This window comes from Microtus pennsylvanicus, chromosome 17 (genome assembly GCF_037038515.1).
Source record: "Microtus pennsylvanicus isolate mMicPen1 chromosome 17, mMicPen1.hap1, whole genome shotgun sequence".
Classification (NCBI taxonomy): Eukaryota; Metazoa; Chordata; class Mammalia; order Rodentia; family Cricetidae; genus Microtus; species Microtus pennsylvanicus.
This window is the reverse complement of record NC_134595.1, coordinates 26,635,190-26,776,999: the sequence shown is the minus strand read 5'-3', so window position 1 is coordinate 26,776,999 and position 141,810 is coordinate 26,635,190. Positions and strand designations below refer to the sequence as shown.

Below are 141,810 nucleotides of genomic sequence, written 5' to 3'. Positions count from 1 at the left end.
AAGAAAGGAGGAAGGAAGGGAGGGAGGGAGGGAGGAAAGAAAAAGAAAACAATGAAAGTGTGTCTGACAAGATGGTCCAGCAGATAAAGGCATAGCTTCTATGGAGGCTGCGACTCCAGTGCAGGGGATCTGATGCCCTCTCCAGGCATCTGCAGCACCAATATGCACATGATGCACTTAAACTGCACAAGCACACACATACAAGAAGTTTTTTTAATCTTGAAAAATAAAAAGAAAACAAAGAAAAAAGGAAAAAATAACAACAAAGAAAAAAGGAAAAAAATAACAACAACAACAACAAAGAAAACAAAGAAAAAAGTAAAAAGAGACTTGAAACAGAGGCGATGTGGGGTTTCAAAAAGGTACTCAGGTCTGTCCAGTGGTGGTGGTGGTGGTGGTGGCAGGGCAATCTTTTAATCCCAGCTCTTGGGAAACAGAGGCAAGTGGATCTTCGTGAGTTTGTGGCCAGCCTAGTCTACAGAGCAAGTACCAGGACAGCCAGGGCTACACAGAGAAACTTTATCTCAATAAACAAAACAAACATAAAGGGTACTCAGTCAGCAACCAGCAGGGAAGTGAAAATTAAAGCCCCAAGGGGATAAGAACCTTGTGTGTGCGCGCGTGATCTGCAATCACTGGTAGAAAATAAAACACTGATAATCAATAATAGCAAGTGTAAGTGTGTGTCAGGGTTCTCCAAAGCAGAATCACCAGTGTTGTTACATTTCAACTTCAGCACAGGAAGAGTGAATTCAACATAGTAAGACACTGTGTTACTTACTTTTCTCCTTGTGACAAACTTAAGGAAAGAAAGAAAGGGTTTGCTTTGGCTCATAGTTTGAGGGGATATAGTCCACATGAGGGGAAAGCATGGTGGCAGGTTGTCACCCTGAATCCATAGTCAGGGAGGAAGCAGGTGGGGAGGGGAGAAGGGGAGAGGCAGAGAGAGAGAGGGAGAGTGATAGAGAGAGGGGGATGGGGAGGAGGAGGGGGAAGAGAGGAGAGAGTGAGAGAGGAAGGAAAGGAAGAGGGGGAAGGTGAGAGAGAGGAGAGAAAGAGAAAGAGAGAAGGAGGGGAGGAGGGGTGGGAGGGATAGAGGAAGGAAGGGAGGGGGGAAGAAGGGAGAGGGAGGGAGGGACTGGAGGATGCTGGTGTTGATCTGGGATTAGGAACCTGCCACACACTCATTTCACAGTGTTTAAATTTCATCTGTGATTTCCCCTGTGAGACTGACTTGTTCAAATCAGGAGCTTGATAGTTCTTGCCTGTTATGGTTGCTTCTGCTTCTGTCAGCACCATTTAGTCATGGTAGAAATCAAGCCTCTTGTTCTATGGGCGGCTGTGGAATGGACTCCACTGGCTGCCTTCCACACTATGTTGTTCCTCCGATACTACTCCTGAGAAATGACTATTGGAGATGGCATTTGCATGCCAGGTTCCACAAGTATAAGGGGTAGGGCAGTGGGGCAAACAGAAAATGTCAGCATATCTTTCTGCAAAGTCTTGTCCCCAGGTGTAAAGATACTCCCCTCCCCTGCAGAACCTGTCCTGGGTGCAAAGAGAGGGTTTGAAGATCACAGCCAGAGGGACATCTTGTCTACCTTATCCCAGCATGAAGTGGCACATCCTCCTAATGAATCCCTGGGAAACACGGGAGAGGAACTCAGATACTCGATAAGCACACACCTTCCTCAAAGCCAGGGAAGGCAAGGTCTCAGTTTCATTATCTAGCCTAGATATAACCTGTCCTCCTTATGAACAAAGCCTCCACTGAAGAAACATAGTACTTGGGGCCTGGAGCAACTGGGTCCCCCCTTGGCCTTGGTCCTGCACATTTTGTTGTAGGGCAAATAACCTCACATACAAGTCCCCGGCTCTGTGCCAGAACTTGGAGGTGTAGTACAGGTCTCACCAGGTCTATGGTACTCTGTCCACCATCTTATCTGGCTTATGCTCAAGGTAACGAGGATGTGCATGAACCATCCCTTGGTTCTCTTCACTCCCTAGAGTGAGCTATGTCACTCAAGGGCTCCTGTGATGGTCGTGTGATCCACTGAGGATCACCCTAACCAAAAATTTGAATTGTACTGCAGATGGTCCCTCCACGGGCTGGGAGCAGGCCTATGGGTTCTGACTTCAGGAATTAACATTCCTACTCTTCCCCCAAGGTGGCTCAGCCTCTTCTTCAGTTTTAGGACAACATCCACGCGTGAATCCAGCCTGGAATCAGAAGGAGAGGCCAGAACCAACTCAGGCAGTCCAGCTCCAGGCTTCTTCCTCACTCACCTTCCTCAGCTGGCGGCTGCTATTCGTTTGTTCCCCAGGGCTCCATGGCTATCAGAGGTGCCCCAAAGCCACCTGTCTGCTTCACTGCCTGAGGGTCCCTGACTCCCCTAATGTCAGGGTTTCAAACGCTGCTGCTGACTCCTCTTCCTGAGACCTCACAGTTATTATTACTGGTCTCCTGTGCTGTTTCTTCAGCCCTCAGCGCATGGTCCAAGTTGTCAATCTCCTACACCAGAGCGTCTTTGTGGATTTCGTTCTTGTAGCACATCAGAATCTTCTGGGCATTTTTTGTTCACTTAGCCTGGAGACTGAGACAGTATGGCGCTGGTTGTGGGGTGTAGACTGTGCCTCCGGAGAGGTACAGGACTCAGTTACACCACTGAGGCAGGGCTGAAAAAACCAATTGGCAAAATAGTGTGAGAAGTCAATGCCCAAGGAAAGGCAATGAGCGTCAAGGAGTTCATCCCCAAGGGGTCTAAGCATGGATCTCGGCCAAGTGGCAGACCAAGAGCCCCAGGACTGGACTAGATGAGCCACGGGCAAGGCTAGAACAGCTGCTGTCTGTCCACCCAGCCTGTGACATCTCACTGTGTGGCCTACGTGCTGGGGCAAAATTCTTCGGGTGATCCCTAACCTGCCTGGGTTGTAGCAAGGGCAGCCTGGGGACTTCTGTGTGGTTTTCACTACTTCCTGGCCATTTGGGTCCAGCTGAATTATGTGAGGATTGGAGAAGCCTGCACTACCAGGGAGATAATGAGATTCCTGAGTGAAGAACGCTACGAGACCACCAGGAGAAGATAGGAAGCGCCTGCCCCGTGTTTGGACTTCAGCTCTCTGGGTTGGGTAAATTTTACTTCTGACCTTGGGTTGGGGCGTGTCCCAGAAGAGATTTCCTGTGAGCACGTGTGCGCAAGTGCGCCTGTGTGTGTGGTGTGTGTGTGTATGTGAGCGTGCGTGCGTGCATGTGTGTGCGTGCATGTGTGTGTGTGTGTGTGTGTGTGTGTGCACGTGTGTATAGACTGCAGAGTGGACTCCCAGTCATTGTCCTTGGGGTGGTTTAGCAGCTGCTGGCCAGCAGGCAGGAAGAATGCCCAAATGAGATCTCCCTTTGCTGTCAGGATAGAGCTCTGCTGGGTCTGCTCCTAGGACAGGTGCAGGATCCCGCTATCAGCCCCACCTTCCACCTGGCCCCTGGGTTCTCTGCCAGTTTCTCAGGCTTTCCACTTCACCACTGAATTGCTTTGTGTAGGGCAGTTATTCCTTTCTCTGAGTCTGTTTCTTCTCTGTCGGGTGGAGAACCACAAACTCTCCATCTCCCCTGGGGCTTGGGCAAGGAACCAGTGTCTTCCAGACCAAAGAGCAATGTCTCCGCAGCAGTGGAGTTGAGTCCTGGCCCAGAATTTGCCTCCCTGAACATGGTGAGGTGCTTCCTTGTGGTGCTTCCTTCTACCGCGGTTACCACAACATCAAAGACAAGGTCAGACTGTCTAGGAAGAATGAGCGGAGGATCCCAGCTGTGGGATGGAGTTTCCAAAGGCCCTTAGGATGTGATGAAAGGCCTGAGGAACCCAACACGCATGTAACATTAAGTGTGAAGTCCGGTTTTAGATCCTCGGGTGTATGATATAAATGTGAATATTCTTTTGGATGGAAAATATGCCACGAGAGTTTTTATCTCCACGCAGCTATTGAGACTTTTAAAATCTTGCGTGCTTTTCCAGTTTTCCAGTATAGTGTATCCAGGTTTTACCGTTACAGCTGGAGGAAAAAATGTTGTGTTGACTGCTGGCCTTGGCTTTGAAATCTCAGAACAATGCTGTTTCAAAACAACATATTTTGTGGCTGGCGTTGGGGGTGGGGGAGTGGGGGTGGAGGGCTCGCAGATCCCAGAACGTGGAACAAACTGAAGAAAAGAATGCTTATCCACAGGGAAAAACTTAAAGTCCCCACAGGAAACACAGGCCACCGGTTTCCTGCAGCTGTCTGAAAACTACAGAGCAAAAGGACCAGGCGCTTCTCTGGAGCAGCTGGCCGCCTGGGGGCACGAGAGGACCCAAGGCCACTCAGAAGTCCTCCTTGTCCCTGACAGCTAGCCCGCGGCTGGCAAGTGCGCTCTTCCTGACCCATCTGAGGTTTATCGTACAGGTCAGGATGGAGGAGCGGAAGAGGGGCCGCGGCTTTAGAGGAAGAAGACACCTCCCCCAGTACACACTCCCTTCCCCTCCCCTGGTTTTAGCAGTCTTGGTTCTCTGACTGTCACAAGGCAGGGAGCATCAGAACGGCCTGCTGTAGGGCGGTGTAGGGTGAAGGAACACTCAAGCGTAGTACAGATAATAGTGAGAGAGGGAGGGCATGAGAGGGCTCAGATGCTTGTAGGGGCGGATCTTGGTAGAAGCCGAGGACTACGTGGGAGGTGGCCAATCCCCACCAAGGCCTTGGTCTTTGTTAGGCAGGTACTCCAGAGGAAGGGGCTGTGGGCATGGGCGGGGTCAGGAGGAGGAGTGAGTCACAAGGGCGGAGCCTCAGGTAAGGTGCCTTTCCTACACCGGCTTAAAGATGAGGATGTTCTATCCTGTGAACCCGGATCCTGGGTCTAGGTTGGAGATGGGAAAACTGAGGCAGATGGGGCCCCCAGGAGTCTTTAGCCCCGGCTAGAAGGGGCCATGTCCCGTGGGAGGTGATTGTTCCTGGCTCAGCCTGGTGCCCTCTTCCCCTCTTTCCAGAGCTACCCAGTACGGATGGGTACCCTGGTGCTTATCCCTACTTCTTCCCCTCCCCTTCCCCATCTCCCCCCCACCCTTACCTACACTTATTTATTTGTGTGCGTGGGAATGAAGGCACGATCATATATTCCACAGAGGACAACTTACAGAGAGTTCTCTTCTTCCGCTGTGCTCTATGTGGGTCCCTGGGATCAAACTCAACTTATCAGTCTTGGCGGCAAGCATCTTTACCTCCCGAGCTACCTTGCCAGACCCAGCTTGTCATCTTGTGTTAATAGGGGTAGGTAGAGGATTCCTACCCCTAATCCTCTTATACAGATATGTTTGTCCTACTGGGGTGAAAAGGATGAGGTCCAGCTTAACCTTGTAATGATTAAAAACAGAAAGGCAAAATGGGTACCTCTACCAAGCTATGCCACTAAGCAAACACCACACTCACAGAGTTAGTGCGAGAGGTTTATTGGGGGAGGAGAAAGGGTGAGAGCGAAAGGCCAAAGGCGGTGTTGGAGTGGAGATACGAGAGAGGCAGACAGACAGACAGACGGAGCAGGGAAGAGAGGTAAGCAGGCGAGCTGTGCCAGGCGAACACTTTTAAGGGGCACACATGTGGCATAGCTAACGGAGGAAATGCACCTGCCAGATAATGACGGAGAAACTGTCTTGGCGGCAGAGGCGGCTGCTGCCAGGGGAACTAACAGGCCTTAGAGTCAAGATCTTCCTGCCTTGCACCCCCAAGTGCCAAGAACGAGTTGTGAGCCACTTTACCTGGAATTCCTTTTATATGTTTATTTTGAATCAAAGTTTCACTAAGTAGCCTCGTCTCACCTGGAACTCACCGTGTAGACCAGGCTGTCCTCGAGCTCACAGGGATCTGTGTTGTAATAGGAGCGCAGGCGGGGCTGCATCCCCAGCACCCCGGCCGCCTGCTAGCTTATGCCCCGAAATAACAACACACAAACTGTATTCTTTTGAACACTGCTTGGCCCATTATATCTAGCCTCTTCTCGGCTAACTCTCGCACCTGGACTAGCCCATTTCTAATAAAGTGTGTAGCACCGAGGTGCACTTACCGGGAAGATTCTAGCCTACGTCCATCCTGGGCCGGAGCTTGATCGCGTCTGCCTTAGAGAGCAGAGCTATCGCATGGCATCTCTGAGCTCACTTCCCCTTCCTCCCAGCATTCTGTTCTGTTTACTCCTCCCACCTATGTTTTAACCTATGAGGGCCAGCCAAGCAGTTTCTTTATTTTTTTAACCAATGACCTTCTTCCATCATTTCCCCTTTTTCTGTTTAAACAAAAAAAGGAAGGCTTTAACTTTAACATAGCAAAATTACATATAACAAAATGGTTAGCAAGTAAAAATTACAATATTTACATCTATTTTATCTTTATCATAACTAAGGAAAACTATAACTATAACTAACTATTCTTCAACTCCATCAAAAACTCCAGAAAGATAGAATATTACCTAAGCAAACAAGAAATAAGCAACTTTCAAACTCTAGAAATGACAGAGACATCTCGCTGCCTGGACAGTCACCCAAAGTTTCTCTGTACCGTTGGGGCATCCATCTTCGGCCTACAGTGTTTAAAAAGAATACAGTTTGTGTGTTGTTATTTCGGGTAAAGCTAGCCGGTGGCGGGATCTGGGTGGTGGAATGCAGCCCCGCAGCTCCTACTACAGATCTGTCTGCCTCTGTCTCCAGCACAGGGATTACATGTCCAGCACCACATCTGGCTCCAGTTCTGTTTGTGTTTTTGATGAACATGTAGAGTTGGGAGGACAGTTGGGTAGTAGTGTCTGCCTAACCCGTCCTTTGTTCTGGGTCCCCAGCACTTCAGAAAACAAAAATAATACTATGTTTATGAATAGTTTACCTCTGAGGAGGACCAAGAGCAACCCCAAAGGGCCCCCAGGCTTCTCCTCCCTCCCATCCCAAGCAGGAGACATAACTGTGGCAGCGATCAGTGTACAGTTGAGAACACAGTTAAATCGTTGCATCCATTTTCTCTGACGGCTATAACAAATGACCACAAACACCTTCGTCATTCTCTGGGCATGTCAGCAGACCGAGAGTGCGGAGTTGTCAGGCTCTCCTGAGGAAGGGTCCTGAAGGACCTATTTCCCAGTCTTCCGTCTCTCGGGCCCATCTTCTGTCCATTTTCAAGGCCAGTAACAACCTCTCAACCGTCTGCTTCCACTGAACATCTCCACCCCACCCTGGCTCTCCTGCTTCCTTCTGAGGTTCTTGTGAAGACCCAGGGTCATCTCTAGCCCCTGAGTTCAGTGTCTTCTGCAGTTCTTTGCCATGATAAGCATCTGGGGATTAAGAGCAGGGCATCAAGGCCCTTATTCAGGCATCTCTCCAAAATAAACAGGAAACACCAGCTCAGTTGGAGAAGGAAATTGCTCCTGCTCCTACCCCTGAAAAACATGATGAGAGGGTGACTGAGGAAAATCAGGGGACCGTGTGCATATATAGAGGTGGGGATAAATGTAGATTCAAACGCAGAACTCAGATGAAGTAGCATTGTAAGTGAGGAGCTCCCGAGGAGAAGAAATCGATTTCTCCAGCATGGAACCAGAAAATGATTTCAAGGAAAAAGAGATATGGAATATGGACACACAGGTTCTACTATTCATGTGCCAGGATCTGGGGTTGGGGCACCAGGCACAGACAGACAGTCATACATACCACACACAGACACAGGGCAATATATACCACATAGCATACGTAGACACATATGCTACATACAAACAGCAATATATATAGCATACATACACAAACACATAGCAATACATTCACACTACATACAAATCACAGACATGCATACAAGATATAGAAACATACGTATACCCACAAAGACCCATCTACAATACCCTTCACATGTACTCACTACACATAAACTACAAACACCACACCGACATCACATGAACTAGATACACAAAAATGTAGACACTCAAAACACAAATACATGCCATACATACACATGTACACATACAGGAAGATAAAAATATCACAAAAATTGATAAGAAAACTGTCATATTAAAAAGGAGAAATGGGACCACAGAGATGACTCAGTGGTAATGGCGCTTGCTGCCAAGTCTGAAGAACTGAATTCAATCCCCAGAATCCACTTGACAGGAGAGAATCAATTCAATTAGCTTCTGACTTCCTTCCACAGGCATGGCATGGTACACAAGAGCCCCGACCCACCCACGTATAAATAAATAAGATATAAAATAAAACAGGAAAGAAATATACACACACTCTTTTTGTTTTGGGGTTTTTTGTTTTGCTTTGCTTTGCTTGTTTTGTGTTTGTTTTGCGAACAGAGTCTCTGGCTCAGCTGATGATAGCTTTGAATTCTTGATCCTCTTGCCTCTACTCTCCCTCTTAAAGGCTGGAATAACTCTGGGATAAAGAAAAAATGAAAATGTGAAAGGGTGGAGGGGGATGAATTGTATCCCCCAAAGGGTAAGGCTCCAACACCAACCACCAGCACCTGGGATTGTGGCCTTATTTGGAAGCAGCCTTGGCAGCTATGATCAAGCTACGATATGGTGGCACCAAGTTAGGGTGGGTCCTCAGACCAGCAATTAGTGTCCTTATAAGGAGAGGGAGATTGGGACACAGAGGCTCAGGAACACAGAGAGAATGCCTTGTGACCAGAGAGGCAGAGCGAAGGGACACAGATTCTATGCTAAGGAATGCTAAAGCTGCTGGGAAGCTTCAGGATTATGTGGGCTGGAGTGAGCCCTCATCCTTCCACGGCAGGGCTGGCTCTCCCACACCCGGGCTTGGACTTCTGATCTCTGGAATTCATTTAGAGGGATAAGTGATGGTGGCTATATAGTGCCAGGTTTGTGGTCATCGCTAGGAAATTTATCTAAGAGAGAGGAAGAGAAGAAAGTTTGGTGAGGTGAGCAAAACTAGACTGATGAGTGAGACTCGTAAAGGGTGGGGTGAAGCTTCAGATCTATCCTAAGCCATGATCTTTGGAGCCTGAGAGTGGAATTAAGGGTACTCACAATCCCACAGGGTGCCAGCAAGTTATGACCTCACAATCTTGTCCTGAGAATAAAAGGAAAACATCAGGCAGTGGTGCACACCTTTAATCCCAGGACTTGGGAGGCAGAGGCAGGTGATCTCTGTGAATTCACGGCCAGCATAGTCTGTAACAGAGCGAGTTACAGGACAGCAAGGCTATACAGAGAAACCCTCTCTCAGAAAAAAAATAAAAAGAAAGAAAGAAAGAAACAGAGGATTTAATGCCAGTACAACAGGCTAGAGAAGCCAGTGAAGCATGCTCAGAGTCCATGCCTGTTGTTGAATACTATTTTAGCTAGGCAAAGATGTGTTCATTTGTTTATGCTGCATTTATTTATATAAGGATGTGTGTTTCATTATGTAAAGATTGTTGCATTTGTTTCACCGTGCCTGCCTAAGGCACCTGATTGGTCTGATAAAAAGATGAACAGCCAATAGCTAATCAGGAAAAGGATAGGTGGGACTGCCAGGCAGGGAGAGAGAGTAAGTAGGAGGAGAAATCTAGGCCTGAGGGGGACAAGATGGAGAAGAGAGGAGAGAATGAGGGAGAGGTCCAGGGTCAGCCAAGCAGCCACCAGCCAGCAGGGGAGAAGCGGTCAAAGTAAAATATGCAGAAAGGAGGCAAAAGGCCCTGAGTCAAAAGGTAGCTAAAGAGAAACTGGTTAATTTAAATTAAAAGAGCTAGCCAGAAACACGCCTAAGCAAGACAACGCATTCATAGCTAATAGTAAGTTCCCATGTTCTGATTTGGGAACTGGTAGGTGGCCCATAAGAAAAAGGTGGGTACGCAGCCACAGGTGCTGATGAGAAATGACATGCACAATTAGTGGGGACTACAATTCCTGCTGGAAGTAGGACACTGACCTGAAATGGCAGTGAAGAGAGAGAGGTCGATATATTACTAGATACAGGACTGGCTATTGTAGTACAGGCTGCTTTTGAACTTAAGGGCCTTTTGCCTCAGCCTCCTGAGACCTGGGAGCATGGGTGTGCACCACCAGACCCAGTAAGGTAATTTTATTTATTTTTATTTTTTTATTGTTTTTTTTTCTTATTTATTTATTTTTTTACTTAAAAATTTCCACCTCCTCCTATTTCCCTCCCCCCACCCCAGTAAGGTATTTTTAAACTAGGGAGAAAGGCCCCGGACAAAGAAAATTGGGGAGAGACAGGAGTGAATAAATGAATATTTACAAATTATCATTGCTGTTTTATTATCATTAGTGTGTGTATGATATGTGTATGGCTGTTCATGCCATGTTACTGGTCAGGGGACAACTTTGTAGAGTGTGCTCTCTTCTCCCACCTTGGTGTGTGTTCTGGGAATCAAACTGAAGTCACCAGGCTGCGCAGAGACCTCTCTTCCCACTGAGCTGTCTCCCCACACCAAACAAGAGATTTTGATATTCTTTACCATCCACTGGAGGCCAAAAGTCGGAACCGGGTCCATAGATGTAGCTGTAGGCAGCGGCACATTTTGGGGTGTAACAAATAGCCCAGGGTCACAGTAGATACACAGCCAAGACGTCTCTGCTCCTGAGTTCCTTGCACATACTGAGTTTTCTGCAGCTCTGCTCTCATCCTGTAGCAAGGTGGAGAGAGCAGCCCTCTCTGACAGTGGATCAACGGGGTGACCAGATGGTTTCTGCTCCCTGGTGGCCCTCATCACTCTGTATGTATGACATTGGTTGAGATACGTCATGTGGTTTATCTCAATCCATGTCAGGTGAGTATACCCTCTCACCAGTGGGAAGGGAGGATAGTGTGACAATGACTCACCTTGGTAACTCTGAAGACATTGCACTTGAAGCCTCATCCATGGGGTGAACAGTCACACCACTGGCTACCCTAAGGCAGTGGTTCTCAACCTTCCTAATGCTGTGACCCTTTAACACAGTTCTTTGTGTTGAGGTGACCTCCAACCATAGTTATTTTTAGTACTACCTCATACTGTAATTTTGCTACTGTTATGAATTATAAAGTACAGATCTGATATGCAGGCTATCTGATATATGACCCCTCAAAGGGGCCATGACCTACAGGATGAGAACCACTGCCCTGAGGGATCTGGCTCCATGCCTGGCTCATCACCCACAGCCGGGATAGGGAAGAACTGTGTTTGAGCCATCCAGCCATAGATGACCTCAGGAATGGTGGGGTGCTGCGGGATATTGGTACACTGTGTAAATAGATATTGCTGTGATTGGTTTTAAAAAAATTTGAATAGCCAATAGCTAGGCAGGACTTCTGGTCAGAGAGAGGAAGTAGGGGGAGACAATCAAGGCACAGGGGAGGCGCTAATGAGGCATGGAGGGAGTGGGGCGTGCAGAATGAGAGAAAGGTAAAAAGCCACATGATAAAACATAGACGAATAAAAGCAGGTTAATTTCAGTTATAAGAGGTAGTGGGACCAGCCTAAGCTAAAGGCCAAGCTTTCATGATTAAAAAGAGGTCTCTGTGCCATTCTTTGGGAGCTGACTGGTGGGGCAGAGAAAGACTCCTTACAGTGTGAAGGCGTAAGTCAGGAGGAAAGAAGCGGGGCTGTTATTGACTGGGAACTTGTGACCCTCTTTCCTACACTCCGTCTCTTGGTGCCACTGGACACACAGTGTTGCTTTTTCGTCCTTTGTTCCAAGCAGGGGCTTCCATGGCAGAAAAAGTACCTAGGAATAAGACCTAAGAAACAGAATAATAATGAATTTTCCCCTCAGTTTACATTTTGAAGAATAAACGCGGGTAAGTTTTTAGGATGTGAACTCAGGATTTCATGAGGGATCCCTAAAAACTCCCTCCCAATAAAGTCATGTGAGTTGTGTCTTTCTTCCTATGCCTCCCCTCTGGGGAAAGAAATAAGTTATGGTCCAGGCTGGTCCTGGACCACAACATATGGCGCCCAATGTGGATGACATCGATAAACCCTAAAAAAAAAAAACACCAAAATAGTGACCAGACATATGGAGGAAAACATAAAAACCCCACAAAAAATTACACCACAGGTTAAAAAGGTGAGTAATGAGTGCTCAAAAATAAAAAAATAAAAATTAAAAAACCATAAAAGCAAAAAAATAATTGAGAGTAAAAATTTGTAAATAATAAGTTATATATATATATAATTAAAAAGTATTCAGATATATATGTTAATAGTTTAAAAAGTTAAAGTAAAACAAAAACAATGACAGAGATACTTAAAATCTATAAATGTGATAGTTGTGGAGCTGCAACTTTTATCGCTTGCTAAGTAGATAAAAATTTTTAATAAAATACAACATTTGGCCCAAAAATCACGTAGGTTACTGCTGAGATTGGGGCATTCCACACGCAGGTGTAGTAGCCAGCTGAATCTAACCCACCTGCAGGTGAAAGGCAAGCAGGAACCAGAGTAAGTTTAGAGAGTAAATTTAACCCCCACAGTTAGCAGCCCAGAGTCAGTCAATAAAACATAAATCTAATTTTATGATTACAAGATAAAATTTAAAAGAACATAATAAAAAATCAACACAGCTACACCTGCCAGAGCTGGTGACGGCACAATCTTAGAGCAGCCACGCTGGCAGACACCAAAAAAAATCTGTATCTGTATCAGTCACTGACCTCTGATGGGACTTTTAAACTTAGAAAGCATGGCCTGTGCCCAGGCAGAGCGGGGGATGAGAATCGGGCACCGCCTCATCCCTAATACTCAAACAACAGACTGAGGGAGCATGTGTCCTGCCCCCTGCCACACAGCCCAGCTTCAGCTAGGAGCTGACAGACAGGTTTAAAACAAGGTGACCTCAAAAAGCTACAGCTTCAGGACAATTAAAAATAAATAAGCAGGTTAAATATGTTAAATTGTAGATTTATTGTTAATTATGGTATTGACCTGATAATTTTTTTAGGGGTGCAATGAACTTTATTGATGGTACTCAAGAGAGTAGGGCTCCCTAAGCCCCCTCCTGCTATTCTGGGGGTCTGGGATGGAAACTGTGAGGGAGATGCTCAGTATCAAGAGTTAGGACAGGGACTGCTCAGCAGCCGAGAACCTCTCTCTTGCTGTGTCCTTGCTGGGATGGGTGGTCCAGGGCGGGCTTCTTACTTCTTGGAGGCCATGTAGGCCATGAGGTCCACCACTCTGTTGCTGTAGCCGAATTCATTGTCGTACCAGGAAATGAGCTTTACAAAGTTGTCGTTGAGAGCAATGCCAGCCCCAGCATCGAAGGTGGAAGAGTGGGAGCCACTGTTAAAGTCACAGGAGACGACCTGGTCCTCAGTGTAGCCCAGGATGCCCTTTAGTGGGCCCTCGGATGCCTGCTTCACCACCTTCTTGATGTCATCATACTTGGCAGCTTTCTCCAGGCGGCATGTCAGATCCACGATGGACACATTGGGGGTAGGAACGCGGAAGGCCATGCCTGTGAGCTTCCCATTCAGCTCTGGGATGACTTTGCCCACAGCCTTGGCAGCGCCAGTGGACACAGGGATGATGTTCTGGGCAGCACCACGGCCATCTCGCCACAGCTTCCCAGAGGGGCCATCCACAGTCTTCTGGGTGGCCGTGATGGCATGGACTGTTGTCATGAGTCCTTCCACGATGCCAAAGTTGTCATGGATGACCTTGGCCAAGGGGGCTAAGCAGTTGGTGGTGCAGGAAGCGTTGCTGACAATCTTGAGGGAATTGTCATAATGTCATGGTTCACACCCATCACAAACATGGGGGCATCGGCAGAAGGGGCGGAGATGATGACCCTCTTGGCCCCACCCTTCAAGTGGACCCCAGCCTTCTCCATGGTGGTGAAGACACCGGTCGACTCCACAACATACTCGGCACCGGCATCCCCCCATTTGATATTGGCGGGATCTCGCTCCTGGAAGAAGGTGATGGCCTTCCCGTTGATGACAAGCTTCCCATTCTCAGCCTTAACTGTGCCTTTGAACTTGCCATGGGTGGAGTCGTACTGGAACATGTAGACCATTTAGTTGAGGTCGATGAAAAGGTCATTGATGGCAACAGCATCCACTTTGCCAGAAGTGAAGGCAGCCCTGGTAACCAGGCGTCCAATACGGCCAAATCCGTTCACTCCGACCTTCACCATCGTGTCTCTGGAACGAGGCTGGCACTGCACAAAAAGAAGCGGCTGTCTCTAGAACAGGGAGGAGCAGAGAGCCTTGACCTGATAATGTTTGTAACTGCTTATATGATGATGAAAAAAGTTTGACACGCCCTGTAAATGTTAGGGTTTAATGCATATGTTAGAAATTTTAGATCTTAATACAATCTAAAAGAAATTTAAGAAGTGCTCTAGACCAGCTAAAAAAGTATTTTCAGCTGGGCAGTGGTGACACACGCCTTTAATCCCAGCACTCGAGAGGCAGAGGCAGGTGAATCTCCGTGAGTTCGAGGCCAGCCTGGTCTATAAGAGCTAGTTTCAGCCGGGCGTTGGTGGCGCACGCCTTTAATCCCAGCACTCGGGAGGCAGAGGCAGGTGGATCTCTGTGAGTTCGAGACCAGCCTGGTCTACAAGAGCTAGTTCCAGGACAGGCTCCAAAACCATAGAGAAACCCTGTCTCGAAAAACAAAAAAACAAAACAAAAAAAAAAAAAAAAAAAAAGAGCTAGTTTCAGGACAGGCTCCAAAGTTACAGAGAAACCCTGTCTCGAAAAACCAAATAAATAAATAAAATAAAATAATAAAAAATAAATAAAAAGGCATTTTCAGCTCAGGCAATTCTCCTCTCCTTTAAATAGGAGACTATAGTCTTTAGGAACATGATTATTCAAAAACATTATGATTTCTCCTGACAAAAAAGTTATGGCCCAAAGGTATTTCTCTCCCTTAATCTTTTTTCTTCACAGAGGTCAGCAGTCAGAGATAGGTTTGAAGCTTCTTCTCCCCAGGTGCCTAAGACAGGAAATGCCTGTTCCAAGGACGAGTAAATTTGGGTAAATAAAGGAGTCTTTGCCTAAGACAGACGTAATCATCTGAACTGTGCTGAAGCACGGGTTTTATTAAAATTAGTAAGAGGCAGTGGATTGTTGGGCCATATTACAAAGGCCCATATTTCTACTTTGTATGGTGGCCAGACTTTCAGGCCACAGTTTGTACCTGGCCACACAGAAGGGTCACCTGACTGTGTGTTTAGGATGAACTGACGCCATCCTAAACAAAGGGTCAGGATATGTTAATGTCGCTCTGCTCCTTCTTTGTAATTGGGGAGGTCACCTGGGAAAGAGGTGTTAATTCAGTCTATGAAACAGAGCAGGCATAGATGAAAAGATGTAGCAAAATGGGCATAGATAGGTGTGGATGAGACCGCTGTCATTCTTCTGGTTACCTAGGAAACAGAATGCAAATGAATTTCCCCTTCAGTTTACCTTTTGGTATAAAAGTTGTTTAGAGAATAAACATGGGTGAATTTTCAGGATGTGAACTCAGGATTTCGTGAGGGATCCCTAAAACCTCCCCCCCAATAAAGTCATGTGAGTTGTGTCTTTCTTCCTATGTCTCCCCTCTGGTCAGAGAAATAATTTATGGTCTGGGCTGATCCCAGACCATGATAGAGAGCAGAACACTGGACAACAGAGACAGGAAATGTGTGCCCATTAGCCTTGGTTCCCACCTTCTGCTACTGTAGACTTCTATAGACCCAGCCAGACCGCAGAGGAGACATCAGGGAAATGCTCTGGGGATTCATATGGAGACATGGCGAGGGGCACTGAAGGGTTGTCCAGGTGTCTGTGGGTGTTAGTGCTCTGTACAAAGAAGGTCGTCCCAGCCTGTGAGATGGACAAACAGGAAGTGTAGACCAAGACTCTTACGGAACTGGAGGGTGTGAAAGTTAAACAGCCATGTCTCTGCCTTCTGGCAACCTGAATAAAGCCATTGAGATTTATGGTACAATTATACTGAGAAAATAAAAGGTGGGTTCGGAAGATGAGCAAATGGAGGGGAGAAGATTTCTATTTCAGTTCTTAGAGTGTACTGTTAGAGGTCTCTGATCTGTTTTCTGTGTTTTTATTTTTGGTAGAAAATAATTATGCAAGAGTCTGGGAATGTATGTCCGCGGTAGAGTGCTTGCCTGGCATGCATGAAGCCTTGGGTTCCACCCCAGCACCACATAACCTGGGTGTGGTGGTGCGTGCCTGTAATGCCAGCCCCAGGAGGCTGAAGTAGAGGAGGAATCCAAGGTCATCCTCAGCTACATAGCAAGTTCCTGACCAGCCTGAGCTACATGAAACCTTGTCTCAAAATGTGGGGGTACAGCGGAGGACTGGGGAGATAGTTTGGTTGGCAAAATGCTTGATTTGCAAGTCCAAAGACTTGAATCCAATCACCAGAACCCAAAAGGGGAGGCAAAGATAAGGGGGTCCTTGGGGGGCTCAAAGGCCAGCCAATCTAGCCTGTTTGGCAAGTTCCAAGCCAATTAGAGACCCTGTCTCAAAAAACATAAGAAGTGGACAGTGCTTGGGGAACAATACCTAATGTTGTCCTCTGACACCCCTTACACACAAGCACCTGCAAAGACACACGGAAAGAAAGGAAGAAAGAAAGAAAGAAAGAAAGAAAGGAAGGAAGGAAGGAAGGAAGGAAGGAAGGAAGGAAGGAAGGGGAGAAAGAAAAGAAAGAAAGGAAGGAAGGAAAGAAAGAAAAAAAGAAAGAGAGAGAGAAAAAAAAAGGAAGGAAGGAAGAAAGAAGAAAAGAAAGAAGGAAAGAAAGAAAGAAAGAAAGAAAGAAAGAAAGAAAGAAAGAAAGAAAGAAAGGACTATTTATACGAGGAAAGCTTCCTAGACCAGTTAACCTGGACACTGGGAACAACAAAAGTTTGCACAGGTGTGCTAAACAACAGAGAACTACCACTGGAAAGTTAAAGGAATTACTTCCAGGCTATTTCAGAGAACAAACATAGTAAATGCAATGGAATAAATTGAAGACATATCTAAAAACCAAACCAAAGTATAATTGCTGGTGTGCAGGTTTCCCACAGCAAGACTGATGTTAGAAATAAAATTTTCATCTCCTAATATGATTTTCCCGCCTGGGCTATCAAATGATTCAAATGCTGCCTTCGTGAATGTGGGAGAAGAACCAAGACATGAAACAGAAAGGTGCCAGGGGAACTAATTCCTTATCTTTCACGTGGAAAGTCAACCGCCATTAACACCGGCAAGTACAAAGCAGAGCGGAATAGAATAAAGAAATGTGGGGTTAGATCCCAGGGTGTTGGGGGGCGGATGCCGTACAGGGCTGAAGAGCGGGGAGCGGCTAATTCTCACCGACAATGTCAAGGAACTATTAGCCTGCTTAAGTCATAGATAGGTAAAATTTGGCTTAAGATGCACAAGTGTATTCTACTCAATCGTGAGGCTCAGCATTCAGATCTCAGCACCCATATCAGGCGCCTCACAAACTCCAGCTCAGAGGAGTTAGTGCCCTGTTCTAGACTCTATGGTTGCCCACCCACACCAGTGCACAGACACAGGCACATAATCAAAACAAAAATCCATTGAGTGGCATTTACTACATCCAACGATCCACATCTGTGATAAAGTGATTAGCACTTGGATGAGTAGGAGCTGGGCCTACAGAGAGCCATAAGGACAGCTTGTTGTATAGAGCCCCTTGTCGTATAGAGTCCCTTGTCTATAGAGTTCCAGTAGGAGCTCTTCAGGAAGTGCCAGTTCAACTACTAAGACAACTTGAAGAGGAAAACAAAAAGAAAGCAAAAATCTTTCTACTATTCATAAAATTGAGTTTTCAAAAAACAGATCTATAATATATGTCTTTGGCATTTAAATATAAAACCGTTTGAAATAAAAACAAACAACACAGTAGTTCAGGGAAAGCCTGAGAATAGACCTGTGATGTTGGGGATGCAGAAACCCCATGCAAATAAAAGTCCCCAGGATGCGTTTGTCTATTACTAAGTGTAATCTCTGAACAAGAAAAGAAACTTTGGAGGTAACATCCTGGATGGTGGTTATCTGACCTCTAATTCGAGTTTGCCAAGGACAATAACCAGCACCTGGCATCTGTTCCTGTAGCCTTGGCCTTTGTCTTAGTCAGGGTTTCTATTGCTGTGAAGAGACACCGTAACCATGGCAACTCTTGTAAAGGAAAACATTGAGTTGGGGTAGCTCACATTTTCAGAGGGTTAGTTCATTATCATCACGGTGTAACATGGTGGCGTGCAGGCAGACATGGTGGCGGAGAAGGAGCTGAGAGCCCTCCATCTTGTGGAGGCAACAGGAAGTGATCTATCTCACTGGGAGTAGCTTGGATAAGTGAGACCTCAAAGCCGACCTCTACAGTGACACACTTCCTCCAAAAGGCCATATCTACTCTGCTGTTGGATTTTCTTTGACTCTAGCCCCACGCTGGAATGACAAAATGCTATTATTGGTTGTTTTACTCTTCTTACTCTTTGGGGGACTCGCCACCCAGCTCCCAAATCACACACAGAGACTTAATTCTTTCTTATACGTGCCCAGCCTTAGCTTGATTTTGTTCCTGGTTGGCTTTTCTTAAATTAACCCATCTACCTTTCACCTCTGGACCCTTTCCTTTTCTTACCTCCGTAATCTTATCTTCGCTCTTACTCCCTGACTGGCTGGGTGGCTGGGCCCTAGCATCCTCTCTCCTTGCTCTCATGCTTCTCTTCCTTCTACCTCCCCCAGTTCTCCTTCTATTTATTCTCTCTGCCTGTCAGCCCTGCCTATCCTTTCTCCTGCCTCGCTATTGGCCGTTCAACTCTTTATTAGACCAATCAGGTGTTTTAGACGGGCAAAGCAACACAGCTTCACAGGGTTAAACAAATGCAATATAAGAGAATGTCACACATCTTTGCAACATTATACAAATGTTCCACGGCATAGACAAATGTAACACACCTTAAAATAATATTCTACAACATGACTTCAACAAAGATACACCTCCTAATAGTGCCACTCCCTTTGAGAGCCATTTTTTTCAAACCACCACAGCCTTCTAACCTATAGCCACATGTGGAGAGAGACAAGCTGGGCTGGGTCTCAGGTAAAAAAACAAGGGTGGGGGGGAAGAAGATCAGCTGGTCACTCCTCCTCTGTTTCTTTGCTCTATCAGGTTTTCACCCCAATATCTGACTCCCAAGTTTTTATTGATAATAGAACAACATAGATAAACACAACAGCATTCTCAGTGCCTTATGCATGTGGTGGCCTGGAAAGACAAGCTTGTGGGGAAGAAGGGATGTTCACGGGGAGCAGCTGACACAGACCTCAGCCATGGCAGCAAGGGCTTTGGGAAGAAGCCATCTGAGGGCACATTTGGAAAGGAGACTTCAGAAAGAAACTGTGGTGGCGGTCATTCTGCACACAGGGTTCATCCGACACTCAGCAGCAGGGTAGCTGGTCAGTGAAGACCTCCCCCAGACACAGGCTGTGGAAATAGGCATCACTAGGCCCACCAGGGGGTCAGATTCTTGTGGACCCCTCTTCATACCATATCTCATCCTGAACTCCAGAGGTTCCTCCTTCCTCAACCCCATCATCCAGCCTCACCAAGACCTTTCTACATCTATCTATACCTATCTAATCCATGGTGCCTTGGCGTCTCTCCAGTGTTGTGCTGTGCACCCCACACGCTTCGGAGATAGCTGAGGTCTGAAGGAGAAAAAAATTTCCTGGGGTGGCATGCCCCTTGTATGATATAAAGGGCCAAAGCAGAACCTGGAAAGCGTGGGGCCAGCTAGGAGCCAGCCTCACCTGGGGACAGCTGTTCCCCTTCCAAAGTGTCTCTCTGGACCTTTTCTCCGCAGCTCATGAGACATCTCGGCTCACCCTGCTATAGGGTACTTCACTTGGAGGTCCTGTTAGCCAGTGGGTGGAGATGTTCCCTACTGTACGAGACAGGAGACCTGGCCCGCAGGACCAGAATTTGGAACTTCAAGGCTAGCTCTCTGTTCTGCTTAGTGTCAACCAGCATCCTGAGGTGACCGGGAGGTATCAAACTTAGAGGATGTGATAATTTAGACCACCCAGGGAAGAGATCTTGGTAGCACAGGTTGCTCCCCTGCCTCAAACTCACAGAGAACACCTGCCTCTGCCTCTCGAGTGCTGGGGTTAAAGGTGTACACCACCATACCTGGTTTTGTTTATTTTTATTTTTATTTTATTTTATTTTGAGACAGGGTCTCACTGTGTAACCCAGGGTGGCTGAGAATTCACGGTGTGGCCTCCAGAGCACAAGGATTAGAGGTGGAATCTGCCACAGTGGTGGCTTGGTTTTTTGACATGTTTTTCTGCACTCCAGGACTGAGAGACAGCCGTCCACCCCGCCCAGTGACTCACTCCTGTTGTGTTGCAAGGAATCAGGCTTCATTCAGCAGGAGACCGGAAGTGGGAGACCATGGTCTCATTTTACATAGAAGAAAACAGCCTAAGCAGGGCCGGAAGGGCTGGAGGCTACCCAGGGACTGGAGGAAACAGGTGTGAGAACAGTTGTAAGTTTGTAGACTCCAGCTCTTTCCCTGTCAGAGGTAAATCCCAAAGGACTTAGAGTCATGCTCTAAGGTTAAGGGGTGCCTACGCCCTTTCTTCATCCATCTCGGGGTTAGCGTCTTTCGCTTGCTGAGCTTCTGCATTTCTACCTATCCAGAGCCGGAATCCCGAGCCTGAGCGCTCTTCCCGAATTCATGACCGTCTTACCACAGTGCTCAACTCTGCATTAAAGAGAGTACATGGAAGGGCTGGAGTGTAGCTGGACTTCTTCACCAGGATTGCTGGCTCCCCAATAATGATACAGAGGCTTATTATTAATTATGGACGCTTGACTGACAACTTAGGCTTGTTTCTGACTAGCAGTTATAACTTAAATCAACTATTTCTACAAATTTACTTTCTGCCTTGTGACTTTATTACCTCATCTCCATAGTGCCCGCCTGCTTGCTCTGCATCCCCTGGCATCTCTCCTGCTTCTTCCCAACATCCTCTCTCCGTGCCTGGAAATTCTGCCTAGCTATTGGCTGTTCAGTTTTTTATTAAACCAACCAGAGTGACACATCTTCACAGTGTACAGAAAGATTATTCCACAGCATTGGAGAGTTCTTGCTGCTCTTCTTCACCAGGGTTTAAATCCCAGAATCCATATGGTGGTGACTCACCACTGTCTGTAAATCCAGCTCCAGGGGATCCAATGCCCTCTCCTGGCCTTCACTGGCACCAGGAATGCATATCGTGCACAGATATACATGCAGGCAAAATACCCGTATACATACAACAAAATTTTTAATTAAACAAAAGTTCATTGAGATCCTCCGGCCTCTGCCAACCATGTATTGGGATTAAAGGCATGTGCCAACACTCCTGGCCCCCGAGTTTCTTTTTAAAACTATTTATTTATTAATTTAAAATTGTGTATATGTGTGCTGTGTCTGGGTGTCTTTGTGGGGTTATGTGCCCATGAGAGCAGGTACCTTGGGAAGTCAGAGGCATTGGATCCCCCTGGAGTTTCAGGCAGTCGCGAGCTGCTCAGACTTGGGCCAACTGCAAGAATAGTATGAACTCTTAACTACTGAGCCACCACCCGGTGCCTTTCCCACCCTTTTTGGAGTGTGCTTGACAGGTTTGGATATCAAGGCTAGATTAAAACACAGCTCGAGAAATATTTTCTCATCTTAAAATTTAAAACCCATGTACGTTTGTTGATATTTCTTCAGTTCAACAAACTGTACAAAACTCGAATGTTGATATGTGTGGCAGTTTGAATGAGAACGACCCCCAAAGGTTCATGCACTTGAATGATTGGTCTCTAGTAGGTGGAGCGGTTTGGGAAGGATTAGAAGGTGTGTTGTCCTGTTGGAGAAGATGTGTTACTGGGGGGTGAGTGTTGAGGTTTCAAAAGCCAGGTTCTCTCTGCCCCTCAGCTACTACTCTAGGGCCATTCCTGCCTGCTTATTGCCTGTTTCCCACCATGATGGTCATGGGTCACACACTCTGAAACTGTAAGCAAACCCCCAACCAAATGCTTTCTTTTCTAGGTTTCCTTGGTCATGGTGTTTCTTCACAACAATAGAAAAGTAACTAAAATAGTATGGGAATACCCTTACAAGCTAAATATATTAGTTTGTGTGTTGGATTGTTCAGATTTTCTTTTCTTCCAGAGTCAGTTTTGGTAAACTGTGTTATATTTAAAAATGTAAATTGCTGTGAGGTTGTATATACTATTTTCGTTTGTCCATCTATTTATTTATTTATTATTTTGTTTTTTTTTTACTCGATATAATTCGATCATATACCTTTTTTTGTTTTTGTTTGTTTGTTTTGTTTTGTTTTTTTGGAGCAGGGTTTCTCTGTGTAGCTTTGGTTCCTGTCCTGGAACTCACTCTGTAGACCAGGCTGGCCTTGAACTCACAGAGATCTGCCTGCCTCTGTTTCCTGAGTGCTGGGATTAAAGGAGTACACCATCACCGCCTGGCCTATTCCCAACAAATTTAAACAGTGTATAATTTGGACAAAAGTTTCCTGGTGTGATAAAATCCCCGGTACACAGGAGGCATAATTACACTGAAGCTCAACTCAAGGTCCAGTGTCTTTTCTTCCAACGAGATGAGTTCTGGAGATAGGCTCTCTATACTAGTTTAAGGCCCTAGGAAGGGCCCTGGCATGGTCTTGGTCACACAGATAGCGTAGAGGTCATTTGTGCTGCTAGCCACCTTCGTTCCTGGATGTGGGAGCTTGGGGAACCCCTGACTGTAAGGATCAGTCAGATTACTAGCCAGCTTGATATGCCCCGGCCTAACAAATGACACAGATCTCAGACAGCAAGTCCTAGGACAGGCTCTGAAGCTACACAAAGAAACCCTGTCTCGAAAAACAAAACAAAACAAAATTTGTAGGGAATAAACTTCCTGAAATCTGACTCTCCAAATCTGACCCAGGTTGATGAAGTCAACCTAAACAGAATCTTTACTCTCCTCACGGTTTGCTTCCTTGCCTGGACACCGCAGAGTCCCCTTCATTTTCTAACTCTCTCTACCTTATTCCCTAAGACAGGCTCTCTTAGTGAAACTTGTAAACCCCAGGGATTGCATCATTTTTGCTCCTAATAGCACTGGGATTGCAGGCACGTGCACGAAGGTGCCAGGCATCTGAGGTTTTGAATTCAGCTCCTCATGATTGCACAGCAAGCACTCCTAACTTGCTGAGCTATCTTCGTAAATTCTCAACCCTTCTTTTCTTTCTTTTTATTTTGAGACAGTGATTTAAGCCTTGGCTGGCCTGGAACTCCTTATACAGACTAGGCTGACTTCATACTCAGAGAGAGAAAGAGAGAGAGAGAGAGAGAGAGAGAGAGAGAGAGAGAGAGAGAGAGAGAGAAGAGAGGTTTGTTTTTAACATTAAGGGATTAAGGGTGTGCATCACCATGCCTGGCTTTTTTGTTTCATTAATCCCAGCACTTTATTAAAAAATGCATGTTTATTTTCACGTGGGGCATACATATGTCATGACATGCATGTGGAGATCAGAGAACAACTTGTGGGAATTGGTTCTTTCCTTCTGTCATATGTGTTCCAGATATTGAGCTCAGTCAGGTTTGGGGGCAAACACCATCTTCTAAGCCATCTTCCCACCAGCCCATTTTTAAAACATTTTTTTTTAAATTAGGGCCTTATGTATCAGGTTTTCTTTTGGGGCACCAATCAGTTCCCAAATCATGACACAGACTTATTATTATTAGTTTTGAATGTTTGACTTGCTTAGGCTTGTTTCTGGCTAGCTCTTCTAATTTAAATTAACCTGTTTTCTTTATCTACCTTTTTCCTTGGGATTTTTTTTTACCCTTTGTTTCTGTAAATCCTACTCTGTGTCTACTGGCTGGCAGCTGTCTGGCTGAAGAACCTCTCTTTCTCCTTTGTTCTCTCCTCCTTCTTCTCTTCTCTCTTTTTGAGCCTAGATTTCTCCTCCTGTTTATTCTCTCTGCCTGCCAGTCCCACCTAGCCTTCTACTACTTAGCTTTTGGGGGTTCAGCTTTTTATTAGGTGCCTCAATCAGACAAGGTGAAACAAATGTAACAAACCTTTACACAGTTAAAGTAGCATTCTGCAGCATAAACAAATGTAACACATCTTTGCCTAGGTAAAATAGTATTCCACAACAGCCTTATGGTCTCAAATTTGCTATGTGGCTGAGAATGACTGAATTCCTGAAACTCCTGCTGCCCCAGGAGGTCTGTGATCTGAGACCTGAGCCATCACACCTTGCTCAGCCTCTCTCTGCCCGCCTCTTTCTCTGCCAAATGATTTCAGTCAGAAGTTTCCTTAAGCAGTGCTTTAGTTGCATCTCATAGATTTGATGTATACTGCTTGTTGTTGTTGTTGTTTTTAACCATTGTTCGCTTGAAAATATTTCCATTGGGGAGGCTGGAGAGATGGCTCAGCAGTTAAGAGCTCTGGCTGCTCTTCCAGAGGTGCTGAGTTCAATTCCTAGCACCCACTCATAACCATTTGTAACTAGTTCCATAGGATCCAATGCCCTCTTCTTGTGTGCAGATGTACATGCAGATAAAACACCTATATGGACCCATGTATGTATTCGTAATATATATAAGTTAAATGAGGAAATCCTGCCCTTGGGATTGTACAGTTAGGTCAAAAGATGAAGACCAGAGTCTAGTAAATGATGCCGACTTTCTTAGAAATTCACATGGAAACAAAGAGCTCTGATTAACTACCACATCGTCACAGTAATGCTTGTGATCCATCATAGGCCTACATATGAAATCTAAAATAACTAAGTTTCTAAAAAAAAAATAGGTTAGAGAAGCTGAGTGTGGTCATGGCATCTGTGGACCAATATTCGGGAGTGTCAGGAAGATCCCTACAAGTTGAACCAAGTGGTCAACACAGAGTTCCAGACTCTCTCTCTCTCTCTCTCTCTCTCTCTCTCTCTCTCTCTCTCTCTCTCTCTCTCTCCTCCCTCTTTTTCTCTCCAAGGAAAATACCCTAAGGAGAGATAACCAACTACAAAAAATTATATATTGGGCTTCATATAAGAAAACTCACTCAATTCATTAGAAGCAAAGTCAGGCTGGACTGGAAGAGGAGCATCTTCAATCAAGTACAAAGTCAAGTCTCCATCACACTCCAAACAAAGGCTTCTATTAAGTCAAGAATCCAGAATCTATTTGTAAAGATTTACTTATTTTTAGTTTTGTTTTGCGTATGAATGTTTGCCTGCATGTATGTCTGTGCATCACGTGTGTGCCTGATGCCCTTCCGAGGTCAGAAGAGGGCACTGGATCCCCTAGAACTGCAAGAACCCAGAATCTATAAGGAACCTCTTACAAGGCACTAAGGAAAGGGTAAGTCAGCCAATTCTAAAATGGAACTCGGTGCGCCCCAGTGGGTTGGTGTCAGAGCTGGATGTTCTTCGCGCTGCCTGTCGGGACAGCTCCAGCCTGGCTGCGTTCCCAGGCGGCGCATCCCGAGAACTTGGGTTGGCCTTCCTTAAACCGGGGAGGCGTTGGGCAGAGCTGGGCTGCGGCTCCACCCCCGGGGGTTGCCGTTTCCTTAGAAGGCGAAGCCCTAGGCTTGGCCACTCGCCTGCGGGGAGTCCGCGGGACGCCTCCCGCACGCACCACTGGAGATCAGGACTTCTGCGAGCGCGGGAAGACCAGCGGAGCCTGTGCTTCGGCTCGGGCGTGGACGGGGCGGGCGCTGGGGCGGGGCGCGCTCGCGGGTTTGAATGGAATGGTCTAGACCGGCGGAGAGAACGGCGAGCGGGTCCTGAAACCAGAACTCCATCGCCGCCCCGCGCGCCATGCGGCCAGAGAGGTGAGTCGGGCAGGCGTGGCGTCTGTCCCCTGGATGTAGCACCATGGGAACGGCGACACCGGGAACAAACACCCGCTCTGCGAGGTGCACAAGTGCGTGGCCTGGATCGCCGCGCCGTTTAGAGCCTTGCTTGGGAGTTGATTTCCCTGCCGGAGAAGCCCCTGTCGCCTGGTCGCCCAGGCTACTCTGCTTCCTCCGTCGTCCCCAAACTGGTCCTCGAGCCTGGGCACTGTGACCACAGAACCTATCGGTATTTTTCTCGCGGTGCTTCCAACCCTTGAACACCGCCGGTGATTTAATTTAGAACCTAAAATAACTTGGCACTGTGTTTTAAAAGGCTTGGGGAGCAAAACGAGAGGCCATCCGAAACTGGCCCTTTTTGAGGGCGGCGGCCAGCCGACCTCCTCTGTGAGCTTTGGATCGGCACTGGACCGGGGCGCACGCGGTGGGGACCGCTGTGCCTCGCGCTGTGCCTCCAGGTCTCCTCGCGTGGCGGGCGTCCCTTCCCCGCTTGGCTGGAGGCCGTCCGGCTGTGCTTTGTCTGTCGTAGGTGTGGTTCCTCTCGCCTGCGCTTCGGCCATGGAGGTGCTGCGGCGCTCTTCTGTCTTCGCTGCGGAGATCATGGACGCTTTTGATCGCTCGCCCACAGACAAGGAGCTGGTGGCCCAGGCCAAGGCACTAGGCCGGGAGTACGTGCACGCGCGGCTTTTGCGCGCCGGCCTCTCCTGGAGCGCACCGGAGCGTGCTTCTCCTGCCCCTGGAGGACGCCTAGCGGAGGTGTGCACCGTGCTGCTGCGCTTGGGTGAGTGTGGCACACCAGTAGCTACGATCCCAGCCCCCCTAGCTCCCATAACTGGTTGATGGGCCTGCCTGTTGTGTTTCGGGGGACTAAGTACATCTGTTCTGCAACGACATTCCCTTCTCCAGACATGCTCAGTCCCTCTTTGGCTGCGCCTCACCCTCCCTCTGGGGTAAAGAGGAGGCGTGCATGCGTGGGAGCCCAAATCTGTCTGGAATGGTGAGGGTGCAGGACAGGCCACCCAGGTTGGTGCTCTTCTGTTGTCCCCTAGGCTTGCCTGCTTGCTGGCTCCTTTGCCAGGCCCCCCACCCTTAACCCCCCAAGTCTGCTTAGCTCAGATCACAGACATTCTTGTCGTAAACCACAGAAAGCTCTGGAAGAGTAATATTTTAGCGGCTAAACTTTATTGTGACCCTTGTACTCTGCTGGACTAAAAAATCCTTTGTGGGACCACATGTCCCAATGTTTGTTTTGGAAAATAGGCCTTTTAGTTATTGGCTGAGATCCGACACCCATTGCTGTTTCCCTTGATGGGAAGGCCCCCCGCCAGGGCCTTCTCGAAGGACATCTGGGACATTGTTTGGAGGGGTCACACACAGCTCAGTGGCTCTCCTTAGCTCCTCTAAGGCCTGGACACGTGAGGGGGAAGGATAGGCAAACTTTCCTTTTGGAAGGTGGACAGTTCACCTTATCACAGCCGGACTGGGGCCTGGCGTTGTCCTGGGGCTGTCCAAGGGAATAGGTGAATAACAGAGATCACATAAATAGGTAAATGGTTGTCAGGGAGAGCTGGTGTGCACTCTCCTGGTTGGAGGGAGCCATGGATGAGCTGGCTTCCTGTGAGATGAGTTATGCACACATACTATCTTATATAGGCCCTGCATCTCTGTGCTGCGATGGCCTCAAGGAACAGGGCTGTGTAGACCTGGTCTGCCCAAGAGGTAGAGTTCATGCCATCTGAGTTGGGCATCCAGGAAGGAGGGCTGTGAATGGACAGAGGGAGCTATCTCTGTGTGTGGGAAGGATGAGTGAAGGGGTTTGGCTAAGCAAATTCATCAGAGAAGAAGACCGGGAGCTGCTGCTGGAGAAATGACATAGTGACCTCCTGAGAGTTCCTAGGGCACGGGGTGGCAGGGAGGAAGTCTTGCCTTGGGTCTGACCCACTCAATGTCTGTCCTCTTGGCCCTTTTGGTAGGTCCTGGGAGGACTGAACACTGGCCTCTAGAAAGGAACAGGTCAAAGCCTTGTGCTCAGCTAGCAACTTTAAGGCCTTTCTCCATCACTCAGTCCTATTGTTCCTACACTCTGGGGTTCAGACCTTTCTAGACAGCCAAGGGGTTTCCTGGAGGAAGAGCACTTGCATCCCAGTGTGTGCTTGTTCAGGTTATGTTTGGTGCTGTCATGACTATTCAGGATGATTTTTTTCTAAGCTCAGTGATAGCTTCCTGCCCCCCCCCCAAGCATGACCCCAGCCACAGACAGGAAGCAGCCCAGCTTGTGTCCCTCGGCAATCTCCCTGGGGTCAGTCTCCAGAGGCCCCCAGGGTTTTAATCCTTGGCAATACCCAGGCCAGCCTTGGGAATTTCCATGCCATCTCTTCATCCCCTGGCCCTCCTCCTTCTGATTCTGCACCCGTTCCAGATCTTAATTAATTAGATAGAGCACAGCTGGCCTCGGGGATGACGTGGGTGCCCTTATCGCTGGGACAGGCCAGGCGGCAGCAGCATTTCCCTGTTTGCTTTGGCTGGGGAAGTGGCTGGACCAGGGGCACCCAATCAGAGGCTGTGTGGAATTCCCGGCACCATCTTTCCCTGTGCGTGCATGATGCTGCCAAGGGCACTGCAGCCCGGGGGGGCAGGTGGGACGGTGGCAGGCATCCTCTTTGGCCCAGCTATGGCTGCACTGACGTAGGAGCATATAAAAGCACACCCATTTGGCACCAGGAGCCCATGTTGGCATGTGGGTGGTACCATTTTCCCAGGGCCTTGGCTCAGCCTAAGTCAGTTCACTGAGCCATCACTAGTGATGCTAGTGCTTCAGCCAGGACAATCCTATGAGGCAGCAGACGGTGACTACATATTCTAGCTGAGCCCCTCTCCATGTTGGGTTCTGCCTGCCTGCCTGCCTGCCTGCCTGCTGTGAGTCACTGACTGGGTAGGCACTGCCCATGCACCACTGCAGAATTCCTGCCCCACTGGCCCAGCCAGCTTGCCTTTGGGAGCTGGAGGTTCCACGGCCTCCTTTAGTCTCTTTGTTCGTGGGGCCAAGGTTGGGAGAGTCAAATGAAGTAAGATAAGGTGAAGGGGTGGGTGGGTGTCAAACAGACAGAATGGAGTATCAGGGCCAAGTGGAGAGAAAGGTGTGAGCCTGCAGGTCAAGTGAGGTCAGGTGGATCAAGGACAGGATTGAGTCGTGGTCAGTGCTAGCCACAGGGCTACGGCGTGAGAGGACCTGAACCCCTGTGTGCCCATGCAGGGGATGAGCTGGAACAGATTCGCCCCAGTGTGTACCGAAACGTGGCCCGGCAGCTGCACATCTCTTTACAGTCTGAGCCTGTGGTGACGGACGCCTTCCTTGCTGTGGCAGGCCACATCTTCTCAGCAGGTAGGTCTGGCCTGTTTACTCAAGGCACCTCTGGGAGAGGAGGCTCAACATGTGTGGGTCAGGCAGGCTTACAAAGATAGAAAACCCTTGGGATCCTCTGACACAGTCCTATGGGTTCCAAGTCACTGCTAGCATACTGCCAGCCTCCTGGCCCTCTGGGCTGTGCTGAACTATGTCACAGCCCAGTCCAGCAAGAGCTGGCTCAGAAGGCAGCGTGTGGTGCTGCTGGCCACTTTCTTTTTTCTTCTTAATTTTGGTTTTTTGAGAAAGGGCTTCTTTGCCTAGCCCTTGCTGTCCTAGAATTCTGTAGACCGTGCTGGTCTCGAACTCGGAGATCCTCTCTCTGCCTCCTGAGTGCTGGGGTTAAAGGTGGCATCACCATCCCCAGCTGTTTGTTATGTTTTTATTTGGTGTGTGTGTGTGTGTGTGTGTGTGTGTGCGCACTGAACCATGGCACATGTGTTCAGGTCAGAGGGCACTTTTGGGAGTTGGTTCTCCTTTCATGGTGAGATTGAATTCAAGTCTCAGGCTTGACTCTAGGTGCTTTGAAATTGAATACCCTGAAACTTGAGAGTCTAATTGGGTGGGGCTGGGAGTTTTCATGGTGGGTATAGGAGTTATATATGTAATGAGTTGAGGTGGTAGTGGAATTTAATAATATAAGTGAAGGGTGGTTTATGAAAGGGATGGACTAATGGGAGAAGGTGGCGTAGGAGTAGCAGTGATACATGGTTGTGCTACTTGGTTAACAGTAGTGGCTGGGTGGCCTTTGTTTATGAGTATCTTTATTATTATCAAGATTTCTTGATAATTACTGCTGCTGGCCATCCTGAGGGCTGTTGACACAGGACTGCCTGATAATTTGATAATGGTCCAGCATTGGTTGCGGTGGTGGTACCCTGCAGGGCAGTGGCCCTCTGCATATACTGGGTTTTGGTGACCATGGTATTTGAATTTCCACAGCTAGATATTTCCACATGGGATATTTTAAAAGATGGGTATTCCAAAGAGTCTCTGAGTGTGCCTGGTTGTGGGGCACTTTAGGAGATCAGGGACACACTTATCTGGATGACTGTGACCACACTCACCTGGGGCTTTCCCAGGGCCTTCCATGTCTACTCCAGAAGTGAGTGACAGGCAAGGCCGCTTCTTAGCTCTTGCAGCCTCCTCCCTCTCTGCCTCAAGTTCCACTATTGCTGCTTGCCTTTTGTACCCTGCCCCGGGTTTACCGTAGGCTGCAAGACTTATCTCCCCACACCTTCCTGTGCTCTTCCCTTAGACCTTGTGGTCCACATGTGTCATTTACGGCAGATCCATGTGGTCTTTTCCCTAGGAGTGGCGAGGTCAGGGTCAGCCAGTGTGGCTTCTGGACCGAAAAATGTGGGGTCAGGGGGGTGGGCTGTGGGTAGAAAATGAATGTGTGGATGATGGAGTGGGAGAGGTGGGGAAAGGCTGTGGTGTGGGTCGGGTGGGGGAGAAACTGTACCAGGAGTCAATGGGCTAGCTCCAGTCCCTTTCTTGAAGGTAACCTGCAGATACCTGGTTGGAGCGATAGTGGGGAGGGCTCAGGAAGGAAGCCAGCAGCCATGAGTTTTGGGTGGAGGATCACCCTTGCCCTCTCTGGAGCTTTGCAACTGACGCCAGCCATGGGTTGTTGCCTGGGCGTCTGTCTCTAAGCTGTCAAGCAGGCTGGTTTACGAGCCAGGAATGGTTAGATTTATAAGGAACTTTGCTTCTGAGGCTGCAGATCTAGCCCGTGGATGGCTTCGGTGAACCCAGGAGAGACTGGACCTCCGTGAGTGGCAGGAGTGAGCAGGAGAAAAGGACTGGGGCTTTGGGGGTGGTAGTGAGTGAAAAGGCCAGAGGAACCTTAACCCCTGTCTACCGTCCCTTCCTGGTGCAAATCCACCTTGAGCAAGGAGACAGCCCAGAGAGGCAGCTCTAGGAGATCCCCTGTGGGAGACAGAGCCCTTTGCAGCTGACGCCAGCCACGGGTGGCTGCTTGAGTGTCTGTCTCCAAGCTGGGGGGAGAAGGTGGGAGGAAGAGAAGCATGGGAATGCAGGGTGGTCACATCTCACTGGAGGTCAGGAAGTACCAGCAGGCTTGACAAACACACACACATGATGATCAGCATCATTGCATGCGCCAGAATGGCGTCATCCTTACCAGGATGGCTGTACCACCACAGCGCTGATGAGGATGTGGGGAACTCAGCCTTGACTCTAATAGCTGCTGGTGGGACACACTTCAGAAAACAGCCTGGCAGGTTCTCAAATGGTGAAGCATGGTGTTTCCGTGTGACCCGCCAAATCTACTACTAGATGTAAACCTAACAGAAGAAAACACGTGTCTGCAGAGAAGCTTGCCTTGTGTGTGTTCCCAGTAGCATCAGTTACACAGGCAAAAGTCGTGACTATCCACTCGTATATGAATTGACAGTGGATGTGTGGGATATTGGTCAACCATGAAGAGGAGTGTGGAACCTTAAATGTGTCACACACAAATTCCATTTGAGAAATTGAGAAATATCGTCAGAGTGCTGACGATAACAGAGCAGATTAGAAGTCATCAGGGGGCAATGGGGAAGCAGGGCATGACGGCCAGTGGCTATGGGCTTTCTTCTGGAGAGATAAGATGTTCTGGAATTATGGGGGCTGGAGAGATGGCTCAGCGATTAAGAGCACTTAGTTCTCCTCCAGAGGGCCCGAGTTCAATTCTCAGCAGAGCTGTAAGTTAGTTCTATCCAGTTCTAGGCTATCCGAGTCCTCTTCTGGTCTCCTTGGGCATAGCATATATATGGTACACAGACTCACAGTCTGACAGAACACCCACCCTTACACATTAAAAAATAAATGAATCAGGGCCAGGCCGTGGTGGTGCACGCCTTTAATCCTTGCCCTCTTGGAGGCAGAGACAGATGCATCTCTGAGTTTGAGAACAGCTTGGTCTACAGTACAAGTTCCAGGATAGCCAGAGGTATATAATAGAGAGACCTTGTCTCAAAAAACAAATAACCCCCTGACAAAAAGAAAGAAAAATCCCAGCACTTGGGAGGCAGAAGCAGGCAGATCTTTGTGAGTTCAAGGCCAGCCTGGTCTACAAGAGCTAGTTCCAGGACAGGTTCTAAAGCAACACAGAGAAGCCCTGTCTCCCCCCACACACACACCAAAAAAAGTTCCAGAATTAGATCATGAATATATGAGAGCCCAAGGGAAAGCAGACGCTCCCCAAGATGTCCCCCCTCTTCTGCTGGGAATGTCATCGCCCTATGGAACTCACTGTTTAACAGGACATCGAGCTCCTCGGTTCTTGTGGTGGATCGGGGCACTCTGTGGGTGACGCGTGACTTCTCTATCACATCAAGGTCACAGCTAACAGCAGGGAACCCTGTGAGAACGTGACTGACAACTGGGCCTGATCACAAGGCCCTGTTAGTCACTGACCCTGAGTGGTGACCCTGGCCTAGGATACCCAGCAGGCAGAGAGCCAGGACTGTGCCCTAGGAGTGACAGGGGTGCCTGTGGATGCCAGAGTGGAGCGCAGCTGGATTCCAGACTTGGGTTTATTTCGAAAGAGACGGAAAGTCACTCCAATGGGAGAGTCAGAAGCTGATGTGTGGTACTTTATTTCAGGGGGGTTGGGTTCTCCCCCTCTCCCGTTCCCTTTTGAGCTAACAACATTCATATACTGTACATTTAGTCACTTTAAATGTCAGATCTGGTGGCATTTAGCACATTCAGAATGTTGTTTGTCCCAATCCTGAGGACATATTGCCTATCGGCAGTAACACCCTGTCCCTCACCCCCAAACCCCTATGAATTTTTTTTTTTGATTCGTGGGCGTGCCTGTTCTGGGTTTCCTCTAGGTGGACTGGCACAGTATTTGTGCCCTTTTGTGTTTGGTTCCTTTCCCTTGCCGTGTGTGGCATTCATCAGAACTCTACTCTGGTAATTGGCTGTATAACCGTGCCGCTGCGGGATCTCAGCAGTTTGCCCACGAGCACTTAGGTTTTCCTTGGTGGTGAACATCTGTGTGCTGACTGGTGCGTTGGTAAGAGGTCATTCTGAGTGCTGTGTGAAGGTGGGTTGAGGGGAATGTCATAGTCTGAAAATGCCACGACTTAGCATCTCACAGGCCAGCTGTGGCTAGCTGTGTGAGCTTTTCAGGTCTTACCAAAAGCTCTCCAACTGCCTTTGCTAGAAGAGCTGAGAACAGCAGTTAGCTAAGCCCTCATCTCATCTTCGCGTGTGTGCATGTGTGTGCGTGTGCGTGTGCGTGTGTGTGTGTACAAGCCTGTAGGTGCAGACGCTCCTGTGTATAGGTCAGAGATTAAGGATGAGTATCTTTTTTCGTAGCTTCTTCCAGTTACTTTTTTGAGACAGTCTCTTACTGAACCTGGAGGTCACTGATGACCTGGCTGGCTGGCATCTTGTTATAATTTATCCTCTTGTGCTGTTAACAAGGGGAAATGGGCTTTATTTTTTGAAATGCTTAATGTGTTATTTGTGCTTTTTTTTTTTTTTGGCTCCCTCAGTCTCAAGACCTTCTTGCCTCAGCTTCCTGCTACTGAGATTACAGGAGCACACTACCTGACCTACCCCTTCTTTAAAAGATTTGTTTTAATTAATTAATATATTTATTTAGGTTTTTTGAGATAAAGTGTCTCTGGCTGTCCCAGAACTCGCTCTGTAGACCAGGCTGGCCTCTAACTCAGAAATTGCCTGCCCCTGCCTCCTGAGTGCTGGGTTAAAGGCACACACCAGCATGCCTGGCTGATTTATTCTATTTTTTAATATTTTTATATTTTAATATAATTTTAAATATTGATATCAACTATATAATTTACAGTTTTAATATTTATATTTACAAATGTCTAATATTTTATGTTTTAATATTTAAATGTAAATAATATACTTAAAACATTGTTTTGTTTTTAATTATGTGTATGTGTTTGTACCTCTGTGTGGATGTGTACGCGTGTACTCAGGTCTGACCCTGGGAGAGCAATAGGTGCTCTTTAACTACGGAGCCATATTTCCAGCTCCCTCTTTGGAGAGGAGAACTTACGTAACCCAGGCCGGCTGAGGATGACCTTGATTGAACTCCTTTCTGATTCCCCTGCCTCTGCCACAGAAATGCTGCGATTATGCCAAGACCCGACTCTTTTTTGTCAGTACTAGTGATAGCATACAAAGTTTCTGTACTCTTTCCACTTCCGTGTGTGTATGCATGTTTGCGTGTCTAGGCACATACGTGTGCATGCATACGGGGACCCAAGGTTGATGTGGGCGTTAGCCTTCTAATTCACTGCGGCAGGGTTTCTCAGACATACCCAGAGCTCGCTGATACAGTGAAGCTTGCTAACCAGCTTGCCCCGAGGATCCTGTCTGTCTTCCGAGACTAGAATTGGGGAGGGTGAGCTGGCATACCTACCCCGCGTTTATATGAGTTATGGGGCTCCGAACTCTGGTTTCCAGGCTTGCTTAGCAAATACTTTAACTACTGGGCTGTCTCCCCCAGCCCCTACATTTCTGTATGTTAAGGTGCTGCGTGTAATCCCTCACAATGTTGTTCATTTATCGTTATGCCTCCCAGCAGGTCAGCAGTCTGGGGAGGAATCCCCCTGTGGACTGTGGCTTTTTTTTCTAAAGCAAGCCTGGGATAGGCCCTGACCTACTGCCCTGGCGTCAAGGTTCAGAGCAGCAGACAAAACAGGGTCGGACACACCCTTGTTTGCTGCTTTCCTTGCCCAGTTCTGAGTCAGCTCAACCCCGCTGTGCTGAGCTGCACTGCTTTCCTGTGGCCCCCTCTCTCAGATGTGGGTAAGGCTGGTCTCCTAGGCTCCAGCAGGTATGGCTGGGAGCCTGCATCTACAGGAGAACAGCCCGAGAGGGAAAACCTGACTTGCTGGAGACGGTGGTCAAGCCTACTAGCATATCTGGTCAAGTGCCCTGTTGAGGTGGTGCCCTGTACAGAGGGTCCTAGCTCCATTGTCATCATTAGTCACCAGCTGATGGCAGGCAGGAAAGTAGCTTAGAGAAGAAGCTCAGCTCTTCATGGTACCCTAGGGGCTGGACACGACTTTGGGTCTGATCAGCAACTCTCTCTCTCTCTAGGCATCACATGGGGCAAGGTAGTGTCCCTGTACTCGGTGGCCGCAGGGCTGGCAGTGGACTGTGTCCGGCAGGCTCAGCCTGCCATGGTTCATGCCCTGGTTGACTGCCTGGGGGAGTTTGTGCGCAAGACGCTGGCGACCTGGCTTCGGAGGCGTGGTGGATGGGTGAGCCTGAGAATCAGCGGGGCTGTGGGGTGCGGTGGGGTGGGGTTGGTGTGGTAAGCCCTGGAGTGTTAGTGCGGGAACAGACGGTGGAGTGGGATGGAATATGGGGGCCATAGGCAAGGGCTTTAGGACTCAGGGTTGCTCTGGGATGCAGGCAGGTGCTGGCTCTTCTGTGCCTGTGCTGACATGATCCCAGACCCTAAACTCTTGTCCTCCTGCTGTTCCCAGAAGGCGCCTGGCAGAAAGAGGCCAACAGGTAGTCTTTCAGAGACAGAACCAAGCCCCCCTCACAGGGAGATTTCAGTGCTGCCCAAAGTACTTCACTTCCCTCTTGGGAGCCCCACTTTTCTCCATTCTCAAGAAGCAGGACCTAGAGGGGCGAGCGTCAGGATCAGGGCAGGCCCTCCTAGTCTCCGTGCCTGACTGCCTACATGGTTGGCCAAACCAAAGATACTTTTGGGTACTGGGCACGGAGGATGGGCTCTGTCCAGAAGCCCATTTTCGCCTGTAAAATGGGTAGGCAAGGACGTTTGGCTTGAGACCTTTCCCCTTCTAACTCTCAGGAGTCCTGAACAAGTTTAGGCCCAGATGGGCCACATCCTCCTTTCTCAAACAGCTTTGTATATTCCCTTTGTGATCCGATGAGACATTTTTCTAGAGCAAGGTACTAGGGACCTCGGGTTGCCTGGTCCGGCTAACTATCCCATTTTTTTTTCTCCCAGACTGATGTCCTCAAGTGTGTGGTCAGCACAGACCCTGGCTTCCATTCCCACTGGCTCGTGGCCACTCTCTGCAGTTTTGGCCGCTTCCTGAAGGCTGCATTCTTCCTGTTGTTGCCAGAGAGATGAGCTGCCCACCAGGGCAGGGGCCACCCCTAGAGCCCCTGGGCCCAACGCACAGGGCCCGCAGCACCTGCAAAGCACCTTCCTCTCTCAGATTGGGAGCATCCGGCCCTCGGGGCCCTGTCCCAAACCCCATTCCTTGTGGACCCCGGTCTCTGGGAGGGCTGAGTGGAGGAGGCCATCCCAGAGTCTGGAGCTGGCTTCAGTGTCTTCTGTAGTTCTTCCCTTGGGTCAGTGCCCAGCCCTGGAGAAAGGAACCGGGGGACACTTTCACTTGATGCTCAGGGCCTCACCCCAGGGAGGGCTCTTCCCAGGACACGAGCTGGCCTCAGTCCTTGTGGGAAGCAGGTCCTGTCCATCTGATCTGAAGGTGACTCTGGCTAATGCAGGAGCCAGGGATGCTTCCTGTCCCTGAAGGCAGAGCAGAAGGCTCCTGTGTGGCTGCTTAGGCTATTTCTAGATGAAGAAGGTGTCCCTAACCCACAATGGGTCCTTCGTGGCAGAGACCAGGGTGTAGGTAGTTCGTCTGACCAATGAGCAGAGATCCTGTGGATGAAGTGGTCTGCTTAAGCGGGACCCCAATAAAGTTTTACCCAGTGGAGTGTGAGAGCCTATTCTGCTTTCTCTGTGTCTGTCCTCATGGGACTGGGGAAACATCGCCAGCTGGGACCTCTAAGAACTCAGACTTGGGAAGCCGGTCCTTCATGAAGTCTAACCTCCTCCTCTTGCTGCTGTGTCTGAGCAGCTTTGGACTTGACCTGACTGGGGACTATGAGGGGACAAAGAAAGCAAGCTGGGCCCAGGTAGGACAGGCGCACTCTGGAGCTGTGACGACCTGAAACCTCAGCGTATTCCTTATGTGCAGCACAGGGAAGGGTTAGCTAGTCTTGGCACGGTGTCTGTCGGTGCAATCTTAAAGCAGTAACATCTAGGAGGAGGAAGCTACAGTTGCTAGTTTTTTTACACGCTGTCAATCATTCATACAGACTCATACTAGCATATACTGTCAACACTCAGTCAGACCAAAGGAAGGCTTTCCCTTCTCATGGGTTGAGGCATTGGGCCCTTGACATGGCAGGGCCTGTGTCAAACAATACACATTTATCCGGGACTTCATCTTCTCTACACATTCGCTCGGCTCCCCACATCCAGCCTTTCCTTGATACCAGTTGTTTAAATCAGGCCACGGGAGTGTTTCGGAGCCCCGGCCAGACCTGTAGTGCTGGGGAGGTGTGTGCTGGCTGGATATGCCCTGTCCTTTATCTCCCTGAGCCCATCCTTTGACTTGATGGAGCCCTGGCAGCCTGCCTGCGCCCCTCCCCCAGCCAGGCTGTGTGTGCTGGACTGGGCTGTGTGTGAGGCTGAGAAAGCTCCTGTAGAAAGATGTTCTGTCGCTATATGGGGTTCGCATCCCCTTGGAGGGCAGAAAGGGTACAAACCATTTGTTTCGGGTGAGCCACCGTAGGGTGTTCAGTGGCCCACGTGGAGCCCTTAGAGGTATGAAGGGCTGGTCTGTGGCCCAAGAGGGAAGGATTCTGATTGGTTCTCCAGTCAAGGCGCTAATGCCTGCCTAACAGAGAGCTCTGTGCTGGTCCAGGGTGTGATGTGGCACTAGAGATAATCAAGATACGGGGAAGGCCAGGTTCTGGTGACCAAACACTCTCCAAACGGAGTTCCTTGCAAATAGTGGGGCCCTCCTAACTATGCCGGAAGAAACGGGGAAAGGAAAGGATGGACACAGGACTTCCGATTCCCAGCTCTGGCATCCCACAGAAGCCTCCAGCGCTATATCTGCCCTAACAGAGACTCTTACCTTCTTCAGCCAGAGTTGAGGTTGCTGAGCGTCCAGCCCAGGGCCTCTCACCGGTGGCTGGATTGTGGAACATGCTGAACTAGTCTCACAGGAGGTCTCTTGTTAAAGGGGCAGCAGGGGTTGGAATGAAGCTGTGTGGGAGGCCTTAAGGAAGCTGGGGACACTGGGCCATGAATCAGCTTCCCTCAGCAGCGGGTTTCTTCCTCTAAGGATAGCAATGTCCACCACCAGGAGATGACCACAAGGAGATGACCACAAGGAGATGACCACCCGGCATTTCTGAGGCCTGGTGAGGATCTCCCAGGGGTCCTTAGGACCTCAACTTGGATGCTTATGAAGCAGTTATTTGGATACAAGTTGAGACAAGAAGGCCCCAAGAGGGTAGGGGACAGGGCAGGGACAGGTGCACTGTTGCTAAAGAAATTGTACAGTATTTGTGCAAAGTGATGGGAAATGTGTAGCCATGGCTATCAAGGGTGGGAGGAATGATTGGGACCAGGCTGAGGTACTGACAAGACTCACCAAGCAGAAGCATTCAGGGTCATAGCTGTGGGCAGGATAGGAACCGTCACTGGTTGGATGGATGGTGGAAGCATAGGCCTGGCGGCCACTGTGAACCAACTAAATATGTGAAAATTTTTTTGTAGTTGTTGTTTTATTTTTATTTATTTATTTATTTTGGGTTTTTTTTGGAGCCTGTCCTGGAACTCACTCTTGTAGACCAGGCTGGCCTCGAACTCACAGAGATCCGCCTGCCTCTGCCTCCCGAGCGCTGGGATTAAAGGCTGCCCGGCTGGTTGTTGTATTTTTGAGACACAGTCTCTATTTAGACCTGGCTATCCTGGAACTCAATACGTAGACTAGGGTAGCCTCAAACTCACAGAGATCCTCCTGCCTCAGCTTCCTGAGTGCTGGGATTAAAGAAGTGCAACATTCCACCCAGTTTAGGGACGTAACGGAGAGACGAAAAGGCCTGGTGGGTGTGAGATTTGGCAGAGCTGTCTTGGAGTTTCCTGCTACCCACTCCCTCGCTACCCACCTCACTGCTCGGAGTCAGCTCCAGCACCTCAAGTCTTTCACTGTAGGCCCAGTTCATGGTAGGTCTGCGTCCAGGCTGGCCTCACTGTGGCGCTGGAGCCAGAAAGGACCCACTGAGGCAGGGATATTGCCCAAGGCTCACTGGCTCCTGCTCAGGCTCTAGGATCGTGTGTGAAGGATACCCACAGTCTCTTAGCCTTGGTTTCTCTCAATTTACGGTAAGGCTGTGACCGATAACTGAAAAGTCTTCTAGCCATCTGGCTTCCTGATGAAGCAAGAATTCTAGGGACCGCCAAGGCTTCAGTGTCAGAGATCCTTAGGCCCCTTGAAGCCTGTCTTGATCTTATACTTGCCTTCCCCCCCTCCACCTCTAGGCCCTGCTGTGCTCCTGGCTACTCCCTCCTATAAAGGCCAACCCGCTTACTCCATGCTTCCAGCCCCAAAGGGGTATCTTAGAGGCCTTGGGGTGAAGTCTTAGGGTGGAACCCTAGTATGTGACCATCACCCAGTTCTGTCTTGGCATTTGCTGCCTAGTGGACAGCAGGTGGAAGGAAGTGGGGAAGGAAGGAGGGAGGGAAAGAAAAGGCAATGTCGGTGTGTGGGTGGTCTTGCCTCTCCAGCCTTCTGTCCTTGGATCAAACCCTTTGGTGCGTTTCCCACACTAGAAAGTAAGCACTCAATGCTAAGAACTCAGAAAAGCACAGGGCTTAAAGTGGCACAGAGATCGGTGTGCACATTTAGTCAGAGGACACAATGGGGACACAGGACACATTCCAACAGCAAAAAGATAAAAGCTGGAGACATAAATGGAACAGGAACTGTGAAGTCTATATGAGGCCAGCTCTAAAAACACCTTCAAGTCACAAGACAGAGCAGAACAGACAGAAGGCCAGCAAGGAGCCAGCTGATGGGGCAGCCCTCCAGGTGGGCACTCATAAACCAGATGAATTCCTTACAAAACAGGGTGTTTCCTGTCTTAATCAAAACAAAGCTAATTATAGAATTGATGAAAGGGGGCAGAGGAGAGTGCACACCCAAGAGCGGGCAAGCCAGCATGCGGTCCAGGAACCATTCCCGCCCCCAGTGGGAGAAATGGGAGGACAGTTCTACTTGCCCCATTCGACCTTGAGGCTCTAGCGCAATCAGAAGCCGGAAAACCAGGGATATGGATAACCCAGGGTCACACTTCAATGTCTAGAAAGTTCAGTCTGATGAAAGTGTCTTCTCAAGCCCAGAGAACAACTTCAGCAGATCTGCACTGTGACCCCTGCACCAAGACCAATGCCAGTAAAGCAAAGGCCAGTGTAAAACATGAGCAATGCTAAAAAACAGTCAGCTGGGCGGTGGTGGCGCACACCTCTAATCCCAGCACTCGGGAGGCAGAGGCAGGTGGATCTCTGTGAGTTGGAGGCCAGCCTGGTCTACAGAGCGAGTTCCACGTGTGCTCAAAGTCTGACAAGGAGAGGCGAGAGCTACAACGCATGGCTGTACCAAATGATGCTGGGTTGGACACTCTAAGATGGTTAAAATGTTGACTTTTGTGTTGCATGCATTTTGCTTTAATAAAAAAAATGTAATTAAAAAGCGAGGGGATTAGGATGAATGTTTCTAATTCAAAGAGGTTTGTAAACTCTGTGTCACGAAGAAAAACAAAATACAAGAGAAAGACAGACCCATGCCCAATTTCCCCCCTATCATTGGTCCAAATCCACGTCCAATACCATTCTCTTTTGTTTTGGGGAGTGGGCACCTGGCCCAGGCACTGGGGTTTGGAACTCCATGGAGGAAGGGCCACGTCTAAACAAGCGAGCCCTGTGAGTTGCAATCTCACTTCTAGAAATCAATGTCAAAAAACAAAATGGAAAAATTCCAAAATGACAGAAAAGGCTTCATATGCTACTGTTTAATGAGCAAAAGATGAAGGGATCCTAACGCTGGCATCAGGGAGGAATAGCAGATGCATCCTGTTCCAGAATTCTGACACCAAAACCACTCATGTGATTTACATGAGCAAAATGAACTTAAGAGAACCACCAAATCCAGAAACAGAACAACTGAACTTACATACCAAACTGGTGGCATGACACAGTCAGAAATTAATATAACACATTTAAGTTTTGTTTTTAATAGACGTATAAAGACTAGCAAAAATCAAATTTGAATCAGCGGTCTTGTCATTAAAAATTATTTTCAGGATAACTGCATATATCCTACACAATTAGGTAACATTACTTATTTAAAGTTTCAGCTTAGAAGAAACAGAACCAAAGAATAAACTTGAATTGGAAGCTGGCCCTCTAGCTGCTTCCTCCCCCAGAGATCACCCAGGCTCCTCTGCGGTCTCCTCCCTGGGGAAGAGTTGGTAAGACAGCAAACTGCAACCTTGTAGCTCTCAGCCTGGCATCTCTCCCATCCCCTTGCAGCTGCTCTCCCCTCTACTTTTCAGAGGTCCTTGAATTTTCGCTGGAAATCAGTGCCTTCCTGATTTCTTCGTCCCCAACCCGATCCCGTCGCACTCCCTAAAACCTGTAATAAGAGAACCTCGTTTGTTCTTTGGATCTCAAGGGGTTTGACAGAATTCACAGGTACTAGTGCAATGATGTAATTTTCCTAACCCTTTGGAGCCCTGGGAACTAAGGGCTCTTTCCTTCAGGACCCCTCCCCCGCGGATCTCGTACCTGTGAGATCTTCCTCAGACTTGAAGGCTTCCTCAGACTTGAAGGCTTGCTGTCCCCTTCAGGCTGGGATGCTGCGGCTCTGAGGGTGCTCATGAGTAGGGCGATTTTTACATGCATGTGTGGATGCAGGAAAGGGCCAGAAGAGGGTGTCAGACCTCCTGGAGATGGAGTGACAGGTTGTAAGATGCTGGATGTGGGGGAAGCAGTAAGGCAAGAGCTGTAAATGCCCCACCTGCAGAACTACCTCTCTAGCCACACGATCTGTGTGCAAGGTATTCATGCACATGTGTGTGCTCCTGTGGGGGCCAAAAGACAACCCAGGGCTGTTGTTTCTCAACAGCTATTCACGGTTTAAATTTTTTTTTAGATTTGTTTTATGAGTGTTTTGCCCAATGTACATATGCATACATGTACAGAAGCCACATGTGTGCCTGGTGCCGCGGAGGTAAGGGGAAGGGTGTCAAGTTCCTGGAACTGCCCTCACTCCCCCTGACTGACAGCAGAACTTCCTTGTGGTCTGTAATTGACAAGGATGTTTGTGTTCTTTCTGGCCCGTGTGTCTCCACAGAAGGAGTAGAGGTATACAAGGGGTAAAATAAAGGTTGCTGTTCTTCCACCTGAAAAGAAGCCTGCATGTCTCAATCCCGGCACCCCCCACCCCAGTCTTGGCTATCGAGGCTGCGCTGGCTGCAGTAGTTATAGACAGTGGTAAACCACCATGTGAATGCTGAAACTGAACCAGGCCCTCTGCAAGAGCAGTAAAAACTCTTCAACTACTGGGCTATCTCTCCAGCCCCTCCTGCCTGCTTTTTGAGATATGGTCTGTTATTGGGCTGGAGCTTGCCAATTAGGGTAGGTTCAGATCTGCCGGTCTCAGCTGCTCCAGGAGTGGGGTGGCAAGCATTTCCCACCACACCCAGCTTCTTGTGTTTGTATGGTTTGGATGTGTGTGTGAGGCCAGAGGTTGACGCTGGGTGTCTTTCTTACTTGCTCTCCACCTCTGGCTGTTCTGAATTCCCTATGACCAGTCTGCCCTCAGATTTAGAGATCCACCTGCTACTGCAGCAGGTGCTGGGATTAAAGGCAAGCACTGCCATTCCATATTCCACCTTTTATTTATTTATGTGCATGTGTGCACTTATGGCGGCCAGAAGAGGATGTTGGAGCTCCTAGAGCTGGAGCCACAGTCACCTGGGAGCTGTGGATGCTGGGATCTGAACTTGGGTCCTCTGGGATAGTAGCAGGGTGTTTTTGACCTGTGAGCCATCTAGCCTCCACCTTATTGTTTTCTCCCACCTTGTTTTTTGAGACAAGATCTCTCATTGAATCTGAAGCATGTTCATTTAGTTAGACTGAATGGCCAGCAAGCCGCAGGGCTCCTCCTGTCTCTACTTTCCCAGCACTGGGATTATGGGCTATCATTAAAATTTCTTCACATAGGGAGACACAGGCAATCCCTTCTCCGCAGGTCCCCCAAGCAAATGTAGGCATGATTCCGACAAAATTTACTCTGGTGAACCAATGACTTTCTTGGGCTTTTTTACGGCACATAGGTGAAATTATTTTCAGGGAGTGGGCGCTCCCTTGTCCCAACAGACTGTACTCGGAAAGTCTTTACCCAACAAGGGAGGGCTTTCCTAGAGCACAAAAGATGAAGCCCCATTCCTTGAGTCTCAGCCCACATACTCTAGCCCCTTCCAAGAGGTCATGGGCAACAAAATGTCCTTGCTTCGACTGCTGACAGTATGGTGTCCTAATTGGACAAGTAGGATACAAAAGACAGTGACTGCCAAATCTTGTCAAGACAAGGCAGGACAGTCCTTCAGAAACCTTGCTTCCTGGAAAAGTCTGTCGAATATCTAGGCCTTTTGTTGAAGATGGATACCCCAATGTTGCAGAGGAACTTTGGGTGACTGTCCAGGCAGCCAGCTGCTTTTGTAATTTCTCACACTTTTTGGAAGTATTTTGGAAGTTACTTGCTTGCACTTCCTGCTTATTCAACTAATATTATTTCTATCTTGGGTCTCTGAGAAAGTTGAAAATTAGATATAGTTTTCCTTGTTTACAAGACTCAGAAAAGAAATTCACTAAAGTGTAAAGTGTGTAAGTTTCAAAAACATCAAAAGTAAGTTTCAAAAACATCAAAAGTAAGTTTCAAAAACATCAAAAGATAGTTTTAGATGATAATGCAAGTTATAATAGTAAATCAGATACAAGACTTTGGACTCACCAAGATAGGATAGATAATGGAATATTTTATCTTTGTCAAATGCAAATGGACTAGACATTGTTGATGTATTTATTGCCCGTATATATTATATAGTTATTGTACTTATTATAGTTTCCTCGTATTAGTTTTAACCTTTTTATATTAAACAAAAAGGGGAATATAGTGATATTTTGTTTATGATCTAACAAATAATCTTTTTTGTATATAACAGGCTTGTATATAATAGGTGGGATCTAACACTTGTATATAACAGGTGGTAGGGAATGGGTGGCTACTCTGGTGAAGGTCTCCCCACCCTCCCTATCCTTCCATGATGGGAAGTACAGTCAACAAGCCCAGCTGGGATGCCCCTTGGCAAGCGGGCAAAGCTCGACTGCCTCAAGATGGCAGCTGTTTGACTCAGAGGATAGTCACAACACAGAAATATGCTGCCACACACACTTTTTGCACAGGTGCTGTTTGTGTGGCAAGAGCTTTACTGAGGGAGCCACCTCCCCAGTCCCTCATCTACATCTGTCAATGTGGATGCCACAAGCTAATGTCGTCAGGATGTTTTGGTCTACATTCTTACCACTGTGAGAGAGCAGCTGGAATTGTGCTAAGATGATTTTGCTCAGGGTTTCAGGTGCCAGTCCATCACGGCCAGAAGGGTTTGATGAAGCAATTCCCATCACAACAACCAGGGAGAAGAGCAAAGGGCATACTGAAAAGAGCTAGAACGAGATAGAGGCCCTAAGGACACACCCTAACCTATTTCTTCCAACTAGGTTCCCCCATCTACCGCTCACCACTTCCTAATAATGTCACCACATGCATGATCCATCAAGTGATTAAGCCCTTGATTAGGTCAGAGTCCTCAGCTCTAAGAGTGTCTGCAGACTCTCTCAGACACACCCAGGGGTGCACGTCCCTGATCCCTTAGGTGCTTCTCAGTGCAGTCAAGCTAACACTTAACTGCCACGAGGAGGTCACGGACTCCGCAATGTAACTTCACGTGTTGTCTCGGGGAAAATAAGAGAAAATCAATGTAAAATGAGCTCCTGGGGCCAAGGCTGGGGCCTAGCTGCCCAGCATGAGTTAGATCCTTACCATTGCAAAAAGCAAAAACAAAACCTGTGAAAAGTAGGTAGGGAGGGGAGGAAAGGAAGGAAAGAAGCATGTAATCCTTTCTTAAAGAAAAGTCTGGAAAACAAACTATCAGCAACAGATGAAAAATGTACAGTCTACACAGTGATAATATTCAAAATCCTCAGCCATAAAAATAAAGGCCTTTTATTTGGTTTTCTATGCCATTACAAGATCATCTGGACAACAGTTCTGTGAGAGCAGAGCCTGTGGCCACACCATGTCTGCATAGGATGTCTACTGAACTGGGGGCTAGACGAGGGAGCCAGACTCCTCCCCAGGCTCTGGGAGCCGCTCCGGGTTATGGGGTCACCTTCTTGTAGGTAACATGAAGATGCTGAGTCATTGGCTGTGTAGTGGTTGCCATAGAGACCGTCTGTTCAAGTTTGCCTTCAGAATTCAGTCTGAATTTTCGAGTAATCTGAGTAGAGAGCAAAACAAAGCACTTAAGTTTTACACCTTCAAATTATTCAATAAAAGCTGGGTGTGGTGGCGCAGGTCTAGAATCCTAGCACTCAGCAGGCTGGGACAAGAGAGCGACCTCAAATTCTAGGTCAGCCTGGCAACATGAGTTTCACACTAGCCTAGGAACAAACACTGGAGTGTCCACCTGTGTCAGCCACTGGTCAGAGGCCTGTGAGCAGGGTACCCCCAGTGGTTAAGATTCTGGGCGTGAGCCACTATGGGGCACACCAACCGCTTCCCAGCAGTGAGCTACTGTGAGGTCTGTTAATATTTGATGGTGTTCTGCTGGCTATAATCTCCCACTTCCATCTGAGCCGTCTTAAACCCTATCAAATGTGCTCTTGGAGGACCAGGGCAGCACACCGGCCTACTATAACATATGGCTCTTCCCGCAAGAGTATGAGTAGATCCCGAGTCCTCGTGTGTGGAAGGCTGTGGACAGTGTGACCACAGGAGAGATGAATGTCTAAACTCTAAGGGCCGATCACTTCACTGCTCCAGGACCATGGGCTACCTCTGCCACATCCATTACTGGGACTCCCAACCCTTTTGCTGAAAAGAAGACAAAAATGTCAGTCATTCCAAGTTTAGTTAGAGGGGAAGAGACATGGCTCAGTGGTGAAGAGCACTCACTGCTCTATCAGAGGACCAGATGTATACACAGACACACACAGACACACAGACAAGTAAGTTTAAAAACAGAAAAACAAATCAAAAGTCTACTTAGGGACTGAAGAACTATTTCAGTTGGCAGAGTGGTTGCTTTCATGCGTGAAGCCTGGCTTAGCTCCCCAGCACTAAATAAACTGGACGTGGTGGTGCATGCCTGTAATTCCAATACCTGCCCAATACCTGGAGGGAGAGGTAGGAATATCACGAGTTCAAGGCCAGCCTGGGATGCTTGAGTCTGTCAAAAACAAAAACAAAACAAAACAAAACAAAAAAAACCAACAACAACCCCTCCCAACCCCCCCCTAAAAAAAACCCCAAACCAAAACCAAAACAAAACAAAAAGTTCTTTAAGGGTATCAGGAAGCACCAAGGACACAAGGAGGAGAGGTGGAGGTGACTCCTGACTTAGACCTGCTGGCCCAGTGAGGATTGGAGGGCTTTCTTGGATTCCAACTCTGTCTAGCTGAGAAAATAACTTGGCTTCCACTGGACTCCCAGTCCCGCTCCGCACAAGAGCTGGGGCCAAGCCAAGCAGAAACAGACCAGTGAGTTCAGTCCAAGAACGCTGAGATGAGGGAACCTTAAGCAAAGTCTCAAATTATCACTTTAACTTCTTTTTTCCCCTTGAGACAGGGTTTCTCTGTAGCTTTAGAGCCTGTTCTGGAAACTTGCTCTGTAGTCCAGGCTGGTCTCAAACTCACAGAGATCCGCCTTCCTCTGCCTCCCAAGTGCTGGGATTAAAGGTGTGCGCCACCACCGCCTAGCACTCTTTAGCTTTTTATGCTAGAATTAAGGGAGAAAAAATCCAGGAGAAAAGGGCAAAAGAAAGTATGTAAACAAAAATCCGAAGAGACTGCCTCCCAGCAGGATGCCCACCCTGGAGTTCTGCAGAAACATCAGAGAAATTCGGCACATGAAGTAGGACTGGAAAATGGACAGTAGGAAACGTACTGACTAAAGCCTGGGGAGAGAAAAAGGAAGAAGGGTGAATGCAGGAGAGATACAATGGGGACTGAGACAGATAGAAAGGTGGGAAACTAGATGGCTCAGGAAGGAAAGCTTTTTTACTTCAGGGTCTGGTACTTGGCTCCCGCTGTAAGGGCTTCAACACAGCCAACAGAATTAAAACCGAGGCGAACAGCTGAGCACAGCATGCATGTCTGCCACTGAGGCTGAGGCAGGCAGATGCATGGCCAGCCTGGGCTACATGTAGACAGTTTGTTAGACAAGCTGGGGGGCAGATAAGCATCACTTTCCACGGGTCCTCAGTCCTGACATGTTTAACCTACAGTTCCACTGTACAGCTAAGGCCTTCACCCTGCATAGTCCTTTCCAAAGGACACTGAAGTGGAGTGGGAAGGACAGACACACAGACTTTACTACTCAGCTCTTAATAATGAATAGAAAATCCAGACAAAATTAGGAAATTAAGGATATTTTGCAACACAATAACTCAAATAGATCTAAGAGATCACACAGAGTGCTCTAACCAACAGCAGTTATCCACACTCAAGTGTTTATGTGATATTCTATAGGACCAACATTGAGTTACGCCACAAACCAAGTCTTTTGTTTTTCTTCTCGTTTTCCGAGACAGGGTTTCTTTGTGAAACAGCCCTAGCTGTCTTGGAACTCAAATAAACATTACTTAGCCAAAGAGACCCCTGCATCAGTCACCTTCCCCGACACTCACTCAGCCTCCCACCGCGTTGATCTGGGACTGCTTTCTGCGTCTAGAGCCAGCCCACCTGACACTGCTCCCTGAAACCCAAGAGGCCCAGACTCAAAACCAAGCATCATTTGGCTAATCCACTACCTGACAGCAAACAAAGACCTCAACACACACCAACAAAGGTGTGACCAGATATCCACACCAAGAAACACCACGAATAGAGCTCTAGATGCTTAGATCACATCCCCCAAACATAAACATTAACACCGAAGACAGCTGCCTCCTCCAGAAACCAGCTCCCTAGTACAGTGTTTCCTAAAAAAAGCAACGGAACTGAAACACAAGAGGCGACTTCAAAATGACACACTCATGAACCTTAAAAAGGATATGGATACGGGCTGGAGAGATGGTTTAGTGGGTGATAACTCTTTATGCTCTTTCAGAGGACCCAGGTTCACTTCCCAGCTCTCACATGGAGGCTCACACCTGTCCGTAACTCAGTTCCAGGGTTCCTGACACCCTCACACAGATGTACATGTAGGCAAAACACCAATGGACATAACTGAACATCAATGAACATAAATTTTAAAAAGAGGATATGAATAAATATCTCAGTGAAGACTAGAAAAACACAAGCAACTAGTTGAATGAATTAATGAAAACAATTCAAGGCATGAAAATAGAATTTAACAAAGAAATAGAATCACTATATAAAAGCCAAACTTAATAAAACTCACAATGAAAAACTCAGGAAGCCAAACAAAAAGCTCAGATAAAAGCCTCACCAACAGATCAAACCATGTAGAGGACAGAATTTCACATCTGGAAGACAAGATAAAAAAAAATAGATAGCTCAGTCAAAGAAAATATTCAATCTAAAAAGTCAGGCATAAAACATTCAAAAAATCTAGGACACCATGAACCCTATAAACAATAGTTATAGAGGAAGAAAAAAAAACCTAGATCAAAAGCATAGAAAATAGTTTTAGCAAAATCATAAAAGAAAATTTCCCAAATTTATAGAAAGAGGAGCCTATCAAGGCACAAAAGGTATACAGAACACCAACTGATCAGGACCAGAAAAGACGGTCTCCACTACACATAGTCAAACACTAATGTACAGAATGAAAAGGGAGATTAAGAACTGCAAGGGAAGCTAGGCACTGGAGGTGCACACCTTTAATCCCAACACTCAGGAGTAGGAGGCAAGCAGATCTCTGAGTGTGAGGGCAGACTGGTCTACAGAGTGAGTTCCAGGACAGCCAGGTCTTCATGGAGAAACCCCGTCTCGAAAAACAGTGACAACAACAACAACAACAAGCTGCAAGGGAAAAAGACCGAGTCACATATAAATGCAGGCCCACTGACTTACCAGTGGAGGGCCTGGATGGGTGTTCTATAAACTCTGAAAAATCATAGAGACAAACCCAGACTACTATACCCAGCAAAACTATCAACCACACTAGAAGGAAAACATCCCATGATTTAAAAAAAAAAAAAAATTAAGACATTTCTGACCACCAGTCCAGCTCTATAGAAAATAATAGGAGGAAAACTTAACTCTAAAAGTTAGGTGAACTACACCCAATAGAACACAAGGAAAAAAATAATAACAGAACAGGAAACCCAAATAAATTTTAGAACAAAAACAAAACTAACAACAACAAAAACATAACAGGAATTAATAAGCACTACTAAAAAACTCTCAATTTTTTAGATTTATGTATTTTATTTTATGGGAGTTTTGCCTGCATGTATGTCTGTGCATCATGTACATGACTGGAGTCCTTGGATGACAGGAGTGGTAATGGATCCTCTGGAACTGGGCAGCCATAGATGGCTGTGAGCCACCATGAGTGCTGGGGACCAAACCATGTCCTGTGCAAGAATGGCAAGCACTTTTAACCACCGAGCCATATCTCCAGCACCAATAACTCTGATCTTAAGTCCCCAATAAAAAGACACGAACTAATAGACCGCGTTAGAGAACAAAATCTATCTTTTTGCTGCCTCCAATAATCATCAATGATAGATATCACCTCAGGGTAAAGGGGCAGGAAAAGGAACTCCCAAGAAAACAGAACTAAGACATAAGCAGGTATGTATATATCCACCAAAAGGATGTTACAATTGTAATCCCTTTTGCACCAAACACAAGAACCCCCTAAATTCATAAAAGAAACACTACTACAGCTAAAATTACATACTAATCCTCTCATAGTGATACTGATGTCAAAACCCTACACTCACCAATAGAGAGGTCATCCAAATAAAAACTAATCAGAAATATTGGAGCTAAATAACATCATAAGTCCCTTTAATCCCAGCACTCGGGAGGTAGAGGCAGGCGGATCTCTGTGAGTCTGAGGCCAGCCTGATCTACAAGAGCTAGTTCCAGGACAGGAACCAAAAAAGCTACGGAGAAACCCTGTCTCGAAAATTCAAAAAAAAAATTCATAAGTCAAATGAACCTTATAGAATACAGGATATTCTACCCAAACACTGAAAAATATATTCCCTTCTCAGCAGTCCATGGAACTTTCTCTAAAATTAATCACATATTAGGATACAAAGCAAGTTTTAACAGATATAGGAAAATTGGAATAACATTCTGCATCCTATCTGACCATCATGGATTAAAACCGGTATCAGCTACAAGCGGAGTACAGAAAGCACACAAACTTCACGAAGCTGAACAACTCACTAACACTTTTAACCACTGAGCCATATCTCCAGTACCAATAACTCTGATCTTAATTCCCCAATAAAAGACACAAACTAATAGACCGCATTAGAAAGTAGGGTGAAGACAGAAATCAAAAAGGAAATTAAACATTTTTTCTATTGGATAAAAATTAAAATACAACACACCAAAATAAAGGCAGTTCAAAAAGGAAAGTTCATAGCATTAAGCACCTATATCAAAAAATTAGAGAGCTTATATTAATAACTTAACACACTTGAAAGCGCTAGAAAGACAAATAAAATCATGGCTGAAATTAATGAAATAGAAACAAAAAATACAAAGGTCAATGAAGAGTTGATTCTCTGAAAAAAAATTCAGTGAGATCAATAAACCTTTAGCCAAATTAACCAAAAGAAAAAGAGAAGACCCAAATTAGTAAAATTAGGAATGAAAAGGGAGACATTATAACAGACACTGAAGAAATGCAGGAAATCATAGGGATACACTTTAAAAAATCTGCATTTCATCAAATTGGGAAACCTAAAAGAATGGAAAATTTTTTTTTACACATATGACCTACTAAAGATAAGTCAAAATGAAATAAACAATTTAAAACAGATACATAACCCCTAGTGAAATAAAAAAAAAAGCAATAAAAAGATCATAGTATCCAGTACTGGCAGCAGGAGGATCTCTGTGAGTTCAAGGACAGCTTGGTCTACACAGCGAGTTTAGCAGTAGGTAAAGAAACCCTGTCTCTAACAAAACAAAACAAACAACCTGTAAGAAAAATAAAAAGGCAAGGTAAAACAGATACGTTGATAATGGAATAGAAAGAAGAGAAGACCCACACATAACTCCGCATGCCTACAGAATTTTTATTTTATTTTATTTTTTAGGCTTTTTGAGACAAGGTAGCTCTGGTTGTCTGCAACTGTAGACCAGGCTAGCCTTAAACTCACAGATCACAGAAACTGCCTCCCAAGTGCTAGAATGAAAGGTTTGAGCCACCATCCCCAGCCTGATTTTTGACAAAGAAACAAAAAACATACACTGGAGAAAAGACAGCATATTCAACAAATCATGCTAGTCAAAGTGGATAACGCAGACAGAAGAATGAAAATAGATTCAAGTCTATTTTCACAAAAGCCAACTCTAATGGATTAAAGATCTAAACAGAAGACCAATACCTTCAATCTGATAGAAGAGAAAGGAGGAAATTTGCCTTAACTCATTGGCACAGGAAAGAACTTTCTAAACAGGATTCTGACAGCACAGGTATTAATAAATGGAATCTCATGAAGCTCAAAAGCTTCATCACGGAAACAAATAACTAGCCAGATAGTGGCAGCACACGCCTTTAACCCCAGCACTCGGGAAGCAGAGGCAGGTGGATCTCTGAGTTCAAGACCAGCTTAGTCTACAAGAAGAGTTCCAGGACAGCCAGGACTACACAAAGAAACCCTGTGAAAAACCAAGAGAATAAGCAGGTGGAAAGACAAACCGTATGTTCATATGAGCATGGGCTAAGAGATGTGCAGCACCTTATCAACCACGTGAGGACAAGTCACTGAGCAGGCGGGTATCAGAACCTGCATCCCACAAAAGGCAAATGTGACAGATTAAAGGTCGAATGGAGAAAAGCAAAGCCACAAAAGCACAAGAAAAGGAGGTAGTATTTTTATTATTAATTACTATTATTTTGAAGTAGAAAACGAATTCCTAAGTAAGCACCTGAGTCCAGATGTGATAAAAGAAACACCTGGGCAGATGGCATTATAAATTAAAGAAGCCTGAGTCCAGATGTGATAAAAGAAACACCTGGGCAGATGGCATTATAAATTAAAGAAGCCTGAGTCCAGACGTGATAAAAGAAACACCTGGGCAGATGGCATTATAAATTAAAGGTGCCTGAGTCCAGACGTGATAAAAGAAACACCTGGGCAGATGGCATTATAAATTAAAGGTGCCTGAGTCCAGACGTGATAAAAGAAACACCTGGGCAGATGGCATTATAAATTAAAGGTGCCTGAGTCCAGACGTGATAAAAGAAACACCTGGGCAGATGGCATTATAAATTAAAGGCACCTGACTGGGGCCATACTAGCCACACAGGGAGCAGACAACAGACGACAGCCACAGCCTCCGATAAACCAACAAGAGAATCACAAACTACAGAAAACCCAGTGTAAATGGAATAAACAAGGTAATATAGATTCACAAGTTAGAGAGAAAACAAGAACGGAAATAAGAAGGAAAGAGTCAGGCAACGCTACCAGTTTCACTGTGAAGCAATTTACCAGGATCTCCCATTCAAAATGTACCTCCCCTTTGGCTCAGTAATTTAGGAGACATTTATCCAGTAGATCTGGATAGATCTAAAAAAGTACGCAGGGCAAATATAAAGGGATATTTGTGACGGAAAACAACACACCTGAAAGGTTCAGGGACCAGGTATTACAGCAGGGATTATTCACCCCGTGGGAGGGTGTGGAAGGAAAAAACAGTAAGAGCTGGAGACAGCAGTACGGAACTCCGAAATCTGTCCGATGGTGTGGTACCACTGCCAAGTGCAAACACTCTGGGAGCAACTGAGAGGGAGGTCGGGCTCACCTGCTCCACGTGGGGCTCCTTGGCAAAGGAGATCCTGGAGATGGAATGGGATGAGATACAGAGCTCGTGCCCGTTCACTTCACCCTCCTCAACTTCCACTATACCTGTAAGGGAGGGGCAGTTAGTGTGGTACCAAGGCATCCCACTTCAGAAGCACTGTGGACAGTCACGGGAAACCTTAACTTTGCTACCACCCAGGTACAGCATTTCTTCCCTCTCCCTCTGAAGTTACTCTTGCAGGTACCAAGGAAGTGACTCAGAACCCCCCACCCCCTTGTGTGTGTCTGTTTACTCATGTGGAGGTCAGAGGTTCACTTTGAGTGTCTTTCTCTGTGGTTTTCTTTCTTACTTTTTTTGGAGACATGTTCAGTCTCTCACCCTTTTGCTAGGCTGGCTGGTGGCTAGAAAGCCCTAGCGATTTGCCTGTCTCGGCACTCGCAATGCCGGCTTACAGTGTAGCACTGTTTTGTGGGTATTGGGGATTCGGACTCAGGTCCTCATGCTCACACACAGAAAGCACTTTGCCCACTAAGCTACCTCCCCAGCCCCCATGCCTGTTCTTGAGACGGGGTCTCATTATGCTGCTTAGGCTGGTCTGGAATTCATGTAGTTAAGAATCTCCTGCCTCCTCCCTCTAATGGGGCGTACAGGGCAAATGCTCAAAGGAGGGTCACCTCTGCAGAGGTGCTTGAACTCCAGTCCTCCGACCTGACCTGCATTTCTCCACAGGAGTAGTACTACCCTATGCTGAAGAAGGAGCCACAGATGAAGGCCCTCTGGCTTTTGCACACTCCCGTGTCTGACAGTGCCTGGTGCCAGCATCACTCCAAGTTAGGTAATCCTGAACAGGAGTGAGGCTGGACATGGTCAAAGTCACACAGGCTGTCAAGTGAGTTCTAAGACATCAGCTTGTCAGACTTCCAGACAAAGACCATGTGGCCAGCTGGCCTGTTCTTGCCAGGACTGTCTGTCCTTTGAGCATATACTGTGCTGGTACGGGTAAAACACCAAAACTCAGACTGAGCTAGGAAGGCTGAAGTCCGGAGAACTGTCATCTCCACCGTCCCGACAACACTTACAGCCACCCGAGACGACTGCTGTAAGGTGGCCAGCAGGCCCTGGGAAGGGGCCCCGTACCTGTGTTCTGGGCACTGACGAAGGCCACCTTGTTGGTGTCAGGCTTGAGGCGGATGAAGCCACACTCTCTGTGCATTGGTTTGTGTGTGTCTGGATGGAAGGAGTTGAACCTGGAAGGGAAATCAGAGTGTGAAGCAGACACAGGACCTCAAAGGGCCGCCTCACAAAACTTGCTGCTGCAAGGCTTCTCCTCTGGGCGTGACATGATCATCCCATGCCACCTTGGAGATCACCTCAGCCTCGTAGTCATGGCAACAGAAGAAGTAAAACAGTGACAGCTAGGCCTATGAAAGTGGTGAAGTGGCTTTTTGCTTCTCACTGCATAGCCCTGGCTGGCCTGTAACTCACAATCTGCCTGTTTCTTAAGTACTGGGATCAAAGACACGTATCGCCACACCCAGCTAATAATAGTTTTAACACTCCCAGTAGAAGGGGAGAGCCATAGGCACTTCCCCGGGAATTCTAGCCGCCATTCTCTTCTGCCTCACCTCTGAGCCGTATGGTAAGATGGGACTTCGCAGAGACATGGCTACTTAAGGGTCACCTACAGTTTTCTAAGTAACCTCTATAATCTCATTGGTTTGAGAACCACTTTGGTCCACAGTTGGTGAGTAGACATTTGTTCATGTCTCCTTGGGAGATTTCATGCAGCGAGCTGGAGTCCTAATGTGAGGCGGCAGATCCCGATGGACTCGGGAAGCGCAACTACACAGCCGTCAGGACTTTCCCATGTGTATGAGGTATGTGTCTTTCTGCTACGGCAGCAGTCAGGGGCCTTGCTCTGGGTAGTAAATCACATAACTAACACTGAGACATTGGGTGTGGTGGGAGGCATTCCTTAGGACGGCTTTCTTGCTCCATGTTGACCCTGATGAGGGAGGTCCCACCTGAAAACAGCTCAAGAACCACAGCAGTCCTGGAGAGCAGCACGGATGGGACAAGGGTCCAGCAGGCTGCGATGGCAGCTGTGTGATTGCTGCTGCATATAAGACATGTGACCAAAATCAGGACGGCTCCCCAGCAAGCCTTTGCTTGAGTCAAGTAAGAATTACGATGGGAAGGGTCATACAGCCATTATTCTCCATGTTAGTCCTGATTTAGCAGGTAAATTAGATACAAAGATGAGTTAAAAGAATTGCTGGCTCACCACTTCTTGTTGCTGGGGGAGGGGGTGCGCAAAACAGAAAGAGCACACATTAGATCTGTGTTAAATAGTCCCTCCTGTGAGTGACTAAAGACCTGAATCCCATGGAAGAGTCAGCTGGTGAAGAGGAAAAGATAAGGTAAAAATGACAGAAGTTACGGCTCAGTCCAACTTCTCATCTACGGGAAGGGAAAGTCTATAGTTCAGCAGGCAGACTGGATGCACAGAAAATCAAGAGTCAGGGAATACTTGGAACAGTCTGAGTTGGGAGCGACTTCTAAGAAGGAAGTGAAAGGGGTCTGGAGAGATGACTCAGAGGTTAAGAGCACTGGCTGCTCTTCCAGAGGTCCTGAGTTCAATTCCCAGCCACCACATGGAGGCTCACAATCATCTATGATGAGATCTGGTGCCCTCTTCTGGCCTGCAGGCATACACACAGACAGAACACTGGATAGTAAATAAATCTTTTTTAAAAAAGGAAGTGAGAACTCACAACCTGGTTTGGCTCTTAAGCCTGTGGAAGGAGAGTTTAACTGATCAATATAACCCATCCCTTCTTGGAACAAAGGCTGAATAACCTGAGACAACAGGAAGGAAATCAGTTCCTGGTGGACTGGCTCTTTGTCATTACGACACTCAGTTATCAACAGCGGAGAGCCCCATGAATCAGAGAGGAGGGACAGAAAGAAGCCACTGAGGAAAAGTAGAGAGAGGTGGTGCATGGAGCCAAGTTCACTGAGCAGGAAGGGACCATTTTTTCTATTTAAATAAGAAATTTAACTCAGCAGGGACCCTGGGAATGGGAATGGAGCTCTAGTTGCTTAGCTGAGCCCCTTGCTGGGTATTATCTTTATAAGGTAGAAGAGGTTTTTTGCTGAATCTGGGTGACTTAAATTGGACCCTTAAAGTGTTGCAGCAATCAAGAGGAAATGAAGGGAGGATAAAACAGATAAGGGAGTTTGTCTTGTCATCTGAAGGCACATATGACAAGATTTGTGTCAAACTGAAATTCCTCAGGAAATAAAACGGCAGAAAGACAAATGCTATTCTCGTGAGCATCACAGAAAACATCAACGACAAAACAGTGCAGATGGAAATACGAAGTGTGTTGATGATCACCTACTCCTGTCCAGGTAGGCTATGCACACTCCCCTCCTGCAGGAAGTCAGGTTAGACTATTCTGACTATGGGAGCTATTCACCCAGGCTGCAATTTTCACGGCAGCTTAGGGAGTTGAGGGAGAGGCAATGGCAGTGGTTACTTTCACAGAGCCCAGAGTCTGCCTGGCAGACCCGGGGAGCCAACTCAAGTGTCAGGAGTGAGAATGCAGACATGAGAACAGCCCTTCTCCCCCATTGGCTCTGAACTGTGCTGAACACAAGCTAGCCCCTCAGGAGAAGAGAAATGCTTATCAGCACCATGGCAACAGTGCCCAAGGATAAAGAGGCAAAATAGTTCAAAGAGAATAACTGGGCCACAGACAACTACATAAAGCAATAAATACCTTCTCCATGCCATTATATCCTGTGTGCTTGCTTGAGGGTACAACTGAGACAAGTGATGGAACTGCTCTCATGCTGTGTTGGACCTCACGACATTGTTCTTTAGTATCCTCTTTTAGCTGCTCACCCCGAGATCAACTCAGACTTGCTTAACGGATAGTGGTGCCTACAAAAGGGCTACATTACATAGGTGGTGTGACACCATAGAAACGGCAGATCCTGCATGGATGGAGAAAACGTGCCAAAAGCTATGAGGCTGTCAACTAAAAATCTCAGGGCCACGTAGGTTACTCCCCTAGAAGTTGTTTGTCAGAAAGAACCCCAAAAATCATAAAGAGTACTCTCATCGCTGTTGGTTCTAAGTCAGAACTAGACGGCTGGACCTCCCCGATGAAGATACTACAGGCTTTGGTTGCAGACAATGGAAGCTGAACTCAGCTGGAAGCTCCTGTGCTCACAGCTTTGCTGCTCAGGAGAACAGCCAGGAACAGTCCTACTGTAGACTGAGAGCCACGCTACCAGACTGCCACGCAGGTTGTGCCCACTGGAAGAATAGTAGCAGCAACTATTATGAGTGCAGCCAGCAACTTTCCAACTGTATTTAAGGCTTTCCCCACAAAAGAGAATTCACATCTGGTAATGTAAGTGAGAACAAAAATCATGGCTGGGAAGCCTGGGGGCGGATTTCATTTTTGTTGAATGGATGTGTATAACTATCACATGACCTTCCAAATATCTGTGTTCATGCCCACGGTTTATTACTACTATTGGCCTTGGTTGTGGAGAGAAGACTTCTTACAGTGGTGGTGGTAAGGTGTAAAGATTCATGGTTAAACTGTTGAAAATAATAATGCCCATCTAAGTGACATAGTGATCAAATGCTTTAAAAAGGAGAAAAAGAACTCATACACACATCACCTTTCCAAGGTAAGACCTGGAGGATAGGGGTCTGGTGTGCTATGTTTTTCTCTCAGGCTTTACATGTTTTCCTTGTTCTAGAAACCATGGCAACAAAATACCCAGAACAATATGGTGATGGCTAGATCTGTGGTAACAGAGCTGTCGGTGCTCTTCAGCACAGGACCTCTGCCTGGGGTTCCACACATTACTGCCTCCTGTCCACTGTCCACCGACAGGTGCAAGTGACGGGGAGATGCTTGGGTATACAGAAGTGGAAGGCTGGCTAAAAGGGAGCTCTATGATGCCGCTTCTGTGAGGTTGCTATCCATGATGGGGTGTACTCTGTGGTAACTTAGCTGTCTGGGGCTACCTATGCTCCTATAAGTAACCTCTCACCCATGTCCCATAAATATGCCCAACAAGTTCACTGGTTCACCAAGTCAGACCCTGATAGAATCCTGCTGTTGATACCCTAGCTGGAGTGAACAGTTCATGATCCCCAGAAAAGGTCATGCAGTATTGCAAAAATCCCTGTGGAAGGAGCATCAGCTACGGGTCTGCAGGGGCATGAATTAGTCTGGTCAGAAGGGTTCCTCTGACTCTGATCTATCTGCCAGCCCCCAGCACCACCCTTTCATTTCCTGTTAACTCTTCCTAGACGACCAACTCTTTAGAGAAAGGAAATCGTGTGTGTGTATGTCCACTGCTGGACTTGAAGCAGGTATTAGCCGTCACACCTCTGACCCAGAATCTAATAATATGGAGTATCAGGTCTTTTAAGCTTGTGTATTTCAGTTTTCAGTCTTAGGCACTGCTATAAACACTATAGATAATTAAAGTAGAATCCTACCTTATCAGAACTTTCCTCTCTGGAATTTTTTCTTTTTCTTTTTTCTTTTTTGAGACAGGGTCGAATTGTATAGCCTTTGTTCGCCTGGAACTTACTATGTAGAACATGCTGACCTTGAACTTAAAAGATCTACCTGTCTCTATCTCCCCAATGCCAGGGTTAAATAGAATTCCCTATGGCAGAAATGCAATAGGCATTGAATTAGGGTCCAATTTCTAATTAACCTTTGTCACATATTCATACCGACAGAGTACACATGTCTATAATCCCAGCAGTTAGGAGGCAAAAGCAAGACGCCAGCAGGGTCTACACTGTTATACCCTGACATGAAAAGACTGGGCTGGGCTGTGAATGCCATGTAGTATAGAGACTGTTCATGCACAAGGCCTAGTGGGGAAGAGAGGGAAAGAGAGAGGAAGAAAGAAGAGAGAAGAAAGAAGGAAGAGGGAAGGGACGAAGGGAGGGAGGGAAAAGAGGAAAGAAAGAAGAAGGAAAGGAGGGAGTGAGGGGGAGGGAGAAGTAAGGCGCGAGCCTGATTCTTACTATCTGGGTCCATTATTTGCCTGTTTTCTTTATGGAGGCCCAAAAATGTGAGTCTACTTCCAGCTTGTCTGAAGGTCAGAGTTCAGCCTGTTCAGAGTTGTTGACAACAACTGTGGCTCCACCCTGACCTAGGGTGTGGGTACTCGGTGTTTTGGACATTAAGGTGGCCCACACAGGTAGATCCGCTCCACCCTGACCAATGGTCAGGAAATTCAAGCATACTTTCTGCTCCTTCTTTTGAGACAGGGGTTTGACCTTGGAAGATGCTGTCTTCAGGGCTCTCGGTCTAGGGTGGGTTCACTACCTAAACAACAAAAGGACTTGATGTCTCAAAGTATTAAAGCAAGTAACTGTTCGAGTTGTCTTTTGTATCATGTTAAAGCAGTCTTTGCCTTCTCCCCCCCCATTGTATTGGGGTAGAAAACTGTTGGGAACTTAAATGCAGGTGGATTTCAGTATTCCCTGGAACTCCCTCCCAGGACTACCCTGTGTTTCTGGACCTCCCTCCCAGGACTACCCTGTGTTTCTGGAACTCCCTCCCAGGACTACCCTGTGTTTCTGGACCTCCCTCCCAGGACTACCCTGTGTTTCTGGAACTCCCTCCCAGGACTACCCTGTGTTTCTGGACCTCCCTCCCAGGACTACCCTGTGTTTCTGGAACTCCCTCCCAGGACTACCCTGTGTTTCTGGAACTCCCTCCCAGGACTACCCTGTGTTTCTGGAACTCCCTCCCAGGACTACCCTGTGTTTCTGGAACTCCCTCCCAGGACTACCCTGTGTTTCTGGAACTCCCTCCCAGGACTACCCTGTGTTTCTGGAACTCCCTCCCAGGACTACCCTGTGTTTCTGGAACTCCCTCCCAGGACTACCCTGTGTTTCTGGAACTCCCTCCCAGGACTACCCTGTGTTTCTGGAACTCCCTCCCAGGACTACCCTGTGTTTCTGGACCTCCCTCCCAGGACTACCCTGTGTTTCTGGAACTCCCTCCCAGGACTACCCTGTGTTTCTGGAACTCCCTCCCAGGACTACCCTGTGTTTCTGGAACTCCCTCCCAGGACTACCCTGTGTTTCTGGAACTCCCTCCCAGGACTACCCTGTGTTTCTGGAACTCCCTCCCAGGACTACCCTGTGTTTCTGGAACTCCCTCCCAGGACTACCCTGTGTTTCTGGAACTCCCTCCCAGGACTACCCTGTGTTTCTGGAACTCCCTCCCAGGACTACCCTGTGTTTCTGGAACTCCCTCCCAGGACTACCATGTGTTTCTGGACCTCCCTCCCAGGACTACCCTGTGTTTCTGGACCTCCCTCCCAGGACTACCCTATGTTTCTGGAACTCCCTCCCAGGACTACCCTGTGTTTCTGGACCTCCCTCCCAGGACTACCCTGTGTTTCTGGACCTCCCTCCCAGGACTACCCTGTGTTTCTGGAACTCCCTCCCAGGACTACCCTGTGTTTCTGGAACTCCCTCCCAGGACTACCCTGTGTTTCTGGAACTCCCTCCCAGGACTACCCTGTGTTTCTGGAACTCCCTCCCAGGACTACCCTGTGTTTCTGGAACTCCCTCCCAGGACTACCCTGTGTTTCTGGAACTCCCTCCCAGGACTACCCTGTGTTTCTGGAACTCCCTCCCAGGACTACCCTGTGTTTCTGGAACTCCCTCCCAGGACTACCCTATGTCTCTGCTTTATTATTTTCACTTGTGCCTTTGTACTCTTCACTGATTTTCTGATCCCCATGGCTCTACCCTGGTCAGGGGTATTTTTGTAGAAGCTGGTCTCCAACATTTCTTCCAGTGCTGGAACTTAACCCAGGGCCTCCCACATTCTGGGCAAGTCTCCCACTGCATTATAGCCTCAACTACCTTTTAAATTTATTATTATTATTTTTTATTTTATGTGTATAGGTGTTTTACCTGCATATATGTCTATGTACCACATAAGTGCCCGATGCCTTGCAAGGCTAGAAGAGGACAACAGATCCCCCGAAACTGTAGTTACAGATGGTTGTTAGCCACCTTTTAGGTGCCAGAAATCAAACCTAGGACCAAGGTCCTCCAGAAAAGCAGGAGGAGCTCTTAACTGCTAAACCATCTCTCCAGTCCCATACCTAGCTCTGTTTACTTTTTAAATTTTGAGACAATCTTGCTACATAGCCCTTGATCTTGTGATCCTCCTGCCTCTGTCCCCCAATTGCTGGAATTATAGGCATTAACTACTTGGCTGTTCTAGACTATTTTGAGATTTATTTACATTTTTAAAGATGATTTGGTTTTCCCTCATGGGTATGTGTGTGTATGCCATATGTGTGGAGATACCTGTGGATGCCAGAGGCTGGAGATCCCCTGGAGTTAGAGTGACAGGTAGTTTAGTTTTAAGCTTAAGTTCTAAGAATTGAACTTGAGTCCTTTGGGAAGAGAAATATGCAATCTTAACATGTAAGCCACCTCTCCAGCCCAAGATTTATTTTTTATTTTATATGTTTGGGTGTCTGTCTGCATGAATGACTGTATACCAGGCATGTGCAGTATCCATGAACCAGAAAAGAACATCAGATCCCCTGAAATAGACAGCTGCAATCTGTCATGTGGGTGCTGGGGATTGAACCTCTGAAATGAACTGAACTTAGGTCGTCAGAGTGGAGACTGAAGTAGAAATGGAATTTTCGTGATGTGCTGGAAACAAATCCTGGGCTTGTACGTACGACAAAATCACTCCACCAGTGAGGTATGTCCCTACTCTAAACTTGCTAAACACTATAACTATGGTGATTATATTAAAAGCAACACTATTTCCTATTAAGAACCATAAACTTTCTTGTACACCTCATCTAGTACAGGGTAAAAGTAAAAGAAAGCCACATCCTCTTATTCAGCAACACTATATAGTGACTGATTTCCATACGAGTTAGACTGACACTAGAGATTAAATATGCTTGTCTGCTTAGATTAACAAACTTGTAAACTTGTCATCTTAAAGAATATCGTGGAGCAAGAAAGGACCACTTTCATTATCAACCTGTGCCTCAGCTGCCAGGTTCTGGGAGAGAAATTTCTAAAGCACATCTACAGTGCTTTGGCATCTTCCTGCCTGGCATGTCTCTGACATGTCTGGAGTTATCTGAAGGCCTAGGCAGGCCATCAGCCAGGTAGGGAGGGACTTACGAGAAGTTGAGCATAGGCTGGCCCACATGGGAGATGTGCACCTCCTCCAGGTACTGGAAGGGCTGCAGTGTAGGAAAGGTACCAACTCCTGGCGGGTCTGACAGCCAGGTACCCAGCATCCAGGACAGCGGCTCCACCACTGGGTTCATCTTGGGAGGCTCTGAAAATGAAGGATGGAACAGTAAATGATGTACTTTTGCCAGATCAGCCACACAACCCTCAAATGCCCTGTGGTGAGATCCTCTGGAACCTCTGCAGTGCCGAGTCAGGGTAGTGTGGGGAATGAAGAAAGGAAAGCCAGAGTACCCTCCTCTAACCCCTGGAGTCCTGGGATTGGGATATCGTAGGTGGGCCCCAGAATCAGAGGTGAAAAGCAACAGGCAGGCGAGGCCGGAACTGGAAACTGATAGCTTTCAAGAATATTTCACTCTCCTTTTATTCAGCTGTGCCTTCTTCATATCCACGCAGCAAAACTGTCTCCTAAGTGTGACGGTGGCGCATGGGATCTCTGAGGAGCTGGAAGCAGGGATGAGGTACACTGGAGCAGGCTGCTCTGGGAAGCACTTGTGAAGACAGGGGCTGAGGCTGCTTAGCAGGTGCTTTCTGTGGTTAAGTCTCCTGACCCTAAATCAATACTGCTCTCACCCCAACTCTGCGGAGGTTGTGGTGAGACGGATAAGGACCTCCGGCCCAATTCCCACATGTGGCCAGGATATCTGGTACCCTTCTAAGACTTAAATGTAAGTACTGAATCTGGAGTTTGGTGAAATTCCACTACAGTCCTCCGCTCTACCAACTGAGCTATCGAAGGAGATGATTGAATCTGGAGTTTGGAAAGTAGCTCGGAGGACAAGCTCAGCAGTCTACCGTCTGACATATACTCACTTCCAGAATCAGCGACTCACCATGTGTTCCAGGACAGCCTTAGGAACTACTTTAGTTTCGGTATCACATAACTCTGAACTGAAAGAGTTGGAAAGAAAAACCAGAAAGGAAAAGCCCTTTAAAGGTAGAAAGTTGTCTCCTACCATGTGGGTTCCAGGAGTTGAACTCCGTTCATCAGACCTGGCAGCAAGTGCTTTCACCCACTGAGCCATCTGGACAGTCCTTAAAAATGTCTTTAACTGCATTAGAGAAATGGTCTAGCTGTTAAGAGCACTTATTGCCCTGGTGGAGAACCAGAGCTCAATTCCAAGCACTGCAAGGCCATCCATAATTCCAGTTCTGGGAGACCTGATGCCATCTTTTTACCTGTCCATGAACCAAGGACCCACTGGGTGTACACACATACATGCAGGTAAAAACATTTTACATAAAATATATAAATGTCACAAAAAATTTTAATTTATTATTTTTATTTACATATATGTTTGTGTGTCTATGTGAATGCAACAGGTCAAATTTTGGACATCTTCACTAGATCACAGGCAGACCAAGCTCCCATCTACCCCCTTTTACTTAGGGTGCTGAGTTAGCTCCACATCTCAACTGAAGCCTCTACCCAACAGGCAGGGGTAGGCTGAAAAACACTCTAGTGAGGCTTATGACCTCAAGCTGCTCCAATTAAGGGCATAGGAGAACTGTCACGATGAGCAAGCAGGACAGTCTGCTGCCTAACTTGCTGTCATGATCTTTAACATAACACCTGAGCCCTTCGGTGGGGACAACACAGGTGTCTTGACAGAGGGGGCCCTCTGCAGGAGTCAGATGAGCCTGGCAGCATCCAAACCATAGAGGGCTGTGTATGGAGAAGTGCGGCTGAGTACCTATGTTTCAGAGTGTCTCTGTGGGAAGCCACGACGGACATGTGACATCCTGTACAGTCTGCCGAGGAAACAGCAGTTCTCCCTTACAGCTCTTCCCACATATCTAAAGCACACACAAAAGCAAGCCCTGTCAGTGAGTTGCCTATAAGCATGCCTGTGTCTCATGCATGATTAGCATGTCTATCCTATGAGTGTGTATGCTCCGCGAGCACCTGTGCCCACAGTCAGCAGTCTTCTCCATTCTTTCCCCTTTTACTTTGCTCCCCCTGCCCCCAGTTATGAGCCTGCAGTCGGGATAAGGATGATCTATGTCTGCCCCCTAGGGTGGGAGGCTGGCAACAACAGGCAGTGCAGTCTTCTGACAGGACATATTCAGGACAGGGCGAAGATATGTATGTAACCCATGGAAACACTTTGGCTTCCTCAGGGAGGGGTCAAGAACCCTCTCAGGAGGCAGAGCTAGAATCAGGCCCTGCACTAATGTTCATGACCCACACCTGGTTCTAGTCACATATACCAGCTGCAGACCCAGATGCCCCTTCTGAGAACCAACTATGTCTGTTCCTATCCCCAGTGTCCTCTGCTGCCCCTCACTTTTGCCCAGCACTGCCTTTATTTTAGACCACCCTAATGTGGAATAATCCTTCTGTAACTGTAATTTACACTGTGCTTGGTTTAATAAAGAAGCTGACTGGCCAACAACTGAACAGGATAAGGTTAGGTGGGAAAATCTGACTAAGGGCACTGGGAAGAAGGGAGAAGTCAGAGGAGTCGCCAGTGATACACAGAGAGAGGTGCAAGATGAAAGAGAGGTAATACCATGTGGTAGAATGTAGATTAATATATGGGTTAACTTATGTTGTAAGAGCTAGTTAGCAATGAGCCTGAGCTATCATCAGTCAAGCATTGATAATTAATATTGAGCCTCCATGTCAGTTATTTAGGAACTGGTGGGTGGGAAAGAAAAGTCAGCCTACACCCCTCTATTAGGAGTCACTCAGCTCCTCCCTCCTGGAGTTCTTTCCTCCAGCAGAAACAAGCTCAGACCCCCTGAAACTCTGGTTTCACACTGCTTCCAAGAAGGATAGTCCTCAAATGTTAGGTGAGAGACACAGACCAGGAGAAGGAGGACAGAAAAACAGAATAAACTAAGGCAGGAGAGACTGATACTGAGACTGATCCTGCTGTTTCTTCCCTCCAATCTGTCCGAGGATCTTGCTGGGATGCAGAAAGTAAGTCAGCATCATTGCTGCCTCTTCCAGGAATGAGCATGATTTAAAAAGGTGAGAGTGCTCACTGCTAAGCACGACAAGCTGAGTTGGATCCCTAGAACTCCTACAGTGGAAGGAGAGAACCAACTCCCCTAAGTGGGTACTGGGTCTGAACTCAGATTCTCTGGAAGAGCAGTAAGCACTTCTAGCTGCTGGATCATCTCCTCGGTCTCACTGTGTGACTCAGGCTGACCATGAGTTCCTCCTGCTCAGCTTCCAGAGAACCTTGATCACAGGGATGAGTTACTATACCCCTAAAATCCTGAGCAAGGCTATTGCTTCTGCAAGACAACTCTTCATTAAATCCAAAAGACTAAACCGTGAGATGTGAGTAAGCCTATTCGGGAAAACCCCAAAGCAGTCTAATTAGAAAATGTTCTTCATAGTATCAGGCATTTGAACTCTTGGGCCCCAGTTACTGGTGTTGCTGTCTGAGGAGGTTGAGAGGGTATGATCTTGCTGGAAGAAGTACGTGACTGGGGGCAGACTAAGAGTTAAAACTCAAGGCCACTTCCAGTATGCTCTGCTTTGTGCTTATGGTTGAGGATGTGAGCTCTCAGCTTCCTGCTCTGGCCACAATACCTGCCACCTCCTGCCATGAAAGTCTGTTATCCCTCTGGAACCATAAGCCCAAAGAGACTCTGTCTTCTCTAAGTGCTGTAGTCAGAGTGTTTTATCACAGCAATGGAAAATAACTATACCCAACCAGCAGCCACAGGGTGTCAAAGTGAAGCTATGGCATCACAGCAAATGGAGCACAGCTCCTTCATGGGAACACATGCTGTGTTTCCCAGCACAGATGTGGGCAGAGTGCTAGCCCAAAGTCCAAACTATGGGACCTGATGATGTAGATTAAAAAAAAATAATAATAAAGTTTTAAAAAGGTGACAGTGGAGCAGGGCCCAGCAACAGCTCTACCCCAGGCACAGGGCCTACAGAAATGAAGCACCCTCCAAAGTCAGCCCTAACTATGCGCTGCAGCCAACAGCACAACTCACATCCAACGCCTGCTGAGAGACATGCAGCACAGCATGCCCAGACAGCGAACATTATTAAGTCACAAAAGCAAACGGGTTACCAACTGTACAGCACAAGTAAGCCTGGGCCACAGAAGCAGACTCAAGAGCAGCTTTTACCTGGTTCCACTCTTATGCAGTGTCCAGGGCTCCCATTACACAGAGGGAAAGCAAGCCAGTGTTTCTCCACAGCAGAAGACAGGGCCAACTGACAAGACCACAAGGAAAGAACATGGGTGTAAGTACCTTGTCGCTAGCCTCAGCTGCCAGTGCCCTATGCTCGCTACAGACCTGAGGGGCCAGCTCTGTAGCACCAGAGAGGTGGTTGTTCAGACACATCCACAGGCTTCCCAAAACTCAGTTCAGAAAAGTAATTTCTAGTATTCCAGAACTTTAAAATGACTGGGCACTTAGTGAAATGACAGTGTTTTAAAAAAATGACACCAAATAAAATAATTATTAAAATTAGTTATACTGAGCCAGGCAGTGGTGGTGGCCTCCTTTAATTCCAGCACTCGGGAGGCAGAAGCAGGTGGATCTCTGTGAGTTCGAGGCCAGTCTGGTCTACAGAGTGAGTTCCAAAGCTACAGAGAAACCCTGTCCCAAAAAACCAAAACAACAACAGCAACAAAATTAGTTACACTAGTTTCCTTTTACCTTCTTAAAGTTATCAAGAAGTTCAAGTGACAGGCACTGGTGGTGTAAATCTTTAATCCTAGCACTTGGGAAGCAGAGGCAGACTATCTCTGAGTTTGAGGCCAGTCTGGTCTATAAAGTACAACCAACCAGGGCTACATGGAGAAACCTTGTCTCGAAAGAACAGAAAAAAGAAAGTGGAGACCTGTATGAGCCAACAGTCCAGAGTCTGCTGCCGGGCTGGACAGAGCTCCACCGCTGCAGCATTCTAAGTTCAGTATTTCAGGAAATCCAGAAATACTGATTTTGAAGAAAACAACTCGCTTTCTAAAGATGTGTTCAAATGTAGCAGCTGGTGGTATGAGTCACAGATGCTTGTCCTGGCTGCCTGGTCTACTAGTTAGTCACAGCATTGCTGGGTGTGGTATCCGAAAGCCTAAGGGCTGGTAGCTCTAGCTGCTCCACCTACATGTTTGTACCACTATGCTCTCCCTAGCGCTCCCTCCTTTATCTAACTTTCCTCTTCTGGGTAGGACTGAAAAGCCCCTGGCTACTCTGGACCAGTCTGGAGAGCTCAGCTACATCTCAGAACAGGGCTCATGCTGCTCAGAGTCATCCTGGGAACAGGTTCCAGGAAGCAGCCAGTGCTACAGGAGCGTTCCCACTGAGGAAGTATTCAGTTACTAGCTCAACAAACAAGACCCTGACATGAAATACCTGTGAGAAGAGCTAAGTGGGCACGGCAAAGTATCTGTTAACCCAGGGCAGGAAATGTACTTCTGCAAAGCTTGGCCAGGTTGAACCAGGCCCTCAGAGCTAGAAGGTTTTCATCTCTAGTGTCTGCTTCCCCTCTTCCAACACTGCTCAGGAGCAGAGTCTATTCTGAATGCTTTCCTAGAGACCTAGGTTAGCTTCCAGCACCTACACGGTGACTCAGGACTGTCTGCAATTCCAGTCCCAGGGGTGCTCTTTCCTGGGCTCTGCAGGCACTGCACGCTTGTGTTGCACACATACATGCAGGCAAAATACCCATACCACATAAAAGAAAACGAGGTGGAGACAACTTAGGAAGCACTCTAGAAAGTAGGAAAAAAAGTTATTACAAAGGGACAAACAGGAAAAGCCCAGAGAGGGAGGCTGCGGAGAAGCTGGAAATGTGAAACATCTTGTACTATAAGGAAGAAAAAGGAACAAGGATGTTAACGAAGTCTGAGGGGCTGAATGGCCGAGACTAGGTAGTGGTGGAGAGCAGGGCTCCCAGGGGGCACACGAGTTGCCATTTGGGCCTGTGGGTCTGAGGTAGGGCTTAGCTGTGACTGCTGTCCTGGGCGCAAGAGCAGGTTGCAGATGTCCTTTTCAGTAGCATTGTAGCTTGTTCCTTCTGTGCTAAGGGCTATCAGCACAGCCAGCTTCTGGTAGAGGTCTTCTCTAATCAGAGTTCTGGGTACCTGGACAGGGCAACGATTAATTAGGGATGAGGCTGGCAGAATTATCAGACCCAGAAGCAGAAAACGCACTGGATACCACATGGTAAAGAAAGTGGAGGAGGTGGGGAGGTTACAAAGGAAAGGAAGGGGATGAGCAGGAGAGCGAGCAAAGACGCGTAGGTGACAAAGGCCAAGATCAACAGCAGCCTCAGGCCGGCTATACTTGCCAGAGTGGCCTGCTCAGCAGACTGGCACCCCGGCATGGATTGAGCATCTAACAAAAAGAAGGCAGAAGAGACTGCTGGGTGTTCTAGCTTGCGCCTTGCCCAAGTTCTGGCTAAAGCCCACTCACTGAGCAGTGCCTGTGAATCAATGGGACTTGGGAAAATGCACCGCAGGCTATGGCAGCCACTTTAATAAACACAAGTTCAGCACCACCAATCCTGAGGCGAGCAAGGTTCATGAGCTGGTCTGTGACACTTGGCAAGTGAAGGGAAACACAGGACCACGAGATTCTCTGATGAGTAGGAAATACATAACTGGAAATGAAGGGCATACCATCTTGTCTACACGTCAGGATGTTCAGAGTGCCGAGGTTCATGACCCACAAGTGCAGAGTAGAAGAGAGCCTGAAAAGCAGCATGTCATCACTGAGCACTGGCTCTGCCCTCCCAGCTCGCTGCCCTTTATTAAAGGATGCCAATTTGGATAAGGGCACTAAACAATCAATGCTCCCACCCTGGCAGTACACCTGGACTACACTGGATGGGCTGGTTTGTTCTCTCTGCTCTTCCCCCTATCCCAGAATTCCTGTCTGGAAACTGCTGCCAGCCCTGGCCACTCTCCTTACTTTCACTGAAGTGTGGAGCAGCGGGTGAAGACAATCAAATCACTCTACAGCCCAAATATCCAGTTACGGAGCCTGCATGTGTTGAAATCCATCAAACTACAGCCTCAAGAACTTTGTGTTTTACTGTATATAAATTCAACTTCATTAGGAAAATAAAAACAAAACAAAAAGTATAAGAACCTAGCCTATTTGTAGTTGTCAATCTCTTTTAAAAAACTAGACAGGTTTTTCTATGAATTTTCTTTTGATTTAATTTTTCTTTTATTAAAATCTTAAATTGCAAAAATAAAATTTAAATTTTCTATAAATAAGTGGCCTAAACATTGAAAGCAGGCTTACCCATCCCTAAGTTTTCTGAACTCCGACACACTCCGTCAAGGTTCCTCAAGGTTATTTTCTGCCAATTGCCGGGAAATGTGAGCACCTGGCTGTTATGGCATTGCAGGAAATGAATGCCAATCCTAAGAGAGCATTCTGGGAATTGTAGTCTATAAAAGACCGAGTCTCAGAAGAATGTGGAAGACAAAGACAGCCTGAGAGACGGCAGCATTTTAGAGCTAACAGAGCTCTGGAAATAGCTGCATCTTATGAGTCAGGAGCAGGCCAGAGAGTTAACTGTCCCATCCAGAGCAAGGAGTGAGGATCCCACCTCTGTTGTTTTCACTGACTGGCTGAGGGAACCAACTCACTAAATCGGACAACACAGTAGGGCAAGCACAGACAGACGCTGTTTCTTCAGGAACGTTTGCCAGGAGCTTAGGCTCTTAACATACTTTTCTGTCTTCAAGAATGCTGTTCTGCTTAGCTTAGCTTTAAACATGAGGGTTTTCAGTCTGTGACAAGACATTGGTGGATATATTTGCTGGGACCTGAGGACAAAGTCCTTCATGATCCTTACCCTAACATCACTGCTTTGTTAGCAATAACAGTGTTTCCTGTTGTGGCAAGCAGAGAAAATGACACTAATCATACAGTACTACAAAGTTAAAAAAAAACAAAACAGCAGAGGCCAGTAGCACGGAGCTGGATAAAGGGAAGCATTCCCGCAGGAGGTGCAGGGTCTGGGTCCCACTAGCAGCAAGACACAGCAAGGTCCAATCGATCATTCACAACAGAAAGGGCACACACAGAAACAGGAAAAGCAGAGGTGACCAATGGAAAACAGAACAAACACTGCTCCCGAATTCATAAAACATAAACCAGGCTTGCAAAGATTATGTTTGATTATCTAGTTAATCTTCTGAGCACTATTAGGATGACAGACTCTGATAAATAGTTACTTTTTTGGTTTTGTTTTTTTGTCAACTTGAGACAAGTGCAAGTTATCTGGAAAGAGAAACCTCAGCTGAGAAAAATCACCATCAGAATGCCTGTAGGCAAGTCTGTATGGTATTCAAAATAAACCTCTTCCTGTCCAAGTAACTTTTGGCTATGGTGTTTTGTTACAGCAGTAGAAAGCTGGGTGAGACCACTAGCAAGTTATTAAAGTTAGTAGCTTGCTCACATATTAGCAATGAATAACCAAATTTAACAGCGATGTGGGGGTTTCTAGTTTCAACTAGGAGAAGTAAATGGCTGTAGTATGGTGGAATAGACCTGTATCATAACACTAGGAAGATAAAGGCAAGCAGATGGCCAGAGTCCTGTCTGAGCTACACACTAGGAGCAATAGACCAGTCAGGATTACATCTGTTTAGAATGAGAGAGGGAAGGGAGGAGGGGCAGGGGCTGGTGGATCGTTTATGAGTTCAAGGACAGCCTGGTCTATGGAGTGACTTCCAGGACAGTCTATGTAGAGTAACCATGTTTCAAAAACAAAACAAAAAACTCCACAAAACAAACAACAACAAAACCCCCGAGAGACAGAAAGGAAGAATGCTGTGGAATAATCCTGCACACTGTGAATACTATATATTCCTCTCACTGGTTAATAGAGAAGCTGACTGGCTTATAGTAAAGCAGGATACAGTCAGGCAGGACAATCAAACTGAGGATACTGGGATGAAGAGCGGCGGAGAGAGCTGCTGGTAGACGCAGAGAGAGCAAAATGGGCATGTCGTACTGAAAAAAGGCACCAAGACACGTCACAAAGCACAGGTAAGAAATATGGGTTAATTGAGTGTAAACATTAGCTAGAAACAGGCCTGTGCTACCAACTAATCATTTGTAATTAATATTGAGTCTCTGTGTCAGTTATTTGGGAAGCAGCTGTAGTATAGGAAAACTCCACCTACAGAAGACAGAGAGAAAGAGAAGGGGGAGTGGAGAAGAAAAATAGTGATCATATTTCCACCTTACAAGAAATATAGAAGAAACTAGACAAGTAACCCGACAGGAACCAAGCCCACTGACAGTTCTCTAAGACGGAATCACAGCCCAGTCCGTGTTTCTAGACAGAAACTACAGGAGAGCTAGGCAGTGGTGGAGAACGCCTTTATTCCCAGCAAAGGGGAGGCAGAGGCAGGTGGACCTCTGAGTTCAATGCCAGCCTGGTCTACAAGAGTGAGTTTTAGGACGATCAGGGATACACAGAGAAAACCTGTCTTTAAAACCCAAATAAATAAATAAATAAGAAAGTGAAGAAGAAGAAGAGGAGGAGGAGGAAGAAGAGGAGGAAGAGGAAGAAGAGGAGGAAGAGGAGGAGGAGGAGGAGGAGGAGGAGGAGGAGGAGGAGGAGGAGAAGGAGAAGGAGAAGAAGAAGAAGAAGAAGAAGAAGAAGAAGAAGAAGAAGAAGAAGAAGAAGAAGAAGAAGAAGAAGAAGAAGAAGAAGACAACAACTACAGGCGATACTGGTTGGCAGGAACTTCAAGGGACTTATATGAACTGTAGGTGGAGGAGCAGGTCCAAGAGACTGCTAAGGGCTTCAGTCCTGAATTCCTTACCTGTATTTTCAAGGAAGCTTACCCATTCTGTCTCCAGGAAACCTAGTAGGTTCACAGTATGAAAGGTACAGGAAAAAACATCACTTCATGTCTCTGATAGGGTGGCTATCATAAAAGGAACTGAGCTTTCTCCCAAATGAGAGTTACTACGCAAAGTCTGGGGACTTTACCTAGAGAAAAACACTTTTATGCTCCCAGCCCTTCTATTCTACCCAAGGGGTTTTGGTGGCAGACTGTATAGGGTGAATCCACATACTATAAGGACTCAGACCTCTTCCCCCATTCTTTCTCCAGTCCTGGCATTCTCCATACACTGATTGGAAAGAAGCAAAACATACGCCTGACATATTTGCACCTGCTATTCCCCTTCCTGACAGACTTCTACAGGTAGCCAGGGTCTCATTTCTCCAGGACAGTGAGCCCCCCTTTCCCTTACAGCTGGTTTGTGGGGAAGCAGATGGAGGGATAGCACATTTCATCTCCGAGGACTGGAATGTCATCTGTTCTCTTGGGGATGTTAGGAGTCAGTGCAGTGAAGCTGAGTCTCACCAACATGTGGGAACGAGGTCCAATATACTCAAGGGCGCTTCCAGGGCAAACCCTGCCCCTCCAGGAGGAGTTACTGTAGGCCTTGTGTCTTCTTCTGTCTCCTCTGACTCACTACCAGAATAGAATTTCAAACACTGGCTAAGTTTGACTCTCAGAATCTCAAAAAGAAAAAACAAAACAAAATTAACCTTATTTTCCTCTGTAACAAAACTCGGCCTTTAAATCCACTCCTAGACCAAGAATGCTGGCCACTTAATGGTATTCTTCAACTAGATCTCTTTTGCCATGGTTAGGACTCAGATTCTTTATATCCAAGCCTTCATGGCCTTGTTAAAAGTCTCTAAGAATAAAAGGTTAATTTAGCACTATAAAAACAATGCCTTGCCTGGTGGCAGCGGCATATGCCTTTAATCCCAGTGCTCGGGAGGCAGAGGCAGGCGGATCTCTGTGAATTCGAGGCCAGCCTGGTCTACAAGAGCTAGTTCCAGTATAGGTTCCAAAGCGACAGAGAAACCCTGTCTGGAAAAACAAAAGACAACAAAAACAAAACAAAAACAACAACAACCAAAAAAAAAAAAACAAAACAAAAAACCAATGCCTTGCAGGGCGGTGGTAGCACATGCCTTCAATCCCAGCATTGGGGTGGCAGAAGCAGGTGGATCTCAAGCAGGCAGCTCTCGGTAAGTTCAAAGCCAGCCTGGTCTATACAGCAAGTTTTAGGACAGCCAGGGCTACACAGAAAAATCCTGTCTTGAGAAACAAAAACAAACAAACAAAAAGGCACCAGATAACTTAGGCTATATATTAAAAAATTTTAGCCAGTAACAGTTTATTCACTAACACCTTCTAGCAAGATCTCTTTGGTTAAAAAAAACAAAAAAGTGATCAAATGTGGTCTGTGTCATATATATATATATATATATATATATATATATATACATTATATCAGAGATTTTATAAACAAAAGTACGACATAAAGAAACAAGTGTGGAAAAGAGAAAAGGTTATATGTTCAGAAACACATTTCTGATAAAAAGTTGTTTTGATTTAAAAAATATTTTGTGGGGCCATTGAGATGGTTTAGTGAGTAAAGGGGCTGCTACCAAGCCTGATGACCTGAGTTCAATCCCTGAGACCCACATGGTAAAGATCTGATTCCTACAAGTTGTCCTTGGACCTCCAAATGCGCACTGTTGTGCTTTTATGCATACATACTTACAATTTACAATTAAATGTAATAAAACAACTTTTAAAAGAGCGATCTTGTGGTCTGGAGAGATGGCCCAGAGGTTAAGAACACTGGCTGTACTTCCAGAGGTCCTGAGTTCAATTCCTGGCAACCGCATGTGGCTCACAACCATCTATAATTAGATCTGGTGCCCTCTTCTGGCATGCAGGCAGACATGCAGACAGAACACTGTATACATAATAAACAAATAAAAATCTAAAAAGAGCCAGCTTGTGCTATCTTATACAAACAATTAGCTGCTAACTCGTGTCAGAGAAGACAAGTGGTATTGTAAGATTTCCTACCAACAAGACAGTGCTGCCCTCTTCTTACTCAAATAAGACCCTCACAAACAGCCCAGGAGATTTCCCTTAACTGCTCTAAAAGTAGCCATTTCCCCTCAGGGAGCTATTCCTTCTGCGAATTCATGCACGGTGTTTCTGTCCATAGTATGTTCTTTAGGTAATCAATTCCGGTCTGGTAAAACTTTTATTTATCCCTATTCCTTGGGCTCATCACTTCTAGCATAACACCTAACAGCACCAAAACCTGAAACAAGACAAGGACTTCAGAAATGGGCCACGGAGTGAAAGTACTGGCTACCAAGCCTGGCAAAGGAGCTTGATCCCTGGGACCAATTGGCCCCTGTATGTTGTCCTCTGACTTACTTCCACATGCGTGTGACATGTTACATACAGTATAAAAATAATAATTTAAAAATGTTTGCAATTCTGAAGCCAGTGAAATTGTTCTTCAGAGGCAAGGACTCCTTTTCAAGTAAAAACTAAGGAAATGTATTCCAAATAGACCTTTAGGCCGGAAACTCCAATCCAAATCCAGAGCAAGAACATCAAGCATACGTGAAAAAAGACAAAGTCTCTCTTCTCTTTTTGCCTATAATTTTCTTCATCTTTCTTCTTTTTTGAGATAAGGTCTTACTACGTAGTTCAAATTGACTTTGAACTTGTATATTTTTGCTTCATACTTCAGAGGCTCAGGCAGAATTTCAAGTTCAAGGTTAGTGTGAACTGCATAGGAAGAGCAAGAAAAACAAGATGTGTCATGCTAACACTTTGTGGGGATGGAGGATGCATTTAATCTCAGCACTTAGGGGACAGAGGCAAGGGGATCTGAGTTCGGGGCCAGGCATAAGGGGGCATTACATAATAGAAGTCTCCGAAGTGAAGGGGCCAGTCTTTAAGCCGAGTCCTTCACACATGAGACAAACACAAGAGAGAACTGCGGGAGAAGCAGACAGCAGTGACCTCTGCCAGAAAAGAGCAGATCCAACAGGGGGTAAAATCAGTGATTCGGGGCCATAACTAATATCTTAAGACTGCTCTATCCAACAACAAATTACAAGTTGTTCTCAAGTTCACACAGAATAGCAACCAAAAAAGATGACCTCCTGGGCCATCAAACAACAAACTTAAATAGCAAGACTACAGGTGAGTGCAGAGCCTCACTGTCCTCCCCTGTAAGCCCTGCTCAACCACCTCCTCCTATTTGCCAGCCCTGTTCTGTGAACTTCTTCAGGGGCCTCATTACAAAGGCAAGGGTGGTTAGCTCAGCCCCACCCCCACCTCAGGGCAGCTTTCACTTCCACCCCTCCAAGCACTCGGTTGGTTCCCCTGGTGACCTCCCTGACCTGTCAAGGACAGATGCGCCATCGCAGGTGTGACTGACAGGACTCACTGGAAGTCGCTACCCTCATCCCCAACACACAATCCCGAAGGAGCAGAGTTTTCGGAGCTCTGCGCCTGGATATTTCTTATTGTATTACAATGACAGGTACAGATGGGGAGAAGCTTTCTCTAAGCTCGGGACTAATACAAAGATGCTGCCTATGGTCACTGCTTTTTAGCGTCATTTTGGAAGTCCCAGCTAGTGCAACAGAAGAAAAGGAAATTCAGAGTAAGAAACAGAGATAAAAACACAGATTTTGGAAGCGAAAATACAAGTGTCCTTGTCCATCAATTATGACTGTAAGAAACTTAAAGACTGTACAAAAAACTTCTGGGACTAAAGTGTAATTATAGCAAGGACTATACAGTGTTAATGTATAAAAATTATTCACTTTTCTATATAAACAACTGGAATTTTATAATTAAACCTATAATAAAATTCACATTTGTGTTAAAAAGGGACTATTTAGGTACAAATCTAATGAAATATTTATGTACGCATTTTAAACATTAATTATTAGTGTGTATATGCGTGCATGTCTGTGAGCACCCATGTGCCATCTGGAAGTCAGAGGATACTTGCAGAAATCTGTTTTCTCCTTTCCACCTTGTGGGGTCTAAGGACGAAAGCCAGGTCATTAGCCTGGGCAACAAGGACCTTTACCTATCCAGATATCATATTTTCATGAAAATATGTTTAAATTTTGAAGAAAAGTACCAACCTAGGTAAGTGATACCATAAACTCTAAATAATGCAGAATTTTATGGAGAACCATATTGTTAGCTTGTCAGTTCTTTCCAACTTGCTCTACAGATGTAGCGCTGGGCCTGTCTGAGTGCCACCAGATATTCTGGGAACAGTGACAGAATGGTTCTAAAGAGCATGTGGGAAGGTAAAGGAATCTGAAACAGTCAACACCACACTAAAGTAAAGCTGGTGAAGCAGTCCACGTCCAGTCTTACCACAGTGCTTACTATAGTGCTCCTGCGGTGGAAAAGTTATCGCAGAATGGACCGCAGACCCCAATGTAAAAATACAAAGCTATAAAACTCCTGGAGGAAACAGAGAAAATCTAGGTAACCTTGATTCGGTAAGAGCTGTTAGCAGTAGTAACAAAAGCATGACCCACATAAGCTGGTAAGAGAGAATGAGCAGGCCGCAGCAGCCCACTCAGCTCAGCTAAGGAAGAACTCCTTTCTGACGGGAAAACAGAAAATAACACAAAGAAATAAAATCCAAAATGAAATTAAATAAAAACCAAAGTAACAGTTCTGAGAACCTGTCCTTTTCATGGGGTCTTCTAAGTTCCCAGGGTGGCTTCAAATGCAAGGCAGCGTCCAGCATCAGCATGACCTACACTAGCTGCACTTAGTCCCACCTTTGATTAGCCCTTCCATACTTGCAAATCAGTAAATAGACAAGTAGTAGTACAGATCTGACCCTGATCGCCAGAGAGAGGGGACAAAACAGCCCTTAGCAAACATCTACTGAAGTAATGGGTCTGGAGACAAAGAGCCTGGCCAAGCCAGAAGGGTAGAATTCCTAAATTTCCAGTCCACCATCTCATACATATTTCTGAGACAAAAAAAAAAAAAAAAAAGGGAGATGATAATGAACATTTTACCCCATCTTTCACAGTCTGGATCTGTATTAAAAAACTGTCTCTTTCTTTAACCTCTGTTTTGGGGGCAGGAAGGGGTTAGTGTTGAGTAGCAGAACTTCCAGATTCCAGAAATCACACTGACTTCATTGAAACTGAAATCTTGCCGGGCGGTAGTAGCACACAACTTTAATCCCAGCACTCAGGAGGCAGAGGTGGGCAGATCTCGGTGAGTTTGAGGCAAGAGCTAGTTCCAGGACAGGCTCCAAAGCTACAGTGAGACCCTATCCCGAAAAAAAATAAAAACAAAACAAAACAAAAAACCTACAAACAAACAAACCCACTGCAATCTTGGGCTGGAGAGCTGGCCCAGTGATTAAGAGTACTTACTGGTTGTCTTTCAGAAGACCTGGGTTTAATTCCTGGCACTATACATGGTGGCTCACAACTGTTTGTAACTCCAGTTCAAGAGATCCAAATGCCCTCCTCTGGCTCTGGTGGGTACTAGGCATGCATAGACATACATGTAGGCAAAACACCATAAACATAAAATAAAATGAATAAAAAATAAAATTGAAAACTCCATGGCTAGGGACACCGCTGGGGGTACCACATGTGTGGCATATACAAAGCCACCGGCTCAATCACTAGCACCTCAACCAACCAACCAACCTACAAACCAAGAGACAGCTTCCACTCTGCCAAAGCCCACAGTTAAGAGAACAGACAGATCAGATTGGGAGCAGTTATCTTTGCAAAGTATCATCTCCTGAAAGACATATCTAAACCACACAAAGCATTTATAAAGCTCAACAAAAAGGGAAAGAACAACTTAGTTAATACGGGACTGAGAGCGGGAGATTTATCAGTCAGTAAAATGCTTGCCTTGGGAGCATGAGAACCAGAGTTTGGTTGCTAGAACCCAAATTAAAAAAAGAAAAGAAAAGAAAGAAAAAAAGCAGTTGTGAATGGTGGCACAATTGCATTGACCAAGACAGGCTTGCTGGTCAGTTAGCCTAGCTTGCATGTGCATGTGTGTGTACGTGTGTGTATGTGTGTGTGTGTGTGTACGCGTGCATTAAAAATCCCAACACTCTTAAAAGGAGATGGGATAAGGGAGAAGAGACTCACTTGGAAGCCCTTCAGTCAGCAAGCATGGAGAATGGCAGAAACAAGAGAAATCCTGCCTTGAAAACTAGATAGCTGGACAACTGACTTAAAAATTGTCTTCTGATCGCCGCACATGCACCGTGTTATCAAGTGCCAACACACACAGAATAATATACAATGTAAAAAATAAAATAAAAAACTACAACACAGATAACTCAAAGTAAGGTAAGTAGTGGCAATCAGGAGGGGGATAAGCAGGCAAAGACAGAAAACATTACTCTAAAACGCTGCAGAAAAACAGACATTTTCTGGGTCTTGGAGTAAGGGTCTGAGAAGCTGGAGGACATGCTAGCAGCCTGTCCCAGAGGAAGAATCTGCCATACTTCTGGAGAGCAGTCTGCTCCAGCCTCAAGCCCATGTGCCCAGATGCTCCATTTTGGGTAAGCTGTCCATTAGTAAAGGAATGAACAAATATCAACAGCCCTCTTCACTTAAACCTAAGAAGTAGCCAGGGCACTCCTTCTCCAGTGGAGGATTCCATTTGAGCAGAGAGGTCAGAGCAAGAAACCAACAGTGGGTGCCCTGACAGAGCTGGGGTACAAGGTGGGCATCCTCTCAAGAGCTCCGTCCAGAACCTCCTGCTTTCCTGGAGGCTCACAAGCTGGGCCTGGCTTCACTGCTGGAGTCAGATGGGCAGTGACTGCCTGACCCCTGGTCGCCATCCCATTTCCATTTCCAGGCTTCTGGGCTCTCAGTCTCACACTGCCTAGGGCCTGTAGGATCCTCGCCTGAACAACAGTTCTCTTCCCTCGGGCCATGGCCGTTCAGGCTGCTGTCTACTTATTGACGCTGGCTCTGCGTCAATGCTCACATTTCCTACACTACCTTTGCACTGGGTTCCACCCTTAGAGCCCTGGTGAGACCGGAGACAAACAACCACCTTTTCCCACACTGCCTAGAGCCCTTTTCCCTCTTAACCCCCTCTGGAAAGGAAGTCTGCTCAGTCCCTTACCCAGTCCTCCACACACTCTGACCTCACACCCCAATTTTAGGCTTGGTCCTGCTCAAAGTCCTGTGCTGGTACCTGAAAGCATCTTAAGCCTTCCATGCCTGTGCCCCAGGCCTTGGCTTCTGTGGGGGAGGAGGTACCATCCTCCCTGGTGCTCAGGCCAGCTCTAGACTCTACTCTACATCCTTTCCTTCTCAGGCCCCACTCCGTGCCTGACTTCTACTTCCTCTGTGTCTCCTGGAAGCCCTGGGCACTGTCCCTACACAGCAGAGGGAATCCTCTAACTCACTGAGTAAAGTTGAATAAGACCAGCAATCCTTTTCCAACACACCAAGACAGAATAAAAAACAACAACAAAATTTCACATTTGAAAACCTGAGTCTTTAGGTCAAAGAACACACAAGAGTGACAAGATCCAAAGCAGACACAACAGGTAACAAAAGAACTCTTACTACGCTTGAAGAAGAGGCAAGTCATGGATAAGGCAACTGGTGTAAGAGGCAGAATAATTCCTTCAAATCAGACTGAAAAAGCTTCTTTTAAGGGGAAACAAAAACAAACCCTGCCAATCAAATCAGCCCTCTCTCAAAACTGCACTAGAACAAGAACTTCAATAAATGAATGAATGACCAGATGCTGGGCCTGATGGCACTTGCCTTTAATCCCAGTAATCAAGAGGCAGGTAATTTCTGTGAATTTGAGGCCAGACAACCTCCATACAACAAGTTCCAGGCCAAGCCGTGAGAACCTTCTCAAAAACAAACAAACAAACAAAGGGCTAATGATATGGCCAGGCTAATGATATGCTAGGAACACTTTTGTTCTTCTGGAGGATGCTGGTTCACATCCCAGCAGCCATGTCTGACCACTCACAACTGCATGCATCTAACTTCAGGGGATCCAATGCCCTCTTCTGGCCCCTGCTAATAAATTAAAAACAAAACAACAACAAAAAACTAAAACAAACAAAAATCCGATAAACCACTAGATATTTCCAGAAAGGACAAACTTTAATACATACACAGTGGTGAATAAAGTAACCAGCAGAATATTAATTTTAATACCAAATATTTAATGGTTACTTGAAGAGGTGAAAATTCAAGCAGTACAAATCAAAACCCTAGCCTATCTATCTGATCTAACAGGCTAAGGCATGGTAACTGATCAGCTCTTTACAGTCACAGAAAGAGGAATGTTACACATAAATGCACTCATACACACACATACATACACACACACACACACACACACACACACACACACACACACACACACACACAATTCATATATCATATAGCCCAGTATGGTCTTGAAATCTTGAATTTGTCTTCAAGTCCTGAAAGTATGTTGACTACCCCACCCAGGATTGCATGTTTGTTTTTAAAACAGAGTAACAAACTGGGCTTGGTGGTTCAGGTTTTGCAAACACTCAAAGGCCAAAGCAGGAGGACTGCTGAGTTTGAGGTTGCCTGGGTTACACAGTTGTGTTCCAAGCTAGCTAGGGCAGTGTGAGACCATCTCCAAGATCAAACATATTAACAACTAAAAAGGAAAAGGTTAACAAATTAAGAATAAAATTTCCAACTTATTGATAATGATAATAAGCAGATTAAATGACCCTACAAAGCAACTCTTAAAGATAATTAAAATTTATTTATGAAATAAAGTGATGTGAAAAGACTGAAATGAAAGGAATAGAGAAGTAACGTGGGTGGGTGTGGTTGCCCACGCCTGTCAGTCTGAGGGAAGAGACCAGTAGTTCAAGGTCAGACTTGGCAACAACACCCGTGAGAGGGGAGAAAAGAAGGGAGGAGGAGGAAGCCTTGAACGAGAAGCAAAGTCTGGAGACTCCAACTACTCAGGGAACTGGAGGTTGAGGCAGAACAGAAAGCTGGAATGAAGCCAGAGAGCAAAATGAGACTGAATCTCAAAAACAAGATGTCTTTACATGAGAGAAAGGCTTTCTGTGCTCATGGTCATCGGGAAGATGTACACACCTAACAAGGGTTTGAAATCTAAGGCAAAATTTGACAAATACAGAGAAGTGTGGTGGTTCAGTGCTATCTTAGCACTTGGGAAGTTGAGGCTGAAGGACAACCACAAGTTCAAGGCCGGTCTGGGCTACGCGGTGAGACCCAACCTCAAAAGATTAACCCAAACTAATTTGACAGACACCCAGAGGACACAGGCACCTCTGGAATCGCAGGAGGGTGTTTGAGAGAGTGCCTCGCCTTTCTAGAAATCAGTTGACTGTATACCTTACCAGAAGTTAGGCAACACTCTTCCAACTCACAGGAGGCCAAGGTCTCAGACTCAGTCAGGAAAAGAGCAATGTATTGTAGCCACCCAGGAGAGAGGACACTTTCTTCTGAACTCAAGTCAAAAGGAAAGACACTTGCTGACAGGTCTGATGATCCACTTTCAAATCACTGTGCTAGCCACAATGAAATCTCAACATTTTAAAAAGCAGGCTTAAAGATGACATAGCATTAAATCTCATTATAATAAAATTTAAAATAACTCCAAAAATGACTTCCCCTCTACTAACCTATTTACATCAGAGCCATTGTCACCATTTAAATAGCTCTAGGATTAAGAAGGACGCAAGAGTGAGATGACGAAGTATTGGTGACGAATGAATGTAGCATAAAGCAATCCAGAATGGGCCCTCAGGTAGAAAAGACTCACAGCCTCAGCTTCAGGTTTTAGGTTAGGAAATTTTGCAGAAGTCAGAATAAGTAAAACCAAAACAAAGAGAAAGAAACAATATAATAATATAATAACAACAGAAACAATGTAGACAGAGCCAGGGCTAATTACTCAGAAAGTTCTCTACTAGTGGTCACAGCAAAAGGGCACCAAAAGCAACATTATGGGCGAGGGTTTACAAAAGGAGCTTGTGACTGAGGCTGCTCTTCCTAGGATGCTCTCTCCAGAGTCAGGAGGCCCTAAAGATTGCTCTAGCAGACCGATCCATCACACCTGTACTGGCAAAGGTTGATACTGACAAAGCGAATGTGGTCAGAAAAATTTTCTGTATGCACTGAACACTATCCACGCATCCTTACTCTGTAAAGGAATACCGAGTAATCAAAATCATTTTTTTTTCTTTTTTATTTTTGGGGATAAGAGTCTCATGTCCTGGCTGACATGGACCTATATGGACCAGGCTGATTTTGAACTCACAGATCCACCTGCCTCTACCTCCCAGGTTCTGAGGGCTATAGTTATGTGCCACCATGCCCAGCCTAGAAATGAGTTTTCAAAAGTAAAATAAAGGGGCAGGTGAGAAGGCTCAAAAAGCAAAGAGACCTTGTTGTCAAGTCTGATGGTCAGAGCAACATAGTGAGACCCTGTCTCAAACCCCAAGCCCAGCTAGAAAAAAAAAAAAAGAAAGGAAAAAGAGAAAGAAAAGAAAAAAAGCTCCCTATGGCAGTGGATCTCAACATGTGAACCTGTAGGTTGTGACCCCTCTGGGGGATTGAAGGCTCTTTTACAGAGGCTGCCTAAAACCATCAGAAAACAGATACATGAAGGGCAGTGGTGGCGCAGGCCTTTAATCCCAGCACTGGGGAGGCAGAGGTAGGAGGATCTCTGAGTTCAAGGCCAGCCTGGTCTACAGTGTTCCAGGACAGTCAGGGCTACACTGAGAAAGGAAAAAGAAAGGATATTTATATTAGATTTCTAACAGTAGCAAAATTATAATTATTATGAAGTAGTGATGAAAATAATTTATGGCTGGGGGTCACTACAACATGAAAAACTATCTATTAAAGGGTCACACAGTATTAGGATGGTTGAGAACCACTGCTTTCTGCAGTCCTGGCTAGCCTGGAACTAACTAAAGTATAGCAGGCTGACCTTGAACTCAGATCCACCTGCCCTGGCCTCCTGGGTGCTGTGATTAAAGGTGTGCACCACCACGCCCGGCAACTTGCACTGTTAAATCTTCAGCACACAGGCCTTTCCTGTGACTAGGTCTCCAATACCCTGGGTTCCCTGGCCAATGAGCATAGTCATGAGATCACAAGGAATGTGGAGCCCACAGAGACATCAGGCACACAGCAGGACAACCTCTCCTAGTCAGAGTAAGGAAGGCAAGGGAGCACACCGGCTAAGTACTGACCATGGCTGGGGGGCAGCAGGCCACTTAGGTAGGGGAGGTAGGGGAGACTCGCTCTCCTCAGCTCATCCAGCTTCTCCTGCAGCTTGCGAACCTGGCTGTCAGAGCGGTTGACCCTCTGCCGGAGACTCTTCAGCTCTCCGTTCTTCTTTTCCACCTGCTCCCGCAGGCAGCACACCTGGCTCTTGTTCTGCCGAGCCGAAAAGCAGTAAGAGTGCAGAGAGTCGATGAGCTTGCAGGCCCCGGAGGCTGACAGGATGACCTCGTTGATGGACATGGGACTGGCATCGCTGTGCTCACTCTGCACAGCTTCTGCAGCTGGCTTTGGGGTTACATCCGTAGGAGGGGCAGAGGGGCTCTGGGAAGCCTTCTGAGGGGTGGCTGTAAGTGAGGAACTTGGGGGACTCTGGGCCACACTATTCCCACTGCACCTTGGCTCCATATCTCTCTTGGGCCTCTTTCGGTCAATGGGTTCACGGGGGACAGACGGCTTCTCTCGAGTGTGCTTGGAGGAGAAACTATAAGAATGAAGTGAGCCAATGAACTTGCAAGCTCCAGATCCCGGGGGCGTAAAGTCGTCCATGGAGATGCCACTCTTGTCTGCCCCACCTGCATCATCAGAGGAAGAGGCCTTCTGGTGGTCAGCCTCTGTAGCAGACACTTCTGCTTCCTTCTGGTGGGTGGCCAGAGGGACGGCCAGTCCAGTTCCTGGAGTTCTTTCCAGGGACTGCCCCTGCTCCTGACTGACAGCACCTGGAGTGGCCTTGGGGGCGGCATCACTTTGTGGAGAAGCTCGCTTCAACTTTCGAGACTCAGGCTTGGCCATCAAGTTATCTGTTGAAGGCAGTGAGGAACCTACGGCTCCTTTCCCTGTTGCTGTGCTTGTGTGGCCCCTCATGGTCTTTCTCCTAGCATGGCCATGGCCTCCAGCCCCCCTCTTCTTCTCCGACAGGTGGAAAATAGAGGGCACAGCTGTGGGCTTCAGTAGGCGATGCTGGTCCTCCAGTCTTTTGGAGAAACTGTCTTTGGTAAAATGCTCACTACAGAGGAACGAATACTTTGTGGGGGTCCAGTTATCCCTCTGAACAGCTTTTAACCACTGGATCAGTCGTTTGGAATCCTTTAGGGGGAACCTGCAGGACACACAACAAAGTACTTAGAAATACTGAGATGACCTTCCTTAAAACTATCATCGATAACAGCAAATCAAGTATTGTTGCAGGCATCCAAACCCATACTGATGTCATCCACTTAAAAACTCATAAGGGTTTCAGGACCGTCTTGCAGGTCATTACTGAAATGGAAAGGAGAAAGCCCTCCTGTATATCTTTAGGACCCTGAGTCTATAGGGTAGAGAGGAACTAAAGACACTCCTCCTAGGTGTGGCAACTGATCGTGGGCACAAAGGATGCTTAGAGACAGCAGGTAGAACCCAGACAACCAGAAATAGCTTTCCCAAGTGGACTACTGACCAAATCTTCCAGTACCTGAAAAGCAGGGTCTGGTTGCTAGAACCCTAATGAGAAGCAAGGCAACGGAGCTGGGAGCCAGACACCAGGAAATAGCTGAGGCTCAGCTAAATAACAAGCACAGCTGAGGCTCAAGTAGTGAGGCAACAGCCAGCTTTAAGAAACTGCTTCAGCATAAAGCCCCAAAGCTCCAGACTAATGGTGAGCCAGGGGTTGCAGTGTATACCTGTAGTTCCAGTACTCAAGAGGTGGGGAGGGTGGGATGACTCAGGCCAGCGTCATCCTTAGCTACATCCTTAGCCTGAGATTTTGTCTCAGAAAAAAAAAAAAAAAGAAAGAAAAGAAACAGATGGAAAGGAACTGGAAGATTAGAAGTATAGCTCTTGGAAGGCAGAGGCAGTTGGACCTCTGAGAGTTCAAGGCCAGTTTGGTCTATACAGTGAGTTCAGGGCTATGTAGAGTCTCAAATAAAATAAAATAAATAAAAAGTTGCTTGTGGTGTCGTGCATGTATAATCCTAGCACTTGGGAGGCAGAGGCAGGAGGGCTGCTGTCAGTCTGAGATTGGCACAGACTGTAACAGTGAGTTCTAGGCCAACAAAGCTATTCAATGAGACCTTGTCTCAAAACACCAAAAACAAACAGCAAAAAACAAAACACCCCAATAATAAAAATGGCAAATTTATGTTGTATGCGTCATAAAAGGAAAATGAAAAAACAGGGATGCTCAATAACATACCTAATTTCTTCCCTCTTCTAATGAAGCTATTTACTGATCACTTATTAAGGGAGGGTCTGTAGGGTTGGTGGCCACGATCCACCTGAAGTCTTCCAGCCTTCAGGAGACAGCTGTGGATCAAGACCGGCCCTAACAGGATGGATCTGGATGTTCTAAGCAACGCGACCTTCTAACTCTATTTCTCACCGTGTTGTGAGCTTGATTCCTCAAGTTCCCCCGCCCCCAATTCGGGTACCGTCTACCGATGTTAGCACATAAGGAATGCTAAGCCGTAGTCCTTGCAACTCTGCCTCCTTTTCAAAAATTGTTAACAAAACTTCTGGGGCATGTTTTAACTAGAATTGCTACGGAAACATTCTGGTTAATTTGTAAGATTGTTTAATATTACTAGGTTCTCTTTTGAACCAGACCCCAAAGACCCGAGACTTAATGAAACCCTGTGAACTTTCAACAGACACGTGCCATTCCCATCTTCAAATTTTAACAAGTACCAAGAGGTAGGACGTGCGAAGCGGCTTCTAAGGCAGAGTCCCTTCGCTCGCTGTACACTCCTGCTGGAAATCACAGGAGAGGACCTACTGAAATGGGGAGTCTTGAAAGCCTTAGGAAGGCGCGGCCCGCCCCGGGGGCCACCCGAGACCCGTCCAGAAAGCCCTTCCACGGTCCTCCCGCTGGTCTCTACCGGAATGCAGGATGCGGGAGGTGTTCAGTGCCAGTGCCCTGGCCGCAGGACCCCCGGAGGAGAGCGATGTGGGCTATGGATGCAGGAAGTAGAGCTGCGTACGCCGGGCCGCACTCCTGCCACACACCTCCAAGCGAGCTGCCCCGCCGAGGCAAGAGCGGAGAACCGCTCGAAACCTAAGAGCAGAATTAACCCGAGAAAGCGCCCTTGCAGGATGCTCCTGAAACTGGCAGCGCCAGCCCAAATCAGTGCGGCGCCGGTGGGTGGAGGTGGCGGCGGGGGCCCTTCGGCCGCTTTACCCGAGGCATGGCCGCGCTGGTCCCCAGAGCCGGCGGTCCGGGCCAAGGTCACAAAGATCCACGACCCGTCCACCCACCTCAGCTGCGTTCGGCTAGCCGTCCCCCAGCACCCGGTCCCCCGAGCCCGACCCACCGCGCGGCCTCAGTTTCCCCACGGGCCCGGCCCGGGCGGGGGCGTGGCGGACCCGGAGGCGGGCCGCGTACCTGTGGAAGGAGACAGCGCGCTTCTCGCCTTTGCCCTGCCTGTTGGAACAGTTCACGGCCGCGCAGCAGATCACCATTGCGGGCCTCGGTCGTAGGCGCCGCCAGTCTCTGGTCCTTGCCGCCCGCCCGCTGGTCCGACCCGCCCCGAGGGAGCGCGGCGACACGGCTCGGGACGTGGGCCGCGGCCGAGCCGTACGGCAAGATGGCTGCGCGCTGCCGCCCGCACCACGCTGCGCCCGGGCGGCCGGGCCACGGCGCGAGCGTCGTGGCCGCAGCGGGCGGCGAGTCCGTACCGAGACATGCGCGGGTTGCCGTCTGTACGGAAAGATGGCTGCGCCGGACGAGCGCAGCTCGGGCCGGCTCCTGGGTGCTTCCGAAGGGGCGGCGGAGGGCGGGGCGATCGGGTCCGGTCAGGACCCACATGCGCCGAGGCCCCGCCCCCGCGTTCCCACCGCCGTACGGCGAGATGGCGACGCCCGCGCTTCCGCTGCGCCGCGCTTGGCTACCGCGGCTTCCCGTCGCCGTGTCGCGCAGTAGTCCGTCGGAGCGACACCACGGTCAGTCGGCGACCCGACTGGGAAGATGGACGCAGGTGAGGAGGGCGGGCGCCTGCCCCATCGCGGGCGGGCTCCTGAGGCCGCCCGGTGGGGCGGAGGCCGGTGTGTTTAGCAGGGCGGACCGCGCCTCCCCGCTGCGCTCCGCACCCGGTTCTCGGGGTCACCCATCAACGGCGCGGCCTCCGATGCCGCTGAGGCCCTCGGGGAGCGCCCTAGCCTGCGGGCTCCCGGCTCTGGGAGGGAAGGCAGGGAGCCTGAGGGACGGTCAGGATGCCGGCACATTGGTGTTCGGGGCGGACCCGTGCGTCGCGGAGCTAGGCCATTCCTTGCCCGAGCGAGGAAGCCGAGCTCTTTAACTTCTGTCAAGTTGTTGACTGATGCTCCAGCAGTCACAAGATGCACATCTTTTGTCTTTAAAGTTCGATAACCTGTGTAGGTGATCCACGCTTCTGTTTCTGCGGCTAGAGAGCGTGATTCAGTCGCATCCTACTTTGATTTCTTGGCGTCCTAATACCGGGTGAAGTGTGGGTGGTGTTTCTTAACTGGCTCTTGCTTCCGAAGCTCGAGAGAGTACGGGTCTTTGTTTTTCCAGGCGAGCTGGTCTTGGAGATGTAAATCTACCAAATACATCGTTTGCTAATAGACCTAAAAATATCCACGCCCCCCCCCCCACAACGGATCTCTCTTTCATTCCCCCATCAGCATTAGAGTTTTCATTTGTTTAATTAATTTTTTAAAGAGCTGCTTTGTCTTCAAAAATCCACTCCTTTGTGAAGGAATCCTGCCACCTGGTTTAATTGTACCTGTCTTGAATGGCATTGCTTTTGGTGTTTATCTTGACTGACAGCTGCACCAGAGATGAAATTGACTCTTTCTTGGGAGTGGTGCTTACCGTTAATCCGCATCTCAGTAGTTTGTGGCGTCTTACTTTTCGGCGTTTTAAATGGCTGGAGGAAGCAGAAACCTTCACTCCCCAAGAAGCATGAACCAGGTGTAAATTTGTGAAGTTAGCTTTTTTTTTTTTTTTAAGACTGGATAACTGAAACTGTCATAATGCTTGCTGGAGGTATGGGGTGAATAAAACATAGAGTTCTTTAGTTATCCCTCATCCCCCACCTTTTTTAAGACAGTGCCTTACCGTCTTAAACCAATCTTGTCTGGTCTGGAACTTGTAGACCTTGCTGGCCCCAAACTCACAGAAATCTGCCTGCTTGTGCTTCCCCAGTGCTGGGGTTAAAGATGAGCACCACTCAATTCCACTTTCTTTGTAGATGTTTTTTAGATACCTAAAGCTCTTAATATGAGATGTTTACGTTAAGATGGAATTTCATAGTTGTATTACCTTTAAGGTGAAAATGGTTCAAGTTAAGCACATTACTGCGTAGTCATTTACGTGAAGTTTTCTGGCTTGTCGGCCGCACGTGAGTCTATTGTTATTTTAATTATAGCCTACAGCCTACACACATTTCCCCGCCCTCCTTAAAGCCTGCTGGCCTCTCACGCCTTAGCCTGGCAGGGCTTCTTGTCCGGACAGCTGCATTAAGTCTTTATCTTTCTATTTATCAATAAGACTCCGGAGCTAAAGGCTGGGGTAAAAACCTGCTAGTTCAGAGCATCGACCTGACTTAGCTTTTTTGGTTTAATACCCCGCTACATACTTCTCATCTCTTGCCCCAGAACTAGGAGGAAACTCAGGCTCCAGTCCCCTGCCCTTTCTTTCCTGGATGTCTTCTCTGTCAAAATTGCTGGCTTATCTATGGCCAATTCTGGTCGGCTAGGTGCTGGCTCTGTCTTCTGATTCAAGGTATAGTGTTGTTGGGCAGCCTCAGGAGTGTCAGAGTGCTATCAAAGTACCCCACACCATATGGGACCTTAAGTGGGTATTGAATGCTGCTGACAGATCAAACTCAAAAAGACACTTGTGTTTGAAGACCTGTGTTAGTGCTGATAAAAACACAATTTTTTTAGGGTATGATGGGGCAGTTTTTCTCCTGATGTAGTGCTTGCTTGATGGCCTTTTATGGTCTACCCACTAATACCTGGGGAGGGGGGTCCTTGAAAATTCTGCCTTTTCCACATTGTAATATGACTAGTTGTTCTTCTAATTGTGTTTTCTCTCTCCCTCCCTTCTCCCTCCCTCCCTCCCTTCTCCCTCCCTCCCTCTCTTCCTTCCTCCCTCCTTCTGTGTCCAAACTATGGCTGTCCTAGTATTCACTGTAGACCAGGCTGGCGTGAGCTACCATGCTCCACCTTACTTGGTTATAAATTCCTTGAGTGTCAGGAATTTAATCTAGACATTGGACTAGAAAAAGTGGACCATAAAGAAAAATGGTGACTTGAAGTAGCTGACCTTCTCTGCAGGAGACCAGGAGTGTGTAGGATTGGATAGTGCTCATATGGGAGAGTGATGTGGGCCAACTTATAGGGGATTGGGATTGTAGCAGGATAGCCAAGAAAAATCGCACTTTGAAAGTATATTTTTAATTTTTTGAGATTCATTCATTATTTTCCCCTTCCTTCTCCTCACTCCAAACCCTTTTACATTTATCCACCTCTAGCTCTCTGAAAGTGCATTCTTTTTTTGTTTTTTGAGAAAGGGTTTCTCTGTGTAACAGCCCTAGCTGTCCTGGAACTAGCTCTAGACCAGGCTGGCCTTGTTGAACTCAAGTGACCTGCCTGCATCTGCCTCCCTGAGTGCTGGGATTAAATGCCTGTACCACCACTGCCTACCTTGGTTTTTCTTTTCTTTTTCTTTCTTTTTTTTTTTTAATGCAAAGATGGAGAAAGATTATTTGGGTGCTGGGATTAAAGGCAATGGTGCAACACTCCACCCGGCCTGTAAGTGCATTCTTACCAAGACCAAAACAGACAGACAGACAGACGTAAGTGAACTGCTGGAAGAGCACCAGGGAGGTTGGTGTGCCCAAGAACCTCAGAGTTAAGTGAGTTAGAGAACTGGAGAGATGACTCAGTGGTTAAGGAACTAACTTGCTGCTCTTCTAGAAGACCCTAGTTTAGTTCCCAGTACCTATGTCAAGCAGCTCTTGTTTCTCTGGTCAAAGGGAGCCAGTGCCTCTGACATCCTCAGGTAGCTACACTCACGTTCAGACACACACCTACACATAGTTTATATTTTTGTTTATTTTGTTTTTGGTTTTTGGAGACTATTTTGTCTGTTCTCTAGCCCTGGCTGTCCTGGAACTCACTCTGTAGACCAGGCTGGCCTGAAACTCAAGAGATCTGCCTGTCTCTGCCTCTGGGGTGCTAGGATTAAATGCCTGCACCACCACTGCCTACCTTAGTTTTTCTTTTCTTCTTCTTTTTTTTAATGCAAAGATGGAGAAAGATTATTTGGGTTCAGTCATGGATCCTTACTTGGGCACAGTGGGGACTCGGGCATTTATTCTGAGTAGAATTCTTTGGAAGGTTTGGGAGGAGTATGTGAAAATTTACAGACTTGTTCTGGGATTTTTTTTAAAACATTTGTATTTATCTTTTAAAATTGAAATATATATGTGTGTTTCTAAGTATATAAATAAAACCTACACAACATCTATTGTGTATATATGTATATGAGTTTAGGATTGACCGTTTGATCCTGGATAACCAGTTGGGGAGGCTCTTCCAGGGAAGACTGTTTCTCCTGCTTTTGGCATTCCATCATTAGCTGTAGTTCTCTTGAAATTTTGTTGTTGTTGTTTTTTGAAATGTGTTTCTCTATGTAGCCCTAGCTGTCCTGGAACTAGCATTGTAAACCAGGCCAAACTGAGATCCACCTGCCTCTGCTGGGATTAAAGGTGTGTGTATCACCACCGCCTGGCTGGTTGTAGTTCTTTTTCTAGGATTGGGTCTCCATGACATTTCCCCCTTTGTAGCAAGCTTTTTTTGTTGGCCACCAGCTCACAAATAATGACATGGAGACTTATTAATTATGAAAGCTTGGGTTTTAGCTTAGGCTTGCCCCAGCTAGCTCTTGTAACTTAAATTAACCCATTTATGTTAACTTATGTTCTGCCATGTGGAATTACCTATCTTCCATATTGTACCTCCTGTTTCCACTCCATGTCTTGCTGGTGACTGCCTTTCCTCTTCCCAGAACTCTCTCTCTGCCCAGAAGTCCTACCTGTACCTCCTGCTGAGCTATTTGGTCATTCAGCTTTTTATTATACCCATCTTATTAATATATCTTCACTGAGTGTACAAATATACCACATTTCCCTTTTTTATTTAAAAAAATGGAAGGTTTTAACTCTTAACACAATAAAACTATATACAACAAGAACGATTATCAGGTTAGAATTACATTCACAATGTCCAGTCCATCTGCATTTGGTGAATTCAGAGAAACTGTTATCTATCTCAGTGAGTCCAAAGTTCTGTACCCTAATTCACTTTCTATTCTAACTTGTATTGCTAACCCAAAAGATTATCTTTTTTAAGATTTCAAAACATTTTCTTTGCCGGGCAGTGGTGGCGCACGCCTTTAATCCCAGCACTCGGGAGGCAGAGGCAGGCAGATCTCTGGGAGTTCGAGGCCAGCCTGGTCTACAAGAGCTAGTTCCAGGATAGGCACCAAAGCTACAGAGAAACCCTGTCTCGAAAAACAAAAAAAAAATTTCTTTGATAAACTATTTAAACTTTTATGTCTCTCAACCTTATACACTTTACACCTCTTTTGTGAGTTACTTTTCAGGATCTGGTAACAAGGAAAACTGTAACTATAACAATCAAGTCTTCAACCTATCAGAGACCCAAGAAGGATATAATATTACCTGAGTAAACAGGAAGTGTGGAGGAAACAACTTCCAAAACTATAGAAAAGACAGAAGCAGCTGGCTGCCTCAGTAGTCACCCAAGGTTCCTCTGCAACATTGCAGTATCTACCTTTGACCAATAGTCCTAGAATATCTGACCGACATTCTGTGAAGCAGGAATTTTGAAGGACTGACCTACCTTATCTTGGCAAAGTTCTGCAGTCTCTTTCATTTGTGACCTGCTTGTTCAGCTTGGACTTCATTCTGTCAGCAGTTGAGGCAAGGACAGTTTCTTGCCCAGTAGCCAATTTTGCCACAAGGAAAACAAACTCCATATGGAAGTTTTTTGATGCCCATCATCCTTTTTTTTTCTTTTTTCTTTTTGAAGTAAATTGATGCTGCCAGAGCAGACATGTCTCACTGTCGTGAAAAGACTTATGTTATTAAAACATTTTAAATGCCATTTTCTGTAGGTCTCTGAAGTGTTTGAAGACCGTCTATCTATTATATCTTTGTTTAATCTTAAAAACATACCTAACATGGTCACAAATTTGATTGTTATAAGTGACTATCTAACCCACATTTCTTAATTATCTTAAACAGTTTGTAATAATAGCCTTTAAGGACTAGAACTTTACATTTTAAAATGAGCTACATAGGTACAATACCTTAAACAAGAGTAAAAACATATATACAGTATATCAAAAATCACTATACAAAACTCCATACCAATGTAAAATATTTAGTATACCTATTTTTCTATCATTCCTACTCTTCTATGACATGGTCTTTGTTTGGGTCTTTGTTTAGGCAGCATGCTCATTAGCCGCTATGGGTACTTCTGACATTTCTAAGAGATGTACCCTCACAGCAAATTTTCTGGTCTTTTGGCTCCTTCTTTCCCTATGATCCCTGAGCCATAATTGCAGGAGCTATGTTGTAGATGTAACAGTTATGGATGGGTACCACATGGTCACTTGTTTTCTGCATTTTGATCAGTTATGTTTTTCTGTAGTGGTTTCCATCTGTTGAGAAGTTTCCTTGTTGGGTGAGAACTACGCTTATCTATGGAAATATGGGTAAATGTTTGGATTGTTGCTAGGAATTATGTTGGTGTCGTAATGTACCGATTGTAGGTTCTCCAAGATCCATGGCATTACAAGCCTCAGGTAGTTGGCTAGATTTCTAGTGCTGGGCATGAGATCCATCATATTGAGAAGGTTTGTGTGTATGGTTGGCGCACACTTATACATGCCACAACATGGGAGTGGAGGTCATAGGATAAATTCATGGCAGACAGTTCTCTCTTTCTACCATGTGGAATTGAATTCAGGTTGCAGGCAATGCAGGCAAGTCCCTTTATTCACTTAGCCATCTTGCTGGTCTTCCTGGGTTTTTTGTTTTTTTTTTTGAGAATGTACTGAAGAGGGATGAAGCCAGAAGGTAAAAGTAAAAGTCTGCCTCAATAAGACAGGGAAAGAGATGCTGTATCTTGGAAGAACTTAGAATCCAGATGTGTGGTAAAGACTTGTCCAGACTGGTTTTGTTCTTGCTGAGTGTGAGGTGCCTGTTAGATGTCCAAGTAGTGTTGTTAAGGGGCCTTTGGTTACGTAGGCTGGGAGCTAAGGGAATAACTCTATACTGAAGATGTGCAGAAGCTGTTATCGGATGAAATTGCCCAGGGTCTGCACATGAATAGGAAATACGAGAAGCCAGGGAGGGAGCCCAAGTCTGCTGGTATAGAGAGGTGGAAGGCCCAAGTGGTTTGGGTGACCTCTCTACCTATTTCTAGCATTGTGTATACAAACATGCTCCTAGTTCAGAGTGTTGGTGACTAGGGGAATGGTCAGTCGGTATAGGACTTGTTAAACAAGCATGAGGATCTGAGTTTTGATCCTTAGCATCTTCTTAAAAGTGAAGTGCAGCAGCCTCTGCTCTCAATACACAAGTGTGTGTAGCTCCTCACACACCACCGCACACACCAAAATAAATACTAACTGCTTGTGGTAGTGCATGCCTTTCATTGCAGCACCCAGGAGGCAGAGGTAAGTAGATTTCTGAGTTCTAGACCAGCTGTAGCTGTACAGTGAGACTGTCTCAAAAAATAAAATAAAATATAAAGAGCTGTTGAGAGGCAGCACCTAAGCAGCCATGCTGTCTGCTTCTTACAGACAGAACCAACATTTAATGCTCATGTCTCTAGGGCCACACATGGTGTCGGCACATGGTTAGTAACCAGTGAAACAGAATTGGAATTATTATTGACTTGCCTATCTCTCAACTACAAGTTGAGCTTACCTAATTCAAATTAAGTATTCAAAATGCTCATAATCTCCAGCATTCAGTGAAACTAGACATGGTGCCCTATACCTGTGATTCAAGTACTTCCCTGGAGGTGAAGGCTGGTAGATCAGAAGTTTAAGGTCATCCTTGACTGTATAGGGAGTTCTAGACCAACCTCAAATTCATGAAATCTTGTCTACAAACAGAAGCCATGAAATGCCCAAGCTCTTTATGCCATGTGTGATACTGTATGTCTGTAATCCCAGTACTCAAGAGCTGAGGCAGGAGGATTATAAATTTGAGGCCAGCCTAGGGGTTTTACTGAGACTCTGTTGTGGAATATTATTTAAGATGTGTTACACTTGTTTATGCTGTGGAGCATTTGTTTCAATGATGCAAAGATGCGTAGCCTTCTTTTATATTGCATTTGTTTAACTCTGGGAAGCTGTGTTACTTTGCCTGTCTAAAACACCTGATTGTTCAGATAAAGAGCTAAACTGCCAATAGTGAGGCAGGAGAAATAGTGAGGCGGGACTGGCAGGCAGAGAGAATCAATAGAAGGAGAAATCTGGGAGCATAAGAGCTCAAGAGCAAGAAAAGAAGAGGCCAGTAACCCAGCTGCATGGCCAGCTTCAGAGTGAGAATGAAAGAAAGAGATACAGAAGGTAAGAGGAAAAAGCCCAAAGGCAAAAGGTAGAAGGGGTAATTAAGTTAAGAAAAGCTGACTAGCAACAAGCTAAGCTAAGGCTGGGCATTCATAAAAAGCCTTCGTGTGTGATTTATTGGGGAAATGGGTAGCGGGCCCCTCCCCGTAAAGAGTAAAGAGCAACCAAGAAAACACTTTTAAAAACTGGAAATCACTCATGCCTATAAATCCCTCAGCTGAAGATCCTGAGACAAGGATTTTCACTAGTTTGAGGCCAACCTGGGTTATGTAGTTCCAGGTTAGTCTTAGTTACAATACAGTGTGAGACTTTGTCTCATCTAAAAGAAAGCCAACAGTGAATCTAGTGCCCGAGCCTGTAACCCTTGCTACTTAGCGGGTTAAGACAGGAGGATCACAAGTTCAAGGCTAGCTTGGGCTACAGAGTAAGTTTTAAGACTAGCCTGAGCTTACAGTTTTTCAAAATAAAGAGTAAAATAAGAGGGACAGAGATGTAGTTCTGGGTAGAATGTCTGCCGAGCATGTGTTCAGTTCGGTTCCTAGTACTGTAAAAACAAATAGGAAAAATAATCAGATTTTTAAAACCACTATCACATTAAAAGATTTTATGAAATTAATTTCAGGGGACTGGAGGTAGCATAGCAGATATGAGAACTTAATACTCTGTGAGAAGTCTGGAGTTCAGTTCCTAGCACCTAGCTTTCTGTAAGCTTATAGCCTTCTGTGACTTTAATTCCAGATCTGATGCACTCTTTTGGCCTCCATTGGCACTAACACGTTGCACACATGTAGACACACACACACACACACATTTAAGTTAGTGTCAGGCTGTGTATAAAGTGTGTAGATAAAACCTAAGTAAGCTTCATATTTGAATTTGGGTCCTGGTCCTTTTTCAATGAGATGTGGTGTCATGTTTGTTTGTTTTGTTTTTTAAAGGCAGGATTTCTCTGTGTCTCTGGCTGTCCTGGAACTAGCTTTGTAGACCAGGCTGGCCTTGAACTCAGAGAGTCTTCTGCTTTTGTCTTCCTACTGTTAGGATTAATGGCTGTACCACTACCATCGTCCTATTGTGTACATGCAAACACTGAAAATTTGAAATGCTTCTGTCCCAGTTAATGGAGGGTAACTTTGAACTTCTAATCCTTCTGCTTCTACCTCCCTTCAGATTACAGACTAAGATTATAAATGTTTCACCAAATATATGTGGTACTGGAGAGCAAACCAAGGGCTTCCTGTGAACTATGTTAGCATCCTACTAATTGAGCTCTATCCCCAGCCTCATAGCAGTGGATTTAGATGGAGACATTCTGTGGAGTATATATTAAAGCAGAGTTTTCTAACAGTGAAAATTCTTACTTCCCTCTACATGTAGACTGTTGTTTTAATCAAAAGAATTTTTCAAAGGAAAGGATTCTTCTGCTGAACTTATAAGTGTAAACATATGTCGGTTAAAAAAAAAATCACAAACTTTTGAGATAGGGACTTGGCCTCAAACTCAAATGTTTCTCCTTCCTTAGACTTCCAAGTGCTGAGCCATCATTCTTAACTTCAAAACACAAGAATGAGATTGTTCTGGGACTTTTTTTGGACCTCCAGTTCCCAAATAATAACACAGACTTTATGAAAGTTTGGTCTTAGGCTTGTTCCCTGCTAGCTCTTATAACTTAAATTAACCTGTTTATATTAATTCCACATGCATGGCTCATTACCTCTTCCATACTGTATGTCCAATTCCCTCCGAATCTGGCTAGCTTAATCCACATTCATCAGATTCTTCCTGAGTTCCTCTCTCCCACCAGAAGTCCTACCTATTCTCTCCTGCCTAGCTATTGATCATTAAGCTCTTTATTAAACCAATCAGAAGGTGCTTTAGGCAGAGACACATCTTCACAATGTACAAAATATTACTCCACAATATGAGATATAGTGCAGTAAACTAAAAGACCCACTGGCTGTATGTTTTTGTGATTCTCCCTGCTTGAATGACAGTGTAATTTGTGCTTAAGTAACTTGTGTGGTTAGTTCCATTCATTGAGCACAATTTCCATTTTTCTGACTGTCAGATAAACTATATTAAATCATAGTACCTTTCCTAGCTAAGATGTCGTATTATTAAAAACACTTTACATTTTCTCTTTCATTTGTGATCACAGAAATCCCAGGGAGAGGGTGGGAAAGTCCTACACTAGGGCACTCTTCAAATGGAAGAGCTCTTTCATAGGGCAGAGGATTCTTGGACATCTTGCTTCTCCTGCATGTTGTCTGATGACAAATTTACTTGTTGCTTGAGGGTTTGGAAACTCTTTTCTCTCTGTCTCTGTAGCCATTCATAATGCTTTGTTAGTGACATACGTTGGGATATAAAAAGATTGTACCAAGGACAGTGCAGTTGAACTGGAGAGGTGGAGAGGCCAGTTGGTGTTGAGGGGGAGAGCCCTTGTGCTGGTGGGCACGTTGTCTGGGTTCTCGTCCCCTTGGACAAAGCTAGTGGTGCCCATTTCTTGGGTTAGGCGATAGAAGCTTAGAGAAGTGTTTCATGTTCTATGTGACTCCCAGTGTGGGCTCTCCCTCCAAGAGCAAGTCTCAGTCCTAATTAAAGCCTGGGTTTGAAAACCTCCTTTTTCACTTAATGTAGATCCAGAAGGTTAGGAATTTCTCTTCCCTGTCAGCTTTGCCTGGATGATGCTTTATGAATAGCCTCTCAATCGTGTGTGTGTGTGTGTTTCAGTTGACACTGTGGGTATTCCCGTGTAAGGTGTGGTATTCTGGGATGGTGGCATGATTTTCCTCCTGTCTTCCAGACCAGTGGGATGCCTGTAACAGCAAAAGGATGAGAGAGCCTTCGTGTGCCCTTCTAGTTGGAGTCATTGAGGCCGTGGAGCCTTAGGTGCTGATTTTCCAAGGTGAAAGGTCTAAGTCACTTGTTCTGGTAGCATAGTGGCTTTCTGCTCTAAATGCTGTGTGTGTGTGTGTGTGTGTGTACGTACTTTCTTTTTTAAACTGTCTTACCCTACTTTAATGCCTGGCTGCCCTGGAACTCACAGATATGCACCTGTCTCTGCCTCCAGAGTGTTGAGATTGAAGGTGTGCCATCACGCCAGTACTGCATGTTTTTTCTCGAGGAAAGTCTCGTGGGTTAGAATCTATTTTGGTGAAGAAACATGTTTGATTAGAGTCTCCTGTACATTGTTACACTCCCGTCTAGGAACAGAATCTTTTCTCAAAGTGTTTCATCATTTCAAGGATTGAAGAAGGCTGGCCCTGTGGAGTGTGCTTCCAGCACTCCTGGGTGGTTCAGAGCTCCACAGCCCTGACTTCCCGGCCCCGTGAGGGAAGCACAGCTGCTCCACGTCACCAGTGAGGAAACAGAGCTACAGAAAGGATACTGATTTACGGGGGTCACGTGCACGTGCTAGCTTTTGGTGGCCTCAGACCCCTGCTTCCACAGCCGGGATCTTGACTGCTACCCAGGAACGAATGCCTTTGAGGCTGACAGACAGATGCCCCTGCACTGTTGTCACTTGCGGAGGCTGCAGTGTGGTGGGGAGAATGGAAGAGTGGCACAGGGAACAGTCTGCTGTGAGGCCCTAGTGGAGTATGGGCTTCTTTTGGAGGGCTGGGCACTTTGCTCCACAGACCATTGGCGTTACTGTTGCTTCTTGGCTGCTGTGAAGCTGGTGGGAGCTGTGGTTGCCTCTTTGTAGTTTTGTTCCCTTCTGGTTTCTTAGCCCCAGCCTGGCTTTTGGTTTGTCAAGCTGCACAACCTATAATTTTCATAGTTACGATAGTAGACTTGGTGATACACTTGAACTTAATAGATCCCCATTTACTGCTTTCACTTTGAAGCTGGCTTCCTTACCTGTAAAGTTTGCTAATAAACCTAAGAAATTTGCCTACTCTGCATTTTACTGCTATAGACATTCGGGATACATGATGATTTTTGGCATTTTGAAAACTTGTTAATTTATTCCAACTTAGCTTTTAGCATCATGAAACGGAATAACAGTATGTAAAAATTGGAAGAGATTTAGTTGCGCTTAGGATTACTGAGCAGTTTGTTGTCATTGTTTTGAAAGTAGACAGCTAAAATATGGAACAGCGGAGTTCCAGGACAAGACCCACTGGGCCTGGCCCCTACCCTGTTCAGAAAACCTCGGCAGTGCTCTGGTACTGAGAGCTTCTCAGTATGGCCTGTATTTCTGGGAGATACAGTCCAAATTTCCCAGTGAAGCCCACTGGGCATAGTAAAATGTGTATGCTTTCAACTCCGTGATTCTGCATCCTTATCCTTGATATTAATGACACCAGCAGACACTGATGCCCTTCTGTCTGCCTGCCAGCACGTCATGGGAAATTTTCATGAAGGCTTCATTGTTGTGTGGCAAAGCAGCCCTGTTATTACCCCATTTTTATGGATGAGTGATTGTTTACACTCAGAAGTTATATAAATGTCCCAGAAACCAATAGCTCGTGAGCCTCCTAGCTAGATTTAGACCCTGGCTACTAGAGCTCAGAGGTAGTGCCCACCTTTGCCATGTTTTGTCCCCAGCACAGAAGCTGAATACACTGGGTACCATGTCCACAGTGTATAGCAGGTGGTTAGGAGAGTCTTAGAGGGCACCTTCTTCCTGGGGATATAGCTCAGTTGGTAGAGTGCTTGCCTAGAATGCATGAAGCCAGCATGAGATTCAGTTCCCAGCACCTCATAGGCTGGGCTGCTAGTTTATGCCTGTAATCCCTGCACTCAAGAGGTAGAGGCTAAAGGATCAGGAGTTTAAGGTCATTCTTGGCTGCATTTCAAGTTCAAGGAATAGGATACATGAGACCCTGTCCCGAAAAATAAAGCTGGGCATGGTGGCACACACCTTTGGTTTCAGCATTTGGGAGCAAACACAGGTGGATTTCTGAGTATTTGGCCCACCTGGTTCACATCTCAAGCTCCAGGGCAATCCGAGCCGTGTAGAGAGACCATCTCCAAAAGAAAAAAAAGTAAAGAAAGAACATTTTAAGTCTCGTATAACTAAGAACTGACTTTTTTTACTTGAGGAGGAATCTTTTTTTTCCCCCCGAGACAGGATTTCTCAGTAGCTTTGGAGCCTAACTTGGAATTACCTCTTGTAGACCAGGCTGGCCTCAAACTCACAGAGATCCTCCTTCTCTGCCTCCCGAGTGCTGGGATTAAAGGCGTGCCCCACCACTGCCCAGCTATGAGGAGGAATCTTTTACCTAAAGTTTGTCTCCATCATGACAGCTGTCAGACATTGACTTGGTGTCTTAGACTCCGGAGTGCTTACCTGACTTCTATTCCCAGCCTTCGGCAGAGCAGCTGTTTCACAGGCTGTCATGTATGCTCATGTATATATGTTCATGTGACTGTTAGGGCAGTGCAAAGATACAGGTGTTGCAAGAATCTTTTGTGCAGAAATGATCTCAGTATGAAATCAGACAAATGTGTTTCCACAGCCACCTTGACATATGATACTCTCCGGTTTGCCGAATTTGAAGATTTCCCCGAGACCTCAGAGCCTGTTTGGATTCTGGGCAGAAAATATAGCATTTTCACAGGTACTGTTCACTTGGCTCTGATCACTTCTGCAGAAGTCTTGAGCTGGTAATCATTTGCTGACAGTTTGCCTTCCTCTTTTAAATAACTAGAGAAAGACGAAATCTTGTCTGATGTGGCGTCCAGACTCTGGTTTACATACAGGAGAAACTTTCCAGCCATTGGTGAGTACCCTATTTTTAATCTTTCAGATGTTCTGGATCATTTGTTTTTAATCTCTGTGTCTGTCTGTGTCTTTGTGTATCGGGATACGGGCACATGTATGGAGGTCAAAGGACAACCAACAGTTTTGGTCCTTGCCTTCCATCTTGTTTGAGATAAGGTCTCTTGCTATTCATCACTGAGTATGTCAGTCTAGCTGGTCCAGGTAGACTCCCCCGTCTCTGCCTCCCATCATCCTGTAGGAGCTCTGGGGTTCAGAAGTGTGGTGCTGCATTGAGCTTTATGCAGGTTCCAGGGATGGAACTCAGATCCTTTCCCAGACATGGCAAGCTCCTTACTCACTGAGCTCCCTCCCCAGCTTGAGTATCCCAACTTTTCTACAACTTGTGACAAAATCATACGCTTCTAGCTCCTTGTCAGCCACTTGTCACTGGAAATTGTAGTCAGGATAAAGGATCGTGACAGTAATTTTGTTGTTTGTTTTTGAGATTGGCTCTGTGCTAGTTGGTTTGCTTTGTGTTCTTTGTTTTATTTTGGTTTTTGTTCGCTTGTTTTTGGTTTTATTTGAGTCAGGGTTTCTTTGTATAGCCCTGGCGCCCTGGGACTGTTCTGAAGATCAGACTGGCCTCAAACTCACAAAGATCTGCCTGCCTCTGTTTCCCAAGTGCTGGGATTAAAGGTGTGTGCCATTACCGCCTGGCATTTTTTTTTTTTCTTTTTTAAACTTGACACAAGCTGGGATCTTCTGGGAAGAGGGAACCTCAATTGAGAAAATGCCTCCATCAAATTGGCCTGTAAGTATGAGCATTTTCTTGATTAATGATTGATGTGGGAGGGCCCAGCCCTCTGTGTCTGGTACCACCCCTGAACTGGAAGTCTGTGGTTGGAATTTTCTTTGGACTGCCAACCAGCTCCCAAATAAAGACATGGAGGATTATGGTTAGTTATGAGTGCCTGGCCTTAGCTTAGGCTTGTCCCACTAGCTCTTGTAACTTAACATTCTTCTATTCATCTATGTCTTGCCTCAGAGCTTTGACTCTCTTCCATTCTATATGTCCTACTTTCCTGCTTCCTCTGTGTCTGTCTGGCCCCAGTGGCTCCCTGTTATCTTTTTTACTTTCTCCCTCAAGCCTAAATTCTCCTTCTTCCTTTCCCTGCCTGGAAGTCCTGCCTATATCTCCTCCCTGGCTATTGGCCATTCAGCTTTTATTATACCAATCAGGTGCCTCAAGCAGGCAAGGTAAAATGGTAACACATCGTTACATAATTAAACAAGTGCAACACATTTACATAGTTAAGCTAATATCCCACAGCATAAACAAATGCAACACTTTTTACATAGTCAGACTAATAACAGTAGTCTTGGTTGTGATTAAAAAAAAAAAAAAGACAAGCTGAGGGAGCCATGGAGCAAGCCAGTAAGCAGCACTCCTCTGGGGTGTCTGCTTCAGTCCGTCTCCAGTTTCCTGTTCCTGCCTTGGCTTCCTCAGGGATGGCTTGTGATCAGGATATGGAAACCAAATACACCATTTTCAGGTTTTACTGTTGGTAATGGTATTTATCGCCACAGTAGAAACTGAACTAGGAAACCATGGTGAATAATAACTGCCGGGGTGTTGGAGAGTACCTCGGAGCCTGAGAAAAACTTTTATTATTTGACTAGTTCTAAACATCCCTGAGGTGAGGTGTCTTTGTTTTGTTTCTGTTGCTGTCATAAAATACCCTGGCAAAAGCACCTTTGGGGGGGGGCTTGTTTTACCTCACAGTTCAGATTATAGTTCATCTTCTCTGGGGAGTCATAGCAATAGGGGCTTGAGACGGCCAAGCACAATACATCCTTAGTCAAGAAGCAGAGAGGAGTGAGCTGGTGTATGTGTGAATGCATGTGCTCAGCTCACTTTTTAATACAGTCTAGGGAGCAAACCCAGAGAATGGGAGGGGCTCTCACGTTCAAGATGTGTTTTCTCACAGATGTGCCCATGAGTAAACCTAATCTAGACAGTCTGTGATGCTTTAAATAGGAATGGTCCCATAGGCTCATTTGCTTGAATGGTTAGTCCCCAGTTAATTTTTGGGAAGGATTAGCTGGTTGGCCATGTAGGAAGAGGTATGTTACTGGATATGGACTTTGAGATTTCAAAAGCCCATTCCAGGCCCGGTTAGACTGTCTCTGTCTTTCTTGCTGTTTCTTTCTGTCTCCTTCCAGTTTTTGGATCAGATGTGAGTTTTCAGCTCCTGCTTCAGCGGCAGGCCTGTTGACCTGCCACCTTGAGCCTGACGTGCTGTTCGTGAACTAACCCTCTGAAACTATAAGCAAACCCTCAACTAAATGCTTCCTTTAGAAGTTGCCTTGGTCATGGTGTTTCATCACAACATAGAACAGTAACTAAGACACAAACCAGTATTGAGAATCTCTCCCCAGGCATCTTAGTTATTTTTCATTTGCCGTGACAAAACACCACTACCAAGGTAACTTAGACAAGAATACTGGGGCCCAAAGGTCTTTGCGTCCATAAAGCACTAAGGAAACCGGGAGTAGTAAACATTCAGGGACATTTTCTCAGTGGAGGAAGTAAAATACCCACATTCCACCTAGAAAGCTGGGAGTGAGCTGGGCATTGGTGGTGCACACCTATAATCCCAACACTTGGGAGGCAGAAGCAGGTAGATCTCAAGTGAGTTCGAGGCCAGCCTGGTCTACCAATCAGTTCTAGGACAGCCAGAACTGTTACATGGAGAAACCCTGTCTCAAAAAATAGAAAAAAGAAAAAAGGAAAGGTGGGAGTGAATGTTATTGGTGACCTGGTGATGACATTTGTTATCTGTAATGCCCCAGAATGTTTATCCCAGACTCTCCCTCCCTAAACCTTCCTCTTCAGCTCAGTCAACAGAACCTATCCTTAGGGGAGAGGTCACGTGGGCTCTATAGCATCTAGGTCAGAGACCACACCAGATCCCAGGCCTCTAAGCTGTAGGAACCATCTTTATGGTCACGTGTACTCTGCAGAGGAGTTTCTGTGTAGTCACACATTAAGCTTTATTGTGCACCTAGAACTGGAATGATGGTTGCTTAGAAACTTTTTCCCAGATTGTACTGTTTTTAAAAATGCAGGCAATAAACTGCCTGGCATTAGACTCATGAAGTTTGATCTAGTCTGACCAAGACAGGCTGAACTGAGTTTTCAATCTCACCTCTTTGCAGTTTAGTTTATTTCTCTGCCTGCCGTGATGCTTGCAGGGACCCCCACAAAAGAAAGAATCATATTTGGGGCCCACGGTTCCAAGTGGTTAGAATCTATGCCCATCGTGGCAGGGAGCATAATAGCAGACAGGCCGGCAGGCGTGGCGCTGGAACAGAGGCTGAGGGCTCATATCTCAGTCCACATGTAGGAGGCAGAAAGCACTAACTGGGAATGGCATGGGCTTTTGAAATCGCAGAGCATGCCCACAGTGATAAGCCTCTTCCAGCAAGGCTACGCCTCCTAATCCTTCCCAAGACTCAAGTGTTCAAATATGAGTCTGTGGGGGCCATTCTCACTCCAAGTACCATACCAGGTAATTGCAGATTATGTCAAGTTGACAATTAAAACTGACAATTAAAGCAGCTCATCATGGTCCTAAGAACCAAGTGTGACCTGCATATTCCTTGTGTCTTGTAGGGATGATTTGGGGTGAGAGTGGTGACAGGTGTAGAAACAGGGAAACCCCATCCACAGACCCCTGATTTCCTTGTCACAGTTCTCATCACATCTGTGCCTCTTCCTCATCGTAGCTGTACAGCGACATTCCCCCGAATACCTTCTGAGAGTGTTCTCCCCATTCCTGTCATGTTAAAGGTGATTCCACAGCTCTTGTCAGTCTTCCAAGCCCCAGTGAATGGACATCAGTGGAGGGACTCAAAACAGACTTGACAGAAAGATGTAGAATTGCCATGGCTGCCATAACCCTGACTGTCAGCAATACTGGGCATCGTGTAGCTTTTGCATTTCTGCCTTTCTGGTAGTAGGAAATGATTCTCCTACTTTAGCTCTCTATCTCCAGAGTAGTCATGGGGATTCTTGTTTGCGGGCCAGGTGTTTATACCACTGCATGACTGATTGTTCACATTTTGCCCTTCTTGAGGGGATTGTCAGAACATTCTGCTATTGTGGAATATTTAACTAATTAAAGATATGTTGCATTTGTTTTTTGTTTGTTTTATTTTATATGCATAGGTGTCTTACCTGCAGGTTTGTCTATATGAGGGCTTTGGATCCCCTGGACCAGGAGTTAGAGTGTGAGAGCTGCCATGTGGGTGCTGGGAATTGAACCCAGCTTCTCTGGAAGGCAGCCAGTGCTTTTAACTCTTGAACCATCTTTCCAGTCCCTATGCTGCGTTTGTTTAACAATGTAAAGATATGTTGCTTTGCCTGCATAAGGTACTTGACTGGTTTAATAAAAAGCTGAAAGGCCAATAGCTAGGCAGTAGTGGTATAGGTGGGGCTGGCAGGCGGAGAGAATAGGCAGGAGAAGAGAACAAGAGAGAGAGGGTAAAGAACCAAGGAGAAAGAAGAGATGCCCAGGGCCAGCCAAGCAGACATCTGCCAGACACAGAGTAGGACATATAGAATGAAAGAAAGGTTAAAAAGCCCAAAGGCAAAACATAGATGAAGAGAAACAGGTTAAAATAAGTTGTAAGAGCTAGTGGGACAAGCCTAAGCTAATGCCAAGCACTCATAACTAATAATAAGTCTCTGTGTCATGATTTGGGAGCTGGTTGGTGGCCAAAAGAAAGCCTACTACATTCTACTCCCCAGCAGATACGGATCTTGCATTTATGTTTCCTCAGAGCTGCACTTTGAGATATACAGATGTGTGAGGGGGTCGGCGTGCCTGTGGTATGGAGCTGCCCAAATGCCTCCTGTTGCTGGATTCCTGGCCTCTCTTGGGCCCTCTGATTGTGAATGCATCTTGTTCTGTCTTCCACACAGGGGGAACTGGCCCTACCTCAGATACAGGCTGGGGCTGCATGCTTCGGTGTGGACAGATGATCTTTGCCCAGGCCCTTGTATGCCGGCACTTAGGTCGAGGTGAGTCACAGTGCTTAAATGGGGTCTGTGTAGTAAGGGATGTTTAAAGCACATCATAAAAGCTAGGCATGGTGGCACACACCTTTAATCCCAGCCCTGTGGAGACAGAAGCTTGTGGATTTCTATGAGTTGGAGGCCAACCTGGTCTACATAGTGTTGCAGGCCAGCCAAGGCTACAAAGCTACCTGTCTCACAAAACAAAAAAAAAAAGTGTATGCTACTTCATGGTGCTTGTCCAGTTCCAACAAATTGTGCATGTGTGGGTGTGTGTTTCTTCCCAGTGGAAACCAATGGGCCATACTCAATTTTCATGTCATGGAAAGACCATTCAAAAGTTCTTTTGCCCTCTGTAGGAAGCCTGCAGTTCTGAACACATTTTTAGCTCTCTTTTTACTTAATATTTCAATTCAGGAGCTCCCAGAGTTGCCCAGGCAGGCCTTGGACTTGCAGTTCTCTTATGTCTTAGTTGCTGTGATAGAACAACATGAACAAAAGCAGCTTGGGGAGGAAAGGATTTATTTCATCTCAGAACTGTCGTTGACACTCTGTGTGAAATGAACATAGAGGTGGGACTGAAGCAGAAACCATGGAGGAATGCTGCTTTCTGGCTAGCTCAATCTGCTTTCTTAGACAATACAGGCCCACTTGTCTAGGATTGGTACCAGTCAGCTCTACCACAACAATCATTAATCAAGACAATGCTCAAAAGATTTGCCTACAGACCTCTTTGTCCAGGCATTTTCTCAATTGAGATTCCCTTTCCAAATGACTCTAGCTTGTGTCAGGTTGACATAAAACTAACCAGTGCCTCTTGCTTTAGCTTCCCAAGTGGCTGGGATTATAGGCCTGAATCACCAGGTTTAATAATTTATATTGATATAAATGATTATTCTTTTAGAAATTACCTTTAAACTGCTGAAACAGCTTTCTGCTTCCATCCTCTGTTTGTTTGGATGAGTTAGTGTGTGCATATTTGAAATCCTAGGTAGTTTGACTTTTAACTTTAAAAAGGTTCAAAATTTGTACATCTGAACATTGAGCACTTTATAAAAGAAAGGTTTGTTACTTGCGTGGTCAAACTGACATCCTGTTTTGTTTCCAATAGATTGGAGATGGATTCAACAGAAGAGACAGCCTGACAGTTACTTCAACGTCCTAAATGCTTTCCTTGACAGAAAGGACAGCTACTACTCCATTCATCAGATAGGTGGGGATTCAATGTGACCTAGGCATGGCTCTTTGCAGAAGGCAGACTCCTTGGGACTCCCTTGGGAGTTTTCCAAGTCTTACAAAGTTGGAGAATGAGGCTTCTTGGTTATTCTCTAGCCTCTGAGCTCTGTGAGCTGCTGTTGGTGTTCCAGCACTTGCTTAGACTCAAGCCTGCTCTGCCCCTGCTGCTATACAGTCTTCAGGGACTGATTCCATGTAGTCTGTGGGAGTTAGGCTCCTCCTGAAGGTTTGCTTTTCTTAGTAGAGAAGGTGTCCTGTCTAGACCTTTCTATGAAGTGTTTACTGATAAAAGTGTATGTGTGTGTGTGGTGTAGATCTTTTTATGAAGCGTTTACTGATGTACCAAAAAAGTAAGGCTCACTAGAATGGTTGTATTTGCTAACATGGGTCTGTTTCCTGCAGCGCAAATGGGAGTTGGCGAAGGCAAGTCTATAGGCCAGTGGTACGGGCCGAACACTGTTGCCCAGGTCCTCAAGTACGTAAATGAGCCCAGCCCTTCTGCTTCTTGGGGTCAGCATGAGTTCTCCTTGGCATTTACCCACTTCTTGAGTACTTATTGCCACAGGAAATAAGGTATTCTTATTCTTTGCTTAGAGACCCAGAGGAGTCCTCTGGGTGACTATGCCTATTGTTCTGTAAATGGGATTTGTATCTAGGTCAGAGCCCTGGCATGGCCCTGTCTCTGTACAGATCCATCTGTAATGAGGGCATCTCAGATCTGGAACCATGGGAGTTCTGGTACTCTGTCTGCCGGTGCTGTAACCCTCTACCTCTGGATTTGTCAGAGATCAGAAACCTCTACATGCTGCTCAGAGTGTTGGTGTTGTTTCCTGACTATCCCTTCCTGTCTTCTCTGTGGCCCTAGAGTCTGGAGCTCAGTCAGCCTTACTTGTCCCGAGGGGCACTTGCTCTGGAATTTCCTCTGAAATGGCTTTCTGCTGTTTTCAGGGATATGCCACTTGTTAGTGTATGACCCCTCAGTGATTTTGTTTTAAAGATTTTTTTTTCTGAAGTGAGGAGCTTTATTGAGATGAAGAGAAGTGGGGAGGAAGAGAGAGAGAAAGGTTGAAGATTATTTTTTATGTATGGATGTGACATGTCTGTACATGTCACACATGCAAGGCTCACAGGGAAGGCTGGAAGAGGTTGTTAGATCCCTAGAACTGGAGTTAACAGATGGTTGTTAGCTGCTGTGTGGGTGCTGGGAACTGAACCCTGGATCCTCTGCAAGAGCAGCAGGTGCTCTGAACCACTGAACCTTCTCTGTGTTACCCACACTCCCCTCCCTGCCCTGTTTTTTGACCTGATTGACATTTCCCTGAGGCATAATATTCCAGTGCCTCTGGGAGGTGCCAAACCAATGTCCAGGACTCACTCATATCGGACCTTTTTCCTGTGGGGCTGAAAGCCAGTATCTCTAATCTTTCTCTAGCTGGATGTTCCCTTGACAGCCTATCCTGTGACTACAATGGCCATCTCCTACATGCTCCATCTGGACACTTTTTTTTTTCTATATCTGATGCCCAGCCATTCCAGGCCATGGCTGGCTGTGACTCCTTGACTTGGCTTCTTTGTGACACGCACACCCACCCCGTACTCTTTAGCATCCTTTTCCAAGTCCTGCCTTGCCTTAGTGATTTTCTTTTCCAACAACAGAACACCATGACAAAGGTAACTTATAAAAAAGAAAACAAATAAAAAAAAATACATTTATTTTTGGGTGGTCATAGCTCCAGAGGGCTAGAGTCCATGATCACCATGGCAGGAAGCATGGCCATGGAGCAGTAGCCAAGAACTTACATCTGATCCTCCATCATGAGGCAGAACAAGAACTAACTGGGAATGACACTGGCTTCTGAATTTTCAAAGCCTACCCCCAGTGACCTCCTCCAACAAGGCCAGATAGTCCTTTTCAAACAGTTCTACCTACTGGGGACCAAACATTCAAACATATGAGGGGAATGGGGGGGGCAGTCCTAATTCTAACTATCACACACCCCTTTAGCTTGTGATGTAATGTACAGAGCCACTATATTCCTGCTACCCGTAGCCGTCAGTTCACCATCCGTGCTTTGGTTCTGTGGCCTCACTTTTTCTGCCTTCACTGGCAAAGAGCAGCCCCTTAGTGTTACTGTTTACATCTTTCTGGAAATGACAGATCCGGCGCTTATCCATGCTTACTATTTCTGTCCCTGGCCTCCTCTGCTTTTGTTGCTAGTTCACTTCCTCACCTGTGGCTACTTCTCTGTCCTACACACAGGGATAGGGTTACATCTCCGAACTCTATTGCATTTCTACCTGGAGGCTCATGAGGCATGTTAACTTCCAAACTAAGAGCACTCTGCCAGCTCTTGGGTGTATCAACCTGTTGCTTTTCCCAAAGTAGATGCTGTAGGGTTTCTTCAACTGCCTAGGCCAAAATGTGGGCTGATTCTAGACTTCTCTGACTCTTAGTTGAGCTTGCAAACCCGTAATAAGTCTCATTTTTAACCCTTGTTCATCCCTCCCCCAACCTGGTCCACATCTTGTCTCATTATCTGTCTCTCATCCTAGACTTTTTCGAATACTAACCAAAGTCATCTCCATAAAGGGCAGCAGCTCTCTCTGAGACTCTGGCTGCCCTAGGCATTTTAGCTGATTGCCACAGCATTTCCCATCCTGTGCCGCTGAGCTTACTCTGTCCTGACACACCGTTGGATGACACATCTGTTACTCATACACTCCTCTTTAGGACCTTTGCGTCACTTAGAGCCCCAGCCTAGTAGCCCTTCCCTGAGGCCCGTCTAGCCTGCCCTACTTGCTCGCTCCCCCAGCCTGCCTTTCCAGACATGTCAGCACAGTGAAGTGCCGCTGTGACACTGTGTCCTGGGTCTGTCTCCTGGAAGGCCTTGATGAGTAGTGAGAAAGCACTGGCTCTGCTGAGCCCCTTCCACATTTCCACTTCCGGGGAAGGGGCTCTGTGTGGTTTGTGTTGTGCAGGGGTTCACAACCTGGGGGTTGCAACGCCTTTGGGGTCAAATGACCCTTTCGTGGGGGTCTCATATAAGATTCCCTGCATATCAGCTGATTACATTATGATTTGTAACAAGCAAAATTATAGTTATGAAGTAGCAATGAAAATAGTTTTTTTGATTGGGGTTACTAAAACATGAGGAACTATATTAAAGAGTCTCAGCTTTAGGAAGGTTGAGAACCACCGCCCTAGTGCCTTCCAGGCATTGGCCTCTTGTGTTCCTAAACATACCAGGATCTTGCAGCTTAGGTCCTTAGTAACTGTCTCCATGGACAAAATGTCCCTTCTTGCTTTCTGTCTTCTCATCGATTAATAGGTTTTCTGTGTCGTCCCCGTAGCACCCTATTTACATTCTGTTTCTGCGTAGCATGGCTGCTGTCTGCTCTTCTTTCAGAGCCCTAAGTCTGCGGCCATGCTTCCTCCCAACTGGTGGTTGCAGTTGTGCTGCTCTTTAGATTTCTGGGGCTATCAGTTCAGAATGGGAGGTGCTGGGAGAGAAGCCGCTCAGCGGTGAGCTGGACCTGCCCCTCACCTGCAGGAGAAACCTGCGCTGCTCTGTCACACAGGGCTCCTGTCCAGCTGGCACTTCCCCATGAGCAACATCCCGCTTCCTTCCTCTTTGAGTTTGTGAACAAATCCTTGACTTAAACTTGGAAGCTGCCTCCTGATTGTCACTGCAATGGTGCAATGTTCATGCTGTCAAAGGCTCATGGGAGTATTCTCTTGCTTTCTCTAGGAAGCTTGCTGTGTTCGACACGTGGAGTTCCTTGGCTGTTCACATAGCAATGGACAACACTGTGGTGATGGAGGAGATCAGTAAGTGGCTCAGGGTTTGGCTGACAAGGCCCAAGAGGGAGCCTCAGCACTGGCACTTCCCAGTAGGTGGAAGCCTAGGGGAACATCTGTAAACCCCATTCCCTTACTTTGTCCCCTGGGCTAAGTCAGAGGAAGGTGTTCTCTCCAACATCAAGCTAGTTATTTGTGTGTGCTACAGGTAATGTGTTAGTGCTGAATATAATGGCATAGGCCACATACAGATGGTTACCATGGAAGAGAATCGTTTGTATGCTTTTCACTGCATTAATGCACCACAATGAGATACAGGAAGGGCTTTTCAGCTACCACATATCCAGCGAAGGACTTGTAAGAAGGAAGTACATGATTCTAGAATGAAGGCCTGCCAGCAGCCTGACGGAAATGCCCAAACCAACTTCTAGGGGACAGTAGTACATGCTTGTAATCCTAGTATTTGGAAGATGGAGGTAGGAAGATCAGGAGTTCAAGGCCAGCCTGGGCTACATGAAACCCTAAATCAAAAAAACAAAAGTAGCTGGGTTTGGTGGTATATACCTTTAAATTTAATACTTTGGAGGTATAGGTGGATCTCTGAGTTCAAGGTCTGATCTCCATAGTTCTAGGCTAGCCTAGGCTACTTAATGAGACACTATCTCAAAAAACAAACAAAAGGTTTATGGCTATAACTCAGTGGTAGATTTCTTAGGCTCAATTCCTAGTACTCCCACACATTCACAGAACAACAACAACAAAAATCCAACAACAACCAAAACCTTCTGTGATATCATAAGCATTTTTCCCTAGTGTTAAAAACATGGTGGCAGCTGGGTGGTAGTGGTGCACGCCTTTAATCCCAGCACTGGGGAGTCGAGGCAGGTGGATCCCTGAGTTCAAGGCTAAGATGATACACATGATACACAGAGCCAGTTCCAGGACAGCCAGGGCTATGCAGAGAAACCCTACGTTGAAAAACAAAACAAGTTACACAGAGAAACCTTGTCTCAAAAAACAAAACAGAAAAAGGAAACAATGTAGTAGTAGTAGTAATAAATAGAAAAAAGAAAGAAAACAGTATCTTTTAAAGATGTATTAAAGACTGTTGATATGGCAGAAATCTTTGGGACTGTTCTTACAGACTTATTGTGTGTTACTGTGCCTGTGAATATGCTCACAAGTCTTTGGAGGACCAAATAGAGCGTTGGATCTGGCGAGTTACCATGGTTGTGAGTGGCCGGCCACAGGTGCTAGGGAATGAACTCAGGTCTCTGCAAGAGCAGCAAGTGCTCTTCTTAACAGCTGAATCATGTCTACAGCCCCCATAGTAACTTTTTTTTTCAAGACAATATAATATATATATATTTTTTTCTGTGTAACAGTCCTAGCTCTTGGAGAACTTGCTCTGTAGACCAGGCTGGCCTCAAACTCACAGAGATCTGACTGCCTCTGCCTCCCAAGTGCTGGGATTAAAGACATGCGCCATCACTGCCCAACACTCATAGTAACTTTTAAGTAAAAAAAAAAACAAGTTTGTGTGTGTATGTGCAAATGCGTGTCTGTATAATGTGCATTTGCCATGTGAAGGTCAGAGGACAGCTTTTGGGAGGTGATTCTCTTTCTGCCATGACCTTTGGTACTTTTGTCCCATTCTTCCACCCCTCCCATAACCTGGGTACATATGGCACTGTGGGAGCCGTGATGGTGCAGTCTCTCCTGTGGTCTCAGCACTGTCTGGACTATCAGTGCTGGACCAATAAGCTCGTGAACTGAGGCCTTGTCACGTGAATGGGATCAGATCCCAGGGAGCAGCCTGAGGCTGCTTAGCTGTGACCAGGACCTGTTCAGAAGGATGTGCTCATTACAGAACAAGGACAAATTACATGAGGACTTGATGAAGGGCTGCAGCTGCGGGGAAAGCGCGTGCTGTAGTGTGGTAGGGTAGACAAGACGGTTCTCGGGGTTGTGACAGTTGCTTTTGAGGGCATCCATGGAGACAGGACGCATGCTGGTGAGATGGCACATCACCAAATCTGATGACCTAAGTTTGGTTTCTGTGGCTCAGTCATGGTAGAGAACCAGCTCTCCACACATGTGCTGTTGCTCACATGTTCACATGCAAACGTGTTTAAAAGAAGTAAACTACCTTTTTAGCCTACTACTAAAGGTTGCGCACAATAGCCCAGTTTGTAGAAATGGTAGCAGAGCAAAGCTAGGGGCACAGTGTAGTAGCAGCATAGTTTCTTTCCTTCCAACTTCTTGAACTGCTTGTGAATGGGGCAGTTAGGGAAGAACTGATGTCATTCACTAAGGCTGCCAAAGCTTCCTTCTGCTGAGAGCTGGCCTATATAGCAGGCCCACAGATGTTAGAAGTATGCCAGCAGAGGGAAGCCTTGTTTGCTTTTTGAGATGGCCTTAACTCTATAGCTCAGGTTGTCCTTCTGCCTCTCCCTAGTTCTGGGATTACAGATGTGAGGCACCATGCCCAGCAAATGCTGATGGATTTAGACCTTCATAACTATACCAGAAGTAGCAAGTCCCCAGATAGCAGGAGAAAATGTAGATTAGAAAAAATTGTCAGGCCAGGCGGTGGTGGCATGTTTCTTTAATCCCAGGGAAGCAGAGGCAGGTGGATCTCTGAGTTCAAACCCAGCCTTATCTACAGAGCTAATCCAAGACAGCCAGGGCAGAAACCCTGCCTTGAAAAAAAAAAAAGGAGGGGGGGGGCAAAGAATAAAGAAAAGACATGTCAGCACTGAGTGAGGAAAATTGAGCACCACTGCAAGAACAGCTGACAGAAGAGGGGGAGGGAGAAGAACCAAGAAGGCTGAACTTAAGCTTCCTAGTGGCAGTTGAAAAAACAAATGACTTGAAGTCATATGTTTGCACTGAACATTTCCAAAGAATAAGAGAAAGATCTTCTCACTTAGAGTTGTCTGTTTTGTTTTCTAAGAATCATCATTACTCACTTGTTCGTTCTCTCTCTCTCTCTCTCTCTCTCTCTCTCTCTCTCTCTCTCTCTCTCTCTCTCTCTCTCTCGGTGGGTGGGTGCCTGTGGAGAGCTAGAGAAAGGAGTTGTGGGCCACCCAGTTTGGGTGCTGCTAACCAAACTGTAAGAACCCCAAACACTCCTAACAGCTGAACTGTTTCTTCACCGCTTAAAGTTGAGCTCTTAAAGAATTTTGTTTATTTTTGTTTTAAAGGTTTGCACACACCTTTAATCCCAGCACTAGAGGCAGGCAGATCTCTGAGGCCAGCCTGGTCTACAGAGCTAGTTCTAGGACAGCCCAGTCTACACAGAGAAACCCAATCTTGAAAAAACATTAATAGGTAAATAAATTCTAAAAGTGGCTCTGGTAAACAATAATGTGCTTAGAGGTTAGAAAACTTAGACAGTGGGCCTATGAGTGGTTTGGTGGGTAGTCTACTGCCACACCTAACAACGTAAGTGTAGTCCTGGGACCTGACTCCCACCCTTCTCTGCTGATACTATGCGTGTGCTTTGGCATGTGTACGAACACACACGTTTACGTACACATACATACAATAAGGAATTTATAATAATTTAAAAGCTGGCCATGATGTCTTGTGCCTTTAGTCCCAGCACTTAGGCTATGGGCAGGCATATCACTGTGAGTCCAAGGCCAATCTAGAGTCTAGGCCAGCCAGGGCTACATAGTGAGACCCTGTATTAAAATAACAATAATGACAACAACAATAATAATAATAAGGGGGCTCTGAGACAGCTTGGTGGTGATGAGCACTTGTTGCTCTTGCAGAAGTGTTGTTGTTTGTTCCCAGCTGCCCAGAACTGAAATAATCACACAGAAACTATATTATTTGTAATATGTTTGGCCAGTAGCTTAAGCTTATTGCTAGCTAGCTCTTACATCTAGAATTAACCCATTTCCATTATTTTATATTTTACCACAAGGTTCATGGCCTATCAGCAAGACTCCATTACTTCTCCTGACTCTGCCTCCTTTCTCCCAGCATTCAGTTTAGTTTTCCCCACTTACCTCTGCTCTGCTCTGCCCTGCTATAGGCGCAAAGCTGTTTCTTTATTAATCAGTGGTAACCATAGCTTACAGTTCCACATCACTTCCCCCCCCCTTTTTTTTGTCTAAATGAAAAGGTTTTAGTTTTAACATAGTAAAATTTCATATACAAAACAGGTATCAAGCAAGAATGCAGTTACAATATTTGTATCTACTTTATCTTTTATCATAACTAAGAAAAACTATAACTATCCTTCAACTCCATCAAAGACTCCAGAAGGTTATAATATTAGCAGGAAGCACATTGCAACTTCCAAAACTCTAGAAATGACAGAGACATCTTGCTGCCTGGACAGTCACCCAAAGTTCTATATTATTGGAGCACCCATATTCAGCCTACAGGCCCATAGTATCCAGCAGACTTTTCCACAAAGCAAGAAATTTCAAAGGCAGTTTTGTCTGTATTAGCAATTTGTCAGTCACTTTCTTCTAAACAGGAATCCCAAAGGACTGTCTCACCTTTAGGCAATTTCAGTAGTCATTTTTCTGGTGGTTCTGCATGTCCAGTTCATACAGCATGACATCAAGCAGTCCAGGCAAAAACAATTTCTTGCCCAAATGGCTAACCAATGCCATAAGTAGCCTCTTTGGTGCCCATCATCCTCTTGAAGTAATTGGTGCTATCAGGAGCAGATGTGTCTCATGTCATGAAATGTCCTAAGTTATTAAAACATTTAAATGCCATATTCTGTTAGTCTTTGAAAGATTTGAAGAATACCTATCTAACTGAAATCTCTATATATCTGGAAAACATAACTAATATGACTACAGGCTTGACTATTATTGATGATTATCTATTAACCTATATGTCTTAATTATACTTTACATTTTTAAATGAGCTGCACAAACACAATAACTTAATCAGTAGCAGAAATATACATATAATAAAATTGACCTTAAATTTGTATTAATAAACCAAGATCCATGTCAATGCAAAGTATTCATCTCTGTAACATATCCCCCTTTAAATGTAAACATTTATAAACAATCATCTAGGAACTTTGGACCTAGTTCTCGCCTAACTGCTTCCTGCTTTTTGTTGGGCAAAGTATTTTTTTGGGGGGTGGTGTTCATGGCAACCTTTCAGGTGGTCTTGGTCCATCAAATCATATTAATCTGGAAGGATTCCACGTGTTCTCATCCTCTGTTAAAACAAAAGAAGAACCTCTTTTCCAAAGCAACATATCCTTAGATCCAAAATTTGAAGTCAAGATACGTTTAGAGTATATATGCTGGTTTAGTTTAACAGTCTGTACAATGAAATGTCTCTCTGTACTTAGCTCATTCATAGTTAAAAAAAGTTCAAAGAAAACACACAATAGTATACATAATCCAGACTCTGTATTTTCCATCTTTATGTAGCTTATTTTTCTTACTGTTACTTTTCTACAAGTTTACGCTGTCTCTTTTAAGGCTTTGTTTTATTTTTAAAACAATTTACTTCTTTTTATAACTCTCTATGCTCTTTTCCTTCTCTCTCCCAAGCCTATGTACATTTATCCAGCACTGTGACCCATTTAGAGGACTTTTTCATCTGAATTTGTCTTTATTGTCCATCTGTAATTCTTTTTTGACCAGGACCACTTCTTAAAATGTTAAACAGCTTGGCTAGTACTAAGGCTGCTTTACCTTTTAGCTCTGCCCAGTCCAAAATGGCAGAAGTCTGTTCACTGCCTCTGAGGCTGCTGGGTGGGAGTTATCCTCACCACCTCAACTCTGGTAATCAGCTGGCCCATGCTACCACCAAATAACTTGCAGCATGCTGCCCACAAACCACATTCAAGTACTCAGCCTCCTGAAAGAGTCAGAGTTTGTGCTGGCAGCATGGCCCAGGAAGCCGCCGTGCTTTTTGAAAATGTACATTTTTTCTGCTACCGCTGAATCAGTAAGATCTCTCTTTAAGAAACTGCAGCATGCCACCAGCAAGCAGAGCCTATCCAAAAAAAAAAGCAGCTAAATTTTGTTTTTGTTTTTTTTTTTTTTTTTTTTAGTGTCTAGAATTCCTTTCCAAGCCCTCTCAGGCTTTATGTGGATTTAGCTAGTACACGTTAGAGCATCAATTTGTAGTAGGGGCCCACTTGTTCATTCCCGGCCACCCAGCCTTGAAATAGACACACAGAAACTGTATTAACAGGCGGATCTCTGTGAGTTCGAGGCCAGCCTGGTCTACCAAGGGAGTTCCAGGACAGGCTCCAAAGCTACAGAGAAACCCTGTCTCGAAAAACCGAAAAAAAAAAAAGAAACTGTATTAACTAAATCACTGCTTGGCCTTTTAACGCTAGCTTCTTATTGGTTAGCTCTTACATCCTTTGTTTTGTTTTTCACGACAGAGTTTCTCTGTAGTTTTGGAGCCTGTTCGGAACTAGCTCTTGTAGACCAGGCTGGCCTCAAATTCACAGGGATCTGCCTGCCTCTGCCTCCCAAGTTCTAGGATTAAAGGTGTGTGCCACCGCTGCCCAGCTTTTATTTTTATTATTATTTTGGTTTTAATCTTACATCTTAATTGAACCCATTTCTATTAATCTGTGTATAATCACGTGGCTGTCCACTGTCTGCCTCTGGTGGGGCTTCTCCTTACTCCGCCTTCTTTCTCCTAGCATTCAGTTTAATTTTCCCTGCCTACCTCTAGTCTGCCCTATCACGCCCAAGACAGATTCTTTTTTAACCAGTGGTAATCACAGCATACAGAGGGTAATCCCACATCACAGAAGACCTAGGTTCATTTCCCAGTACTCTTTTTGTGGTTTACATCTGTAACTCCATTTCTTCCAACACCCTTTTCTGACCTCCATGAGTACAACCAGGAATGTGGTGCACATATACACAAACAAAACACAGAAAATAAAATGAATAAAATTTTTAAAGATATTTTAAACAAGTTAAATAACTAAAAAACAAATTGCTAAATAATCTCTGTCCTATTTCCTAAAAAGTCCAATCTTACAGAACCATGAATCACTACCACTTTTACTCTCTTTAAAGTTTGTTTGTGTGTGTGTGTGTGTGTGTGTGTGTGTGTGTGTGTGACACAGAGTGTGTGAACTTATATACACCATGTGTGTGGAGATAATCTCTTGGAATTAGTGTTTTGTGAGCTTCCTTGTGGATGCTGGTAAACCAAACCTGGGTTCTCTACAGAATCTGTAAATGCTCTTGACCAACCATTGCATCATTTCTCATAGTGTCTGTGTTGTGATGCTGCACTGGGTTGCCTGAGAGGGTGATTTTTTTCTTAAAGATTTATATACTTATCACGTATACAGTATTTTGCCTGAATGTATGGTTGCACACCAGAAGAGGGCATCGGATCCTATCATAGGTGGTTGTGAGCCACCATGTGATTGCTGGGAATTGAACTCAGGACCTCTGGGAGAGCAACCATGCTCTTAACCCCTGAGCCATCTCTCCAGTCCTAGAATGGTGTGTTTGTCTCAATGATAACCATTCCTTGAAATTAATGAAGATGATTCTAATATATGTTGATGTTCTTTGAAGCATTTTTTGAATAGTGATTTTTCTACATTGTCCCTCTTTACCTGTTGGACAGGCATTCTTGATAAGTATTTCATTCTCTCTTCAATTTTTAAATTTGAGAGACTGTTAGCGTCTGGGGGTTCATGGGTTCTTTTTACCTAGTGTGCTGCCTAGGACCGTCATTTTTGATCTCATGTTACCTAACATTTGACCTGTAGCACCCCTTCAGGCTGACTGTCTTGACTGGGCTTCTGATCATATCTTCTTACTGGGCACACCTTTTTTTCTAGCATAAAGGAAATGCTCTCAGCTCCTCCTGTGTGGTCCCTTCCCACAATGGGACTGCAAAACATTGTGGGGTGTGTTCCATAACACTTGAGTTTTCTGACCACCAGACCCTAATTAATATGTTTATTGAAGGCTAGTCTGGTGCATACACAAGAGACACAGTAAAGGATGGAGAGGAGCTGTTTCTTGATGCTCTTTTTGCTGGTGAGGGGTCTGAGTGGTTTGGGTTTGCCCATGGCTGCCGCTTTAAATTTTGCTTGAAAGTGCGTGTGGGACCAGTGAGGTAGTTTAGTGGGTAAAAGCACCTGCCACACCAGCCCGGCAAACTGGGCTTCACCTGGAGACAACGTAAGGATGCAGGGAGGGAACCAGCTTCACAGTGCTGTCCTCTGACGGCCACATGCACTGTGAGACACATTTTTCTAACACATTGTACACACATTAGGGTGGTCTTGAACTCTCAGAGATCCCCCTGCCTCTGCTAAGTGCTAGGATTAAAACTATGCACCACCATACTTGGCCTAATGGTAATTAGAAATTTTTAAACAAATAAAGTGTATGCTGGGGAGATGGCTCAGCAATTAAGAGCACTAGGCTACTCTTTCAGAGGACCCACATGGCAATTCTCGAGCATCTCTCACTCCACTTCCAGGAGATCTCTTCTGTCCTTGAGGGCACTGTTTGTATATTGTGCACAGACATACATTCATTCAAAGCAACCATATACATATTTAAGAGAAAGTCTTTATGTGTAGTAAGTCTTTTTAATGTATGTAAATATTTTGCTTGTCTGTGTGTATAGTACATGCATTTCTGGTATCTGGGTAGGTCAAAAGAAGGCATTAGAATCCCTGTAACTGGAGTTAAGGATGGTTGTGAGCCTGTGGGTGCTGAGAACTGAACATGGGTCTTTTGCAATAGCAACAGGTGCTCTTAACCATTGAGCCATGTCTCCAGCACCAAGAACATGCTTCTTTGAGTGGGGACATTTGTTCTCCATGATACTTACATTTAAAGCACTTGGGGTGTGTGTGTGTTTGTCTTAAACTATTTTATGTATATGGGTATTTTTGCTTTCATGTGTGTCTGTGCACCACTTGAGTGCCTTGTGCCTACAGAGGCCATAAAGGGGTGTCATATCACCTGGAACTGGAGTTAAAGACAATTGTGAGTTGCCGTGTGCATGCTGGGAATCAAACCTGTGTCCTCTGAAAACATAGTCATGTTAACCACTGAATCAACTCTTCAGCCCCTAAGCACTTAGTTTTCTTTCTTTCTTTTTTTTTTTTTTTTTAAAACTGCCTTACTAAAACTGTAGCGATGTGCTTAGAAGAGCTGGGACTTTCTACTAAATCTTTTTGTTTTTTTTTTTTAATTTAAATATTTATTTATTTATTTGTCCATTATATGTACAATATTCTGTATGTGTGTGTATGCCTGAAGGCCAGAAGAGGGCACCAGACCCCATTACAGATGGTTGTAAGCCACCATGTGGTTGCTGGGAATTGAACTCAGGACCTTTAGAAGAGCAGGCAATGCTCTTAACCACTGAGCCATCTCTCCAGCCCCCAGCACTTAGTTTTCAAAACACTTTTTCTTTCTGCTTAGCTCATGTAAAACATGTCTTCCCCTCCAGGAAGGTTGTGTAGGGCCAGTCTTCCCTGTGCGGGAGCTGCTGCACCTCCTGCAGATTCGGAGCGGCACTGTAATGGGTTCCCTGCTGGGGCTGAAGTCACCAACAGACCGGCGGCCTGGAGACCCCTAGTCCTTCTTATCCCTCTCCGCCTGGGACTTACTGACATCAATGAGGCCTATGTGGAGACACTGAAGGTGAGTCTTCAGAGCAGCTTTTAACCTGAGCGCCTGCTCCCAGCTTTTCATCTATCTCAAAGTGCAGTCAACTAGCTGTAGCTTTAGGAGAGAGGGAGAAAAGGCCTTAATCTTATAGGTGATGTTGAAAACTTAAATGGCTGGAGTTTATAAAGGGTCTTCAAGACCAGTCAGCCTGGTGCTGAACCTGGCATCAGGGTCTTCTGTCTCTCCCAGGTCTCTCCCGTGCCCTCCTGGGTATCTCTTGAGCCTCTACTTCTGACTGGATCAGTGGTTCTCAACCCATGGGTCGTGACCCTTTTGTGGGGGTTGAGCAGTCCTCTCACGGGGGTCCCATATCAGGTATCCTACATATCAGATATTTACATTATGACACGTAACAATAGCAAAATTACAGTTACGAAGAAGCAACAAAATTTTATGGTCGGGGGTTACCACAACATGAGGAACTGTATTAGGAAGGTTGAGAACTGCTGGTCTGGAGGGTGGGTGGGCCAATGAGGATAGGAACTGCAGGTGGATTTACTGAGAATTCTGTATACCTACTTCTTTGGTTTCCCCCACCTCCATGACAAAAACAAGAGGCAAACCCTTTTGAACTCTGGTTCCCTCAGATTTTTTCTTTTTTTTTTTCTTTTTTTCTTTGGTTTTTCGAGAAGGGTTTCTCTGTGGTTTTGGAGCCTGTCCTGGAACTAGCTCTTGTAGACCAGGCTGGTCTCGAACTCACAGAGATCCGCCTGCCTCTGCCTCCCGAGTGCTGAGATTAAAGGCGTGCGCCACCACCGCCCCGCCTTTCCCACCTATTGTTAATGCACAAGCTGTTCCTCAATCCTGTCACTGCTCCAAAGTTTACCCAGATAGAACTATGAGCCAGTGGTGTGTATTTGTATTGTCTGTACTGGAAGCTCTTTGAGATTCGTCTTCTCATTTTTCTTCTTGTGTCATTCAGGAAAGCCTCTGGAGGCCATGGCCTGCCCGAGGTTGTGGATGATGAAACACATGCTCCCGGCCGTGTACTGGGCTAGTGTGTGGGACTGTCTAGGAGCAGTCTTCTTGCATGCATTGCAAGGCCAGTGTGCTCAGTGGCCTTCCCTCTTCTCTCCTGCAGCACTGCTTCATGATGCCCCAGTCCCTGGGTGTTATCGGAGGGAAGCCCAACAGTGCCCACTACTTCATTGGCTACGTTGGTGAGTCTGACTTGTACGCTATGGGTTCATAGGGATGGTCTGTCTCCCTGAAGAAATGGGTGTTTCTGTGGAGTTGTATTGTATTCATTTGCCTCCCCCTCACTCACTCCACTCCGCCGGGCATTTTGATGTCTGCTTTCCTTCTGTCTGCTGACTCTGATGTGGGTTTGGATGTTGTTCTGGTCTGCTCCCTCCCTCTCGCCCAGCCCTAGCCAGCTGCATCTGACTTCTCTGTCATCTCGCCCAGGTGAGGAGCTCATCTATCTGGACCCCCACACTACACAGCCTGCAGTGGAACTGACTGACAGCTGCTTTATCCCCGATGAGAGCTTCCACTGCCAGCACCCTCCCTGCAGGATGGGCATTGGAGAGCTTGACCCGTCCATTGCTGTGGTATGTTCCAACCGTGCAAACTGCCAGGAGTCCTGCAGTGGAATATAAAGGAATATGTCTACACTGTAGTAGTTTTTTAGAGGGTTAGATTTATAGTTAAGGATCCTCATATCCTCCCCTGAGACTGTGCGCCTCCTGAGCGGCAGTCACAACCACAGTGTGTGTGAGTGTTGCCTGTGATTGAGTGTACGTACCAAGTGTGAGGGGGTGTGTTTTTCCTATTCTCTAAAATACAAATGACAGCTTGTTAGAGTCACCTGTCTCTACCTTATTTCCTCTTAGTTTTTTCATCATCATTTTGTTGTTTATTTACTTAATATGTCTTAGAGACAATTCCCTTGAATGAGCTTTTCCATCTCCCTTTTTGATGATATAGTAGGGATTTCTGGTGAGTTATATAAACCTGCCTACTCAGAATGTGTTTGGGAGAAAGAGGATGAAAAACTAAAAAATGTCAAAACAGTGCCATACCCGGGGAAGTCATTGCCTAGTTAGGCTGCACATCGTGGTGCTTGTTGGCAGAAGTGCAGCGTGTCTAGTGCCAGTATGCAGCTGTCACACAGACACAACACCCAGAATATACTCTGCAATATGTGCCCCTCCCAAGTTCTACAGAGAGTAGGCTGGGACTTCCTGCAGAACCCACTGGTAAATTACTCAGCTAACTGGCGTGTATGTGTTACAGTGAATGCATCTCAGTAGCTCAGTGATTGGAACTTGGTGTCCTACCGCCACTTAAACAGCCCACCCCATAGAAGATGCTAGACACATGGGGCTAGCAGGTGCAGAGAGCACCAAGTTTGAGCCACAATTCTAGCTTTTGAGAGCTGAGATCAAAGGAAACACATGGTAGAATCACTCCCCTTGCCACCATGGGATAGGCCTTACCATCACTGAGCAGAGTGTCCGTATGTATGAACCATAGCATGGGCAGAGCACACAGCCTGGCATGTGTTGGCGAGTGCATACCAGGATCCCTGAAGACTAGCGATCACAGCCTCATCCTCATTCAGATGTGGTCATTACTCACAGTCCTTTTCATTCCAGGGGTTTTTCTGTAAGACCGAGGAAGACTTTAACGATTGGTGTCAGCAAGTCAAAAAGGTCTGTAGCTGCCCCTGTCCAGAGCCAAGATGAAACTTCTGGGGACCCAGGCAGTGAGGTGGCCGGGGTAAAGGGAGCCTCTTTGCATGGCCTAGCTAGGAGCCCTATTTACTGGTTGCATGGGGAGTTTTGTTCCTGCCTCACACATGTGGGCAGACTGAATGGGACAGGGTGCCTCACATTGCTGTTTCTCTTAGCCATGTCTAGGTCGTAATTGGCCATCTTTTACCTAAGTTTTGCACATTAACTTTATGGTAAAGTTCTGGCCCACTCACTTGCCTCTTGAGGTTCTGGGGTGGCAATAAATTGTAAGCCAAAGGCTGCCCCTGTGCCAGTTGCATCCTGCTGTCTTCCCTGTGCCTTTTGTGATCATGTATGCCTGATGGGGTAACAAGCCATTACCAGTGGGGCAGGCCCGTGCTTTGTTGACCACTGTGTTGGTCTATGCTGTAACCTTTAGTATGGATTCCATTTCCATTTTCTTATCTGTGAGGCTATAGTGATTGTCAAGGTGCATCTAACAGCCGTGTCTCACTGACAGCTATCCCTGCTTGGTGGTGCCCTACCTATGTTTGAGCTAGTGGAGCAGCAGCCTTCCCATCTGGCCTGCCAGGACGTCCTGAACTTGTCCCTAGGTGAGTGCTGAGGTTGCAGAGTCAAGTCTGCCTGGGATAATCTCCTGTCCCCATCTCTTCTTTTGTGTAGTCTGTGCCTGACACAAGCCCTCAGGTCTCAGTCTTTTCCCTTTTAACCATTGTTTATATGAGCCCAGGTGCAAATAGTTGGTTGCCCCTGTACCTCAAATCCTGAGCTTGGCAGCAGCACAATATATCCATAGTCTGCTAGGGACTGTTGAGCCAGACATGTTCCCACAGGTTCCTTGGGTACTGTTGAGACCAGGCACAACAGGTTTGTGATGATGAAGTCCGGTCTAAGAGCCACTGGGGATGAGCAGTCCTGGTTCCTTGGCCTATAGCTAGTGTGCCTGCAGGGGGCAGCCTGGGTCCTATGGGCCAGCACAGGTAGAGTTCAGGGACTGGCCTTGGATGACAGTGGAGGGCAGCCTGGTCGGACCTGCTCATTCCTAAGCTGGTGCAAGGAGGGGATGCCCTCATCCTCCTGAACTGCTGCCAGGAGTCAGGTGCCATTCTCCTTCCTTTCGTGGACTTCCCATCCCTCTTTGGGGCCTTGTCTGCACTCCTTTGTGCCTGTTAAGACTGCAGTCGGGAGGGTCTGTACAGGGCCTAGCAGACCTATTCTAGTTTGTCCCCCTCTCCTCATGTCTTCCCAGCCAACACACACCTACACCAGCTCTTGAGAGATGCCTAATGTTCTATCTTGTTCCTTCCAGATTCTTCTGATGTAGAGAGACTGGAGAGGTTCTTTGACTCTGAGGATGAAGACTTTGAAATCTTATCCCTCTGAAAATCCTAGGGTTTGGGGATGGCCTCCATGGCCCTCGTTGGGGTGCTTTGAGAACCCAGACCTGCCTTGGGCACTCAGTGTCTGCGCATTCCATCACCCAGCCCACCCCTGCCAGTGCTGTGCGCCTGTGCCACCTCTGTCAGAGGGCCTGCTCTGCTCATGGACCAAGGACTGCGGTGCCTGGAGTCAGACTGCCTAACCCCAAACACAGCAAAGGCCTGTCCACATGAGAAAAATCGCCCATCAGAAGGCCTGGTCAGGAAGTGCGGTGAGCCAGGAGCTTCCAGAGTTCTCCGCTTGACACTGCCAGCCCCAGCCAGCATATCAGCTTTGGTCCTGCTTTTTCCTGGGCACCTGGTCTGTGGTTTATTTGGAATTAAAGCCCTGTTTGGAGTTGTTTAATGAAGACATGAATTTCTGGGGCACTTCCCAGGTCAGTCTTAGAAGACCTGCAGGTTGATGTATACAGAGTAACAGTCACGTATGGCCTCATACTGCTGGGCAGGGTGAGCATTTGGGCTGTCATCTGCCCCGTGTGGTTCTCAAGGGCTACCTCAGTAGGAGAGCACATGGAAAGAATTACAGCAAGGCTGCTGCTGGCTTTGGAGAGAAAGTATTCTGGTGGGGCATTTGGAAAACCCAAAGATACTGGTGTGCATGGACACAGTGTGGACACCTGGACCCTGGAGCAGCTGACAAGCTCCCGGGTCATCTGGAGCCGTGGTCCTGATTCCCATTAGGACCTCACTAGGGAAGAGCTTTGTTTCCTGTAAGGGGCTGATGCATTTCAAGACACACCACCTGCTGCTGTTAGCTTGCTACCCAGCTTCCCTCTGGGAGGAAAGGGAGGGGAGCAGAGCTGCTCCTTGCTTGTGACACTGTGCCTGCTGGTGGTAGGGTACACACTGCTACTTGAGCCTTCTTCCATGTTCTTGCCCTTCTCAGAAACCCTCCTGGGTCACAGAGAATTTCTTGGTTTGGGGCCAAAAAGTTAAAGAGCTATGGCTTTTAGTCCACAATAGAGTATATTTAAACGGAGCTGGTAGCTCCAGGCACCAGCAGGTGCGGTGTCCAGACCCTCCTTGGCGCTCATTCCCATACCCGCCACCTTCTAATCCTGGCTTTATGGGCCTTCAAGCTTTGATGCTCTAGGTCTGCTGTCTTAGAAAGAGGCCTTTCCTTCGCCCTAGAACAGGGCATTGCCGCTTGGGGTGGCCCTTGCAGCTTTTCCTAAAAGCCCTTCCCTAGGACCCTGTAAACGGGTGAGGTTGGAGCTGCTCTCTGATGGCATATGCCAGATATGACAACTCAGAGTAGCCCACAAAGTGTTCATGACATAATTTATTTCCTTACACTCTGTCTCTCCTACATCTTGTCCCTTAGCTTCAGGTGGGATGGGGGAAGGCCCATTCCTCTGGGGCTCCACTTCCTGAGTCCAGTAGCTATTGTGCTGCTGTGGCCCAGGGTCTTGCTGCAACTCCTGCTGATGGTACCAAGGGCAGATGTGTGGAGCAATACAACCTGAGGGAGCTCCCAGGGCTTGAGAAAGGCTTCCTGAGGTTGTTCATTCTTAGTAGTCTAGTTTGCAATTCTTAATGGTAAATAATAAGTTTCAGTAGAAAACAACATTTGTGTGTGTTGATTTTTTCCTCCAGTTATGGTTGGCTGTGATTTTAGTGTTGACAGACTTCCCCACGTTGGACAAGTAGTCTGCCCTGTGTCTGGCCTAACTGTGTAGCCAGTGTCATTTTCCCTCATATTGAGTAAACCTGAGGCCCCAATGGGAACAAATGCAAGGAGAACATGGTATAAAAATGAGCTGGGGGCTGGAGAAATGACTCAGCAGTTAGGAGCTCTGACCTCTTCCAGAGAACCAGAGTTCATTCCCAGCACCTACACTAGGCCGCTCGCAACTGCTTATGACCCCAGCTCCAGAGGATCTAACACTCCTGGTCCCTGTGGGCATATACACATAGAAATAGTAAAAATCTTGTTTAAGCCGGGCAGTGGTGGCACATACCTTTATTCCTAGCACTCAGAGCTCTGAGTTCCAGGACAGCCTGGTCTACAGAGCGAGTTCTAGGACAGCCAGAGCTACAGAAAAACCCTGTCTCAAAAAAAAAAATAAATAAATTAAAAAATAAAAGCAGTGAAAAGCACTTACAAGGCTTGCCTTGAGTTCCCTTCAGGCAAGCTGTACCTGGTTTTGGCCTGGGGGACTAGTAGACTGAGGATCACCTCAATTCCTCATTCTGCCTGGTGACATCTCAGTGGGACAATCCTAGGTGACACCTACCTGCTCTGAGTCCAAATGAAGGAAAACTGCTGACCCAAGTACAACGGCCCCAGGCGAGGCTTAGCATCACTCTGCTGGCTTCTTAGGGCTGCTCTGCTCACAGCACTCGGCCCACTGCTCTCCGGAAATGCAGGCTATGCTGGCTGTAGGGCTGATTTCCCGGCATCCAGAGGCTTCTACATTCCTCTCGGGGCTACAGATGCTCTGCATTTCCTGACCTCAGACTGGTTAAGAGGCCTCTGATGACACACCTGGCTAATCCCCTACCATTTTTCTCTCTCTTTTTTTTTTTGTTTGTTTGGTTGGTTTGGTTTTTTTTTGATGATTATCTCACTGTGTAGCCCTGGCTAGCCTGGAATTCAAGAGATCCACCTGCTTCTGCCTCCTGAGTGCTGGCATTAAAGGCATTAAATGTGCATCACCACACCAGGGTAGTTCTCAGCACAAGGTACCATGCCATGACATCCACCTAGCCCATACCTTTTTGATCCTGAGGGGGAATGTGCTTCACCTCACCTGTGACACACCCTACACATACAGGCTGTATTCTACTAGGAAATAAATGTCAAATCCTGTTTTGGAGGGGATAGTGTGAGACGCTTCAGCAGCACACACACACACACACAAAGTTATTATCTAGAATGTTGAACGTCGTGCCTTTTGATAAGCCTGGTCACGCCCGAGAACACAGAATCAGAGCATGGAGGCTGGTAACACTGATCAAGCCCACAGGGAAATCCCATGTAGTAGTAAGCAGACCTATCTCTACAAATTCTTAGGGGAAGCCAGTGAGGTACATTTTCAAATAAGCTTTTATTAGTGTCTGCAAAAAATACAACTCTGAACTAATTGATGTTTCTAATGATCTCAGTGAAACTGCCCAAAGTTACCACTAAAGGTCGGTATGGAAATACCATAACACATTAACGCCTTTAGGATCAAGGAGTCAGGAGAAGATATTGCACAACTTGTCCATACCACCAACACCTCAGGTTATGACGGAGGCTTGTAGGTCTCTTCAGGAAGAGCTCCTGCTGAACAGTGTTGTGAGTCTTCCACCAGTCTCCTAAAGGACCAGAGAACAGTTTCTGCAGTGGAAGTCTAATTTATTTCCATAGCTCTTCCAGCGGACTCTGTGCGGCGCTGCGGATGGCGTCCTCGGAGAGGACACGGATTTCTTCATGGACATCCTCAATGCTTCTGGAAGCATCAACCACCTGTCACCACAAGGAGAGCAGGAAAGCAACATTACACCACCTCTGCCCTATTCCCAGTGCATGTGGTGACCTCAGTGAGCCCGGGCCTGCAAGAGCCAACCTAGATCTCAGGGACCCTTCACCCACAGCTTTCCTTGAACCTGGTGTTCTTGGCACACCGTAGCTTGCATACCTACCGCATCCCAGACACGGGAAGCAACATGCACTAGCTGCTCATCTTGCTCCTAAGCAGGCTGAGCAACTATCCTCCAGTTGATAAGAATGAACAGGCTCCATGCCAGGCATGGTGACCCACCCTTTATAGTTCCAGAACTCAGGAGGCAGAGGCAGACAGATCTCTCTGAATTCAAGGACTACATAGTTCCTTCCAGGACAGCCAGGGCTATGTAGAGACCCTGTCTCAAAAAAAAAAAAAAAAATCAACCTGGTTTGCTTCCTGTCCTCTTGGGAGATGACAGCTGTCCTAACGGCTGCTCTGTTCCTTCAGGACAGGTAGATCCAGGTGCGAACCAGGAGAGAGGGTCTGAATAAGTGTCACCATCTCCAAGTCCCACCATCTGGAGGGGGTCTGGACAGGACCCTTGTTTCTGTAAGTCTGGCTAAGACCTCTGGCAGCAAACATTTAAAAAGCTGCAGAAGGGTTATGGAAGGAGTCCAGGTATTTCTCAAAGTACAGCTGTGTGCAGAAAAACGCCACAGGGGTCACCTCGAAGGGAGCGTGACGGCCCCACTACAGCCACACAACCCTGGCCCAGACTATCCAGGGTGCCTCTCGAGGCTGACTTAACGCCCAGGAAAGAGAAGGGTATTAGCATCTGCTCTAATATGGCAAGACGATACAGAAACTTAGGATAAACTTTACAATCCTGAGGACATGTAACAGAAACAAAGGGCAAGTAATGCCAGGGAAACAGCGCCTTCGTAGACAAAACTGGTCTGTGATGCTGTGCTACTCAAGTGCCAGCTGTAAGTCTGGGAACCGTAGGCAACAGTTAAAAGACGGCCTGTGCGGGCAATGCCAGGCCCACCAGGACCATTCCAGAGCAGATGTGTGGAACGACGGTGCAGTTAGGGTCAGAGTAGGAGCAAGCAGCGGAGAAGGGGCTCATGTTGGCTTCCGTGCGAGGAATAAGAGGGAAGCTGAAGCCAATTCCTGAGACCAGTGTTGAAACAAGTTTACAGAGTGGAGGAAACAGGACCAGAGGGAAGCCTGGTATGAACACTTCTGTGCTCCAGGAAATGGCCATACATAGGCCTACAGGCTTCAAAGAAATGGGCAGGATAAAGGCCCAGGTTGCAGCTATAGAGGAGAAGGTGCCTATAATGACTGAGAGCCAACAGGAAGGCCAGGAAGAAATCACCGCATGAGCTAAAAGAAAAAGACATCTCACCACGAAACTGGCAAACTCCACCTTCTGACAGTAAGTATAATCCGTACAATGAAGAGTCATTCCTATGAAAAAGACTGCAAAGTAAAGTGTGATATAGCTTGCAAGACCATGTTCTGAATGGTGATGTCACAGGACTAAAGGCTTGTATAGAATAAGATAACAGACGTTTGCTGGGACTCATCTTTGAGTCTTGCAGATATAGGGTATCTCATTCTTATGAGGACTGTTCCTTAAACTCATCTAGCCCAATAGACAAAGCAGGAATCTTAGGGTTTTGTAAAATCGGTATGAGGATTAGAATCTGTTGACTGAGAGCTGGAAGTATAGCCCAGTGGTAGGTGAGGCCCTAGATTCTGTAGCTAGCACCACTACTACCACCAGAAAGTCTGTTGGCAGAGAACCAGAATAGCTTCCCTGATTTCCCAAATGGGTAAACCAAACAAACTATACCAGCTGTGCTGATGTCAGCAGAGGGTAGACTGCCACACAGCTCCTCGACGGCTCTTTGTAGCCAGCACTCACCTTCCAGTTCAGGTTTTCATCCTTCATGAGCTGCTGGAAACACAGCAGAACCTGCTCCTGGAAAGTCCCGGTCTCATAGCGCTCAAGCCCAAACTCTCCCCGTGCCGCAGCGTCCAGCAATTGTAACTGAAGGAACAGGATCAGGTCGGGCTTGGGAAGGCCCACGTCTGGTTGTTTGCACCAATCCAGGGAAAAATTCTGCCAACAGTTAGAGAAAGCAGACTGAGTGGGGTATAAGCTTTTGCTTCAATGTGGGGTTGGGGGACCTGCTGCAGATAAGAGTTAACAGGAAGGCATCACAGCTCTGTGCTCTGCGCTCGGTTTATGAACCACATTATGACCTGGGCCATCTCAGAATAAGGCATGCCATAAGCAGATGTCCTAGTGGCACAGTCAACCTAGAGAGTCTGAGCTGGAAAGGTGCTTGTTCCAGAGGCAGGACAGAGAGCTCTGTGCCGTAAGCTTTCATCTGTATTCCTCCAGAGAGACAATGAAGGAAATAAGCAATCCTGGAAACCCACTGCCTGCTTGTCTGCCTACTAGATCTCGTGTACATGGAGACCCGCTGCATGCTTGTCTGCCTGCTAGATCTCGTGTACATGGAGACCCACTGCCTGCTTGTCTGTCTACTAGATCTCGTGTACATGGAGACCCACTGCATGCTTCTCTACTAGATCTCGTGTACATGGAGACCCACTGCATGCTTCTCTGTCTACTAGATCTCGTGTACATGGAGACCCACTGCCTGCTTGTCTGTCTACTAGATCTCGTGTACATGGAGACCCACTGCCTGCTTGTCTGTCTACTAGATCTCGTGTACATGGAGACCCACTGCCTGCTTGTCTGTCTACTAGATCTCGTGTACATGGAGACCCACTGCCTGCTTGTCTGTCTACTAGATCTCGTGTACATGGAGACCCACTGCATGTCTCTGTCTACTAGATCTCGTGTACATGGAGACCCACTGCCTGCTTGTCTGCCTACTAGATCTCGTGTACATATTCTCACTTACTCCTTTTATCGCCTTGCTAAAAATGTTTCCAGAAGTAAGTCTGGAAACACTATAAGCTCAAGAAGTAACCCCAAAGACCCTCCCTTAGGGCTATAATGTGTACCAATCATCTGTCCTAGCTTCCTTATCCAAACAAAATACTTCCTCAGGGAAGGACTCTTAACATATGTAAAAGAAACAGCAGAATATAAAAGGTTATTGTCACTTGGAAATCTGTCACCCCCAAGGGATATTACGTAAAGACGTCAGGCACCACCTGCTTCTTGTGAGAGGACCCAGCACTCTTAGAAGTTTACCAGAGTACAAGGTAAACACATGAAGCCAGGTGTGGTGACAGCACTTGCAGAAAGTGACAGCAAGAAGACAGTTCGAGTTCATCCTCAAATCAAGCTGAGCTAAAGAAGACTTTGTCTCAAGGGCAAAACAAAACAAATGCAATTCCAGCACTTGAGAGCTAGAAGCAGGAGTTCAGTGTTATCATTAGCTATATAATGGGTTCAAGGTCAGCCTGAGACTGTCTCAAAAAACAGTAAGGTTTGTGGGAGGTGCCAGGCTGTGGTGGTACACACCTTTATTCCCACCCAGCCACTGGAGGCTGAAGCAGGCAGGTCTGAGTTTAAGGCCAGCCTGGTCTACAGAGTTCCAGGACAGTCGAGGCTACACTGAGGAACTGTCTCATAAAACCAAAACATCAACAACAAAAACACTAACAAAAAAGAGCGGAGGAGATGGGCAAGCGCATGCTTCGCCTGAGTTACCCTCTCCGACGTGGAGAGATGGCTCAGCTGGTAAGAGGACTTACTGTTCTCCCAAAGGACCCACGTTCAGTTCCCAGCCCCCACATGGTGGCTAACAGTTCCCTGTAACTCCAGTCTCGGTGGATCCGACACTCTCTTCTGGCCTCTGTGGACGCAAGTGTACACATGCAGAACACTCATCCACAGAGAAGTAAAATGAATACATCTTTAAAAAACAAAGGAGTTAACAAAAGAGTTATACTCTTAAGACTCAGAATATTTTAGATGTGAATGTCAGAAAGGGACGTGGGAACTTACACATCAAGGACTTAAGGGACTGGAGAGCAATGGCTACCATGTGTGAGGCCCTAGGTCCAAGGCCCAGCAGAAACAACCAACCAGCCCACCCAGTGGGCCACTGAGATGGTTCAGCTTATAAAGACACTTACCACACAGTCTGAGACCTGAGATAAATTCCCAAAACTCGGTGTAAGGAGGGAAGTAATTCTCCAAAGTGGGCCTCTGCCCTTCACATGCTTGCTGTGGTATCTTTACACACAATAGCAACAAATAAATAGAGATTTAAGAGGCGCCTCCACGCATGGACCTTAATCAACTAGATTCTGGTTTAATATAATAAAAATACAAGGCTTGAGAGCTGGGAAACATGAACATTGCATGTTTAGTGACTGATGTCTGTGTTGAGGTAAGATTGTTCTTACACTAACGTTCTTGGGCTAGAAGTGGTGGTGTCTCTCTCCTGGAATCCCAGTGCTCAGAAGGCTGAGACGAGGATTACATGTCTGAGGCCAACACGATCTACTGAGTGACTTCCCCTAAGTGTGGACTAGAAGAGACCCTGACTCAAAAACAGCAACCCCAGGAGCTTAGAGAGATGGGTCAGGAGTGAAGAGCACTGGCTTCTCTTCCAGAGGACCCAGATTCAATTCCCAGCAACCACATGGCAGCTCACAATGGTTTGTGATGTCAGTTCCAGGGGACCCAACACCCTCTTCTGGTCTCCATGGGCACCAGACATCCTTTTTTTAAAAAAAAAAAAATTATTTATTATGTATACAATATTCTGTCTGTGTGTATGCCTGCAGGCCAGAAGAGGGCACCAGACCCCATTACAGATGGTTGTGCGCCACCATGTGGTTGCTGGGAATTGAACTCAGGACCTTTGGAAGAGGAGGCAATGCTCTTAACCTCTGAGCCATCTCTCCAGCCCCGGCACCAGACATACTTACAGACAAAACACACACACACACACACACACACACACACACACACACACACACACACACACACAATTTTAAAAACCCAATCCCAACACTAGGGAGGCAGAGATAGTGGATCTCTGTGAAACTGAGGTCAGTCAGATCTACATAGTGAATTGCAGACTAGCCATGGCTACAGTGAGACCCCCAACCAGCACACACGCGCGCACACATACACACAGAGTTACATCTTAGATGTAAACTTTTATTAAGAATCCGCAATGCCATCTGATACCGAGCAGAGGATGTGAGCATGCCTGAAGCTAATGATACTACCGGGAGGTTTTCTGTTGCCAAACAGCTGAGGCTTAAAAACTAAAAAGCACTGTCAGATGTGTGTGTGGTGGTGGTGGGGCAGGCCTTTAATCCCAGCACTTGAGGCATAGGCAGAGGCAGGGAGATCTCTATGATTCAGGGTGAGTCTGGTCTACACAGTGAGTTCCAGGTTAGCAAAAGCTACATCGTGAGACCTTGCCTTAAACACATATAAATGGGAGAATATTTTTTAAAAACAAAAGAAAAAAAGGCACTGCAGGTCCTACCATTACACATATGAAGCGATGTAGAGGCTCCAGTAGCCTAGTCATTCTCTCTGTGGTCACAGAGTGAGGGAGCACAGGAAAAGAGATCAATCATTCAAATGGAAAACACAACACTGTATGTGAAAATCCTGCAGATACATTTCTTTATTGATAAAAACCAACTTAATCTTGCAAGAGAGTTAAAGGCATGCCAGGGCCATCAAATTCCTAAGAGTAACTTGAATACGTACGTACTCATCGTGGTCGGTGACACTGAAAAGGAAGAAAAGCAGGCCCGGGCCCAACCTGGCAACCCGAGAAAGAAGCCAGACAGTACTCACCTCCTTGGCGCCAGTGAAGGCAACCCCAGAAAAGGCGTATCGATCCAAAACAAGGGTCACACCCTGGTTCAACTTCGCCTTAATTAATGGCCTGAAAAACAGAATGCTCTTGAGTGATGCAACCGGTTTCCCAAACTATCCCAACGTGGAAATCCCATACAATGACGGTTACAGCACAGTGATGTATAGACTTATTTACAAAGCTGTGGGTCCTCTCTCTAGATGATGCTGGTGGAGACTTCCTGCCCGGCCATGGGGAAGGGGAACCCGCAAAGAGCAAAGGACGGCAGAGGGCATGGGGAGCCAGAAGATGAGGCCTATACTTGTGCCCAAATCTGAACTGTGAGTATAAGGACAGACAAGAGATCAAGGACGTTTGCCCCCAAAACACCACAGGCTCACCACCATTGCCAGTGTGCCAGACCTGAGATGTGTAAGGATGAAGGGCTTAGCATGAGCAAAAAAAAAAAAAAAAAAAAAAAAGGCCAAGTCAGACTCATCTCACAGGAGGCATTTAGTTTTGGTGGGTGGGGGAAGAAATCGGTCTCACTATGTAGCCCAGGCTGGCTCCCAGCTCTTGATCTTTAGGGCATGATGGCACAAACCTGTAATCCTAAAACCTGTGAGACTAAAGCAGAGAATTCTCAGTTCCAAGCCAAACTAGACTACATATACATCAGGCAGGACCTTTAAGAGTTTTTGTTTGTTTGAAGATTTATTTATTTTATGTATATGAAGAGGGCATCAGATCCCACTAAAAATGGTTGTGAGCCAATGCTCTTAACCGCTGGCTATCTAGCCTGTCCCAGAGGGTTTTTAATGTATGGAGCTAGAGTCAGTAATGTGAACATATAAAAGAAAAAAAAATCGAACCAAGTGGTAGTGATTTATGCCTTTAATCCCAGCATTTGGGAGGCAGAGGTAGGCAGATTTCTGTGAGTTCAGGCCAGCCAAGAGCTAGTTCTAGGACATCCAGGATTACACAAAAAAGCCCTGTCTTAAAAACCAAACCAAACCAAACAAAGAGAGCTAGTCGGTGGTGACACACACCTTTGATCCTAGCACTTGGGAGGGCAGAGGCAGATAGACCTCTGTGAGTTCGAAGCCAGCCTAGTCTACAGAGCAAGTTCCAGGATAGCCAGGGTCACACAGAGAAATCCTGTCTTGAGATACCAAAAGAAAGAGGAAAACCTGGATGCCTTTGGATTTGACAACACCAAAGACTAAATCCATGCAAGAACTGATACGCCAGCCTCAGTAAAATTAAGAAGCTATGCTGTGCAAGAGACTATTAAGTGAAAATACAAGCTCCAGAATACAATTGACTGACAAGCTAAGTATGTGTCCTTAAAATGCAACAAATAGGGCTGGAGAGATGGCTCAGAGGTTAAGAGCATTGCTTGCTCTTCCAAAGGTCCTGAGTTCAATTCCCAGCAACCACATGGTGGCTCACAACCATCTGTAATGGGGTCTGGTGCCCTCTTCTGGCCTGCAGGCATACACACAGACAGAATATTGTATACATAATAAATAAATATTTAAAAAAAAATGCAACAAAGAAAATGGCACTTAGAAGGCGGAAGCAGGAGGCTTGCCTTTAACTAGAGTACACCCTGGGCGACAGAGGGAGTCATTATCTCGAAAAAAAAAAAAAGTTGGGGGCTGGAGAGATGGCTCTGTGGATAAATTGTTTGCTGTGTAATCATAAAGACTTGAGTTTGGATCTCCAGAACCCAAAATTAGTGAGCTCAAGGTTCAGTAAGAAACTTTGTCTCCGCTGGGAACAAGGGCAGCCTGGGCTACAAGGCAAGTTCCAGGATAATCGGGGCTGATATACAGAGAAACCCTGTCTCAAAAAACCTAAAAAAAGGAAATCTTGTCTCAGGGCTAGAGAGGTCAGGACTGGAGAAGTGGCTTAGCAGTTAAATGCTTACTGCTCTTGCAGAGGCTCCCGTACCCACAAGGCAGCTTACAACTGCCTATAACTCTAAGTACAGAAATCCAGCCTCCATGGGCTGCAGGTATGAGGTACACAAGCATACATGTAGGCATTTATAGTACACAAAAATGTGTATACATAGCCAGGCAGGAGGCAGAGGCAAGAGGATCTCTATGAGTTCTAAACCAAAAAAAAAAAAAAAAATTAATGAAGCCGCACATGCATTCCCATGCACGCCACACAAGTCTGCAAGTTACTAGGGGGAGCAGCGAGTTGGTGTTTACACTTGTTCCCAGCGGTTCGCTGAAAAAAGCAGGTGCACTGAGTGATCTTCCAGTTCTGTTTTCTTTTCTAAGTAGGAATTCAGGAGCTTGCCGATTTCTGTTGATCTTTCTAGAAGGAGAAAATTGCAAATTACATGATAGTTTGCACCTAAGTTTATGACTTGTACTCATATCGAACTCTAAACGTTATTAAACCTCTAGACAGGTTTGAACCATCTCTGAAGAAGCCAGAGTAGTTTCCCTGAGAGAACGCATTACTGTGTGGAAACCATGTAATCCTTGATTTCAAAAGTACCCCTAAGACTTTTGACTGGTTGGCTTAAAGATTAGACTATCCAAAAAAGCCAGGGGTGATGGCACATGCTTTTAATCCCAGCACTCGGGAGGCAGAGGCAGGCGGATCTCTGTAAATTCGAGACCAGCCTGGTCTACAAGAGCTAGTTCCAGGACAGGCCCCAAAGCTACAGAGAAACCCTGTCTCGAAAAACAACAACAAAGGGGCTGGAGAGATGGCTCAGTGGTTAAGAGCATTGCCTGCTCTTCCAAAGGTCCTGAGTTCAATTCCCAGCAACCACATGGTGGCTCACAACCATCTGTAATGGGGTCTGGTGCCCTCTTCTGGCCTGCAGGCATACACACAGACAGAATATTGTATACATAACAAATAAATAAATAAATACATATTAAAAAAAAAAGAAAAACAACAACAAAAAGAATATCCAATAAAGCATTTTTCCAATTCCCCATCTACTTAATTTGTAGGGTTAGGGGTTGGTGTTCCAGTGCACGGGGTGAAGGCCAGAGGTCGACCTCAGGTTCCTTTTCCAGGAGTAATCCACCTTGTGTTTGCGGAGAGGATCTTCCACTGGGACCTGAAGCTAAGTTTTGGCTAGCCACCGGAAGGAGGATCAAGCCTGTCGTCACCTCTCCGGCATTAGGATTATAAGCAATTGTACCGGCTTTTTACCTCGAAGACTGAACTCGGGTCCTCATTTTAATGTGTATTTTATCAACTAAGCCGTCTCCACCAGCCCAAAGTAACACTGCCCACGGTGAGCTGGGCCCTCCATCAATAACCAATCAAGAAAATGTCTCGCGTGCTTGCCTGCAGGATAAGCTGGTGGGGGCAATTTTCTCAATTGAAAGTCCCTCTTCAAAAAGACTCTAGCTTGTGTCAACGTGACCTAAAACTAGGCAGCACATCCATTACACAATAATAAATAAATATCTTGAAACTTTTTAAAAATACAAAAACTAAGCCCGAAGAGAGAGATACTCTCAAGTCCCGCCCACCGACCCGCCCACTGGCCTGTCCGCGCACCGGGGAAACGCAGCAGCTCGGCTCGGTGGCCCGAGGCGCACAGCGCGGTCACCAGCCGGTGGCCCTGCGTGGTCTTGCCAGCACGGTCCACGCCCTCCAGCACGATGAGCGCCCCCCGACGCGAAGCCATCGCCATCCCGCTCAGTTCCCGCCAACCTGTCAGGTTCCCGCCAATGTTAGCTGCAGCAGAAGGCGGGAGCGCGCAGGTACTGCCGCACCGCCTCTTCCGGCTGGAAGCCGAGTTCATGTAGCCTGAGGAAGAACCGATTCCGGTTCCTGACGTTGCGTAGCCCGTGGCCCGGGTCCCAGCTGCCTGGTAACCTCCCACTCGCGGAACTTCCGTTTGCAGTGCCCTGGGAGGGCCAATCTAGGGTTAGGGTTGTGCAGGCTCCTTTCACGTGGAAATCCCAGAACAGTAGCGGAATCAAATTTTCATGGCTCTGAGCTCGCAACTGCAGGGTTCTAAAAGTTGTTTTTATCACAAGAAAAGAGCCATTTTAGCGGGGCGGTGGTGGTCCACGCCTTTAATCCTAGCATTTAGAAGGCAAAGGCAGCCGGATCTCTGTGAGTTCGAGACCAGGCTGGTCTACAGAGCGAGTTCCAGAACAGGCTCCAAAGCTACAGAGAAACCCTGTCTTGGAAAAAAAAAAAACAACCCCATCTTATGCTTTCTTCCAAGATGTGCTGCAGCTTCATCAAAGCGTTCAGAAATGTTTGCTGTTTTAGTGTACTGGGACTGTGTCAAAAACCGAGGGACAGAGTTGGTGGAAGTAATTGGATTTAATTGCAGCCTTGGCCAGAACTGAACAATTCCCATTTTCTTCTTGCTTTGCTCCAGTAGTGTTTTTATAGAAACGATTAAAATCAGGAAAAATAAATGTGCTGGAGGCAGGCACAATTTATGCGAGTTTGAGGTCAGCTTGATCTACATAGCAAGTTCCAGGGCTGCATTGTGAGGCCAGATCTCAAATAAAACAGCACTCGGAGGCTGAGGCAGAAGTATAGCGAGTTAAAGGCTAATATGTTTCAATAAGACTGATTAGGGGGTCTGGAGGTGGTGGCCTTAATCCCAGGGAGGCAGGGATAGACGGATCTCTGTGAGTTTGAGGCCAGCCTGATCTACAGAGTGAGTTACAGGACAGCAAGGGCTGTCACACAGAGAAACCCTGTCTTGAAAAAACAAACAAGGGGCTGGAGAGATGGGTCAGAGGTTAAGAGCACAGGCTGCTCTTTAAGAGGTCCTTAGTTCAATTCCCAGCAACCACATGGTGGATCACAACCATTTATGAAATCTGCTGCCCTCTTTCTTCTGATGTGCAGGCATGCAAGCCAGCAGAACACTGTATACATAATAAGTAAAATAAATCTTAACAAAAAAGAGGTCATCAAGCTTTGAAAAAAAGAAAAAAAAACAAACAAAAAACAAAACTGATTAGGAGGCTCTCAGCATTCACCTAACACGAATAAAGCTCTAGATTTCATACCCAGCACAGAAAAATCGATATATTGGGAGACATATCCTATAATCCTGACCCCTTGGGAGGTGGAGGCAGGAGAAGAAATTCAAGGTCTATGCAAACACCTGAACTGACACCTAGTCAGAGAAGGTATTCACGTGCCCAACAGATATGTAAGCATGCTCAACATGAGCATTATTAGGAATTGTACTTTAAAAGAAGATAATTTCACAACTCTACTAGAATAGCCCAAACCTACAATTCCAACCATACAGCATGCTGGTGAGGTTTTTTTTTTTTTTTTTTTTGGTTTTTCGAGACAGGGTTTCTCTGTGGCTTTGGAGCCTGTCCTGGAACTAGCTCTGTAGACCAGGCTGGTCTCGAACTCACAGAGATCCGCCTGCCTCTGCCTCCCGAGTGCTGGGATTAAAGGCGTGCGCCACCACCGCCCGGCTGCTGGTGAGGTTTTGGAGCAAAGGAAAATATCAATGCTGATGAGAAAGTAAAACCTGTGTGTGTGTTCCTCAAGAAACTTCTTTACTCTTAATATATGGTCAGTATTTATTCAAATGAGCTGGAAACTATGTCTACAGAAATTCCTACAGGCAAATGGTTGTTTCAGTTCTATTCATATTTGCCTAAACATGGAAGCAGCTAAGATGTCTCTAACAGGCAAACTAATAAACTGGTTAATTACACAGTGGAATCCTTTTCAACTAAAAAAGAAATCAACTATCAAGTCATACTAGGACATGGAAGAACCTGAAGTGTCCTAGTATAGGGGAAGCCAGTCTGAAAAGTCTATACTGTAAGCCCCAACTACATGGCATTCCAGAAAATAGCAAAACTACAGAGATTTTAAAATGTTTATTGGTTACAAAAGTATATATGTGGGTGTGGGTGTGGGTCCCATACTGTAGTATTAAGGCAGTGAATATTCTTCAGGATGCTGTAACGGAATACTTAGTATGTATTTGTCAGAAATATGAGACTCCAGCAAGCGGGGACTCTCGTAAACTATGGATTTTAGTTAATAATGTATCAATGTTGTTTCATTAACTGTAACAAAGTTGCCATAGGGATGCAAAATGTCTACAATTGAGGAAATTGTTGGAGACTCTTATGCAGATTGTATGCTCAATTTTTCAGGAAACATAAGACTGCTTTGAAAATGGTTATTAGTCTTTAAAATGAGCTCCAGAACAGAGATATTTGAACAGAAAAGCAGGTCCAGTAAAGTCGTGTATATGTTCTCACGAGACATTAAGTGTTCAGGAATGAGCACCTTCTTCAAAGGGAAGGACCTGGACGCAAAGTAAAGACCATTGGTTTAGTATTTGGACCGAGTGGGAAACATTTTAAATTGCTATATAGTTCGAATTTTTTTCTAGAGTAAATGCTTCTAAGGCTGGGAATATAGTTCACTTGGTAGAATGCTTACCGAGCACTCACAGATACCAAGTAAACTGGGCATGGTGGCACACCGCTATAATATTAGGACTTGGGAGGTGGAGGCTGAAGGAACAGTTCAAGGTCATCTTTGGCTGCATATTCAGATTGTGGGCAACCGGGGCTACATGTCCCCCAAAATTGCATTTTAAATAATGAGGACCCTGGTCCAGGGGATATGGTGGCACATGCCCTTAGCACTGGGGAGGCAGAGGCAGCTGATCTGTATGAATTCAAGGCCAACCTGGTCTCTATTTTAGCAAGTTTGAGGACATCCAGAGCTACATAATAGGAAGACCCTATCTCAGAAAACCCAAAAGAAAAAGGAAAACCCTGACCGGGTGGTGATGGCACATGCCTTTAATCCCAGCACTCGGGAGGCAGAGGCAGTCGGGTGTCTGTGAGTTCGAGGCCAGCCTGGTCTACAAGAGCTAGTTCCAGGACAGGTTCCAAAGCTACACAAGAAAATCCTGATTCTTTAGTGCTGAAGAGATGGCTGAGAGTTTAAAAGCACTTGCTGCTCTGTAGAGGAACTGGCTTCTGTTCTCAGCATCTACATGATGGCTTACAACTCTAGTTTCAAGGGATCTAATGCCCTTTCCCAGCCTTCCTGGGCACCAGGCAGGCATGTGATGCACATGTGTGAAAAACACTCATACCTGTTAAAAAAATAAAATCTAAAAAATTGTATAACCAACAATGTCAGAGGCTGAGGCTGTGAGGATTGTTCTGGCACTATTGGCTGTAACCCCAGCTGTTCCTTGGCCCTGGAGCTTTCAGGACAGGAATTCCTTATTCCCGGGCAGCGTGAAGTTAGAGTGAAAGGAGGATTGGCCTGTGACACCTAAACTTTCGCCCATGAAATTTTGCAGAAGATAATTTCCTAATCTTAGCTGGCTCGGAGTGACAGGGGCTAAATGGTGACTGGCAAGCGCATCCACGCTGATAACACCGAGTAAGGTCCGGACACAGAGAACCCACACTTAATTCCACCATCTGACATATTTAAGTGGCACCCAGCGCACCCCCTTTTGTTTGTTTTTAGAGACA

At 46.4% G+C, this 141,810-nt stretch overlaps 4 protein-coding genes and 1 pseudogene across 11 annotated transcripts; 2 read left to right on the top strand and 3 right to left on the bottom strand.

The window, feature by feature from the left end:
• Positions 1–12,970: 12,970 nt before the first annotated feature.
• LOC142837022 (glyceraldehyde-3-phosphate dehydrogenase pseudogene) lies at positions 12,971–14,173 on the bottom strand (annotated as a pseudogene).
• Positions 14,174–25,470: 11,297 nt separating this feature from the next.
• Bok (BCL2 family apoptosis regulator BOK) lies at positions 25,471–36,989 on the top strand. The gene is made up of 5 exons (XM_075951537.1): positions 25,471–25,849; positions 26,400–26,651; positions 29,124–29,252; positions 35,370–35,533; positions 36,256–36,989. Exons 2-5 carry the CDS (start codon positions 26,429–26,431, stop codon positions 36,379–36,381), a joined length of 642 nt encoding a protein of 213 aa, XP_075807652.1. The 5' UTR covers positions 25,471–25,849; positions 26,400–26,428; the 3' UTR covers positions 36,382–36,989.
• Positions 36,990–45,368: 8,379 nt separating this feature from the next.
• Positions 45,369–87,607, bottom strand: Thap4 (THAP domain containing 4). 4 transcript variants are annotated; one of them, XM_075952049.1, is made up of 6 exons: positions 87,077–87,607; positions 83,759–84,888; positions 62,603–62,762; positions 54,505–54,614; positions 53,368–53,471; positions 45,369–45,680 (listed from the first exon to the last, which is right to left on the bottom strand). In XM_075952049.1, exons 1-6 carry the CDS (start codon positions 87,568–87,570, stop codon positions 45,561–45,563), a joined length of 2,118 nt encoding a protein of 705 aa, XP_075808164.1. In that variant the 5' UTR covers positions 87,571–87,607; the 3' UTR covers positions 45,369–45,560. The 4 variants fall into 4 exon arrangements, with proteins under 4 accessions (XP_075808164.1, XP_075808166.1, XP_075808165.1 ...); XM_075952051.1 differs by having other exon boundaries at positions 87,441–87,529; XM_075952050.1 differs by having other exon boundaries at positions 87,148–87,357.
• On the top strand, positions 87,584–127,107 carry Atg4b (autophagy related 4B cysteine peptidase). 3 transcript variants are annotated; one of them, XM_075952055.1, is made up of 14 exons: positions 87,662–87,739; positions 100,872–100,973; positions 101,064–101,135; positions 101,869–101,927; positions 106,104–106,202; positions 107,308–107,409; positions 107,835–107,907; positions 111,182–111,261; positions 120,691–120,884; positions 121,993–122,071; positions 122,319–122,464; positions 123,512–123,568; positions 124,110–124,203; positions 124,920–126,612. In XM_075952055.1, the coding sequence occupies exons 5-14, from the start codon at positions 106,142–106,144 to the stop codon at positions 124,991–124,993; spliced, it is 960 nt and encodes a 319-aa protein (XP_075808170.1). In that variant the 5' UTR covers positions 87,662–87,739; positions 100,872–100,973; positions 101,064–101,135; positions 101,869–101,927; positions 106,104–106,141; the 3' UTR covers positions 124,994–126,612. The 3 variants fall into 3 exon arrangements, with proteins under 3 accessions (XP_075808168.1, XP_075808170.1, XP_075808169.1); XM_075952054.1 differs by lacking the exon at positions 101,869–101,927 and adding an exon at positions 98,210–98,311 and having other exon boundaries at positions 87,693–87,739; XM_075952053.1 differs by lacking the exon at positions 101,869–101,927 and having other exon boundaries at positions 87,584–87,739; positions 124,920–127,107.
• A 982-nt stretch (positions 127,108–128,089) lies between these two features.
• On the bottom strand, positions 128,090–138,114 carry Dtymk (deoxythymidylate kinase). Of its 3 annotated transcripts, XR_012908175.1 has the most exons (6): positions 137,855–138,110; positions 136,534–136,642; positions 134,311–134,401; positions 130,420–130,617; positions 129,898–129,971; positions 128,090–128,506 (listed from the first exon to the last, which is right to left on the bottom strand). XR_012908175.1 is itself a non-coding variant. In XM_075951651.1 (5 exons), the coding sequence occupies exons 1-5, from the start codon at positions 138,099–138,101 to the stop codon at positions 128,396–128,398; spliced, it is 756 nt and encodes a 251-aa protein (XP_075807766.1). In that variant the 5' UTR covers positions 138,102–138,106; the 3' UTR covers positions 128,090–128,395. The 3 variants fall into 3 exon arrangements, 1 of the variants encoding a protein (XP_075807766.1); XM_075951651.1 differs by lacking the exon at positions 129,898–129,971 and having other exon boundaries at positions 137,855–138,106; XR_012908176.1 differs by lacking the exons at positions 128,090–128,506; positions 129,898–129,971; positions 130,420–130,617 and having other exon boundaries at positions 134,334–134,401; positions 136,469–136,642; positions 137,855–138,114.
• Between the last annotated feature and the right edge of the window lie 3,696 nt (positions 138,115–141,810).

Bases quoted from the DNA above. Each gene is read 5' to 3' on its own strand.
- Bok (XM_075951537.1), top strand. From the start codon at position 26,429: ATGGAGGTGCTGCGGCGCTCTTCTGTCTTCGCTGCGGAGATCATGGAC. The intron at 29,253-35,369 runs GTAGGTCTGGCC...CTCTCTCTCTAG, and splicing joins AGGCCACATCTTCTCAGCAG to GCATCACATGGGGCAAGGTA. The intron at 35,534-36,255 runs GTGAGCCTGAGA...TTTTTCTCCCAG, and splicing joins TTCGGAGGCGTGGTGGATGG to ACTGATGTCCTCAAGTGTGT.
- Thap4 (XM_075952049.1), bottom strand. From the start codon at position 87,570: ATGTGGGTCCTGACCGGACCCGATCGCCCCGCCCTCCGCCGCCCCTTC. The intron at 84,889-87,076 runs GTGGGTCGGGCT...TGTGTCCTGCAG, and splicing joins GGGGAAACTGAGGCCGCGCG to GTTCCCCCTAAAGGATTCCA. The intron at 45,681-53,367 runs GTGAGCCCGACC...CTCTCTACTCAG, and splicing joins AGGAGCCCCACGTGGAGCAG to ATTACTCGAAAATTCAGACT.
- Atg4b (XM_075952053.1), top strand. The intron at 106,203-107,307 runs GTGAGTCACAGT...TGTTTCCAATAG, and splicing joins ATGCCGGCACTTAGGTCGAG to ATTGGAGATGGATTCAACAG. The intron at 122,072-122,318 runs GTGAGTCTGACT...CATCTCGCCCAG, and splicing joins CTACTTCATTGGCTACGTTG to GTGAGGAGCTCATCTATCTG.
- Dtymk (XM_075951651.1), bottom strand. From the start codon at position 138,101: ATGAACTCGGCTTCCAGCCGGAAGAGGCGGTGCGGCAGTACCTGCGCG. The intron at 136,643-137,854 runs GTGCGCGGACAG...TTCTCCTTCTAG, and splicing joins CGAGCTGCTGCGTTTCCCCG to AAAGATCAACAGAAATCGGC. The intron at 130,618-134,310 runs GTGAGTACTGTC...AACTGTTGGCAG, and splicing joins CCTTCACTGGCGCCAAGGAG to AATTTTTCCCTGGATTGGTG.